Source organism: Podarcis erhardii (genome assembly GCF_964252035.2).
Source record: "Podarcis erhardii genome assembly, chromosome: W".
Classification (NCBI taxonomy): domain Eukaryota; kingdom Metazoa; phylum Chordata; class Lepidosauria; order Squamata; family Lacertidae; genus Podarcis; species Podarcis erhardii.
In genome coordinates this window covers 4,275,125-4,419,303 of record NC_138506.1, presented here as the reverse complement: position 1 = coordinate 4,419,303, position 144,179 = coordinate 4,275,125, and the positions used below count along the sequence as shown (strand labels likewise).

The window sequence follows — 144,179 nt, the reverse complement described above, 5'->3', positions numbered from 1 at the left end:
ATCTCCAGCCGATGTGGACAGACTCCTCCAAGCTGGAAAGCCCACCACCTGTCCTCTTGACCCGTGCCCGTCATGGCTGATTAGAGCGTGTCCAGACGAGGTGCGGGCCCCCCTGGGGGATATCATCAATTTGTCCCTTGGCACCGGGATATTCCCAGGGGAACTGAAGGAGGCAGTGGTGCGTCCGCTCTTAAAGAAAACATCATTAGATCCCTTAGATCTATCCAATTACCGCCCGGTCTCGAATCTTCCATTCCTGGGTAAGGTGATTGAGAGAGCGGTTGCTGAACAGCTTGGTAGGTTTCTGGATGAAACATCTGCTCTGGATCCATTCCAGTCCGGCTTCCGTGCTGGTCATGGGACCGAGACGGCTCTGGTCGCCCTAACAGATGATCTCCGTAGGCAGCTGGATCGAGGCGGGTCGGGGCTGCTGATTCTTCTAGATCTGTCAGCAGCCTTCGACATGGTCGATCACGAACTCCTGGACCACCGCCTTGCCGACGTGGGGATCCAGGGCACAGTCCTTCAATGGCTGCGCTCGTTTCTCTCTGGTCGGGGACAGAGGGTGGCGCTCGGGGGGGAATTGTCACCGCGCCACTCCTTGGTGTGTGGAGTGCCTCAGGGTGCGATTCTCTCCCCGATGCTTTTTAACATCTTTATGCGCCCCCTCGCCCAGCTTGTCCGGAGTTTTGGGCTGGGTTGCCATCAGTATGCCGATGACACCCAACTCTATCTGTTGATGGATGGCCATCCTGACTCGGCCCCCGATACACTGGCGAGATGTCTGGAAGCTGTGGCTGGATGGTTACGTGGGAGCCGGTTGAAGTTAAATCCTTCGAAGACAGAGGTCCTCTGGCTGGGGCGGGATGATATGGGATTGAGGGGGCAACTCCCATCTCTTGCGGGGGTGCAATTAGTGCCAGCACCGTCCGTTAAGAGTTTGGGTGTAATCTTCGATACCTCCCTCTCTATGGAGGCGCAGATTACAGCTATAACAAAGGCGGCATTTTTTCATCTCCGCCAAGCTAAGCAGTTGGCCCCTTATCTCTCTCGCCCTGACCTAGCCACTGTGATCCATGCGACGGTCACCTCCAGACTGGATTATTGTAACTCGCTCTACGTGGGGCTGCCCTTAAGACTGACCCAGAAACTCCAGCGGGTGCAGAATGCCGCGGCGAGACTCCTTATGGGGTCTTCGCTGCGAGATCACATTCAGCCGGTACTATACCAGCTGCACTGGCTCCCGGTGGAGTACAGGATCAGGTTTAAGGTGCTGGTTTTAACCTTTAAAGCCCTATACGGCCTAGGACCCTCGTACCTACGGGACCGCCTCTCCTGGTATGCCCCACAGAGAAACCTACGGTCTGCAAATAATAACATCCTCAAGGTCCCAGGCCTCAGAGAGGTTAGGCCGGCCTCAACTAGAGCCAGGGCCTTCTCGGCTGCGGCTCCAATCTGGTGGAACGCTCTGTCACAAGAGACTAGGGCCCTGCGGGACCTGACATCCTTCCGCAGGGCCTGCAAGACAGAGTTGTTCCACCAGGCCTTTGGTCAGGGCGCAGCCTGACTCCCTCCTCTGGCAACCTGCTTAGAATCTTGCTTAATTAGTTGCCATTAATTTGATTTTAATTGATTTTTATAATGTAATATTTTTAGAATGTGTGAATATCTGATTGTTTGATTGTTGATTGTTGTTAGCCGCCCTGAGCCCGGCTTCGGCTGGGGAGGGCGGGATATAAATAAAATTTATTATTATTATTATTATTGATAATATTGAAGCCAATTCACTTTATCTTTAATTTGTTCAAACGGTTTTAACTTAAAACCTTCATAGTCCTCTATCAATAAATCTGAATATCTCAACCATTTATTTTCCATATTCAGCTTTTTTGGGGCCTGTGCGTCCATTGGTGAGATCCATTTGGGTGTTTTTCGTACCAAGAGATCCTTATATCTAATCCATACATTATAATGCGCTTTTCTAATTATATTATTCTTAAAACCACTATGAGCATTTATCTTGTCATACCATAAATATGCATGCCATTCAAATCTATTGTCGAATCCCTCCAAATCTAAGACATCTTCATTGTCTAATTGAATCCAATCCTTAATCCAGCAGAAGGCAGCAGCTTCAAAATATATCTTCAAATCTGGCATGGAAAACCCCCCTCTTTCTTTTATATCTGTAAGTAATTTGTATTTAATTCTGGGTTTCCCCCCCGTCATATAAATTTAGACAGCGCTTTCTGCCATTCTTTAAAGCAATTAACATTATCAAAGATTGGTAAAGCTTGAAACAAAAACATCTTCGGCAATACATTCATCTTAATAACCGATATTCAACCCATAAGTGAAAATTTTAAATTTGACCATATCTCAAGATCTCTTTTAATCTCATTCCATAATTTTACATAATTATCTTTATATAAATTCAGATTCTTTGCCGATAAATTCACCCCCAAGTATTTAACTTTCTTCGTGAAAACCAGGCCTGTCTTTTCAATAAGGGTTTTTCTTTCATCATTGTCCAAATTTTTATCCAAAACTTTGGTTTTGCTCTTATTTAATTTAAATCCTGCTACCTGCCCAAACTCCTAAATCAAATCCAGTGCTTTTATTGCACTGGTTTCTGGATCCTGCAGTGTTAAAACCAAATCATCAGCAAAAGCTTTTAATTTATACTGCCTAGAGGCTACTACTATACCTTTAACCTCTTCCTCTTTCCTCAACATATTTAGCAATACCTCCAGAACCGAAATAAATAGTAGAGGGGAAAGTGGGCACCCTTGCCTGGTTCCTTTCTAAATTCTAATTTCCTCTGATACCACATTATTGACTATAATTTTAGCTTTTTGTTCAAAATAGATCGCATTAATACTATTTAGAAAACCTTGTCCAACCAAAATTCTTTCTAAAAAAATTTACATAAAAAGCCAAGAAACGTTGTCAAAGGCCTTCTCCACATCAATAAACATTAATATTGCTTTAAAAATTCTTTTCACTTCTAATCTTTCTAGTATATCAATTATATTCCTGATATTATCTTTCATATGTCTCCCAGGCAAAAATCCTGCCTGGTCCTTATGCATATAATCTGAAAAGACCTTTTTCAGTCTATTAGCCAAAATTTTTGCAAAAATTTTATAATCCACATTGAGTAATGAGATTGGTCTGTAATTCTTCACATCCGATCTATCTTGATCTGCTTTTGGTATCATAGTTATATAAGCATCTTTCCAGGTTTCAGGTGCTTTGTCCCCTCTTATAATCTTATTACAAACATCTGCCAATGGTTGAATTAACCATTCTTTCAATATTTTATAATATTTAGCAGACAAACCATCTGTGGAAAAATGGCAGATGAAGATGATGGACTTCATGGAGCTAGCTGACCTTACTGGAAGAATCCGTGACCAGAAAGAAGAGGAATATCAAGAAGACTGGAGGAAATTTAAGGACTATTTGAATAAATATTGTAATATTAAAAAATTAGAAGTTACTTGAAAGTACCTAACAGGCATAGGATTAAATCAGGTTTTATTTAAATAAATGGGATTTAGAACATTAACAAAAGTGAAGAAATTTGAGTATAACTGGAATATTGTTGTCAGGGGCTCAGGAGCAGAGGCACAGGGAAGAGAGGAAATGGAGAGCGAAGGGGAAGAATCTGAGGGCAGCGTAGGAGAAGATGACAGTGGCCCAAGAGATTCCATGAGCCTCTCCAGCGAATCAGAAGATTCACAGAAGGGGGCGCCGATGGCCAGGGCAAGGGGGGTCCCAAGGGGGACACTCCAGAAGCAAGGAGCCAGCGGGGACTCCCAGAGCAGCAGTTGGAGATCAGGACCAGCTTCCCCACCAGAGCGTAGTGGGGGGGAAGAGTCTCAGGTATCGGGGCCAGCGTCTCCCCCAGCAGGGAAAGAAGATGAGTCAGGGCTGACCACGCCTCCATCGGAGAGTCAGGGAACGGAGGGGAAGTCAGGTCCAGCTAGCCTCCCGGAAGAGGGAAGCAGTGACAGAAGCAGGGTCACGGTCAGGAGGAAGGTCACTGGGTGGGCGCGAGAGCCAAGTTCAAATGTACAGGCGCGCGGGACAGCAGAGAACCCGGATTGGGAACCAGGTCCTAAAGCCCGCCGGAGTCAGGGGGAGGAGTCAGGGGACTCAGCGTCAGAAGAGTCCAGAAAAGGGAATGCCCCAGCGGACAGGAGGACCCAGAGGAGGAGAGAGCAGAGGAAGAGGTGGAGCAGGGCTAGAGTCTTAAACTGGTGTCTGGGGGGAGGAGATTCAGACGGAGCTTCGGCGGTCTAGGGTTTAAGACGTAGAGCTGCGCGCCACGGCTTTGAAATAGAGACTGAACTTCAATAAAGACTTTTGTATATAACAACGACCTGGCGTTGGTCCTCTGTGAGCTGGGACCTTGGGCAGCTCTGACAATTGTGCTTTAATAATGATATTGGAAAACTTACATTCAGATACAAGGAAACTCAGAAGGGAGGGATTAGAGGAAGTCAAGTAATATGTTTATAAGGTTTGATTTTTAAATAATTAGAGAGGCCTATAAATTGGATAGGAAAATAGGCTTCCAGGTGGAAAAATCAAAATTGGAAACAGAACTGTTAGAACCGAAAACTAAGATATTGTCAAGAATGTATAACTTGCTGTTAAAATGGAATACACAAGATGAAACGGTCAAATCAGCTATGATTAAATGGGCGCAGGACATTGGTCATAACATTATGTTTGCTGACTGGGAACAATTGTGGACCACCGGTATGAAATTTACGGCATGTAATGCCCTAAGAGAGAATATTATGGAAATGATATACAGGTGGTACATGACCCCGGTCAAGCTTGCAAAAATTTATCACTCGCCTGATAATAAATGTTGGAAATGTAAAGAAACTGAGGGAACATTCTTTCACCTTTGGTGGACGTGCCCAAAGTTTAAGGCTTTCTGGGAAATGATATATAATGAACTGAAAAAGGTATTTAAATATACCTTCCTTAAGAAACCAGAGGCCTTTCTCCTGGGCATAGTCGGCCAATTGGTGCTAAAGAAAGATAGAACATTTTTTATGTACGCAACAACAGCAGCAAGAATACTTATCGCAAAGCATTGGAAGACACAAGATTTGCCCACCTTGGAAGAATGGCAGATGCAAGTAATAGACTACATGGAGATGGCAGAAATGACTGGCAGAATCCGAGACCTGGGAGAAGAAACGGTGGAAGAGGACTGGAAGAAGTTTAAAGAATACCTACAAAAACATTGCAAAGTTTATGAATGTTAAAATGATGTTGGATACAAAAATAATATGGCATTAGTGATATAGGTTTAAAAAATATGTAAAAATGTAATAGAAAAAAGGTGAAAGACTAAAGTTATATTATGTCAAAAGTAAATAATATGTTAAAGGTCTTTAAATGTAATGGAGGAAAGTTTGGAGACATAATAGAATGATCTTAATAATTAGAAATGAGTTTTGAAAGAAGGTAAGGATTTGCTGTACACGATTGGGTAAAGAAGAACACAAAAAAGGGAGGCGTGAGGAAGTCAAGAAAGGAAGTTTCTGTAAGCATAAATTTAAAAGCTGGAATTTTTATTTTTAACTTTTTTATGTGTATTTGTGATTATTTTTGTTTCTCTTTATTTTTGTGGTTGTTATGTTTTTTCTTTCTCGTAAAAGCAAATAAATATTTTTTTTTTAAAAAAGATTTTTAAATAATTAAGTTTGTTTTGTGTTGTTTATTTGTTTCTTGTTAATCTTTATAGTTGCAATTCTTATCTTTATTTCTTTTTCTTTTTCTTGGTTTTTAGTTTCTGTTTCGGTTTATTTTCTGGCTATGCAACGTTTGTTGCAGTATGTGTCATAACTGTTTAAATCTAATAAAAATTATTGGGGGGAATTAAAAAAATAAAAATAAAAGCTGCATTATGATCAGAGCAAGTTTTAGGGCAAATTTCCATTTTTGTTACTTTAGGAACCAAGTCTCTGGATATCCATAAGTAGTCTATTCTCGAAAATACTTGGTTTGCATCTGAGAAAAAAGTGAAGACTTTTTCCATTGGATTTCTAATTCTCCATATATCTGACAAATCAAATTTATGAGTTAGGTCAAAAAAAGTCTTAGGTAATCTGCCAGAATTCGATACCTTTGATCTCTGAGTCCTATCCATCAAAGTAGATGCAACTCCATTCAAGTCCCCCATCAATATTAATTTGTAATCCATATATTCCAAAAGACGTGTTTCCAGGTTCTTAAAGAATTCTGCTTTGCCATCATTAGGTGCATAGATTCCTAGTAACAAATATTTTTCGCCTTGTGCTGTAATTTCAACTGCTATGTGTCTTCCTTCCTCATCTTTAAAAGTCAATTTTGGATTCCATTTTTCCTTAATATAGAAAATCACTCCTCTTTTTTTAACTTTGTCAGAAGAAATAAATTATTGTCCCAATCTTTTGTTTATTAGTATTTTTCTATGTAATCTTGTAATGTGGGTTTCCTGTAAACAAATTATATCCAAATTCTGTTTTTCCAAAACATGAGAAACTTGTCTCCTTTTCTGAGGAGAGTTCAAGCCATTTACGTTCCATGAATAAATTCTCAACGCCATAATGTCAGATTAAGAGGATGCTGCCTCTGCTCCCGACAGCTGTGAGCTTTGTAATCCAAGTTCCACCAAGTGCTTTTGCAGTAATCTGTCCTTGTCTCCAACAGTCTTTATCTTTTGCTTTCTTCCTTCAAATTTGAAGGATAGGCCCTCTGGAAATTCCCACCTAAAAAAGATGTTCTTCCTCCTCAAGATGTTTGTCAAATCCGTATATTGTGATCTCAGGTTCAAAAATTGATGTGGGATCTCTTTAAAGAGCACCACAGATGTATCCTGGATTTTTAGGCCTTTTTTGTAGTGATGTCCCAAAATAATATCTCTTTGCTCCTTGGTCTTAAAAACCACAATACAGCAATAAGTTACTTTAGTATCCTTTTTGGGACCGACTCTATAAGCTATTTCTATCCAAGCTTCCACTTCCTCTTTTTTCAGATCCCAACATTCCACAAAAAACCTATCAAAGACTCCCTGAGGTTTTCCTCTTCCAGAAAAGTAACCCCCCTCAATCTCAAATGTGATTCTTTCCCCTTCAACTGAAGAAAAGCAACTGCATTAGCATTTTCATATTGCAACCGTTCCAAATCTGGCACTCTAACAGTCTCCAGCTGTGCCAACATTGTATCATGCGTGGCTATCTCATCCTTCACTTCTTTCAAGTCAGTGCTTAAAAGTTCAATCTTTTTCTCCAATTTGTCTATACTTGCTGTATTATGATTTAAACCTTCTCTAATGTCATTCAATATTGTCATCACCGACTCCTCAAATTGTTGACTTTTAGAGCCACCTCTTGTTTTTTTCTGAACTCATAGTGGCTTAGGAATGCCAAGGTCACTCCCACAGTCTGGTACAGTGGAGGAGAAAAACAATTTCCCTCCACCAGTCCCACTGCAGCTGGCCCAGAGGCAGCATCCCTGTTCTTTCAAGCAAGCTAAATACCAAAAACCAGGGTGGCAGAGAGAGAATTCTCCAAAACTCCCCTTTGTTCTGAGGGAGGAGGACACTTTTTAGTCAATTAAAAGTGTAGCCAGGCAGCTCAGAAAAGTTTGTAACAGAGTCAGTGGAAACGGAGATTGAATGTTTCCTCTTCCATTGTGATGTCACAATGGAGATTAGTCTTCCCTCCCGGGTGGTCCGCTGCAGAATGGGGGAGTCTCTATCGTATTCACTGTCTTCCCAAATTAATATCCTAAACACAAACACCCCCTCTTCCCTCGAGGAGGGGGAGCAAGATTGCTTGCGAAGTTTCAAAAGTTTTTCACTTCTTTAAGGCTTCGGTCTTTGTGCATCGATTCTCACCTTCTCCAACAAAAGGGGACCGACCTCCTTTTTAAGTCTCCCTTTTCTTCCCAATCTTTTTTCAAATTAATTTTGTAGTTACTTACAGTTCCAGATTTTTAAATCATTTTTCATGAAGGACTTGGCCACTCACGATCACCAGTCTCGGAGCTTCGCTGCTTTGAAGGAAGCAATCGTTTCCGCTGTGCCGTGTATTCGACCCCGCTCGCTCTCGGGGCTCTTACGAACTTACCAGGGAGCGGGGGAGTCGCTAAAAGGCACCCGCCAGAGCACCAGGTCCTCAGAACGCCCAATCTGAGGTTTTTAATGGGGAACCACGACGCTCTCATGGTCTCCCCAACTTCAAAGGGCTCCCGACTGCCATTACCGGGCTTTCAGAGCTTTCCAATCCTTAACAGTAGGATTGTTGACATGTCTGCTTAACAAATTAGTGCTAAGTGCAATGTCAGGTCTCGAACATCTGGCAATGAAGTTTAGTTTGCCTAGCACACTTCTGTACAGTGTAGTGTCAGAAAATGCTTCTTCAGTATCATCTACCTGATAACCTGTTGTCATTGGTGTGTCTACAGGGTTAACATCCATCAGGTTTAGTTTAGTGAGGAGAACCTGAGCTTACAGGGTTAAACAGCTCAGAGTGTGCATCCTGCCTACTGTGGGGCGGAGAGACTCTGCATCACTTCCGAGAGTCTCAGTCCTTTGTTCTATTCTGCTTTCGGTTCCTGTCCGGGACAGACATGCTTGCATGATGTTCCGTGACTGTGGATAATTCTGCTGTAAATAAACTGCTTTTAGCTTTTAGTACCTCTGTGTGAGACTCTGTTTATGCACACTGATGCACAGGAGACAGAGGCTGCTTTTTCTGACCACTGCTAAACTCTGCTTTTGCTCAGAGCTTTGGAATGCAAGGCCTGGCGCAGCGATGGAAGCAGGCTGGACGCCAGACTTATCTATCTGAGCAATAAATGACCTAAGGGGTTATGGACGCAGCAAGACTCTGTCAGAGAAAGCCTGCTTTGATGTGCTGTCTGCTGGAAAGCTTTTGGCTGCTGAAGAAGGAAGCCCAGCTCTGAGGCCCTGCCTGGAGGAAAGCAGAGAGTCTCGCTGGCTGCAAGCTGTGTGCTGCAAAGAGTCACTGGAGGCCTCTCCTCGGAAGCCGGCTGGTATGTGTGAGTACTTCTGAGTCCCAAGGGAGGACCGGGGGAGGAGATGGCTGATCTCCAGGACTCTTATGATGTCCTGTTTGAGAAACTCACCAGCCAGAACTGGGAGATCTGGGTCAGAAGAGCAAGGGGGTGGTTTTTGGCCACAGGGCTCTGGAGTCCATTCCAGAAGGAGCCAGCCCCACCCATGCACGCTGCTGCTGGAGATGGTGCAGCAGACGTGGAGGCTGCTCTGCTGAGAGAGAGAGAGCAGCGAGAGCAGAGAGAGCTCTGCATGCTGAGAGCAAGTGTGGATGCTTTTCTGTTGCCCCGCCTGGAGGGTGTTAAGTCGGCTCAGGCTGCCTGGCAGGTGCTGAAGAGTCTGTGTGAAAGTTCAGCAGGAGCCAAGGGCCGGGAGGAAGCCGAGGGCCCGGTGGGGACTGATGGCCACGTTCCTGCAGTTACAGCTGGGAGTTGCTGCTTTGTCTCCGAGAGGCCACGTGATGTAGAGGCCCAAAACCAGAGTGCTGGGGAGCGTGCAGGCCCAGGCTGTGCACCCAAAGGCAGGGGTGCAGGGAACGCAGGAATGGCCGGAGGGGAAGCTGTGAGAGATTTTGCTACACACTGCTGTTATTGATGTGGCGCCCCCTCCCATCTCGTGAGAGACTGTCCAGTGGAGGTGCAGGAACAGCCCAAGGTCATCTCCCGTAGCAACCAGATAAAGAGCTCTTTGAAACGTGGGAAACCAAAGCCAGAGGCAGCTGGCAGAGACGGCCCTGAACATAAACATTTAGCAGCTTCTTTGGCAACATTCCAGAGCTGTAAACAGGACGCTGTGCTGACCTTTGTGATTGACAATGGTGCCTCCCATCATCTCGTGCCCTCTAGTTGTTTTCTGAGGAACTGCACCTCTGTAGTCTCTGGAAAATCTGTTTGTTTGGCAGATGGGACTAAGCGTGCTCTGACGAAGACTGGCTCACTGTTTTGTTCGTTCTTACAGGATTCAATACAGGCGTTTGTCGTTCCTGGACTGTCCTGCGCGTTGCTATCCATGGCTGCTCTTGTTGCTGATAATTATTGAGTCTGTTTTGAGGATAACGTGTTCTGTTTCCAGGGATGGGCAGCAACTAGTCAGTGTGGAATGTAAAGATAGGCTGTTTGTGCTAGAAGCTTCTCTTGCAGGTCCAGATGACACGGAGGCAGCTCAAGCACAGTGAGCCAATGTTCCAGTCCATTATGCGTGTCAGCATCAGTGGCACAGACGCCTGGCTCACGTGTCGTGGGGTTCCGTGAAGAAGATCCCAGAATGTACTGAGGGGTGCAAAATGAAATATTGTGCTAAGTTTCTTGAGTGCAGAGCATGTAAGCACGCAAAGGTGAAAACGTGCCCATACCCAAGGTCTGAAAGGGTGACCACTAAGCCTTTTCAGCTAGTACACGCAGATTTGTGTGGGTCCATGTCAGTTACCAGTCTGGGCGGGGCCAAATATGTGTTGGTGCTGATTGATGATTTTTCTCAGAATGGCTGGCTGTTCACACTTAAACACAAGAGTGAGGCTGCGCCGCTAATCAAAGACTGGATTGCGGCAGTGGAACTGCAGTTTTCCACGCGCGTGCGACTGCAGCGGAGAGTTCACTGGGTCTGTGCTGCAAAGTTTCTTCTGCCAGAAGGGAATTCAACACAGGTTGACAGTTCCACACAGTCCCCAACAGAATGGCGTTGCAGAACGTTGGAACAGAACGTTGCAGGAGATGTCCGCAGCATTGCTGTTTGATGCCGGGCTCCCACAGCGCTTTTGGGGGGAGTCTTGGCGAATGGCCAATTTTACCTTGAACAGGTCATTCAATTCAGTGGTAGGGGACACACCCTATTTTCTACTGCACGGCAAGATGCCCAAGGTGCATTACTTCCGTGTTTTTGGCTGTGAGGCTTTGGTCCTCATACCAAAGGCCAAACGCAAAAAGGGTGGCCCTAGGTCCCAAAATATGATTTTCTGTGGGTATGTGCCAGGGACCAAAGGGTGGAGGTTCGCTTATCCATCAGGGAATCAGTCCAGAATTCTGCTAAGCAACAGTGCTGAATTCTGTGAGCAGAGTGGGTGGACACGGATACATGGGAACCCTGATATGCTTTCAGAGAGCCTGCTAGACTCTGCTGATGAAGAAGAGGAAGAGGTTGAACCTGCTGCTGAGGCACAGAGTTCTGACCCAGAGCAGCTAGAGGGAAGAACTTCTCCTAAAGCTGTGAAACTTGAACACAGCAGTGCTCCTTCTTCTCCCACAGGTTCAGCTGAGAAGTCCAGAAGGCGCAGTAAGTCAGAGGGGGAACTCTCTGATGCCAAGGACGTTCTGGCTGGCCTTAGTGGGTCAGAGGGGGCACCTGAAGTTGTGTTGCACCGATCAACACAGGCAACGAAAGGGAAATCTCCTGACAGGTTTGCAGTCACTAATATGTGGGTTGGTGTGGCACAGTGTGAACCCGTGAGTTTTGAGGATGTTCAGAAACTGCCTCAGGAAGAAGCCAGGAAATTCCATGAGGTGATGCAGAAGGAGATGAGCTCAATGGAGTCTCTAGGTGTGTTCTCCCTCATGAAGTTGCCAGTGGGTAAGCAGGCCGTGAGTAGCCGCTGGGTTTACCGTCTTAAACCCACAGCAACTGGAGAATCACAGTACAAGGCTAGGCTGGTAGCCAGGGGGTTCACGCAGCGGAAGGGGCTGCATTATACAGAAGTTTATGCTCCTACTTCCAGAAGTGAAACACTGTGCATGCTCTTAGCCATTGCTGCACAAAGAGGTTTGCTGGTGCATCACTTTGATGTGGATGTAGCCTACTTGAACTCAGACCTCCAGGAGGATCTGTACATGCTTCCTCCTCCAGGGTTTGAGGGCAATGAGCAAGGTACTGTATGGAGACTTCACAAGTCGATTTACGGTTTGAAACAAACGGCTAGAAATTGGAACTTGTGCCTGAATGAAGCTTTAGAGAAGCTAGGTTTCAGGAAGAGTCTTGCTGACAGTTGCCTGTACCTTAAAGGGTCAGGAGAGTCACAGGAAATGGTGTTAATCTTCGTTGATGACATAATTTACACTGCAAGGGCAGACAAACAGGTACAGAAGTTTGCCAAAGAGCTTGGGAAGCGGTTTCAGCTCAAGAACTTGGGTGCAGTAAAGATCTACCTGGGTGTGGAGATAGCTGGAACTGAGGATGGTAGCTTCTTTCTCAGTAAGAAAGGCAAGATTGAGCAGTTGCTTGAGAAGTTCAGAATGTCTGATTGTGCAGGGGTTAGGACACCCATGGAGACGAGCTACGTGAAAGACAGTCAGCAAGCAGAACGTGCTGAGTTCGAGAAGGCTGAGCTCTTTCAGTCAGCTCTGGGTAGTCTGTTGTATCTGTCCCAGTGGAGCAGACCAGACATTGCTTTTGCTACCAATCTGCTCAGTAGGGAAGCTTCAAAGCCCAGTGTAAGTGCCTGGCACGGTATCAAGCGGGTACTGCGCTACCTGCAGAATACCAAAGACTTCAGTCTCAAACTGTCAGCTGCAGGTGAGATGAAGCTTACATGCTTTGCAGACAGCGACTGGGCGAATCTGAAGGACAGGAAGTCCGTATCCGGGTTGGTGATAAAGTTTGGGCAATCTCTTATTGGATGGAAGTCCAGAAAGCAAAGTCTCGTTGTGCTGTCCTCTACTGAGGCTGAGTTCAGCGCACTGTCAGATTTGTGCCGGGAACTAGAGTTCTATAGATGCTTGGTGCAAGAGATCTGTGGGGATTGTAGCTTGCCCATCACTGTTTGGGAAGACAATCAACCCTGCCAGAACCAAGCTTCTAGACATACGTTTCCAGAATGTGTGTCAAAGTGTTCAGTCAGGTTTGACACGGCTTAAATATTGTGCCAGTCACGATAACTTGGCTGGTGGTTTTACCAAACCATTGAGCTTCCAGCGTCATGGGGAGTTCTGTGGTGGTTTGGAGTTGGGGTAAGTGGTGATACTTGCTTGCCCCACAGTAGCGCAGGACGAGAGGGGGTGTGAGGAGAACCTGAGCTTACAGGGTTAAACAGCTCGGTGTGTGCGTCCTGCCTACTGTGGGGCGGAGAGACTCTGCATCACTTCCGAGAGTCTCAGTCCTTTGTTCCATTCTGCTTTTGGTCCTGTCTGGGACAGACATGCTTGCACGATGTTCTGTGACTGTGGATAATTCTGCTGTAAATAAACTGCTTTTAGCTTTTAGTACCTCTGTGTGAGACTCTGTTTATGCACACTGACGCACAGGAGACAGAGGCTGCTTTTTCTGACCGCTGCTAGACTCTGCTTTTGCTCAGAGCTTTGGAATGCGAGGCCTGGCGCAGCGATGGAAGCGGGCTGGACGCCAGACTTATCTATCTGAGCAATAAATCACCTAAGAAACACATCAGCAATTTTCTGTGACTGGTGTATTAAAATATTACCATCTTGGTCTCTCTCTATTTCCAGAGATAGGTAGTTGGTTACCTCACCAAGATCTTTCATGTCAAAGTGCTCCTTCAGCTGAGCTAGGGTGCTATTATACATTTTGACATCCTTCCAAAAGAAAAGAATATCATCAACATAAAATAAGCAATACAGCTTTTCCTGCCCTTCCTCTTTGACAAATACACATGGATCAGCTTTACCTTGCTGAAAACCCAGAGAAAACAACACTTCAGTGATTTTAGAGTGCCAGCATTGTGCACTTTGCTTGAGGCCATATAGGGTCTTCTTCAGAGAACAAACAAATCCCTGTTTTACCTGCACGCCATCAGGTGGAAGCATGTAAAGTGATTCACCTAAGGTTCTGTACAAAAATGCTGTATTCACATCGTGATGAGAAACGTATAGATTCTCTTCTGCAGCAAGTTTGAGCATAAGCCTAATGCTCTCATATCTCACGGTGGGTGAGTAGGTCTCGTTATAGTCTTCTCCTGGTACCTGTGAAAGACCTCTGCCAACCGGTCTGGCTTTGTGTCTGACTACCTTGCCATTTTGATCTGTCTTTGCTTTGAATACCCATTTGCAGTTTCAAGCAATTTCTTTTTTTATAATAATTTTTATTAAGTTTTCCATTTAACAATCCAATCATATCACATTAATTATTCCAAATTATACCAATACATATCATAAAGTCCAAATATTTTGCCAAATTATAAATTTTTGTTGGGGGTTCCCATGCTTCAAGTTCAGTAGGGTCCAATCATCTCATATTTCTGCTGTTTTTGGTGTTCACCAGTCCCATCTTTCAATCTTCTTCTTGTTATCCTTTTTCTTCTTAATAGCCTCTGAGTTGTTTCCACAGGCAAGTTAAAGTAAGCAATATTATGCTTCTGTGTGAACTTTGTAAGGCTCTGCCTTTTTTTAAAAGCTGGTAAGTCTTTTGGTTGCAATAAATCCTCACACGCTGTTATTTTTGCCAAATCCATCCAAAAGTCCTCCTCGGGTGGCAGATGCCATCTTTCTCAGTTCCGATGAAATAGAATCTAGGCGTTTGCTCATTAATTTTCCCAGACAAGTTGCACCATAAAATAGCTTTTCCAGGGAAGATTTGCCAAGTCGAAGTTAGAATACACACATGATAACAAAGTAATGGCTCGCCTCACCCTATGGCTATTAATCTCTGCAACATAGTCTGTCTCATAATGGTGGATCCCGATTAAAAACTGCATCACAGGAGAGCCTTTTATTCTCTTTCCAGATATTTCAAAAAACAAAGGCTTTAGTTGATATTTTTATTTCCACACAGTTTATTTTCCAATCTCACTTGTTGTATTGACGGTTCTTCTGAGGGGGGGGGGGGATTGTTAGGTAATATCATAATAAGAAAGGAAAAAGTTTTATCCCCCCCTTTCCGTTCCGTTTCAACATACCGTCTTAGATGTTGTTCTTTAATGTTATCTTCTTTCCAGTCCAATCCTTCACTCTTAAATTCTCAGTGGCAGGCTTAATTAGCAGCTAACATACCCTTTTCTTCGCTCAAAGCATGTGCAATAATTATTATATCCAATTTTTCATCTTAAGAAATGCAACTTGGGTCGCTCTCAGAGACAGCGTCCGGGAGATCCGAGGTTGCTCAAGGGCTTTTCGTCCAGTGCCCTTACCCCCTCCTTTTTTTGAACTCGGGGGTGGTTTATGGGCAACCGCGGACGAGGCTGCATCTTCCCTTCCACCAGGAAGAAAAATGGGAGGCTGGTTTACTCCCATCTCAGCCCCTTAATTACCTCGTGTGAGCTGGAGAGATGGTATTGTCGGCCATCTTCCAAGGCGCCCCTAGCGGAGCCCCCTGCTGTCAAGCAGTTTCATCCCTGGAACTGTTGGAACTAGCTCCCATGTTTTGTTCCTCTCTAAGGAATCAAGCTCAGCCTTCATGGCAGTTAACCATGGCTCAGCATCCTTCGAGTCCAAAGCCTGGACCTCTTGGAAGTTTGAAGGTTCAAATTCCTTCTCGGAGCTATTAACAGCAGTTACAGCTTTAGCTGCTTTAGCAAATTCATCAGTATATCTCTTTGGAGGTTTACATTTTGTGGCTCTTTCAGACCTGCGAATAGGACGTAAGCCTTCAGCGCTCTCCTCTTCTTTCTTAGGAGAAAAGTGGCCTATAGTGAACGGTGGTTCCTCCAATTCTTGATCAGAGCCTGCAGAGGGTCGCAGAGAGGCATTAGCACTCTTGAAATCCTCTGAATCACATGATTCAGTTTCAGATTCAGAACCTTTATCAGTGGGTGTGGAGTTTTGCTGCTGTTTATCCTCAGACTCTTCACTGTCATCAGGATAACATTGGAAAATTCCCACATTCTTCCCCCACTTGGCATTGTACTCAACACTTCTAGTGAGCCTAATTGTCCTAGAGTCAGTCAACATTACTCTGTAAGAGCCTTTCTGATATCCTAGAAAGATACCATGCAAACCACGTTTGCCTAACTTGGAGCTTTGTGGTTTGTGAACCCACATGTCAGATCCAAAAATTCTCATGTGCTTGATGAATGGTTTCTTGCCAAACATCTTTTCATAGGGGGTACAGCCAATCGGTGATGATAATCTGCAATTATGAGTATAAACAAAACAGCTGAGCGATTCTGCCCAATAACGCTCTGGAAGATTGTGATCATGCAGCAAGGTTTTCAAGCCTTGAAAAAAAGTTTGGCTTGCCCTTTCACAAAGTCCATTCATCCAAGGAGACCGTGGACTTGAAAGGTCATGTTGAATTCCTTTCTCAGTCAGAAAAGCTTCAAACTGCTGAGAAGTGAATTCTCCCCCTCGATCTGTAAACAAATATTTCACCTGTTTATCATGCACGTTTTTCAACCAAGCGCAGAATTCCTTGAACCTAGGAAACACTTCTGAATTCTGCTGGAGATTGAACACATGAATATACCTGGAATATGAATCAATGAGGACCATGAAGTATTTGGCTCCACCCAAATAGGGTGCTAGTGGACCAACGAGATCAGCATGCACTACCTGGTATGGTTCTGTAGCTTGTCTACTAGGTACCTTACCTTTTGCAGCCATTTTGACCTTGTTTGCTGCACATGCCTTGCACTTCATGTGGTACCTGCAGAGTTTAATAGTCATACCTTCAACTAAGGCAGGCATTTTGGAAACTGCCTCGAAGTTTAAATGACCAGGTTTCCTGTGATAATCATCAATACATCCTGCATGCAATACCTTGTTAGTATCTGCAATACAACAAGTTTCATCCTGCACAACATCATCAGAATCATCATAATGCAATACAAATAAATGATCAGCATGCAATACAAAGTCATCTTTCTTGGTGATGGTGCACTTCCTTTTCTTGAAGGAAATGTCTATGTCCTGTTCAGTCAGCTGCGAGGTGCTCAATAGGTTGTGTGCAGCATCTGGAACAAAAAGAACGTTGCGTATCGATGCATCCAAGCTGTGAAGAACAACCGTTCCATAGTGTTGACTGGAGATCATGTGGTCATCCGCTTGGTGAATCGCACCTTCCTGCAGAGTAAAGTACACGAACAGGTGTTTGTCTCGACACATGTGCCGGGTGGCTCCCGAGTCTATGATGAACGTCTTCTGGACCTTTGGAGTGTAGCGTGAGACCATAGCCTTGTGTTGCATTGTCCTGAACTTCTGACCTTTGCCTTTGCCTTTTCCACGCGTTGAGCTTTCGCTGCGCTGCTCTGTTGCTTTGGGATGTTTACAATCCCTTTTCACGTGACCTAGACGTCCACACGAGTAGCATTTCACTGCCTTCAAAGCTTTGGCGCCATCTAGTGGTTGCACTGCATTCTGGCATGACGTCTGTGAGGACTCCCCCTTAGTGATGCAGCTAGCACTACGCCGATCTGCTTCATTTAACACCACAGCAGTGACAAGCGCTATCGTAAGCTGAGCAGTAGGCAAAACAGCAAGTTGGCTGGCGATCGCTTCCCAACTTGAACCCAAAGAATGTAGAATCATAAAGGAATACACAGCCTCTGGAAAGGTGATTCCACGCTGTTGCAACTCATGCCTGAGATTCTGCATTTCCATGAGGTCTGCTCCATCAACAAGTGCCATATCATGCAGCTTGGCATAAAAGAACAAAGAAGCACCCACTTCTGTTCTCAAATGTGACTCTTGGAGCTTGTCCCACATCTGTCTGTCTGAGGTCTCATCGAGCAAAAGACATAACTCTTCAGGGGACACAATAAGTGTCAGAGTTCCCCTTGCTTTGGAATCCTTAGCCTCCCATTCTTGGGGCAACTGGAGCTGTGGGGCATCTGTTATCACATTAAACAGACCCTCTTTTCTTAGCAGGGCTTCTGCATACTGCACCCACTCCTGATATTTCCCCTTTGTGAGCTTAGGAATTGCCATCGCATTTTGAAGGGCCTCCTGTACTTCAGCATTAGCCATGTCTGTGTCTTTAAGGCAGGCTCTGTCTGTTTACAAGCAGCTGCATTTCAAACGGCACACTGCATGAAGCTTTTGCATTCTCCTGATCTTCTGCCACAGCCGATCAGTGCTTTGGCTAAAAGTTCAAAGTCCACCCTTATTGCCAATTAATTAGGGACTGGCAGGCTTCCCGGGGCAATGAGTACATACCTCTCATCCATCTTCTTGACACGCAGAGAAGATAAGCTGCATTCTGTTCTTCTGGGTCCGAAACCAAAAATGTCAGACTTGTGTTCCGTTACAACCGACCTACTCCTCCGCTCGAGTCCTTCGGAATCGCCTCTGATGATGATTAACGACCTGAGCCTCTGATGAGCCTCCAGGCACGTTCCCCATTCAGCAGAGTATCAAAGCAGCAGAAGTGATGAGATTTATGAGCTACATCGCAAAAGAGTTTTATTTCTAACTACGCAGACAGAAAACACATCCTCTCTCTGTGAAAGGCAGAGAGCAACTCAACAACAAAGGAACAGGAAACAGTAACTTCACATCCGTCTCCCATCTTCTGTGAGACTTCCAACAGTTTGGAATCTCTGGAATGTAAACAGAGTCTTGTGACTCCAAGCACTGCACAGTGGCACAAGCAGAAACTAACAGGAGGACCGTGACAGAAGCCAGAGAGCACGGAAACGCCGTTTATCTTCCCACCGCAGCGGTACCTATTTACCTACTTGCATTGGCATGCTTTTGAACTGCTAGGTTGGCAGGAGCTGGGACAAAGCAACGGGATGAACCAAGTCAGATCATTGGTCCATCTAGCTCAGTATTGTCTGTACAGACTGGCAGCAGCTCTCCAGGGTTTCAGGTGTCCCCCCCCCCCAGCCCTACCTGTAGAAGTCACTGGGGATTGAACCTGTGAACTTCTACATGCAAAGCAGGTCTCCACTATTGAGCTACAATCCTGATCTCACAGTCCTTTCACATTCTTGGTTACTCCAAAATTTATTCATTGAGCAGTATAATAAGTTAAGGCAGGGGAAAGAAATTTTGTTGCTGATATGGCTCAGCGAGTGAGAGTCGGACGTCTTTGCAAAATCAGTTCCAGATCTAACTTCTGCCTGACCTTAATTTCATGGCTATCCTTTTGGCTTACTGATGCTTTGCCATGTATTTTAAACAGGAGTGCTTAGACAGAAAGAAAGGTTGGGTGGAAGAGGTACAGAGAGAGAAAGGGGCAGAAATGCATGGGCAAAGACTGTGTGCTTCATGAGAGTGTGTACAAACACACACGGGGGGGGGGGGGGTTGCACACCCACAAGCAAGCCCTCACCCCCAACAAAATATTTGAACAAGGGCTCTCATCTCAAGATGTCTAGGTTTTGTTCAGACCTACAAGTAAAGAAAATAAGTCCCTATTTAGTGAGCTTAAAACAATTTGCAGGGAAATAGGGGCTTTGTTGATGGAGGGTCAGCGACCTCTGAGTGCTCACAGCACCTGTGGCTCACTCTTCTCTCGCTGCCGCTGGGTTCGTTGTTTTATTTTCCCCAGTGCTTTTTTTTTGGGGGGGGGTTACTCAAGGGTACTCAGTACTGCCACCTTCCCCCAACCCCGTTAAAAGTGCAGCACTTACTGTAACAACTTCATGGTGAGTACCAGCACCATTTTTCTAAAACAAAACACAAACAAAAAAGAACCACCATTGATTTCCCCCCATGAGAGCAATTGGGGGTTTGGTGCTACACTGCGCAGCCCACTGTCCAGGAACCAAGCCTCACTTCAGGTTCGCACATCCCCCCCCCCCCCGGTGAGATGAACCACACTTGGAACTATGTTAGGATATAGTTCCATTCCACCCTTAGAACAGGCATGTGGAGTTGTTGTATGTCACATGTCTGTTTACTTCCAGCACAGTCTGCTGGGAAGGTCCGTTGTATATAGCTTTTACCTATGCTGTTTGCTTGGACACGAAGGGAAGCAGACATGTTTTTTCCTTTGTCCTGATGCTGAATAAATGCTTGTAAATGTGCTTACATATGCCTCTGTCTGCTACTTCTGTTGCAAAGAGTTCTTATCTCTGCTGGCTTGCATGCTCAGTCTCTAAAGCTTTCTGAGGCTTGAGTCACAGTTTTGATGCTGTTCCGAGAACCGGAGTTCACCCGGCTGCCGGCCGGTGGGCTGGAGCCAGCTGGGGGCCTGCCAATTGCCCCCGTCTCCCCGGATGCATCCCAACAACAGGTTTTGGGCCCAGATCCATGGCGCTTACACGAGAGTAAGGCTGCTGATGGCTGCTGCGAGACGCGGCAGAGACAGAGGTATGTGAAGCAAGACTTTTTTGTGCCGCCGCAGAGAGTGTTTGAAGTCCAAGCCAAGCAATTAGGCTGGAGAGAAGCAAGCTGCACGTCTGATTTACGACGTGCTTAGAGATAAGGCAATTGTGAAGAGCATCCAGCTCCCGCCTGCAATAAAAAGCAGGAATGGATCTCTTACAAGCCTCAGATGGGACCCCATGTCCAAAGCTTAATGGCCACAATTATCAGCCCTGGGCAAGGTACTGTGAGGGTCAATTGAGAAGGCTTGGAGTGTGGCACACTGTGTCTGAAGTCCCTCCAGCTCCTCTGACAGATAGATGGCGGGCTGATGATTTAAAGGCCATAGACGTGATCGTCTTGTCCATCTCTCTGGAGGAACTCATAACGCTGGCTGGCAACACGACTGCACATCAGATGTGGTATGCTTTGAGAGATGCACACCTGGCAGCGTTTCCAGCACAGAGTTTGACTGCGTCAAAGGTCTTGGCTGTTTCCCAGATTGAATATGATCACAGGGATGCCAAGGGCGCCGGTTGCAAACTGCAGGGGGAGCTGGCTGTGACGTCATCCCAGACAGCATTGCAGCCACCAGGGGGAGCTAAGGCGTTGGCAGCTGTGAACTCTGTTTCCTGTGAAAACCAAGGTCACCTTTGCAGAGGTCCAAAGGCGAAAGGTAAACTGAGACAAAAGTCTGCAGATGGCAGGAAGAAGGGGGGCCAAATCCCCAAAATGGTGCAGAACAAGGCTTTATTTGCTAGCACTGCTGCTCCAAAGGCCAAAGGCAAATTTGTCGTCGATTCAGGAGCTTCGCAGCACATAGCGAAGGATCTACACCTGTTTATTTCCTTAATGCCACGGGATAGAGAAATCCAACAGGCTGATGGTAAGACTTTGAGGATCACAGGAGTTGGGACAGTGAAACTGGCCACACCACCATCAGTAAAGTACTGTTTGTTCCAGATTCTGTAGACAATTTGCTCAGCATCCCACAGCTGACTGAGCAAGGCTTTGAGATTTCCTTCAAGAAGGACATCTGCGTCATCACAAAGAAAAAAGAGAACATTTTGCATGCTAAGTTTGTAGATGGTTTGTTCTTGACAACTTATGATGACAATGCTGTTGCTGTGTCTAATGTTGAATCTTGTTGTGTTACACAAACTAACAAAGTTCTTCATTCAGGATGCATTCACGAACAGCACAGAAGATTTGATCACATGTCATGGCAAGCGCTGGCTAAGATGCCTGGGATGGTTCAGGGTTTGACCATTAAGCCCTGTAGGTATCACATGAATTTTCAGTTACTTTTACTCCTTTTTAAACGCAGAAGGAGACAATGGAAACAATGTATTTCTCTTATTTAACTAGCTGTCAACAACAATGAACTTTCCCAAAACATCGGTCTTGCTAGCAGCCCATTTCCAGGTTCAGAGCGGTGGTAATTTGACTTTCTTCCCTCTCTCCTGCAGGCTTACGCGATCCAAAATTTCCCCCCTCTTCTCCTGCTTCCAAGGGGGGTTTAATGATTTTAGCCGATGGAAGTTTAATCCTTTACAGAGGACTTTCCAAGACTTTAGCTTACAAGCTCTTTGCTTCAATCTATTTACAAAAGGGGAAGGCGGACTTCCTGTTTAGAGCCTCCCCGTTTCGGTGCCAAATTAAGACGTTTAAGAATCCAATTTTCCGTTCTACTCACGGGTAGTTGTTTAGAATCAAATTGTCCACAGGAAAAAGTCAGCGCAACAGCAACAGCAATGCGGCTTCACTCCGTGAAAAAAGCAATCAATTCGAAGCACCGCACCGCTCACCCCACGTCGCTCCGGATCCCCGAAACCGGGTCTCCCCGCGAGTAGGGGAGGCGCAAAAGGTGCCAGCCGAATCCCACGTTCACAGGCTTCTCCTGCCTGTGATTTTAGTGGGTCTCCGCCTTCGCCGTGGCGGCCAGACCCTAATTTCCACAGAGCGAATTCCTCCCGATCAGAGGAATTCCGCCATTGCCGGAGGCGCCAACCCAGAAGTCTCCAACATCACAGTCTCAGTCTCAGTCAGTTTTATTGCACATAGCCAAAGGCTGCCGCAACGTACACAGAATTATTTGACAAATAAAAGAAAATATACTGAATTGGTAAAAAAAGACTTAAAACATTTATATTATTAAAACATTATGTACTCCAAACAAAGCTATAAAAATACCCCAATGTACAAATAAAAACATTAAACAATAAAATTCATAAGCTAAAATCATCATATGGTCACTAATGTTAAAAACAATATCAATTAATACAGTGTGCAATTTATACTCAGAGTGTGGTGACAAAGATAGAGCATAGCCTGAGGTAGATAGATGGGATCAAATAAATTCATCACCTTTACAGTTAATGGCTACCTTGGCTATATAATTTGCTCTAATTTTCCTAGCAGCAGTTGCAAAAAGTGCTACCTGCCAGGTCACATACTTATCTGTGTCTGCAAGGAGATATAACATCATGTCAAGGGAGTTCTGGGCAGGGGACCCTGTCATTATAGGTACCAAAAATCTTTTCCTTGCATCATTATATAACGGACAGTGCAAGATATAATGCATAAGGTCCTCTACTTCAGAACATCCCCTAATGCAAACATGTTCGGTTTTTGGTATGTGTCAGGGGTTCAGGGAGAGAGGCGCAGATGAGGGAGGAGACAGAGAGTGAGGGGGAAGGATTCCAGAGTGACGAGGAAGAGGATGACAATGACCCAAGATTGTCCATGAGTCCGTCCAGTGAATCGGAGGACTCCCAAAAGGGAGCCCCTCTGGTCAAGCCAAGGGAAGCTAGAGGGGGAAGCAGTCAGGAGCAGGGAAACGAAGGGGGAACCCCCAGTGGGAGTTGGAGAGCGAGACCGGCTGCTCCGCTGGAACGGAGTGAGGGGGGAGGAGTGACCAGTGTGTCAGAAGGAGCAGAACAGGAAGCAGAGAGGGGAAGGAGATCAGGGCAAAACGTCCTGCCGGAAGGGGAGGAAAGTAGTATCGAGGGCAGTGTAACTGTCGAAGGCAAGGTCAGGAGCAACGTACGTGCGCCAAGTTCAAAATGGGAGGCGCGCGGAAATGAAGAGAGTCCTGGGGAGGAGCCTGGTCCCAAAGCCCGAAGGAGGGGGGGAGGAGGCGGCAGAGGACTCAGCCTCTGGAGAGTCCCGAAGGGAGAGAACACAGGTGGGCAGAAAGACCCTGCGGAAAAGGAAAGAGAGAAAGAGGTGGACCAGTACAAGCCTCTTAAACTGGTGTAGAGGGGGGACTGACTCAGAGGGTACTTCAGCGGTCTAAGCGTAACAGACGTAGAGTCACGGACCTCGGATGTAAAGCTAATAATGTTCTTCAATAAAAGCTTTTGTACATAAGCTGGAGTGGACTTTGGTCTCTTGTGAGCTGGGACCACGGGTGACTCAGACAGTAAGTACCCTCCCACAGAACGCAAAATTTTTTTTTGCAAAGCTCACGAACGGTAGCGGCCATGAGTGCGGAGGAGCAACTAGCAACGCTGCGCAACGCAGTTACAGAACTCACCGCTGCAGTCATTGCATCTCAGAAGAAGAGTGATGAAGCGGAGAAGCGCTGCCAGGACCTGCAAATAAGGTGGGAGCGTGCAAGCAAGGAAGGGTTCCCAGGGTCCGGATCAGAGGGAATTGGACTTGGAAGGCGGGGGGGGCAGTCTAGTCACCCACTTCGATGGGAACCTAAAGCACTACCCAAGTTTCAGAGCTGACGTCTTGTATGCACTGCATTTGCTTCGTAATGACTTTAAAGATGAAGAGGAGAAAGTGGGGTTTATTGTGTCTCATTTGCATGGGGAGGCAAGAGCTTGGTTGCGCAATTTGTGGCGCGAAGACGGCCCTGCCCGCCGCGATTCTGATGAATTTATTAAAGCGATGGACGCTTGTTTCCAGTCAACCGTGGATCTTGATCTTGCACGCAGGGAAATGCACGGGTTGCGGCAAGGCAGAGCCACTGTGCGTCAGTATCATTCGCGATTTTTCGCCTTACTGACTGTCTTAGGCTGGGAGAAGGACTGCAAACCAGTGAGAGATTTGTTCTGGGAGGGTCTCAGCGGCCCCATAAAAGATGAACTTGCCAGGGGAGACAGACCTCAGACCCTGGAGGACGTCGTGCAGAGGGCTCTTGCAATAGGGGTACGGCACGAAGAACGTCCTTGGCACAATGAGGAGGGACGCCAGGCGCGTGCACTGGCAAGGACGCCTCCTTTTCTCCCCAGAGACTTCAGCCAGGCACATCCCTCGCCTCTGGCGCGGCAGGGGGAGGAACCGATGGAAATTGGTGGTGCTAAGGCTCAAGCAACAGCCAGAGTCCCAGCATCCGGGGCAGTAAAGGCGAAGCCTCCTAGAGGGAACAGGAAATGTTACATCTGTGTCAGTGCACAGCACATGGCGAAAGAGTGCCCCCAGAGGCCCCAGAAGCACACTGCAGCCTTAGCAACAGTGGCAGCAGAAGTGATGCAAGAGGAGCAGCCTCAGGGAAACGACAGTGCCTGGCTGGAAGCAGAGCTGCTGGGGCTCAGCCAGGCGAATCTGTAGAGCAGTCCCCAGTGCCCTTGCAACGTACAGACCCTTTACCACCCAAGCCAACGGTGCAGCTCACTGCAACACTCCAGTTGCCGAACGGAAACACCTTGGAAGTCCCCATCACGATCGATTCTGGGAGCAACGCGGACTTTGTGGGGGTGCATTTCGTCAAGCAGCATTGCATAGCGCTTCTGCCCGCGACAACGCCTCTCAACGTAGTCACGGTTGATGGCAGGAAATTGCTGGGAGGACAAGTTGTGCAACAGACGCCTCCCATGGAGATGCGGATTGGACATCATAGAGAAGTCATCAGCTTCAATGTCACCCGCCTGTCGGACACGCCTATAGTACTAGGCATGAGTTGGCTGGAGAGACACAGTCCTGCGATAGCGTGGTACCAACGGCAGATCACCTTTTGCTCATCGTACTGTGCTCAACATTGTATCCAGTCCAGCCAGGAGGAGGGGGCGGAGCAGCAGCTGCAACTTGGCATGGCGCAGGCAGTTCCTCGCAAGTACGAGAGTTTCCTGGAGGTTTTCTGCGAGAAGGAAGCTGACCAGCTGCCGCCCCACAGACCTTACGATTGCGCGATCGACCTGTTGCCGGGGGCGCAGCTGCCGACTGCGAAGCTGTATTCCATGTCTGAGGACGAGATGCAAGAACTCAGGGAGTTCATAGAGCATAATTTGAAGCGTGGATTCATCCGGGAGTCCAAAGCAGTGGGGGGCAGTCCTGTGTTTTTTGTAAAGAAGAAGGACACGCCCCAGAAGAGACTCATTGTGGATTACAGGGCCGTAAATTCCATGACCAAGCCCAAGGCCTTCCCCATGCCCAAGATTGATGACCTCCTAGCGACCGTGCGGAAGGGGAAGATCTTCACCAAGTTGGATCTGCGTGGAGCGTATAACCTCATCCGTATCCGGGAGGGCGATGAGTGGAAGACGGCCATGTTCACGCCTCTGGGCACGTATGAATACAGAGTTATGCCGTTTGGTCTCCAAAATGGATCTCACGTCTTCCAAGCCTTTATGCATCACGTGCTGGCGGGGCTCCTCTACAAGAAGTGTGTGTGTTTCCTCGACGACATCCTGATCTTTTCGGAATCGCAGGAGGCTCATGAAAGGGACGTGAGGGAGGTCCTGCAGAGACTGCGAGAACACAGGCTCTACGCCAAGTTGGAGAAATGCCAGTTTGATGTGACGGAGGTGGATTTCCTCGGCTACAAGCTGTCTGACAAGGGGCTGGCCATGGACAGCGTCAAGGTCCGCGCCGTGTTAGACTGGAAGAGCCCACGCAATCGGAAGGAGGTCCAGAGATTTGTCGGGTTCGCCAATTTCTACCGCAAATTCATCAGGGGTTTTGCAAAGGAGACGGCAGCAATCACGGACACCCTCAGTTCCAAGAAGAAGAAGTTCGCTTGGACGGAACAGGCGGAGCGCTCTTTTAGGAAGCTTAAAAGCCTCTTCGCTTCCGAGGAGCAGCTGATGCACGTGAATCCGGGCAGACCCATGCGAGTAGAGACCGACGCCTCAGACAGAGCGGTGGGAGCCGTGCTCCTGCAAGAAGATTCCCAAGGAAATTGGAGACCCTGTGCCTTTTACTCCCGAAAGCTCAGCAAGGCGGAGCAAAACTACACCATATGGGACAGAGAGCTGTTGGCCATCCACGCTGCCTTCAAAGCGTGGCGACACTTCCTCATAGGTGCCAAGCACACAGTGCAGGTCCGCACAGATCACAAGAACTTAGAGTATTGACGCACGGCGAAGCTCCAGAGCCAAAGACACATGCGCTGGGCGGAATTCTTCGCGGATTTCGACTTCAGGATAGAATACATCCCGGGAGATTCCAACGTTATAGCCGACGCGCTCTCCAGGAAACCGCAATATCTCGAGGAAGCAGCGCCAGTGGCAGCCAAGCACATTTTCGCACCGCAGGCGTGGACGTGCGCTACCATCGCAGTCGACCTGGACGCGGTGCGACGTGCGTTGCAAGTAGATCGATTTGCACAATCCAAGATGGAGGCGCTGCGCAGGGGATCGCAGAGAGACGATGAGTTCCAATTACGCGACGGGCTGTTGACTCACAAAGGTGCCCTCTACGTACCGGGCGAAGAGCTCCGCGCGAGGGTTCTGCAGCAGTTGCACGACGCCCCCAGTGCGGGCCACTTCGGCAAGGAGAAGACAATAGAACTGGTGGCCAGGGACTTTTGGTGGCCCCAGATGCGGGGAGAGATAGCGGATTACGTCGCCAGGTGTGACACTTGTCAGAGGTCCAAGCCAGTGCACCAGAAGCCAGCGGGGTTACTGGAACCGCTGGAGACGCCACAGCAACCGTGGGAGAGGGTGGCGCTGGACTTCGTCACTGACCTGCCCAGCTCCAGAGGCAAGACGGCGGTGCTGGTGGTGGTGGACCTGTTCACCAAGATGGCGCACTTCATTCCTTGCGCGAAGGTGGCGACGGCGGAACAGACCGCCAAACTCTTCATCGATCACGTGTTCAAGGTGCATGGGCTGCCACAATCCATCCTGTCCGACAGGGGGCGCCAATTTGTTTCTACTTTTTGGCGGAAGCTTCTAGGTATCCTGCATGTCAAGATCAACCTAACGTCGGCAAGGCATCCGCAGACCAACGGCCAAGCAGAGAGAGTCAACGCGATCATGCAGCAGTACCTGAGATGTTACGCCAATCAGCGCCCGGCGGCGTGGGTGGACTACCTGCCGATGGCGGAGTTTGCCTACAACAACACGAAGCACGCGTCGACGGGGGTGACGCCGTTCTTCGCGAACAATGGTCGTCATCCCAGAACCTTCCTGGGGTTCGTAACACCGGGAGAGGGGGTGACGCAAGAAGCCGACCAGTTCGCAGCAGAACTGCAAGAGGTGCACGAGGAGCTGCGGAGACATTTGGAGCTAGCCAAACAAGCATATAAGGTGCAGGCAGACAAAAACAGGAGAGTGGGAGAGGACATCCAGGTGGGGGACTGGGTATGGTTAGCAGCCCAAGCGATGCCAGCCAGGTCGTTGGCTAAGAAGAAGCTGGGACACAGGCAGCTAGGGCCATACCAGGTGGAGGCTAGGATCAACCCTGTAGCTTTTCGACTGGCCCTCCCCGAAGGTTCCAGAGTGCACCCGGTCTTTCATAGGTCGGTGCTCACTCCCTACAAGACCCCGCACAGGTTTCAGGAGTCTGAAACAGTACCGCACGCACGCACTCAGTCACCCGAGAGGGAGGGGGCGCCCAGGGCCGAACCGCTCAACGAGGTCACTGAGATCCTGGACTCGAGATGGGGGGTAGAGGGAGTAGAATACCTTCTAGCCAGAGAGGGTACCCCGACCAGTGCCAATATTTGGGTGCCGGACTACGCTTTAGACGAACCTCTTCTGAAAGACGAGTTCCATGCACTTTTCCCGCATAGACCCATGCCAGCCGAGTATTTTGATGACTGGCTCTTTACGCCCACACTTTCAGACAGTACTTTCAGGGGCTTTTCTTCCGCCGAGGAGAGAACGCCAGACTCAAGCCCACCCAGGGGATCGTGTTCGGGGGTAGACACAGAACCCTCTTACTGGTGGGACGAGCAACCAGAGGACGACTGGCGCAAGAAATGGCTGACGGGGCCTTGGCAGGCAGCACCAGACGAAGTAGCAATGGAAGAGGGAGCCAAGAACACCTTGGGTGAAGAACCCGCATTCGAACACACATACACCGAGCTGCTAGCAGAGGACATTGAAGCAAACGAACTGTATCCTGCATCTACCTCCGAGGAGCTGCGGCTCCCACGACCTGCCTCCGAGGGCCGGGAGGGGGGAAGGGGGGCTTCGAGGGGGGGATGGATGTCAGGGGTTCAGGGAGAGAGGCGCAGATGAGGGAGGAGACAGAGAGTGAGGGGGAAGGATTCCAGAGTGACGAGGAAGAGGATGACAATGACCCAAGATTGTCCATGAGTCCGTCCAGTGAATCGGAGGACTCCCAAAAGGGAGCCCCTCTGGTCAAGCCAAGGGAAGCTAGAGGGGGAAGCAGTCAGGAGCAGGGAAACGAAGGGGGAACCCCCAGTGGGAGTTGGAGAGCGAGACCGGCTGCTCCGCTGGAACGGAGTGAGGGGGGAGGAGTGACCAGTGTGTCAGAAGGAGCAGAACAGGAAGCAGAGAGGGGAAGGAGATCAGGGCAAAACGTCCTGCCGGAAGGGGAGGAAAGTAGTATCGAGGGCAGTGTAACTGTCGAAGGCAAGGTCAGGAGCAACGTACGCGCGCCAAGTTCAAAATGGGAGGCGCGCGGAAATGAAGAGAGTCCTGGGGAGGAGCCTGGTCCCAAAGCCCGAAGGAGGGGGGAGGAGGCGGCAGAGGACTCAGCCTCTGGAGAGTCCCGAAGGGAGAGAACACAGGGGGGCAGAAAGACCCTGCGGAAAAGGAAAGAGAGAAAGAGGTGGACCAGTACAAGCCTCTTAAACTGGTGTAGAGGGGGGACCGACTCAGAGGGTACTTCAGCGGTCTAAGCGTAACAGACGTAGAGTCACGGACCTCGGATGTAAAGCTAATAATGTTCTTCAATAAAAGCTTTTGTACATAAGCTGGAGTGGACTTTGGTCTCTTGTGAGCTGGGACCACGGGTGACTCTGACAGTATGCCTCTGTGTCTCCCATCTCTATAAGCAGAGCTTATTGTATTTAGTCGTAGCTCTGTAAAAGCTTTTCGAAGTTGTGCAAAAGTCAATTCATTAAAATAAGATATGTGTTCATTGACCTCTCTAAGTTTAAAATACAATGGGGCGCATGTAGATGTGCACATAGAATTTAGATCGTTTTTAGTTGCCACTGCCCTTATGGTTCATTTAAAAATATTTTTCTGTGAATATGAGGGGAGTTCTTTAATCTCAGTCACTGAGAGGTCATATTTGCCCATCAGTTGGGCAGCATGATGTACCCAGTTTTTAAGGGGTAATCCATTTGAGAGCTCAATCAGGCATTTTTTTGGTAGCCTAGTGTTGTCCATCTGTTGAACTCTAAACCAGTAACAGAGAATTCTTTTATCTATTTGGCTCTCTATGCTCAACATGCAAGTTTCCAACCTGACCATGGCAGATTGCACGTCTTTGGGTAAACCTAAAAGAACTCTTAAAAAATAATTCTGTGGGGGTTCCAGACCGGAGACCTTTGAGGTACCCCAAACCTCTGCACCATATAAAATCTGGGCCATTGTTTTTGCTTTATACACAGATAGAGCTGGGTTGACCAGATTTCCACCTTTACAGGCAGCGAATTTCAGAATGGCTTCATTATTAGATGTTAGGATATAATCTATGGTGCTAGTAAATCCTCTGGGGGAGATAAAAGTAAAATAACCCTCTTGATCCCCTTGACCATGCCCATTGCATAACAAAAGGTTATGCTTTACTATAAGTTCACAAAGATATTTCTGGCTCATAAGATCAAGCCTCTGGATAACTGTTTGTTGCTCTTCCTGAGGGAGATTCCTAAAGGACCTGAGAAAATCCTCTTCCAAAGGATTTACAGAGTGCTCAGATTCCTGAAGATGATTGTCTAGAGGAATCGGCTGTTCCTTTTGGCTCACCTGGTTATTTTGATGTTGGGCATGATCCTGCGAATTCAACTCAGGCATGTCTGTTTCCTCCCCACCTGTCAAGTTTTTTTGTGATGTCATTACTTCCATTGGGGATCCAGGCTTTGGTTTTGTGAGCCCCTCTGAAGCACCAGTCCTCATCTTACATAAGGGTGCAACAATAGAATTGTGAAATACCCGGGTTGGAAAAACTCCTCTGCTTGACAATCTGAATTTCAGCTTGTGAATCAGTGAGGGCAGTCTAGTAGAGGAAAAAGTTAACATAATTTTTTGGCTTTGATTTGTGGTATTCAAGAGTTCAGTCCTAACGAGATCGATCTCTGTAAGTCCAATGCCAAGTAAGTCTGATAAATGTTGTTTGGAACGCTGGGCACCTTTCCAGCTAGGAGTTTGATCTGGCCTTCCACAAATTGTCATGCAGATCATTTTTGGTTGGAAGATTAAATAAGAAGAGTTTGTTTTAAGAGCCTCTGCATGTTCTATGTTGAGCTTAGGGGTCTGCTCTTGTTGTCGCCAATTTCCTTTGGTACTATGGTGTTCTGTTGATGCCTGCTTGTTATTAACTGATAAACTGTGGACCTCTTTGGATAATTGGGTTATTTGAGAGGCAATACCTCTAATTTGCTGGAAGATATGCTCAACAGTTCTTGCAATTAGAGTTAATTGGGGGCTCTCCCTACTTGTTATTCCTTCCTCTCTGAGGAACACAGGATCAACTTGCCCCATTGCTGGATCCAGTTCCACGCTCTCACCTTGAATACTCTCCCCACACTCACAATCATCTTCAAGAGGAGAAAATCGGTTTTTTGTTGGAACTATAAAAGCAGATTTGTTAAAAAAGTCCTCTATTTTAGATTGTTTGGGAACCGGTGAGAGAGCTACATCCTCTGGGTCCCTGTGGCGTTTACTAGCAGGCATAGCGTCACCGTGGGGAGTAAACAAGGAGAGGTTTCACCAACCAAAAAAGAGAGAAAAAATAGAAAGTGCTCAGTTTGTTCAATTTAAGAGCTTCTCTGTGTGGAGACTGCCAGGAGTTTCAGGAACAAAGTATAGAAGGGAGTTGGCGGTTAATAGCTAGCAGCTGGCGGCCTGCCCAGGATGCTTCACAGAACTGATGTTTCTCATAGCATAGACAAGAAGGTGCTGTTAGAATCTCAGTAAGTTAAAAAGTAGAGAAGTAAAAAAGGAAAAATTACTTCCCTGGGTGGCAGTCAATGCTAATTACAGTCCTGTTATCTGCGGAGCTCCGAAGCCTGCTTGCTAAGCCGTCACCATCTTGGACCGCCTCCCCCCAACATCACAGGATGCAAGAGATGTAAACACTGAAAGGGCCGCTCTGAAAATGGAGAATTGGGACTGCACTCATAATATTTCCTTTCCAGAGGAAGAACCCTGAACTTTCTTTTACAAGCTGCCAGGTTCAATCCTGAAACACCTAGTGTCATTCAGCCATTCATTTATTTATTTTACATTTACAGTATATATCATCTTTTCCTTCAGGGAGCTCAATGTGCTGCACATGGGTCTCCTCCTCCCCCATTTAATACCCACAACCAGTCTGCGCAGCTGGTTAGGCTGAGAGGCAGCAACTGCCCCAAGGTCATACATACCCAGTGAGCTTTATTGCAGAGTGGGGATTTGAACCCTGGTCTCCCAGGTCCTAATCCAACGCTCTCTCCATTATACCACACTGGCTTTCACTATGATGCTAGGCAATTGACTGGTGGGTGGCTCCTCCTTCCTACCAAAATGACCCACAGAGGGAGGGAGAGTCCTGGGTCTAGGCTGCTGGCTTGATTCAGTTCCACACCCATGGCATATGCAAACCAGGGTCAGAAGCAGCACACTTTGAACATCAATTGCTGGGGTGCAGTGGCGGAAGGCGGAAATTTCCTCATGCCCTGCTTGGGGGCTTCCCAGAGGCATCAGATTGTGAGAAGCAGGAACTGGGCTTTTTCCCTCCTGGACTGTCTCTGACCCTCCATGTCATCCACAAACATAGGATTGGGGTATGTGCACAAAAACATATTACTCTTTTTTTTAAAAAGTCATATGGTAATTCTTGACTAGGGCCAGCCCTGTCATTAGCCAGAGTGAGGTGGCAGCCTCTTGCAGCTGCAGTGACAGCCTCCAGCCCTGTTTAGTGAAACTTTTAATGTTTAACAGACTATTGTATTTTAATATTCTGTTGAAAGCCGCCCAGAGTGGCTGGGGAAACCCAACCAGATGGGTGGGGTATGCACAGTGGCGTAGCGTGGGTTGTCAGCACCCGGGGCAAGGCAAGTAATTTGCGCCCCCTAACCCGTGGATTTGCGCCCCCTAACCCGTGGATTTGCCCTAACCCCAGATGTTGCGCCCGGTGCGGCCGGCCCCCCCTGCACCCCCCACGCTACGCCACTGGGTATGCATGTATGTATGTATGTATGTATGTATGTATGAATGAATGAATGAATGAATAAATAAATAAATAAATAATATCCAGCAATTCTTCCTGAAACCACCGGCTGTGCTTCACAGCCTGGCCTGGCCTGGCCTTGGCCACCCTCAGCTAGCCTGCTTCTCTGAAGCGTGAGGTCGGACTCTGTTCTCATTGTTTCATCTGCTGGTCCACTCACCTTCTGGGTGAGGAATGTGAGGAGGGCACAATCTTACCCTTTGCCTCAGGCAGCAAAACATCTTGGGCAGCCCTGGTCTGCACCAGTGTCCCTTCACAGGAACATAGCAAGTTACCAGACCTTTGTTCCATCTATCTAGCTCAGAGGTTCCCAAAGTGGGCAGTAGCGCCCCTGGGGGGCAGTGGAATTACCTGGGGGGCACTGAGAGGTAAGGGGGCAGCAGGGGGGCATTGGAAGTGTAAGTGACTATCAGGCTCTGAAGCGCTGGTATCACTGGATCAATTCAAGTTCATCCGTTTTGCTGAGTTAATGAAACTTACTAGTTTCAACTGCATTTTGAACAAATGGGAAATCAACACTGTTTGACGGTGTTGTGATCTTTTTTTAGTGGGTCGTGCAAACTGCTAATCTGAATAATGCATTTTATAGGGTAGAGTAAAGTCACTGGGGATGAGTTGATGAAACCAAGGGGGCAGTGGCCCCCCAAAGTGGGGGAGCCACTTCTCCACACCAATGGACAGAGTTTCAAGCAGAAATCTCTTCCAGCCGTACCTTGATCTGTGGCTCGGGATCGAACCCAGGACCTTCTGCTCTGTCAATGAGCTATGGTTCTTCCACATACTCCATGCCCTTCCACAACCATTGCCTTCTTCTCCCCTGCTCCACATGTTTATCCACAAAGATGCCCATTTGCAGCAGGATTGGACTGCAAAGTCTCACCTGGACCCGGTGCCAGAGGCGGTAATGCACGGTGGTGCTGATTTCCTCGTAGTCGCTGACCAGAGAGGAGGAGATGATGGAGGAGCCTGCCTGGGTGCTCAAGTACCTGGGGCAGAAATTGAAAAAGTTTGTTTGTTTATTTATTTACTAGACACTTTTGTTTTTTGCCAAAGCAACTCAACCACTCACCAACAAACAAACCCACATATACACATTAAAATATGGCAGGGATGGGCATACATTAATACATCCCACTTACTCTAAAAGGCATAGATAAGTAAAAGCCAAAGGCCATGTTTAAAAGGAATGTTTTCGCCTGGTCTGCAGATATGTAACAATGGCACCACGGGAGCCTCCCCGGGGAGAGCGTTCCACAAGCAGCAGAGGTGCCATGATGACCCTCACTTTTAGACTCCAGGGCCAAATTCATTCTGCTCACTTGAGCTTTAGTAGTCATTAATTTGTATTAGTAGGTGTGCTGCATCCACAGTTCTGCTTAATTCATGAATGCTCATTGCTGTCCTGAGGATTCTTGTAGCAAACTTTTGTTATTTCCTGTTGTGATTTTATAGTGAATTTTGTAAAGTGCCACCTTGTGTCCACCCCCCAAAAAAACCACACAAGGGTGGTCCACAATCTATTGCTTATCACACACAAATACTGTACCTGAGCTATAATAATACAAGAAGAGTTTTTCTGGATCAGGCCAATGGCTCATCTAGCCCAGCCTCCTGTTCTCACAGTGGCCTATTACGGGAAGCCCACAAGCAGGATTCAAGCACAAGAGCCCCCCCCCCCCCAGCAATTGGTGTTTGCACATGTTGCTGCCTTTGATCGTGAAGGCGGAGCATAGCAATTGTGGCCAGGAGCTATTGATAGCCCTCTCCTCCTCTGTGAATTTGTCTAATCCTCTTGCAAAGCCATGTAAGTTGGTGGCTCTCACTGCCTTTTATGGGAGCGAGTTCCATAGTTTAGTGATGCACTGCAGGAAGAAGACCTTTCCCAGAAAGACCATTCAATTCTGCGGTTTTCACCTCAAGGCAACAACTTTTGTGTCAGGATTTTCACTTTTTGAAACATGGCAACCCTAATATACATCCTTCTTTCCATCATGGAAACACACATCTGGTTCCCAGGTGGTCACCCACCTATAAAGTGACCAGACCTGGACCTGCTTAGCTTTGGCTAAATGGTGCCATTATTTGCTTTAGGAAGCTGTTCTATACCAAGAAAAATCATTGGTCCACCTAACTCAGGTGAGTTTACATTGCCTTGGTCAGACCACACCTGGAATACTGTGTCCAGTTCTGGGCGCCACAAATTAAGAAGGATATTGACAAGCTGGAAGGTGTGCAAAGGAGGGCAACCAAGATGATTCAGGGTCTGCAAACCAAGTCTCATGAGGAACAGTTGAAGGAGCTGGGTATGTTTAGCCTGGAAAAGAGGAGGCTGAGAGGAGATGTTAGAGCCAACTTCAAATATCTCAAGGGCTGTCACATGGAAGAGGGAGCAAGCTTGTTTTCTCCTACTCTGAAGGTGAGGACTCAAACCAGTGCCTTCAAGTTACAAGAAAGGAGAAATTCTGACTAAGCATCAGGAAGAACTTTCTGATGGTAAAGTGCTGTTTAACAGTGGAACGGTCTCCCTCAGGAGGTTGTGGGCTCTTCTTCCTTGGAGGTTTTAAAGCAGAGGTTGGGTGGCCATCTGTCATGGATGTTTAGTCGGAATCTCCTTTCTTGTAACTTGAAGCCATTAGTTTGAGTCTTGCCCTCCAGAGCAGGAGAAAAGAAGCTTGTTCTCTCTCCCATGTGACAGCCCTTAAGATATTTGAAGATAGCTATAATATCTTCTCTCAGTCTCCTCTTTTCCAGGCTAAACATACCCAGCTCCTTCAAGCACTCCTTGTAAGGCTTAGTTTCCAGACCCTTAATCATCTTGGTCGCCCTCCTCTGCACATGTTCAGAGGAGAGGAGAGATATAGTGGTCATGGAAGACTTCAACTTCTCCAATATCTGTTGAAACTCAGACGCTGCCAAGAATGTAAGGTCCAACAAATTCCTCCATTGCCTCACTGACAATTTCATCCCAGAAGGTGGAAGAAGCAAGAAGGGGATCATCTATCTTGGACCTGGTCCTCACCAACAGGGAGGAGATGATTGATGAAGTGGAAGTGCTCGGAAACTTGGGAGGAAATGATCATGTCCTCTTGGGTTTCATGATACAGAGGCAAGGGAAAGCTGAGTGTAGTCAGACATGCACTCTGAACTTTAAGGCGGCCAATTTTAAAAAGCTTAAGCAGCTACTGGGTGAGATCCCATGGTCAGAAATACTCAAAGAGAAGGGAGTCCAAGATGGATGGGAGTTTCCAAAAGGAGAAATATTGAAGACCCCCAATTACAGACAATTCCAACAAGAAAGAAAAGTGGGAGGCATCTAAGGAAACCACTGTGGCTGCATAAGGAGCTTACAGATGAGCTGAGAGTCAAGAAATGGCAAAAGGGGGAAATCACTAAGGAGGAGTATGCACGAGTAGCCAACAGTTGCAGGGGGAAAGTCAGGCTGGCTAAAGCTCAGAATGAGCTCAGGCTTGCAAGAGAGGTTAGAAATAATAAAAAAGGGGTTGGGGGCTATGTCCGAAGTAAGAGGAAGAACAAGCAAGTGGAGGGTCCTCTGCATGGAGAAGAAGGGGAAAGGCTATTGGGTGACAGACAGAAGGCGGAACTACTAAACACCTGCTTTGCCTCTGTCTTCACCCAAAAGGAAAGTGATGCCCAACCTGGTGATAACCAAATCAATGATGTATGGAGGGAGCTGCAGTCTAGGACAGGAAAAGAGATGGTAAGGGAACCCCCAGCTACTTTAAATGAATTCAAATCTCCAGGGCCTGATGAGCTGCAGCGTACTAAAGGAGCTAGGTGAAAAATAAATCAGGAGGTTGGGGCAGGTAGGAAAGGCCTGAGCAATGACCTGATTCACCTATCTCCTGCCTCCGTCTGACACTGCTGCATCCTTGAGCACAGCATTGCCACTGGTGAGATGGCGCTGGAGGGAACTGTAGCCATACCAGGTGTTGGTCATGGTGATCTGGTGCAGACCTGGGCGGGAAGTAACAGAAGCTCCGTGGCCTGGTTGTGGCAGGGACCAGGCTGTCCGTCATTTATTTGCATCATGTATATTGATTATTGATTATTTAATTTCTACACCACTTAATATATTAAAAATATCTCTGAGTGATGTACAAAAACCAGGTAACTCAAACAAAATATTACTAAAATACTCAGTTGTTATATTAATACAAAGTTACAAAGATATATAAAGCAATATCAAATCATTTCCCTTATGACATACCCTGTTTGGTGGGATTTCATCTTACATGCAACAAACACAAAACAAAACAAATTCCTTCCAGTAGCACCTTAAAGACCAACTAAGTCAGTTCTTGGTATGAGCTTTCGTGTGCATGCACACTTCTTCAGGTGTATCTGAAGAAGTATGCATGCACACGAAAGCTCATACCAAGAACTGACTTAGTTGGTCTTTAAGGTGCTACTGGAAGGAATTTGTTTTGTTTTGACTATGGCAGACCAACACGGCTACCTATCTGTAACTGCAACAAACACAGACACACAGGGCGCACCTCTCCATTGTACAACGTGAAATTTGGCTTTCCTGACGGTCTTAAGTGCCTCACCAACCAAATATTGAGTCTCACTCAAATATACTGTGCTGCCTTTTTGCACTTCTAGGGTTTTTTTGTTGGGATACTGCCAGGGAGACAAAGTCCATCATGGCTCCCAAGCCGTCTCCGGACGTCCATCGACCTCCCGTAGAAACGCAGTATCAGCAATTAGCGACACGAGCTCCAGAAAATAGCTTGTGACATTCCAGAGCAGATGCACGCTCTATCAGCAGATAATGCACAGCGAAAGATGCATGCAGAAGAGCATTATTTAGAAGTTTATTCAGCGTTGGTCAGAACAAAGAAAAAAACATGACTGCCTGCTTCGGTCTGCTCAGGCACACAGAGAAATGAAAGCATAGACACAACAGAAACATCCTGTGAACAGGAAATACGCAGACTCTGTGACTCACAAAGCCTACTCTCTTTTAAGGTGGAACGGAAATATCCTAACATCCTCCCCCTTTCCGTGTAACCTGTAGTACCTGTGGTTGAACCCAATTGCAACCTCTGTACATAAACCTTAAGTTGTTCTCTGTTAACAACCTTAGACAACAGATCAGCAGGAATTTCATTTCCTGCCATGTAGGACACCTGAATGACATGTTGGACAACTGAATGAGTCCTTTCTGAATACACTCTCTTGCACGATGTAGCTTAATCTGCAAGTACTTGGTTCTTTGCTTGCAACTCTCTGAGTTCAGCAAAGCCAAACAGGATCTATTGTCTTGATACACTTGTATAGGACATTTCACAGAAACTCCGATGTCCTTAAACAGTTGCATCAACCATTCACAATCCATGAGTGAAAATGACAGAGCATTGAGTTCTGCTTCACAGGAACTTAGGCTAACTGTCGTTCGCTTCTTGCACAGCCAGTCAAACAGACAGTGGTTGTACATGTAGCACACTCCAGAAGTGCTTGTACCATCCGTGGTGTCACTTCCAAAACTAGCATCTGCAAAGATTTCAAGACCTCCAGTCTTCTGACTGGTGAACCTCAGCCTGTAGTGCATAGTCCCTTTCAAATAGCGGGCTATGCGCTTCAGAGCTTTCCAATCCTGAACAGTAGGATTGTTAGCATGTCTGCTAAGCAGGTTAGTGCTTACAGCAATGTCAGGTCTTGAACATCTAGCAATGAAATTCAACTTGCCTAGAATGCATCTGTACAGCGTAGTGTCAGAAAACGCTTCAGCAGTACTATCTACCTGGTAACCTGTCACCATCGGTGTGTCTGCTGGGTTTGCATCAACCAAATTCAACCTGGTTAATACATCAGCAATTTTCTGTGTTTGGTGTACCAGAAAATTACCTGCTTGGTCCCTCTCCACCTGCAGAGAAAGATAGCTGGATACCTCACCAAGATCCTTCATGTCAAAGTGCTCCTTCAGCTGAGCTAGGGTGCTTTGGTAAAAAGCCTGATTCTTCCAAAACATCAGAAGATCATCAACAAAACATAAACAATACAGTTTGTTTTGCCCCTCCTCCTTGACAAACACACACAAATCAGCTTTGCCCTGGTGAAAACATAGAGAAAGCAATGTCTCAGTGAGTTTTGTGTTCCAACACCTGGCACTCTGCTTGAGACCATATAAGGATTTCCGCAGTTTACAGACCATTCCCTTCTGTATCTGCATTCCATCAGGTGGAAGTATGTACAGCTCCTCCCCCAAAACCCCGTACAAAAAAAGCTGTATTAATGTCGTGATGGGAAACATGCAATTTCTCCTCTGCAGCAATCTTGAGCATCAGCCGAATGCTCTCATATTTGATGGTGGGTGAGTAGGTCTCGTGGTAATCCTGTCCTGGTACCTGTGAAAAACCTCTGGCAACCAATCTGGCTTTGTGTCTGACAACCTTGCCATTCTGGTCTGTCTTGGCCTTGAAGACCCATTTGCTGCCAACCAGTCTCATTCCTGGGACAACCGGTACCAGCTCCCAAGTTTGGTTCCTATTCAAGGAATCAACTTCAGCCTTCATGGCATTTAGCCAAGGCTCAGCATCTTTAGAGGTTAACTCCTGAACCTCTTTGAAGCTTGAAGGTTCCCATACCTTCTCTGAGCTACTAAGAACAGCAGTTGCTGTCTTAGCAAACTCATCAGCAAATCTCTTTGGAGGTCTGCCTTTGGTCGCCCTTTCAGACCTGCGTACCAGATGCAAGTCTTCTGGACTCACCTCCTCCTTCTTAGGAGAAAAGTGACCAATGGTGAACAGTGGTTCTTCCAGTTCATTGTCAGAAGCATCAGATGGTCTGACTGAGGCCTTTGCGCTCTTGTAATCTGCTGTGTCATCACTGTCGCTGACACCAGCAGCAGCGCCGCCCACTGAGCTGGAATCCGAACTCTGATCATCATCATCATCCTCAGCTTCCTCAACATTATCTGGTTTTTTCACATCACCTTCATCTTCCTCTGGGTAACTCCGGAAAATTCCCAGATTTTCCCCCCACTTAGGATTGTACTCAACACTCTTTGTGAACTTAATGGACTTAGAGTCAGTCATCCATACCCTGTATGTACCTTTTTCGTACCCCATGAACAAACCATGTGCCCCACGCTTCCCAAGCTTGATGCTCTGTGGGGTGTGTACCCACATGTCAGAACCAAAGATTCTCATGTGCTTGACGTTAGGTTTCTTACCAAACATCTTCTCATAGGGAGTACAACCAATAGGTGATGACAGTCTGCGATTTAAGGTATAAACAACCGTTGACAGAGCCTCCCCCCAAAACTTCTCAGAGAGATTGGCATCATGCAACAAGGTTTTCAGGCCTTGAAGCAAAGTTTGGTTTGCTCGCTCCGCAAGTCCATTCATCCATGGAGATCTAGGCGTTGACAAGTCATGCTGGATTCCCTTCTCAGTCAGGAAAGCTTCAAACTGCTGAGAAGTGAATTCCCCGCCCCGATCAGTAAAGAGACAGCCGATACGTTTACCATGAACATTCTCCAACCAAGCACAGAATGCCTTGAACCCAGGAAACGCTTGCGATTTCTGCTCGAGCATAAACACATGAATGTACCTAGACAAAGAATCAATTAGAACCATGAAGTACCTTGCTCCACCCAAAGAGGGCGCAAGTGGACCAACCAGGTCTGCATGGACTAGCTGGTAGGGTTTGGAAGCCTGCCTGCTAGACTCCTTGCCTTTTGGAGCAACCTTCACCTTGTTCTCTGCACAAGATACACATTTCATGTGAAACTTACAGGGTTTGATGTTCAAACCTTCAACCAACTCAGGCATCTTGGCCAGCGCCTGCCAATAATAATAATAATAATAATAATAATAATAATAATAATAATAATAATAAATTTTATTTATATGCCGCCCTCCCCAGCCGAAGCCGGGTTCAGGGCGGCTAACAACACTAAAACAGTACAACATTATAAAAACATTATAAAAATTAATTAAAATCAAAATTGATGGCAACCATAAACTAAAGTTTTATAAAGATTGCCAAAGGAGGGAGTCAGGCTGCGCCCTGACCAAAGGCCAGGTGGAACAGCTCTGTCTTGCAGGCCCTGCGGAAAGATGTCAAGTCCTGCAGGGCCCTTGTCTCTTGTGACAGAGCGTTCCACCAGGTTGGAGCCGCAGCCGAAAAAGCTCTGGCTCTAGTTGAGGCCAGCCTAACCTCTCTGTGGCCTGGGACCTTCAAGGTGTTTTTATTTGAAGACCGTAAGTTCCTCTGTGGGGCATACCAGGAGAGGCGGTCCCGTAGGTACGAGGGTCCTAGGCCGTATAGGGCTTTGAAGGTTAAAACCAGCACCTTAAACCTGATCCTGTACTCCACCAGGAGCCAGTGCAGCTGGTATAGCACCGGATGAATGTGATCTCGCAGCGAAGACCCCATAAGGAGTCTCGCTGCGGCATTCTGCACCCGCTGGAGTTTCTGGGTCAGTCTCAAGGGCAGCCCCACGTAGAGCGAGTTACAATAATCCAGTCTGGAGGTGACCGTCGCGTGGATCACAGTGGCTAGGTCAGGGCGAGAGAGGTAAGGAGCCAACTGCTTAGCTTGGCGGAGATGAAAAAATGCCGCCTTTGTTATAGCTGCAATCTGCGCCTCCATGGAGAGGGAGGTATCGAAGATTACACCCAAACTCTTAATGGACGGTGCTGGCACTAATTGCACCCCCGCAAGAGATGGGAGTTGCCCCCTCAGTCCCATGTCGTCCCGTCCCAGCCAGAGGACCTCTGTCTTCGAAGGATTTAACTTCAACCGGCTGCCACGTAACCATCCAGCCACAGCCTCCAAGCATCTGATCAGTGTGTCTGGGGCCGAGTCAGGGTGGCCGTCCATCAACAGATAGAGTTGGGTGTCATCAGCATACTGATGGCAGCCCAGCCCAAAACTCCAGACAAGCTGGGCGAGGGGGGGCGCATAAAGATGTTAAAAAGCATCGGGGAGAGTATTGCACCCTGGGGCACTCCACACACCAAGGAGTGGCGGGATTACAATTCCACCCCAAGCACCACCCTCTGTCCCCGACCAGAGAGAAACGAGCGCAGCCATTGAAGGACTGTGCCCTGGATCCCCACGTCGGCAAGGCGGTGGTCCAGGAGTTTGTGATCGACCATGTCGAAGGCTGCTGACAGGTCTAGAAGAATCAGCAGCCCCGACCCGCCTCGATCCAGCTGCCTGCGGAGGTCATCTGTTAGGGCGACCAGAGCTGTCTCGGTCCCATGACCAGCGCAGAAGCCGGACTGGAATGGATCCAGAGCCGATGTTTCATCCAGAAACCTACCAAGCTGTTCAGCAACCGCTCTCTCAATCACCTTACCCAGGAATGGAAGATTCGAAACCGGGCGGTAATTGGATAGATCTAAGGGATCTAATGATGTTTTCTTTAAAAGCGGGCGCACCACTGCCTCTTTCAGTTCCCCTGGGAATGTCCCGGTGCCAAGGGACAGATTGATGATATCCCCCAGGGGGGCCCGCACCTCGTCTGGACACGCTCTAATCAGCCAGGACGGGCACGGGTCGAGAGGACAAGTGGTGGGCTTTCCAGCTCGGAGGAGTCTGTCCACATCGGCTGCGGATATCCGGTCAAAGTGGTCCAATACTGAACCCGAGGACAGTCGAGGGGCCTCCAGTTCCTTTATTGTATCCAAATTGGCAGGGAGGTCATGGCGGAGCAACAGGACCTTCTCCGCAAAAAAGCTCGCAAATGCCTCACAGCTGTGTGTCAAATTATTATTTAAATTTGGCTGTCCTTCGAGGGACGTTAAAGACCGAATTATACTAAATAATTGCGCCGGGCGAGAGCTAGCGGATGCAATGGAGGCTGAGAAGTAGGACTTCTTAGCAGCCTTCACTGCCATCTCGTAGGTTTTCATAAAAACCCTATAAGATGTTCTTGAGGCTCCGTCACGGGCACCCCGCCATACTCGCTCTAGCCGTCTGAGGTCCCGCTTCATTTTCCGGAGCTCCTCGGTAAACCAGGGAGCCCGGTTTCTGTGGGGTCGCAGAGGGCGCTTAGGTGCGATCTCATTGATGGCTGCCAGGAGCTGGGTATTCCAGGCCTCAACAAGCTCAGTCAATGAGTCGCCAGGGGGAGCAAGGTCCCGCAAGGCTTGACGGAATCTATCAGGGTCCATCAGCCTCTACGGGCGAGCCCAAATCGGCTCGCCACCTAAGCAGGGTGGGGGTGGAACGTCAATCCTGGCTTTCAGAGCATAGTGATCAGACCATGGCACCTTCATTGAAGGAAACATGATCACATCTATACCGACGCCAAAGATCAGATCCAGCGTGTGGCCTGCTTGATGTGTGGGGCTCGAAACAAACTGGGAGAGCCCTAGTGCCGCCATGGAAGACACCAGGTCCAGAGCCTGTGAGGAGGGAGTGGCATCAGCATGGATGTTGAAGTCCCCCAATACCAATAGGTTAGGGAACTCCAAGGCCCAGCCGGCCACCGCCTCCAGCAGGCCTGACAGGGTGGCTGCTGGTGCGCTAGGTGGCCGGTACACCAGCCAGACAGCCAAGCTCACCTCGGAGCCCCACACTAGGCCAACACATTCAATGCAGGGGATCGATGGCGATGGTAGAGCCCTGAAAGAACAATCTTCCCGGATTAATAACGCCACCCCTCCCCCCCGGCCCACAGTCCGCGACTGGTGGAGGACGGAGAAACCCGGGGGCGCCATCTCTCGTAAGGTAACAGTATCCCCTTCGCGCACCCAGGTCTCAGTCACACATGCCAGGTCAACCCCCTGCGAGGTGAAGAAATCTCGCAGGGTGGCGGTTTTGTTGCCTATAGACCTGGCATTGCACAACACCAGTGACGGAGGTGAGTAATCCTTGCTCACCCTACCCTCGTCTCTCGGGATGGGGCGCAGATTGGAAGGGGTACGAGCATATCCGTATCTCGATCCCCTTCGCCTATGACATCTGCCCCCACCGCCATACCTCCCTCGCCCCTCCACAGTAGGAATCCCAAGCCTCATACTCGCCTCCATTTACAGAATATAAAAGCAAACAAACAAAAAACAATTGCACCAAAACAAAACCAATCCCCACCCCACTCAACAACCACCCCACCCCAACCCAAAATAAACCAAAACAAAATAAAAATACATGGATAAAAACCACCGTTTATGGTGGTACAACAAAGTAAAAATAAAAACACTTTAAAATATATATATATATTTTTTAAAATTATTTTTATTGAGTTTACAGAATACAGAAAAAAAGAAAAAAAGACAGATAAAAGAGAAAAAATATAAAGGTTACAAATTTCCATAATCCTTTTTTAACAAACCTACTGAACTTCCCCACAACCTCCAGACCCTGCATTCTTTGTACTACAAACATCAGCAATTTGTTATCTTGTTTCGTAACTTATTGTATCTTTCAATTTATCATGTTACTGAATTCAAAATGTTATGTCCCAGTTCTTATATATTTAAATTTAAACATAATAAAGTTATTTCATAATTCCACCTCTGACTTCTTGTGCCTTGGTTTTCATTTCACCTATTACAATTGCTGAAGCTAAAATTTCTTAAATAGTGCATTTTCTTAACATTCATACAACTTATAATGTTTTTGCAAATAGTCCTTAAATTTTTTCCAGTCCTCTTCCATTGCTTCTTCTCCCAAGTCTCGGATTCTGCCGGTCATTTCGGCCAGTTCCATATAGTCCATCAACTGCGTCTGCCATTCCTCCAGCGTGGGTAAATCTTTTGTCTTCCAATACTTTGCTATGAGAATTCTTGCTGCTGTGGTAGCATACATGAAAAAAGTTCTATCCTTCTTTAACACTTTCTGGTCCACAATGCCCAGAAGAAAGGCCTCCGGTTTCTTAGGAAAGGTATATCTAAATACCCTTTTTAACTCATTGTAAATCATCTCCCAGAAGGCCTTCACTTTTGGACAAGTCCACCAGAGGTGAAAGAATGTCCCTTCCGCCTCCTTACATTTCCAACATTTATTATCAGACAGGTGATATATCTTTGCAAGCTTGACTGGGGTCATGTACCACCGGTATACCATTTTCATAATATTTTCCTTCAAGGCACTACATGCCGTGAATTTCATTCCGGTGTTCCATAACCTTTCCCAGTCCTCAAACATGATGTTATGCCCAATATCCTGCGCCCACTTTATCATGGCGGATTTGACTGTCTCATCCTGTGTATTCCATTTAAGCAGCAAGTTATACATTCTCAAGAGTAATTTGTTTTTTGGTTCTAGCAATTCTGTCTCTAGTTTCGATTTTTCCACCTGGAACCCAACCTTTTTGTCCACTTTAAAAACCTCTTGAATTTGAGCGTAATGCAACCAATCTCGCACCTTATTTTTAAGTTTTTCCAAGCTCTGCAACCTCCAATTGTCTCCAATTTTTTCAATTATTTCCCAATATTTTGGCCAATAGGCCTCCATGTTAAGTCTCTTACGGGCCTTGGCCTCCACCGGTGATAGCCACCTCGGGGTCTTGCCCTCCAATAAGTCTTTGTATTTTGTCCAGACCGTAAAATTGCTCTTCTGACAATATGGTTTTTAAACAATCTATGAACTTTAACCTTGTCGTACCACAAATATGCATGCCACCCAAAAGCATTATCAAACCCTTCCAGATCCAGGACATCAGTGTTCTCCAGCAAAAACCAATCTTTCAACCAGCAGAAGGCTGCAGATTCATAATATAGCCTCAAGTCCGGCAGGGCAAACCCCCCTCTTTCTTTCGCATCAGTTAGTATTTTAAACTTTATTCGGGGCTTTTTGCCCTGCCAGACAAACTTAGAAATATCCTTCTGCCATTTTCCAAAACATTCCACTTTGTCCACGATCTGTAGGGCCTGGAACAAGAATAACATTTTCGGCAATACATTCATTTTTATAGCTGCAATTCGACCCAACAAGGAAAGTTTCAATCTTGACCAAATTTCCAAATCTCTTTTAATTTCTGACCAACATTTTTCATAATTATCTTTAAACAAATTCAAGTTTTTGGAGGTCAAATACACCCCTAGGTATTTCACTTTTTTAACCACATTTAGTTCCGTCTCTTTCTGGAACTCATCTGTTTCTGTAGATGTCAAATTTTTTGCTAAAACCTTAGTTTTTTGCTTGTTCAACTTAAATCCCACCACCCGACCAAATTCAACGATCCGTTCTAAAACTCTTTTTGTACTAGATACTGGCTCCTGTAATGTTAATACCAAGTCATCTGCAAATGCTTTCAATTTATATTGTTTCACTCCGACCTCAATTCCTTGTACCAACCGGTCCTCCCTAATCATGTTCAAAAGCACCTCCAGGACTGAAATAAATAATAGAGGGGATAGGGGGCACCCCTGCCGTGTCCCTTTTTCAATTTTGAACTCCTCTGTCACCACATTATTTACTATCAATTTGGCTTTTTGCTCTGAATAAATTGCTTCTATCCCATTTTCAAACCCCCGCCACACTCCCATCCCTTCCAAGTTTTTCTTCATAAACATCCAAGAAATGTTGTCAAAGGCTTTCTCCGCATCAATAAAAATTAACACCGCTCTCGTATTAATATTTGTTTGTAAAAATTCCAGAATGTCAATGATGTTTCTTGTGTTGTCAAACAGATGCCTACCAGGGAGAAAGCCTGCCTGGTCTTTATGGATCACTCCATTAAGCACTTTTTTAAACCTACTTGCCAAAATATCCGCAAAAATTTTGTAATCCACATTTAGGAGTGAGATGGGGCAGTAGTTTTTAAGTTGGGTCTTTTCAGTTTCTAGTTTAGGTATCAATGTGATGAAGGCTTCTTTCCACGTTTCCGGTGCCTTCCTCCCCTCCATAATCTGGTTACAAACCTCCGTCAAGGGTTGCATCAAATAGTCCTTCAAAACCTTGTAGTATTTGGAGGTAAGTCCATCGGGCCCTGGAGATTTGCCTAGTTGAAGGTTCTGTGTGGCACCTTCAATTTCCTGCTGTGTAATTTTACCATTCAGGATTGTTCTCATTTCCTGGGTTATCTTTTGTAATCCATTGGTTTTTACGAATTGATCCACCTCAGGTTCTTTCTGCGGCCCTTGTGCATAAAGTTCTTTGAAATATCTCTGGAAACACTTTCTAATTTCTTCTGGTTTCTGAACAATTCTCCCTTCAATCTCTAGATTTGTAACTGTATTTAGTTTTTGTCTCTTTTTTAACTGCCACGCTAGCAGTTTCCCACACTTATTTGCTGATTCAAAAGATCTTTGCTTGATTTGTTTAATTTTCCATTCCACCTCTTGATTTATCAGTTTCGAATATTGTGCCTGGAAAAATTTCACTTCTCTCAGCACCTCCTTCGACTTGGGCCTAGATCTTAATTTTTTCTCTCCTTCTCTTATTTTCTCCAATACTTTCTCCTTTTTTTCATTCCAGAGTCTTTTCTTAATCGTATTTTGTTGTATCAGAAACCCTCTCATAACTGCTTTGCTTGCGTCCCAGATTGTTCTTTTTTCCACTGTAGTATTTAAGTTTATCTCGAAATAGTCCTTTAGAGTTTTTTGGGCCTTCTTAACAATCTCCTGATCTCTTAGTAAGGTGTCGTTCATTTTCCATCTGAAGGATCAGGTTGAATTAAGTCTCAATTCCACTTTCAGAGCATTATGGTCGGAGCAGGTTCTTTTTTTTATATATATAATATTTTTATTAAGTTTATGAAATACAGAAAAAAAGAATAAAAGACAGATATAAAAAATAAAATAGAAAAGTTGCGAATTTCCATGATCCTTTTTTTCAGCAAATCTAATGGACTTCCCCGCATCTTCCTAACCCTGTGTTCTCTGTGATACAAAACATCAGCAATTTGTTAACTTATTTCAAAACTTATTGTATCTTTCATTTTATCATGTTACCTAGTTTCCAAAGTGTTGTAACCCAAATCTTATACGTTTTGGCTTAAACATAATAAAGTTATTTCATTATTCCACCTCTGACTTCTTGTACCTTAATTTCCAATTCATTAATTTACAATTGCTGAAGCTAGAGTTTCCTAAAAAGTGCATTTTTTAACATTCATACAACTTATAATGTTTTTTCAAATAGTCTTTAAATTTTTCCCAGTCTTCCTCGATTGTTTCTTCTCCCAAGTCTCGGATTCTGCCAGTCATTTCGGCCAGTTCCATATAGTCCATCAACTGCGTCTGCCATTCCTCCAGCGTGGGTAAATCTTGTGTCTTCCAATGCTTAGCAATCAGGATCCTTGCTGCTGTGGTAGCATACATAAAAAAAGTTCTATCTTTCTTAAGTACTCTCTGGTCCACAATGCCCAGAAGAAAGGCCTCCGGTTTCTTAGGTAAGGTAAATCTAAGTACCTTTTTTAGTTCATTATGAATCATCTCCCAAAAGGCCTTCACTTTCGGGCAAGTCCACCAGAGGTGAAAGAATGTCCCTTCCGCCTCTTTACATTTCCAACATTTATTGTCAGACAGGTGATATATCTTTGCAAGCTTGACTGGGGTCATGTACCACCGGTATACCATTTTCATAATATTTTCCTTCAAGGCACTACATGCCGTGAATTTCATTCCGGTGTTCCATAACCTTTCCCAGTCTTCAAACATAATGTTGTGCCCCAAGTCCTGCGCCCATTTTATCATGGCGGATTTGACGGTCTCTTCCTGTGTATTCCATTTAAGCAGCAAGTTATACATTCTCGAAAGTAGTTTATTTTTTGGCTCTAACAATTCTGTCTCTAATTTCGATTTTTCCACCTGGAATCCAGCCTTTTTGTCCATTTTAAAAACCTCCTGAATTTGAGCATAGTGGAACCAATCTCGCACCTTGTTTTTTAGTTTTTCCAAGCTCAGCAACCTCCAATTGTCTCCAATTTTTTCAATTATTTCCCAATATTTAGGCCAGTAGGCTTCCATGTTAAGTCTCTTACGTGCCTTGGCCTCCACCGGTGAGAGCCACCTCGGAGTTTTACTCTCCAATAAGTTCTTATATTTTGTCCAGACCATCAAAATATGGTCGGAGCAGGTTCTTGGGCAGATTTCCACTTTTCTGGTCTTAGGTGCCAGTCCTCTAGTTATCCATATTTGGTCTATTCGTGTCCATGACAGATGAGCTTCAGAGAAGAAGGTTCCTTCTTTTCCTAGGGGGTTCTTTGTCCTCCATATGTCAATCAAATCCATGTTGTCAGTCATCTCAAAAAAGGTTTTAGGTAGCCTGCCATCTTTCGTTATGTTTAGACTTTGTGACTTATCCATGTTTACAGACACGACCCCATTCATATCTCCCAACATAATGATGTTGTTGTAATCTAAATAGTCCAGCATAATCTCGTGCAGCTTCCTAAAAAATTCTGATTTCCCGTCGTTTGGTGCATATATTCCTAATATCAGAAATTTTTCTCCTTGTGTCTGAATTTCAATCGCCAAAATTCTGCCTAATTCATCCTTAAATAAGAATTTCGGTGACAGGCTCTCCTTTGCATATATCACCACTCCTCTTTTCTTAACTCTGTCCGATGAGATAAATTCCTGTCCTAATCTTTTGTTAATTAGCACTTTTCTGTGGAGCCTTGTCACATGAGTTTCTTGCAAGCAAATAATGTCCAATTGTTCTTTTTTCAAAATATGAAATACTTTTCTTCTTTTTTCCGGGGAATTTCCGCCATTTATGTTCCAACTAAGCAGCTGCAGAGACATCCTGGATTAATTCGTAGATCTTACAATGGGGTATCTTGATTTCCCTCCGATCCCGGAGGTGGTAACACTGGTCCAGCTCCCGGCGGTGCAGGTTCCAGTGGTGGTGGTGGCCAAGATGCTGCTGCTCCTTTTTGGAGGTCTTCACCGTGGTCGTGTAGGAACTTCTGCTGGTCCTCTAGTGTTTTGATTCTTACTTTCCTTCCTTTGTATGTAAATGATAGTCCTTGCGGAAACTCCCACCTATAGGGGATTGCGTTGTATCTCAGCAATTTGGTCAGTTCTGTATACGTGGCTCTAAGATCCAATAGCTGTTTAGGTATGTCTCTGTAAATTTCAGCCTTTTTACCTTGTGTCTCCAAAGATTTTTTAAAATGTAGGCCTAGTATCTTGTCTCTTTCTTCCCTTGATCTCAGAATAACCAAACAGTCTCTGGACTTGTCTTTCTTTACCAATCTTCCCAGTCTGAATGCCGTTACAATTTTAAAATCCTTGTCTTCTTCTATTCCCCAGAATTTAGAAAATAGCGATGTCAAATATCCACTCAAATCTTCTTGTTCCAATTCTGGGATGGCCCTCAGCCTGAGATTATTTTCCCTATTTTTCAATTCAACCATTGACAGGTAGGCTTGTTGTTCCCCTACCTGTCTTTGCAGAGGCCTTACTTCCCCCTTGATCTCATCAACCTTCTTGTTGGCTTGCTCTGCTTTTTGGTTGGCTTCCTCAGCTAATTTATGATTTTCAGCCGTTGCTCCTTGCAGATTTTCAATTGCCTGAGTATGCTGGGAAACCTGATCAGATAGTTTACTAATTGAGGATGTAGCTTGGTCAATTTTTGTTGATTGGTTATCCACCTTTTGATTTAAAATTGCCAATTGTTCCAAAATTTGTTTCAAAACTGCTTCAGATCCTCCTGTTGCCATATCTTCTGCAGCAGGCTGTTCAATTTCCTCCCCCTGTGCTGTCAGCACAGTTGGGACAGATGATCTACGTTGATGAGTCAAAGTTGTTTGAACAAGTTGCACAGTTTGTTTTGCCTTAGCTTTAGCTGCTCTTGTTTTCCCTGAGCCACTCATTCCACACCTGCCTCTGTTCAAGGTCAAATTGTCTATTATTCCATGAGAAAGACAAAACCAGAGTAAAAACAATTAAACCTCAGAAAGTCCAAATAAACTGTAGTTCCCAGGCCTCTGTATCTCCACAATCCTCTAGGGGGAGTATCACAAAAGTTCAAGGAGGGAAAGAACTTTTTTCCGCCATTAAAGTTCCTAAACTCCCCGTGTTAAGTCTTTACAGTTCCAATACAAAAGGAATGTTCCCAGAGCTTTCTATTTCTCAAAGAAAAGTCACAAGGTGTCAAGGAAGGTGCCAGCAACAAATGTTAAAGTGTTAAAACCTCAATGTGTGTAACAGTTTAGACTCTAGTAACAGTATCTGCAGTTTGACAGTTCTCTTGCGCGCCGGCAGCCCGACGTCTTGGTTGTTCCTTTTAAATCCTTATGATCCAGAAATAAGAGGAAAGTTCCAAGAGCAAATCCAACAGTTTTAAAGAAAGTTTCCCCTTTATCCTTTAAATGCGAAATCTGCAAATGCACATTAATTCCCACTTTTACGATCTCCTTTCAAAGCGCCTCAGCACTACTCAGAGTCCTTGCTTTAATCTGGTAAGCAAGATCGGGAGACGGACTTCCTGTTACTCGCCTCCCGTTTTCGGCCGAATTCAGAGTTTTAGTCCAAGATTTAATACCCCTTACTCACGGGTATGTTACTTGCCAATCCGATGTTTCAAGAAGAAAGGTCGGCGCTCATCGGCAGCAGCTGCGTGGCTTTGCTTCCGCAGAAAGAGTGATGAACTCACAGTGCCGCTCCCCCTTTCACGTTCCGGAGCCCCTTACGAGGTCCCTTCTGCGCTTCTGGGGGGGCTTTAGGCACCCGCCGAGTCCCACGGCCACAGGCTCGCTCTGCCTGTGGTTTTTCTTGATGGGTCTCCGCTTTGCCGCAGCGGACAACCCTTTTCCGCGGAGCCCCTCTTCACAACGTAAAGAGGACCGCCATTGCCGTTTCGCGCCGCCTCCGGAAGTCCACTTTAAAATATATAAAAGCATTTTAAACAGTTGCTGCAGCATGTGACATGCACATGCTGCAGCATGTGACAAAATCTTCGATGTGCTTCATGAATACATCCTGCATGAAGAACTTTGTTAGTTTGTGCAACACAACAAGAATCAACATTAGACACAACAGCATCATTGTCATCATAAGTTATACAGAACAAACCATCTATAAACTTTGCATGCAAAATGTCCTCTTTGCCTTTCCTGATGACACAGACGCTCCTCTTGAAGGAAATCTCAAAGCCATGCCCAGTCAGCTGTGGGACACTGAGCAAATTGTCTGCAGCACCTGGAACATAAAGTACATCTTTGATGGTAGTGTGCAGACTTGCCAGTTTCACAGTCCCAACTCCTGCGATTCGCAACGTCTTTCCATCAGCCAGGTGGATCTCACCATCTTGAGGTGTGAAGGAGATAAAAAGATGCCGATCCTTTGTTAGATGGCAGGTGCATCCAGAATCTACGATAAATCTGGCCTTGGCCTTTGGAGCAGCTTTTCCAGCAAGCAAAACCTTGTTTTCCACCGGCGTGGGCTTTTGCTGCTTGCCCCCCTGCTCCTGGCCATCAAACTTGCCTTTAGCCTTTGGTGAAGCTGTGCCAGCAAACAAAGCCTTGTTTTTCCCTGGCGTGGGCTTTTCACCCCCCTTCTGCTTCGGGCCATCTGCAGGCATCTGTCTCTGTTTACCTCTGGCCTTCCGGCCTCTGCAAAGTTGACCTTGGCTCCCATGAGAAACAGAGCTTTCAGCTGCCGACTCCTTGGCTCCCCCTGGAGACTGGAATGCTGCCTGGGATGACATCACAGTCAGCTCCCCCTGCAGCTTGCAACCAGTGCCCTCGGCATCCCTGCAAACACTCTCATTCTGGGAAACAGCCAGGACCTCCGATGCAGTCAAATTCTGGGCTGGGATGACCGGCAGATGAGCTTCTTTCAAAGCATTCCACATCTGACGTGCAGTCATGTTGCCAGCTAGCGTAGCAATTTCCTCCAGAGAGATGGACAAGACTATTACGTCCATGGCCCTTGAATGTTGGGCCTTCAATCTATCTGTCAGAAGAACTGGAGGGGCTTCACACACAGTATGCCACACTCCAAACTGTCGCAGCAAGCTCTCACACCACACAGCCCAGGTCTCATAATTGTGCCGGTTTAACTTTGGGCACTCAGCAGCTTCAGAAGCTTGGAAAAACTCCATTCCAGCTCTTTACTTGAGCCGTGAGTTTTTCACTTCAGAGACTCCTTATCTTGGCTCCCATTAATCACAAATCCTGCTTGGCTCGGCTCCCAGGCCAATTAGGCCAGCCGGACATCAGAGTCTCTTGCCACGGCAAACAGAAAAGCCTTTGCTTTCGCTTTTCCCACACATACCTCAGCAGTCTGTCACAGTCTTACTCTCCTGTAAGTGCCGTGAATCTGGGCCCGAAACCTGTTGTTGGGATACTGCCAGGGAGACAAAGTCCATCATGGCTCCCAAGCCATCTCCGGATGTCCATCGACCTCCCGTAGAAACGCAGTATCAGCAATTAGCGACACGAGCTCCAGAAAATAGCTTGTGACATTCCAGAGCAGATGCACGCTCTATCAGCAGATAATGCACAGCGAAAGATGAACGCAGAAGAGCATTATTTAGAAGTTTATTCAGCGTTGGTCAGAACAAAGAAAAAAACATGACTGCCTGCTTCGGTCTGCTCAGGCACACAGAGAAACGAAAGCATAGACACAACAGAAACATCCTGTGAACAGGAAATATGCAGACTCTGTGACTCACAAAGCCTACTCTCTTTTAAGGTGGAACGGAAATATCCTAACATTTTTTATTGTATTGATCTGGTTGATTTACTTCATTAAAAATCTTTAGAGAAGAAAATCTCTAAGCAATGAAAAACATCCTAAAAACAAACACCACAGATAATTATCGAATAAAAATTATATGCTTCAGAGAAGAACAGAAAACAATCAGATCACCAACTCTCTCAGCCATCTGTACAAGGCAGGGGTGTGGAAACATTTTCAATCCCTTCTGGATAACTTTCAGGCACGGTTGCTGGACGAGCCCAGAGGCAAAAGTAGGCAGCACAATTGCAGATACAACAAAAACCACATGAAACCATATTTTAAAAGTTAAAACCAGATAGCTACTGTGGGAAGACATATTCTTAATTGCCTGCATAAGCAATAGAAGATAGAAAAGCTTTCAGCAGGTGTTGAAAAGGCTGGCACAGAAGGCGCCCGCTGAATCCCTAGTGGCAGAGTGTTCCACAGAACCAGCCCTTGACACTAAATGGCTGGTTTCTTCTTGTTGTCAAATGAGCCTCCCCATCTTATGAAATGACCAGCAATGTGCCTGCAGATTATCTTAATGACTGAACTGGAATATAAGAGTTCAGGCGATCCCTGAGGTTCGCTGGACCTAAGTTGATCAGGGCTTTGTAAATTTTTTCAAGGACATTGAACCTGGCTTGGTAGCAGATGGGCAGCCAGTGCAGCTGTTCTAACAAGGGGGTCACCTATTGTTGGCCAGGTGACCCCATCAGCAATCTGGATGCCACATCCTGCACCATCTGCAGCTTTCACACTGGGCCCAAGGGCAGCCCCACACAGAGTCCATGGCAGTAGCCCAGCCCCAAGGTTACCAGCACATGGACTACGGTGGTCAGGCTATCCTTGTCCTATGCCTCTTTTAATTTTAAGTGTGATTCAGTTTCACCTTCCAGTCCAAGCTGACCCCACCAGGCCTCACCAAAGCAGCACAGGGGAAACCAGGATGGGGGTGGAGTCATGGCATTTATTGGCAATGACATTTGGGCAGAAGAAAGGGGACTAAGCCACCACATACATGACCCAGCATTACCAGAGACCCAGTGTGGTGTAGGGCAGGGGTTGGCAAGGCGTACCAGGCATGGGCCGGATCACTCCTGTGGAGATCCTCCGTGGGCCAGACCAGCACAGCGCGAAGCCAGAAATTGCATCTGCGCATGTCTGTGGCGCCGAAAATTGCTTCTGCGCATGCCCAGATGCTGAAAATCTCACCTGCACAGAAGCGATTTCCAGCATCTGGGCATGCATAGATGCAATTTCTGGACCTGCGGAAGAAAGTCCCCACGCCACACTGCGCTGGTTTAGCGCAGCACGCGGGGACTTGCTGAGTGGGCGGCTTGGTTTGGGGGTGGCTTGTGGGCTGGTTAAACGGCCTTCATGGGCCGCTTCCAGCCCATGGGCCTTAAGTTGCCGACATTGGATGTAGGGGTTAGAGTGTTGGACTAGGACTTGGAAGAGACCAGGGTTCGAATTCCTGCTCAGCCATGATGCTCTCTGGGTGACCTTGGGGGCCAGTCACTGCCTCTCAGCTTAACCCACCTCACAGGGACGAAATGAGGAGGGGGAGAATCAAGAAAAGTGGCATATAGATGCAACACATTAAAAATAAATAAATCCCCTCTCCACCTCTCACTCTCAGCCTCTCCACTTCTTCCATTGGGACTTCAATCAGGTCTGGAGTGTCTTGGTTCATCATCAAGTACGCAGTCTTGGGTTAGAGTGACGTCCAGCACACTTCCCTGTGCCCCTGAGTCTTAAGACTTCTTCCTGGCCCCAAGCAGAGTTTCGCAGCCTTGTGCCTTGTGTAGGTGCAATAAATCATAGTCCATGCACAAACTTCTTTCTAATCTAAGAAACCTTTAATCATGTACAGCATAGCATAATAAAATCAGCCTAGAGATCGAGCAGCCACCCTCCCCGGCTCATCAGCAAACAGTGAAAGTAACTCACACACAAAGAAAGATTCCCGTATGTGAAATAAACCACGCCTCAGAATGTGAGACGTCACACAGAACTGTTTAACCCTGTGAGTTCTGATTCTCCTCACACCCCCTCTCGTCTCGCATACTGAGGGAAACTGTAAGTACAACCACTTACCCCAAACACAACCCTTCACAGAACTCCCCATGACGCTGGAAGCTCAAAGGTTTAGTAAACCCATCTGCCAGGTTCTCTTGGCTCATACAGTACTTCAGCCGTATCAAACCTGCCTGGACACTGACACACATTCTGGAAACGTATGTCCAAATGTTTGGTTCTGGACTTAAACTGTCCAGACTCTGCCAACTTAAGACAAGGTTGATTGTCTTCCCAAACAGTGATGGGCAAACAATAATCCCCACAGATCTCTGAACTCAGCCTCAGTAGAGGAAAGTGCAATAAGACTTTGCTTCTGGGACTTCCACCCAACCAGAGAGTCTCCAGACTTCACTACTAATCCATGTTGGGATCAAGCCTCTATCGGGAGAAGCTGCCAACTCTCCCAGGCACCCGGCTTGATCTCCGGTGACCTCCCTGGCTGCATTCCCCAGCAAACACAGGCTAGGTCTCTATAGGCGACCCTTCCCAGCGTGGGAAGAGCACACCCACTCTTTCCTGCTCCCCCGGCAGGGAAAAGAGAAAGTCAGAAACGTGTATTTACATGGCTTTATTTCTGACTCTTCAGCATTACAGAAAACATGTCTGCTCTCTTCAAACATTGGCAAACAAGTGACAAGGACTTCCTGTACAATCACAAGAGGAAGGTCTCATATTACACTCTGAGCAAGTTCCGGTGAACTGCCCTGTGAACTGACTGGAACGCTGTTTCCCACAGTCAGCCAAAACACATGATGTCAACAAGCTGGATGTCTGCAGCTGCGATGAGCTCATATTCTGACAATCCATACACAGATTTCCTGTCTCCATGATTTGCCCAATCGCTGTCAGTCCAGCACGTGAGCCGTGCGTCACCTTCAGCTGACAACGTGAGGTGAAAATCTTTCGTACCCTGCAAATACCTCAACACTCTCTTGATGCCTAGCCAGGCACTCACACTAGGCTTTGTAGCTTCCCGGCTGAGCAGATTCACAGCAAACGCTATGTCCAGTCTGCTCCACTGAGAGAGATACAACAGACTCCCTAGTGCTGACTGAAACACCTCAGGGTTTTGGAACTCAGAATGCTCCCCAAGCTGACTGTCCTTCACGTAGCTTGTCTCCATGGGCGTTCTGACCCCTGCACAGTCAGACATCCTGAACTTCTCAAGCAACTGCTCAATCTTGCCTATGTGACTGAACAAAAAGCTTCCGTTCTCAGACCTGTCTATCTTAACTCCTAGGTAATCAACTTCTGGTCGAGCCACAGACCCGACGCAAGCGGGGTTTTCTCGGAGAGGGAAAATACGGGCTCTTGGGGGCAAACGGGGGTGCTACAGGGCATGGTAGCCCCCCAAAACCCCTCTGGAGGGAAACCAGAGGGTCAGGATCCCAGCGGAGCCATTTGCAGATTGCCTGGCCGTCAGATAACTCCGTAACAGGAGCGAAGAGAACGGCGGGCGGAGAAGCAGGCACCGGGAAACCATTGTCTTCCCCCCAAGAGCGCAGCCCCAGGCTTGCAGGGCGAGTGACCGATTCTCACACGTAAGAAATTTGAGCCAAATTTGGATTTATAATTGGATTTTATAAAAAGGAAGGTTTCGGGGGGGGGGAGGAGAGAAAAGAGAGGTCAGTTTCGTCTGAGATCGGACAAGAACGCAAGGCTAAGAGCGGAGAGTGGATGAGAGGTTGGTGATACTGCAAGCGGTTGGAACTTTCTCTAAGAAAGTTTGCTAAAAGTAGCACATTTTGTTGCAAAAAGTTGCAAAAAGTGGGCAACTAAAAGAGGAAGCAGAGGTTGGTTATTTTGTGACTTTGGAGGGTCTTAGATGTAACGATTGGTTTGACGGAAGCAAAGAAAGAAAGACGCTTCTCTGTACTTTCGGTTTAAAAAAAGAACTGCGCAATAAAATAGAACTTTTGCATCTCCATTTTAGCCGGAGCTTAAAGTAATCCAGCAACAAAGAAAGCAGAAGAAAAGAGATAAAAAGTCAGATTGAACGATTTGTTGAATATATATGGTAACGTATTTCCTCTATTGGTGTTTTTTTACCTCTGCTTTCAGCTTAGTTTTAATACTATAAAGGGAAAATGACTGAGTTTGAGTGAAGGATTTATGCGCTAATCCCATCTTTTCAAATCTAAGTCCGCGAAGGAAACTGAGAAGGAACTGCTTATTCGGCTGCATTGTGGCAAATTGTCACTTGAGTATATTTGGATTTAATTTAAATTTGGATTCATTTTTTTCATTTTTATATTACCAGGTCTTGGATTACCTCGTCAATCTCTTGTTCTATATTTGGTGTCTTCTTCTTACTTTCTATAATTTGAATGTACTGTTGCCAGTTGGATTTTACATATGGATGTACTGTGACATTTAGATATTTGGAAAATGTTTTATACTTGAATCCAAATTTTTGAGTTATAACTTGCATTTATAATTTAACTGAGTTACAAACTAATTTTCAACATTTGTATTTGCTATTAGGTGTATGAGTATTTCTAGGAGGTGTAAGAATATTTATGTTTATCCCTCTGCTTTTTGAAAAAGTGTTTTTTGATTGTATATTTTGCATTAAGATTGGTGGAGGAAATTGAATATAATGTCTCATACACAGAAAAAAGCGAGGGAAGGCGGAACACCGGCAGATAGGAGAGGATCTAAACAAGAAGCGGACTTTAAAGGAGAGATCTTGAAAATGTTTGCAGAAATTAATTCTAATATTAAGCAGAGTGAAAAGAATTTAGAAACAAAACTAGAACAAATGGATAAAAGAATGGGCCAGATGGATAAAAAAATTGATGCCACAGTTAATGAGCTGAAAGGGCAACTAAAGGAGGTGAGCAGGAGGACACAGACTTTGGAGGAGGGGATGAAAAGGACAAGATTGGAGATGAAGGAGGTGAAGAAAGAAGAAGAGAAAATAAAAACAGGGATGTCAGAAATTAACAAATCACAGGAGGAGGTCTGGGATGCGATTGCCATGAACGAACTCAGGCAACAAGAAGTGAACCTAAGATTTAGACTTGTCCCAGAGGTGCAAGGAGAAAACATCAAAGAGAAATTAATAAAAGAGATAGCACAATGGATGGAGTTGCAGACAGATGAGGTTGCAAAATCAGTGCAAAATGCATTCCGAATGAAGACAAGATCAGCCAAGGCAAGGAAGTTTCCAGGAGACTGTTTGATTACATTTAAGGATAGAGAGATGAGAAACCTGATACTTCAGAAGAACAGAGAAAAGAGATTGAATATTGAAGGAAATTATATAATTATTTTTAAAGATATCCCAATTAGGTTGTTAAAACGGAGAGACCCATATAAATCAACCATACAAATTCTTAAGAAAAACAAGATAGAATTCAGATGGGAATACCCAGAAGGGATCTCCTTCGTTTATAAAAGTAAAAGACATAGACTTACAAGTCCGGAGGAAACAAGTAAATTTTTGAGAAGGTACAAAGAGCTACGAAGTGAAGACAAAGAAGCAAGAGGTGTAGAACCAGGAATGGAGGCTGCAGGAGGAGTAGAGTTGGATGAGATAGAAGAAGAAGAAGAAAGGAAGAAGAAAGAAGAAGAGGAAGAGGAAGAAGAGGTAGATAGATTATAAAATTTGTAATAAAATTTTTCAATATGGCTAAAATGGCGCTGAAATTATGGACTTGGAATATTAATGGGATTAACAATAAAAAACGGAATAAAATCGAACAACATTTAAAAAAGAAAAATTTGGACATTATTTGTTTACAAGAAACCCATGTGGCAAGAAGACATAAAAAAGTCTTAATCAATAAAAGATTAGGAAATGAATTTATATCCTCGGACAAGATTAAAAAGAGAGGGGTAGTTTTATATATCAGGAAAAAAATTGAAACTCAGCAAATTTTCAAGGTTGAGGAAGGTAGAGTTATTGCAGTTCAAATTAAGTGGCAAGGAGAAAAAATAATAATCATCGAGATTTATGCACCTAATGGTAATAAGACAGACTTTTACAAAAATTTAGAAGAAAAACTATTTGAATATATGGATCAGAAGATTATAATAATGGGAGACCTGAACGGAGTGGTGTCATGGAAATGGACAGATTAAGAACAACAGGGGTGAGTAAAGATGGAAAATTACCTAAGACCTTTTTTTCAATGATAAAGAACTGTAATTTGATTGATATTTGGAGACTTAGACACCCGCTGGAGAAACAATTCACATTTTATTCAGAGCCAAATCAATCCATGTCAAGAATTGATCAAGTGTGGGTCTCAAATGAATTAATTCCAAGAATCTCGGACATTGAAATTCAACCAAGAGTAATTTCGGATCATAGTGCAATAAAATTTGAATTAAAAGGCTACGAAGAAAAAACCTTTAGATGGTGAATTAATGACTACCTTCTAGATGATCAGAAAGTTGTAGATAGTGCACAAAAGTATCTGTCTGACTATTTTGTAAACAACTGTAATAAGGGAACAAAAACGAATATGGTATGGGACGCCAGCAAAGCTGTGATGAGAGGTTTTTTCATTCAGCAAAACGCATTGAAAAATAAAAAATAGAAGGACTTCCGGGTTAGCGCCATTGGTAATGGCAGAATTCCTCTGACTAGGAGGAATTTACTCCGTGAAAATCGGGTCTTGCCATCACGACGAAGGCGGAGACCCTTCAGAAATCACAGGCAGGTGAAGCCTGTGAACGTGGGATTCGGCGGGCACTTGCGGGGAAACCCTTTTTCGGGTCTCCGGAGCAAAGTGGGGTGAGCAGCACGGTGCTGTGAATCGACTGCTTCTTCCACGGAGTGAAGCCGCGTAGCCGTTGCCAGAGAGTGCTGACTTTTTCCTGTGAACAATTGGATTCTAAAAGACACTACCCGTGAGTAGAACAAATTGGAAACTTTTAAAAGAAGAAAGACTTAATTCCGAATTGTAGCGGGGAGGCATAAACAGGAAGTCCGCCTTCCGCTTTTGTAAATAGAACAAAGCAAAGAGGCTGCAAGCTAGAGTCTTGGAAAGTCGACTGGAAAGGATAAACTTCAACCTCCAAAAATAGTAACCCCCCCCCCCCTGGAAGCAGGAGAAGAGGGGGGGGAGTTTTGGACTATTTATACCTGCAAGAGAGAGGGAAGGAAGCTAAAATTCCATTGCTCAGAACCTGGGAACGGACTGCAAATAGAACAATAAGGCTGCTGTGTCTGAAGCGCGCTCTGACTGTTAGCTGTCAAAGAGATTGTATTTAACTGTTTCTAACTGTCCCCCTCTGACTCTAAAGGGAGAAAGAAAGTAACTAAAAATTGAAACTAAATTTCCTGCTTAAGTTATGCTTTAAAAGGAGTTATTTTGGATCAATATAAGTACGGATTGTAACGGTTTCCCCCTAGAGGAAGTTTTGGAAACTGTTGGCAGGGTGCTTGCTGCTGGCAGGGTGGCTTTTTGCGGTCGCCCCAATTTGGGGCGCAAATACCCGGCGGCTTCGCCCCCCAACCCCCGCGAAGATGCGGCTTGGGGGACTCGCGCGTGTTTCCACCTGACTCTCTCCCGCGCCCCCTCTCCGGAGCGTTGCAGTGAGAAAGGGAGAGTCTCCCGCTCGGCAACCGCTGTTTCTCCCGACATGTCCGCCACCAGAGGCAGCAGCATCGGCGGCGGGTGGCCGTGCCTGTGCGAGCAAGTCTGGTGCCCTGGCGGTGGTGCCTCCCGGCGCGCTCTGCCTGGGCGCGGCGCTCAGCGGGCTCTTCAGCTTCGGCTTCTTGGCCGCGGCCCTGGTGCTACAGCCAGTGCCCGAGGCTCTTCGGAGACTCCGGAGGCGGCGAGCGCCCCCCCAGATGTTGCGCCCGGTGCGGCCGGCCCCCCCTGCACCCCCCACGCTACGCCACTGGACAACACGAGGAACATAATTAACATTTTAGAAAAGTTACAAGTGAACATACACACTAAAGCAGTTTTGATATTTGTGGACGCGGAGAAAGCCTTTGACAATATTTCTTGGAGTTTTATGAAGAAAAACTTACAGGGGATGGGGGTCGGTCAAGGGTTCGAAAATGGTATAGGTGCAATTTATTCAGAACAAAAGGCTAAATTAATTGTGAACAATGTGGTGGCGTGTTATGGGTTAAGGGGGGCTGCTTGTGCGTAAATGGTTGAGCTCTAAACTCATGCAATCAGTTTCTAAACTCTCCCAGTCAGCGGAGCCCTGGGTGCATGGCTACCTCAGTCGCTGGCAGAATCCGTCAGTGGGCGTTTCCGGAATTTGTGCCAACATAAGAGTTCTTTGACGGAAACTCTCCTTCGGGATTCTCGGCGTGACAGTTTCCTGCGCGGAGTAGGTGTCCCCAGCGGAGGTCCTGAGCCTTCCGCGCTGTTCTCACTGGAAGCATCTTGGAGCCATCCCTCCGATTGAGTTTCTGCAGGAACTCTCCCTCTCCCCCTGCTGGTTCCTTCCTCTGCATCCGAGGGTCTCTTAGCCTCTGTGAGCCCTTCCACCACTTGACTCTCCGATGGCAGTTCCCTGACATCCACCTCCCCTCCAGGACCCCCCTCACCCCCCGTTTCCCCCTCATCTCTGGGTGGTGAGACTGGGAAACCCCGGAAAGAATCCTCCTCATCTTCGGATGACTCGAAAACTGCTCCCCACCTACTATTGTCCCTTCTTCCCGAATACTCTTCCCCATCTGAGTCTTCGTCCTCTTCCTGTACTGATTCTGGAAACCCCTCGAACTCCTCTTCCTCGTCAGTGGTGCCGAATTGTTCTTCCCAGAACCTAGCCATGGGCTGAGGCTTCCGTGGGAACCGGCGATGAAACGTTCCCACTAAAACCTCATCTCTGACTGTTTCTGCTGGTACCCAGGTATTTTCGGACTCCGGTTCTCCTTCCCATGCCACTAGATACTCCACCTGTTTGCCCTTCCACCGAGAGTCGAGTATTTCTGCTACATGACTGCTGCGCTCCCTCTCTTCTACTTGCGGTGCCGCGGGAACCTCACCTTCACGTCCCCAAAATTCCCGCCCCTCCCGGTATGGTGATAGTAATGACCTATGGAATATGTTGTATGACCTCAAAGGGTCCCAATCGTTTCGGTCTCAATTTCTTGCACCCTCCCTTGAATGGTAACCCTTGGGTTGACAACCACACCCGGTCCCCCACCCTTATGGTTTCTCCTTCCCTTCTGCTCCTATCTGCCTGCTTCTTGTATTCTTCCTTGGCCCTATCCAAATTCATTTTGAGCTGTTGATGTATAGCTTCCATTTCTTCCACAAAATGTTCTGCTGCCGGTACGCTCCATCTTTCCCCTCCTTCCCCTGGGAAGGCCCTGGGGTGGCACCCATAATTGGCCATAAATGGACTCATGCCCGTGGACACATTCTCCGCGTTATTGTAGGCGAATTTGGCCAGGGCTAGTTTCTCTACCCAATCATTCTCTCTGTCATTCACATAACACCTCAGATATTGCTGCAGAATACTGTTTGCTCTTTCCGCCTGCCCATTGGTTTCTGGGTGTCTGGCGGTCGAGAAATTGACCTCCACGTGCAGTAAGCTCATGAGCTTTCTCCAGAACCTGGAAGTAAATTGTTTCCCTCTGTCTGAGACCACCCTCAAGGGGGCGCCATGCAACCTAAAGATATGTTTTATGAACAACCTGGCGGTTTCTTCGGCCGTTACCGCATGTGAGCAAGCTATAAAGTGGCACATCTTGGTTAACAGGTCTACCACTACCATTACCACAGTTTTCCCCTTGGATCTTGGTAAATCCGTCATAAAATCTATGGACACTGCCTCCCATGGCCGTTCGGGTGTGGGTAATGGTTCTAGCAACCCCGCCGGTGCCGCCCTCTCCCCCTTTGCTCGTTGGCAGCGGTCGCACCCCCTTACATACTCTCGTACATCTTCCCTCACCTTGGGCCACCAGAACTGTCTGGTAACTAACCGCATTGTTTTGTGTTGCCCAAAGTGCCCCGCGGTGGGGCTGTCGTGCAGTTGTTTGAGTACTCTACCCCTCAACTCCCCTTCTGGTATGTACAAGGCCCCTTTGTAATACAACGCCCTGTTCCTTTCCTCGAACCCCCCGGTGTTCTCCCCGGCCCTCCTGAGCCCTCTGAGCTTATCTTGGGCGTATTCATCGTTCTCTGTCCCTTCCAATAGTTCTCGTTGCCCCACCAATGCTGCCCCACACACCCAGTGGTCCTCGGGTATGACATGTCTTTCTTCGGGCGCTCCCTCCCCCTCCATATACTCTGGCTTATGAGAGAGGGCGTCCGCCCTTACGTTCTCTGCCCCCGGTACGTAGCAAATCTCAAAATGGAATTTGGAGAACTCCTGTGCCCATCTCACTTGTCTCTGGTTCAGTACTCGGGCTGTTCTCCAATATTCCAGGTTTTTGTGGTCCGTGCACACCTGGACCTTGTGCTGCGCTCCAATCAGCAGGTGTCGCCACCGCCGAAACGCTTCATGAATGGCGAGCAGCTCCCGGTCGTACACTGTGTAGTTCCTTTCGGATTTATTCAACTTCCGCGAGAAGAAGGCACACGGTCTCCAGTCCGACGCATCCTTTCCCGGTTGGAGAAGCACCGCCCCTACCGCTCGATCCGATGCGTCCGTTTCTACCCTCATCGGTTTTTGTAGATCTACATGCAAGAGCTGTTCCTCCGACGCGAACGCTTTCTTTAGCTGTTCAAACGCTCGCTGCGCCTCTTCCGTCCAGGCGAATTTCTTCTTACTACTGAGGCAATCGGTGATGGGAGCCGTTAAATGGGCAAAGTTTTTGATGAACTTCCAATAGAACTTTCCAAACCCCAGGAATCTCTGCACGTCCTTCCTGGTTCTGGGTGTCTTCCATTCCAGTACCGCTTGGACTTTGCTGGGATCCATGGCCAATCCCTTGTCTGACAAACGGTACCCCAGGAATTCCACCTCTCTGGTATGGAACTGGCATTTCTCCAGTTTTACCCACAGCTGGTTTGCTTGCAGCCTGCTTAGGACCTTCCGGACATCTCAGACATGCTGCTCCTCGTCCTCTGAGTAGACCAACACGTCATCTAAGAAGGCCACACAGTTCTTATAAAGCAAAGGTCCCAGGACGTGATTCTTGAAGGATTGGAAGCATGCTGAGCCCCCCTGTAAACCGAAGGGCATAACGAGATACTCAAAGGCCCCCAAGGGGGTGAACATGGTGGTTTTCCATTCATCCCCTTTCCTCATCCGTATCAGGTTATACGCCCCCCTCAGGTAAAAATCTTTCCCTTCCTCACCCTGGTCAAAATGTCATCAATTCTGGGCATGGGAAAGGCCACTGGTTCTGACACCGAATTTACGGCCCGGAAGTCCACGACCAGCCTGGGTTTAGTAGTGTCTTTTTTGTCCACAAAAAACACTGGGCTACCCCCCACCGCTCTTGACTCCCTGATGAAACCTCGTTTCAGGTTCTTGTCTATGAACTCCCTTAACTCCTGCATCTCCCTGTCCGACATGGCGTACAGTTTGCCCACTGGTAGCTGGGCTCCTGGGAGTAGGTTAATTTGACAGTCAAAGGGTCTATGCGGGGGCAGTCTATCTGCTTCCTTTTCGCTGAAGACGTCACTCAGGTCGGCGTATTGTGGTGGTATTTCTCCCTTTTCCCCCACCACCATCCCTGCCAGACTTGCCCTGGCCAACCCCTGAGTTTCTCTTCCCTTGCAGTGTTCTAGGCAATGAGCTGACCCAAAAGAGACTGTCCACTGGTGCCATCCCACTAGTGGGTCATGTAGCGCCAGCCAGCTCATTCCTAATATGATGGGCGGCCCCGCCAGGGTGGCTACATGAAATGCAATGACTTCCGTGTGCCTTGCCACCCTCATTGTCATGGGGACCGTTTGTTGGTTCACTTCCCCTCGCAGCAGTTCCCTCCCATCAATCGTTGTCACCTGCAAGGAATTACTTAAGGGCAGCGTCTGTATCTGGTGCTCTGATGCAAACTCCTTACTCATGAAATTGCAGGAGCTGCCTGAATCTAACAGGGCTTTTATCGTGAGTGGATGTCCATTGGGTAGCTCTAGCAGCACCTCTACGACTAGAGCCGCTCTTGGGGGTTCAGGCTTGGGCACGTTCACTGATCCTTGGCCTGGCTGCTGTGCCCTGTCGCTGGCAGCCAGGCGTTGGCTTTTACCTGCTCCTTAACCCCCTCCTCCTCACTCCCAACAGCCCCCACCATTCCTTGCCATCCCTTCCTTTGCGGGCAGACCCTGGCAAAATGTCCTGGCTGTTGACAGAGGAAGCATTTTTTGGCGCTCTTCCCCTCCTTCTTCTGCCCTTCGTGGACGTTTGAAATTCCGCGCGCGCGCGCAGTCCCAATCTCCATCGGTTCCACTGGCGGGGAAGGTTGCTCCGGCATCTCAGGAATGCGGAAATCACTCCAATGCTCTCCTCTCCCTTCCCGCTTCTCCAGAGCCCTTGCCTCCTGGCGTGCTCCAATCGCAAGTGCCGCCTTGGTCAGCTGATCCATGGACTCCGGACGGGGCGCGCGGGAAAGTTCATCTTTCACCGCTGGGGCTAGCCCTTCTTCAAACAGCATTTGTATCGGGTCCGAAGACAGGTCCCACCCCAATTTATGTATAAGCATGGTAAACTGTGTCCAATACTCTCTGACGGACTGATTCCCCTGTTTGCACGCCATTAACTGTCTGCGTACCACTCCCTGTTCAATCTGGCTGGAAAACATCAAGTCCATGGCGATAAAGAATTTCCTCAAGTCTTTTAAGGCATCATTATTCGATGCCATCAGGGGCCTCACCCATTCTCTAGCTCCCCCCTCGAGGTGCCCAATCACGAAAGCCACTCTCGATTCCTCATCGGCAAAGTCATCAAACTGCAGGTTCAGTGCGTACTGCATTTCTGTCTTAAAGGCTTGGTAGCTTCTTGGGTCACCCCCGAATTTCTGTACCAACCCCGGTACCTTCCTTGCGATGGGGGTGGGCTTCCCCTGTGCATCCTGAGCCCTCCTCTCCTCGAGACGCGCCGTTAGCAGTGCCAGCTGGTGCTCCAACGCTCTGTTTCTCTCCTCCAGAGTTGGTCCCGCTCCAGCTCCTCCCGCTGCTCCGTCTCCGGTTGGGTTGCTCATGATGCCTCTCTTTCGCACAGGCAGCGTCGAAGACTGACGGATTGCTGTTATGGGTTAAGGGGGCTGCTTGTGCGTAAATGGTTGAGCTCTAAACTCATGCAATCAGTTGCTAAACTCTCCCAGTCAGCGGAGCCCTGGGTGCATGGCTACCTCAATCGCTGGCAGAATCCGTCAGTGGGCGTTTCCGGAATTTGCGCCAACATAAGAGTTCCTTCCTCCACATCCGAGGGTCTCTTAGCCTCTGTGAGCCCTTCCACCACCTGACTCTCCGATGGCAGTTCCCTGACATGACGGAAGAATTTAAGATACTCATCGCTAAGAGTTGGAAAACTCAAGATCTACCCACACTGGAAGAGTGGCAGATGCAGCTGATGGACTATATGCAACTGGCCGAGATGACTGGCAGAATCCGAGACCTGGGAGAAGAGAGGGTTGAAGAAGACTGGAAGAAATTTAAGATTTATTTACAAAAATATTGTAATTTGGTTGAATGTTAAGAAGGATGCTAGATCACAAATAATTGTCCACCACTGAATTAGATCTGAATTTGATGATAAGTGAGATTAAGGAAAATATAATTTTTTTTTTGAGAACTGCTAGATTTTACTTAAATGAGCGGATATAAGATTGTAAACAAGATGGTAATTTGCTTGGAATTTTTTTTTTTTTTTAACGATGTAAGTGGGAGCGGGAGACGTGAGGGAGTCCAAAGAAGTGATAATATTATGTTATGATATAAGTAATGTTGTTTATTATTTATGCATTTGTATTCAAAAAACTTTAATAAATATTTATTAAAAAAAATTAGAAATGATGAGTGTGAAAAAGATTAGCATGAGAGGGGGATAGATAACATATGGAGAACTGATAGTAAGAGGGGGGGATGGAAAATGAAATCTTATGAAGATGTGAAAGAATCTGTTTATGATTGGTTGCATTACTACCAGGTTAATGAAATGTTTAAAAAAGACTGTAAAGAGTGTGGATATGGAGAAAAAGATTCAAAATTTCAAACAGAGGTATTGAATAATGAGTATAAAAAATTGTCAAAAATGTATAAAATGTTGCTGGAGTGGCATACAAAAGATGAAGAGGTCAAATCGGTAATAATACATTGGGCCAGAGATTTTTGGTATAATATACAATATGACGATTGGTCAAAATTATGGAATGAAAAGTTAAAATTTACAGCTTGTACCGCTTTGAAGGAAAATATAATGAAAATGGTATATAGATGGTATATAACGCCAGTAAAACTGGCAAAAATGTATAAAACATGTAATAAGTGTTGGAAATGTAAAGAAAAGGAAGGAACATTCTATCATATGTGGTGGGAGTGTAAAAAGGTGAAAGGCTTCTGGGAGATGATATATAATGAATTGAAAAAGATGTTGAAATATATGTTTGTTAAGAAACCGGAGGCCTTTCTACTAGGATTGGTAGGAAATGAAATAAATAAGAAAGACTGTAAACTTTTCCAATACGCAGTAACAGCAGCAAGAATACTTCTGGCCCAAAAATGGAAACAGGAAGAAATTCCAACGGTGGAAGAATGGAGAATGAAATTGACTGAGTAGCCAGAACTGGATAAACTAACAGGGAAGATTCGATACCAGCGAGACCAAAAATTCATCAAGGACTGGGGGAGATTTCCAGATTATCTGAAAAGCATATGTGACGAACAGATAACGCTTGTTGGTTTTCAAGAGACTCCGTGAAAAAATTGAGGAATATTGTAAAAAAGAGAGTAAGAGGGGGGAGGTGATTTTTAAAGGCAATATTAAGTTTAGAAATGTGTTAATAATATAAATAATATAATAATATAATATAATATAATAAATAATATAAATAATAATATAAACGAAAGATTGGCAGAGAAACTGAGGGAAGTCAAAAAATAGATGAATGTGTGACAAAATGTGAACTGATTGTATAAAATTGTTTTTGAAAATATCTTAACTCCTAGGTAAACCTGTACTGGACCAAGTTTTTTGAGCTTAAAATGCTTTCCAAGCTCTTTGGCAAAACCTTGCACCTGTTTACCGGTCTGTGACGTGTATAAGACGTCATCTACAAACACCAGGATCAACTCCTGTGTCTCTCCTGACCCCTTCAGGTATAGGCAGCTGTCTGCAAGACTCCTTTGGAAAGCCATGCTTTCCAAAACATCATTCAGGCACATGTTCCAATTTCTGGCCAATTGTCTCAAGCCATAAATGGACTGGTGCAGTTTCCACACAACACCTGGCTCATTGCCCTCAAGACCTGGAGCAGGTAGCATGTACAGATCCTCCTTCAGATCTGAGTTCAAATAAGCCACATCTACATCAAAGTGGTGCACTTGGTGCCCTCTTTGTGCAGCTACCGCTAAGAGCATGTGCAGAGTTTCACTCCGGGAAGTAGGAGCATACACTTTGGTGTAATGCAGCCCCTTCTGCTGTGTGAACCCTATGGCTACTAGCCTAGCCTTGTACTGTGGTTCTCCAGCCGCTGTGGGCTTAATCCTGTAAACCCAGCGACAGCTCATGGCCTGCTTGCCTGCTGGCAGCTTCATGATGGAGAACGCACCTAAAGACCTCATTGAGTTCAACTCCTCTCCCATTGCCTCTTGCCATTTCCTGGCTTCTGCTTCAGGCAACTGTTGAACTTCCTCAAAACTCTCTGGTTCGCACTGCGCTAAACCAACCCACACGTTAGTGACCTCGAACCTCTCAGGTGGTACCCCCTTTGTAGTGTGTATGGAACGCCTGAGCACTGTCTCAGGTGCCCCCTCTGACCCACTGGGGCCAGCTAGTGTGTCCTTGTCATCAGAAGACTCCCCCTCTGACTTACTGCATCTTTTTGCCTTCTGCACTTGACTGATGGGAGATGAAGGCTCACTTTTTGGCTCTCTCTTGATAGCCTGTGGATACGCCCTTCCCTGTTCCTGCTCCTGGTCAGAGACCTGATCCTCAGCATCAGGTTCAGCGTCTAGCTCTTCCTCCTCAGCAGAATCAGATAGACTCTCTGAGAGAATGTCAGGATTCCCATGGATCTGTGTCCACCCACTCTGCTCACAGAACTCAGCACTCCTGCTGACTAGAATCCTGGACTGATCGCCTTCTGGATAGGCAAATCTCCACCCCTTTGTCCCAGGCTCATACCCACAAAAGATCATTTTCCGAGACCTTGGGTCACCCTTCTTGCGTTGGGCCTTTGGCACAAGAACCCAAGCCTCGCAACCAAACACACGGAAGAAATGCACCTTGGACTTCTTACCGTGCAGCAGGAAATAGGTCGTGTTCCCTACAACAGAGCTATATGAGCGATTAATCGTGAAGTTGGCCTATTTCCAAGCTTCCCCCCAAAAGTGGGGGCAGGCCAGCATCAAACAGTAGAGCTTCAGCTGCCTCTTGTAGCATTCTGTTCCTGAGTTCCGCAATGCCATTCTCCTGGGGAGAATAAGCGACCGTCAACCTGTGACGTATCCCTTTCTGCTGCCGCTCTGCTGTGAGTTTGTGGGGAGGACCGCTCCCCCTGCAAGCCCATTCTCCACCTTGGGCCTGGGGGCGAGCCCCATACTCCACCTCAGCATATAAGGCTCCAAGGAGGCCTCGGGACATTGCTACTGCCGCTTTGCCGGTGAGTCTTGGGGAGGACCACTCCCCCTGCAAGCCCATTCTCCACCAGGCCCGGGGGGCGGGGCCCACACTCACCACCACCACAACTTTAAGGACACTGGTGCTGCAGCAGCAAATGTTTAAAATGTTTTTATATATTTTAAAGTGTTTTAAAAGTGTTTTTATTTTTACTTTGTTGTACCACCGTGAATGGTGGTTTTTATCCATGTGTTTTTATTTTGTTTTGTTTTATTTTGGGTTGGGGTGGGATAGTTGTTGAGTGGAGTGGGGATTGGTTTTGTTTTGGTGTAATTGTTTTTTGTTTGTTTGTTTTTATATTTTGTAAATGGAGGCGAGTATGAGGCTTGGGATTCCTACTGTGGAGGGGCGAGGGAGGTATGGCGGTGGGGGCAGATGTCATAGGCGAAGGGGATCGAGATACGGATATGCTCGTACCCCTTCCAATCTGTGCCCCATCCCAAGAGACGATGGTAGGGTGAGCAAGGATTACTCACCTCCGTCACTGGTGTTGTGCAATGCCAGGTCTATAGGCAACAAAACCGCCACCCTGCGAGATTTCTTCATCTCGCAGGGGGTCGACCTGGCTTGTGTGACGGAGACCTGGGTGAGCGAAGGGGATACTGTTACCTTACGAGAGATGGCGCCCCCGGGTTTCTCCGTCCTCCACCAGTCGCGGACTGTGGGCCGGGGGGGAGGGGTGGCATTATTAATCCGGGAAGATTGTTCTTTCAGGGCTCTACCATCGCCATCGATCCCCGGCATTGAATGTGTTGGCCTACTGTGGGGCTCCGAGGTGAGCTTGACTGTCTGGCTGGTGTACCGGCCACCTAGCGCACCAGCAGCCACCCTGTCAGGCCTGCTGGAGGCGGTGGCCGGCTGGGCCTTGGAGTTCCCTAACCTATTGGTATTGGGGGAATTCAACATCCATGCTGATACCACTCCCTCCTCACAGGCTCTGGACCTGGTGTCTTCCATGGCGACACTAGGGCTCTCCCAGTTTGTTTCGGGCCCCACACATCAAGCAGGCCACACGCTGGATTTGATCTTTGGCGTCGGTATAGATGTGATCATGTTTCCTTCGATGAAGGTGCCATGGTCTGATCACTACGCTCTGAAAGCCAGGATTGACGTTCCACCCCCACCCTGCTTAGGTGGCGAGCCGATTTGGGCTCGCCCGTAGAGGCTGATGGACCCTGAAGGATTCCGTCAGGCCTTGCGGGACCTTGCTCCCCCTGGCGACTCATTGACTGAGCTTGTTGAGGGCTGGAATACCCAGCTCCTGGCAGCCATCAATGAGATCGCACCTAAGCGCCCTCTGCGACCCCGCAGAAACCGGGCTCCCTGGTTTACCGAGGAGCTCCGGAAAATGAAGCGGGACCTCAGACGGCTAGAGCGAGTATGGCGGGGTGCCCGTGATGGAGCTTCAAGAACATCTTATAGGGTTTTTATGAAAACCTACGAGATGGCAGTGAAGGCCGCTAAGAAGTCCTACTTCTCGGCCTCCATTGCATCCGTTAGCTCTTGCCCGGTGCAATTATTTAGTATAATTCGGTCTTTAACGTCCCTCGAAGGACAGTCAAATTTAAATAACAATTTGACACACAGCTGTGAGGCATTTGCGAGCTTTTTTGCGGAGAAGGTCCTGTTGCTCCGCCATGACCTCCCTGCCAATTTGGATACAATAAAGGAACTGGAGGCCCCTCGACTGTCCTCGGGTTCAGTATTGGACCACTTTGACCGGATATCCGCAGCCGATGTGGACAGACTCCTCCGAGCTGAAAAGCCCACCACTTGTCCTCTCGACCCGTGCCCGTCCTGGCTGATTAGAGCGTGTCCAGATGAGGTGCAGGCCCCCCTGGGGGATATCATCAATTTGTCCCTTGGCACCGGGACATTCCCAGGGGAACTGAAGGAGGCAGTGGTGCGCCCGCTCTTAAAGAAAACATCATTAGATCCCTTAGATCTATCCAATTACCGCCCGGTTTCGAATCTTCCATTCCTGGGTAAGGTGGTTGAGAGAGCGGTTGCTGAACAGCTTGGTAGGTTTCTGGATGAAACATCGGCTCTGGATCCATTCCAGTCCGGCTTCCGCGCTGGTCATGGGACTGAGGCGGCTCTGGTCGCCCTAACAGATGATCTCCGCAGGCAGCTGAATCGAGGTGGGTCGGGGCTGCTGATTCTTCTAGACCTGTCAGCAGCCTTCGACATGGTCGATCACGAACTCCTTGACCACCGCCTTGCTGACGTGGGGATCCAGGGCACAGTCCTTCAATGGCTGCGCTCATTTCTCTCTGGTCAGGGACAGAGGGTGGTGCTTGGGGGGGAATTGTCATCCTGCCACTCCTTGGTGTGTGGAGTGCCCCAGGGTGCGATACTCTCCCCGATGCTTTTTAACATCTTTATGTGCCCCCTCGCCCAGCTTGTCCGGAGTTTTGGGCTGGGTTGCCATCAGTATGCTGATGACACCCAACTCTATCTGTTGATGGATGGCCATCCTGACTTGGCCCCAGACACACTGATCAGATGCTTGGAAGCTGTGGCTGGATGGTTATGTGGGAGCCAGTTGAAGTTAAATCCTTCGAAGACAGAGGTCCTCTGGCTGGGACGGGACAATATGGGATTGAGGGGGCAACTCCCATCTCTTGCGGGGGTGCAATTAGTGCCAGCACCGTCCGTTAAGAGTTTGGGTGTAATCTTCGATACCTCCCTCTCCATGGAGGCGCAGATTGCAGCTATAACAAAGGCGGCATTTTTCCATCTCCGCCAAGCTAAGCAGTTGGCTCCTTACCTCTCTCGCCCTGACCTAGCCACTGTGATCCACGCGACGGTCACCTCCAGACTGGATTATTGTAACTTGCTCTACGTGGGGCTGCCCTTGAGACTGACCCAGAAACTCCAGCGGGTGCAGAATGCTGCAGCGAGACTCCTTACGGGGTCTTCGCTGCGAGATCACATTCACCCGGTGCTATACCAGCTGCACTGGCTCCCGGTGGAGTACAGGATCAGGTTTAAGGTGCTGGTTTTAACCTTCAAAGCCCTATACGGCCTAGGACCCTCGTACCTACGGGACCGCCTCTCCTGGTATGCCCCACAGAGGAACTTACGGTCTTCAAATAAAAACATCTTGAAGGTCCTAGGCCACAGAGAGGTTAGGCTGGCTTCAACTAGAGCCAGGGTTTTTCGGCTGCGGCTCCAACCTGGTGGAACGCTCTGCCACAAGAGACAAGGGCCCTGCAGGACTTGACATCTTTCCGCAGGGCCTGCAAGACAGAGCTGTTCCACCAGGCCTTTGGTCAGGGCGCAGCCTGACTCCCTCCTTGGCAATCTTTACAAAACTTATGGTTGCCATCAATTTTGATTTTAATTAATTTTTATAATGTTTTTATAATGTTGCACTGTTTTGGTGTTGTTAGCCGCCCTGAGCCCGGCTTCGGCTGGGGAGGGCGGGATATAAATAAAATTTATTATTATTATTATTATTCTGGCAGAAGAAACTCTGCAAAGCAGACCCCGTAAATTCTCCACCCTGGTCACTTTGAAAGCTCTGTACCTTTGTGGAAAATTGCAGTTCCACTGCCGCAATCCAGTCTCTGATCAGTGGCGCAGCCTCACTGTTGTGTCTCAGTATAAACAGCCAACCATTTCTCGAGAAATCGTCTGTCAGAGTGACTGCAAATTTGGCTCCACCCAGACTGGCCACTGGCATGGGTCCACATAGGTCTCCATGTACCAGTTCAATAGGTTTTGTGGTCACTCTGTCAGACCTAGGATAACTGCACCTTTTAACCTTTGCTCTTTTGCAAGCTCTGCAATCCAAGAATTTATGACATGCCTTCATTTTGCACCCCTCAGTGCACTCTGGAAGCTTCTGGATGTACTTCCAGTTGCTGTGTGACATTCTCCTGTGCCACAAATGTTGACACATATTGTGTGTGGGAACGTTAGCACATTGGGCCTGTGCTGTCTCAGTGTCACGCTTACCTGCTAGCGGTGTTTCCAGAACATAGAGCCTGTTCTGACATTCAACACTGACCAGATGCTTCCCACCCCTGGAAATAGAACAGACATCATTTTCAAAGCAAACCTTATAGCCATCTTTTACAAGAGCAGAGACAGATAACAAACAAAATTGCATTCCTGGCACAGCATACACTTCCAGCTCCACCTGTAGAAAAGAAACATGCACATTTCCCACAGTAGTCAACTGCCTCTGTGTCCCATCTGCAAGTGTGACTGCTTTTCCAGTTGAAACATCTCTGCAGTTCCACATTTGGCTGCTAGATGGCAGCAGATGATGACTGGCACCAGAGTCTATGGTCCAACACAGCATGCTGCCCTCACTGGAGCTGTCTTTGACTGTTGCCGTAGAAGTAGCAAGATGATAAGAAGTGCTGTCCCTCTCACTTCCTTTGTCATGTCCTCCCTTCGCATTCCCACATTGGGCTCCCCTTCTAATCTGGTTGCCGCGGGGACCTGGCTGGCTGCCATGGGAAGTGACCTTGGATGCATCCTGTGTAGCCTCCTTGGCTCTCCTCAGGCAGGAGCGATGCAGGTGCTGGTCAGAACCCCATACAAAGCAACGACAAAAAAAAAGCTTGCACTGTGCCTTCTGTCTTTACTGCCCCCCCCCAATCCTGCCAGCAGCTCTCCTTGAGGCTGTACTGCTTCTGGGGATGTGGCCTTTGGCTTCTGCTGTGGTTCCTTGGTGAACCCTTTCCAGCTCCTGCCAAACAGCCTGGGCATTCTCAAGACCCTCCACAAGTGGCAACTGTGAGCCATCCAAACTGATCACTATAGATCCCAGAGCTTTCTGATCCTTCATCTGTGAGGCATATGCTGCTGCAACTACTGCTGCTGCATCTCTGTCTGCAGCTTGCAATGGGGCTCCTTGCATGGCCTCCCACAGACCTTTGGCTATGAGCCAGGCCTTGACTTTCCGTGACCACTCCTCCCAGTTATATCCAATAAGTCTCTCAAAAGGGACTGCGAAAGATTCCTGGCCATCTGCCATCTTCTCCCCCGGGGCTGAGCCTACTCACATTCCAGCATCTCCTCCTGGCACCCGGTCCGGAAGATGAGGCCTTCTCACCAGCGAGCTTCGCTGCCTTAAACCCTAGGCAGGAGGCTCCAGCTGGCCTTGCTGCACCCCCCCCCCACAGGCACGTGGTGGCAGTGTCCATAACCTCTTGAGTTAGAGTGGCATCCAGCACACTTCCCTGTGTCTCTGAGCCTTCGGACTTCTTCCTGGCTCCAAGCAGAGTTTCGCAGCAGCGGTGCGTGTCTTGTGTAGGTGCAATAAATTATAGTCCATACGCAAACTTCTTTCTAATCTAAGAAGCCTTTAATCATGTACAGCATAGCATAACAAATCAGCCAGGAGATCGAGCAGCCATCCTCCCCGGCTCATCAGCAAAAAGTGAAAGTAACTCACACACAAAGAAAAATTCCTGTATGTGAAATAAACCACGACTCAGTAGGCAGAGACATCACACAGAACTGTTTAACCCTGTAAGTTCTGATTCTCCTCACATGCAGTGCCATCAGCTGTTACTCGGTCAAGAGACACACGTCACACTTCTACTCCTGGGGAGCAAAGGGTCAAGGGTAGTGCCATCTTAGAAAATACTGGGCTACCTGCAAGGAAATGTCTAACCTGTTCAGCAGCCAAACAGACCACCCATTTAAAAGACAGTTGAAGAGGCTCACCTTCAAAGCTCATGAGAAAGGAAAGATCATTTGTGGAAATGCAGGAGAACAGAGTGTGATAGGAAGCCTGTGAGTTTCCCCTCAAAGGAATTCCTCTGGCATTTGGACCCAGAAGAAGTGGAGCCTAAGAGCATATATCTAACCATCGGACTCAGTTGGCAGCAGTTGCGGCAAGGAAGGGGAGGCGAGAGGCTCTCCTGAATACAACCCCTTCCCCACACAAGAGCGCCACTCTTTTCTCACTTATAAACATCCCTGCACATCTATGAGCAGGGAAAGAGCTTCTACATGTGTGGGCCCAATAACGCTTAACCCCATAACAAATTTAGAAATTAAGTAATACCACATGACATAAGTCCCCCCCCCCAATTCATGCATTGTTAGTCTTTTAGTCTAATGGGGGGTGGGGGACAGAATTCTGCTCAACATTTCACTTGGTAGGTCTGTCCTAACAGAGTAGCCTGACTGCCGGCATCAGGTGAAAGAGGACTTTCAGCAACAGACTGCATCACCTCAGCAATGCTCACCCTGTTTTGTACTCGAGATCTCTTCTTCCCACTGACCACGCCCCCTCCACTTTATAAGTAATTGGGGCAACAACAATATGTTCCTGCTACGGTTTAGCCTCAGAAAAATGCTCGCTTGGGTGGGGGGAACTTTCCTCTTTTTGTGAAGATAAGTAAGTTATGTGCTGTGCCCTTGAGTATAATCTGTGCATTTTTTAAAATCTGCAATCAGTGTTATTTTCTTATCATAGCTCAAGATAAATTTGCAAAACCAAAGAACTCAGTATCTCCTCTTCCACACGGCACCCTCTTGTGGCACCTGTGTCAAACGTCACCAACCTGGCTGATCTTCAAAACGTTGTTGTATTACAACTCCCATTGGCCATGCTGGCTGGAGCTGATGGGACTTGTAGTCTAAAACACTTAAGAGTGTGTTAAATAGGAGGCCATTTGTGGCTGCAGATCTAGCCTGAAATCCTGAGGCTTAAGAAAGCACAGCCTACTTGAGAACAGGCTGAGAAGAGCTGTTCTTTGGCTGCTGGGTCAGGCCAAAGGCACAGGAGCCTACTCCTAGGGGCCATGGCGGTTTCGGCCCCCACAATAAAATATTTGAGGGGCCAGGCCTCCACAAAGTGGGTGGACATTCCCATTCAAATGGTGTGTGCACACTGTGTCATGTGATCAGTTATGCAAGGTGGGGCTTACCTGCCCCCCCCCACAATATTTTATTCAAGTTGGCACCCCTGGCCAATGGTCCAACTAGCCCAGCCTCCTGTTCCCACAGTGGCCAATCAGATGCCCCAGTGGGGATCCCCTTGAGCAGGATCTGAGCACCAAAGCAGTGTGTGTGAGAGTGTGTAGGAACTAACCTACCACACAAAGGCAATTATTTATAGTAGTTGCTCTACCTACTTCTGCCTCTGGCCTCGCACACTGCTGGCATGTGGCCCTCAGAAGGCTAACCAGAAGGAAAGTTGGCCCCCGGGCTGAAAAAGCTTCTTCACTCCTGCAGTGATAGGGCAATGTGGCTTACATACCTTCATGCAGGCACAGGCAGGGCCAGATTTAGGTTTGATGAGGCCCTAAGCTCCTGAAGGTACTGGGGCCCTTTATATGTCCAGCTGTCCTCTGTCAACAAATGGTCACTGCTTTTTTGTGTTGAATATATGCTATATGGTACTTTATGGACCTAATAGGTATCTTAAGCCATTTGCACATAACAAAGTATGTATTTTATCAAAGCAATTGTTGAACTGAAATACAATTAAGAAGTATATTAATAGTGAAATAATTATTAAGCTCTAACTGTACATAGGTTTTATTTTATTTGTTTTTTATCTCATATTTTGGAAATGTACATCCAGTTTTTTTCTCCTTTAAATTTTTTTGGGGCCCCCAAGAGAGTGGGGCCCTAAGCTATAGCTTGTTTAGCTTATATGTAAATCTGGCACTGGGCACAAGGCTGGCTGCAAACTAATTCAGACATAAGAACATATTAAGAGCCTGCTGGATGAAGCCAATGGCTCCTCTGTCCAGTTCTGACAGGGGCCAACCAGATGCCCCAGAGGGAAACCCAGAAGCAGGATCCGAGCTTGAGAGCAACTCTTTCCTCCTGCGATTCCCATCAGGTGGTCTTCAGAAGCATTACTGCCTCCAATTGTGGAGGCAGAACATGGCCATTGTGGTTAGCGGCCATTGCGAGCTTTGCCTTCCAGGAGTTTCCCCAGTCCTCTATTAAAGCCATCCCAGTTGGTGGACATCACTGCCCCCTGTGTCAGTGAGTTCCGGAGTTTAACTATGTGGTGTGTGAAGAAGGACTTTCTTTTGCCTGACTCTTCCAACTTTCGGCTTCATTGGATATCCTATGTTTGGGTGCCATGAGAGAGGGAGAAAATGATTTATCTGCTGCCGCTTCGCCGTGCGTGTGGGGAGGGCTTCCCCCTGCTAGCCCATTCTCCATCTTGGGCTTGGGGACGGGCCCCAGACTCCACCTCAGCACAAAAGACTCCAAGTAGGCCCGGGACACTGCTGCTGCCGCTTTGCCGGTGAGTCTTGGGGAGGACCGCTCCCCCTGCTAGCCCATTCTCCACCTTGGGCCTGGGGGCGGGCCCCAGACTCCACCTCAGCATATAAGGCTTCAAGGAGGCCTCGGAACACCACTGCTGCCGCTTCGCCGTGCATGTGGGGAGGGCTTCCCCCTGCAGGCCCACTCTCCATCAGGCCTTGGGGCGGGGCCTACGCTCATCACTGCCGCACCTTTGGGGACATTGGTGCTGCGGCAGCGGTTGTTTGAAGTGTTTTTATATGTTTTAAACTGTGTGGGTTTTTTGTTTTGTTTTGCTTTGTTGTACCACCATAAGCGGTGATTTTTATCCATGTATTTTTATTTTGTTTTGGTCTATTTTGGGTTGGGGTGGGGTGGTTGTGGAGTGGGGTGGGGATCGGCTTTATTTTCGTATAATTGTTTTTGTTTGTTTGCTTTTATATTCTGTAAATGGAGGTGAGCCTGAGGCTTGGGATTCCTACTGTGGAGGGGCAAGGGAGGTATGGCGGTGGGGGCAGATGTCATAGGCGAAGGGGATCGAGATACGGATATGCTCGTACCCCTTCCAATCTGCGCCCCATCCCGAGAGACGAGGGTAGGGTGAGCAAGGATTACTCACCTCCGTCACTGGTGTTGTGCAATGCCAGGTCTATAGGCAACAAAACCGCCACCCTGCGAGATTTCTTTACCTCGCAGGGGGTCGACCTGGCTTGTGTGACGGAGACCTGGGTGCGCGAAGGGGTAACTGTTACCTTACGAGAGATGGCGCCCCCGGGTTTCTCCGTCCTCCACCAGTCGCGGACTGTGGGCCGGGGGGGAGGGGTGGCGTTATTAATCCGGGAAGATTGTCCTTTCAGGGCTCTACCATCGCCATCGATCCCCGGCATTGAATGTGTTGGCCTAGTGTGGGGCTCCGAGGTGAGCTTGGCTGTCTGGCTGGTGTACCGGCCACCCAGCGCACCAGCAGCCACCCTGTCAGGCCTGCTGGAGGCGGTGGCCGGCTGGGCCTTGGAGTTCCCTAACCTATTGGTATTGGGGGACTTCAACATCCATGCTGATGCCACTCCCTCCTCGCAGGCTCTGGACCTGGTGTCTTCCATGGCGACACTAGGGCTCTCCCAGTTTGTTTCGGGCCCCACACATCAAGCAGGCCACACGCTGGATCTGATCTTTGGCATCGGTATAGATGTGATCATGTTTCCTTCGATGAAGGTGCCATGGTCTGATCACTATGCCCTGAAAGCCAGGATTGACGTTCCACCCCCACCCTGCTTGGGTGGCGAGCCAATTTGGGCTCGCCCGCAAAGGCTGATGGACCCTGATAGATTCCGTCAAGCCTTGCGGGACCTTTCTCCCCCTGGCGACTCATTGACTGAGCTTGTTGAGGCCTGGAATACCCAGCTCCTGGCAGCCATCAATGAGATCGCACCTAAGCGCCCTCTGCGACCCCGCAGAAACCGGGCTCCCTGGTTTACCGAGGAGCTCCGGAAAATGAAGCGGGACCTCAGACGGCTAGAGCGAGTATGGCGGGGTGCCCGTGACGGAGCCTCAAGAACATCTTATAGGGTTTTTATGAAAACCTATGAGATGGCAGTGAAGGCCGCTAAGAAGTCTTACTTCTCGGCCTCCATTGCATCCGCTAGCTCTCGCCCGGCGCAATTATTTAGTATAATTCGGTCTTTAACGTCCCTCGAAGGACAGCCAAATTTAAATAACAATTTGACACACAGCTGTGAGGCATTTGCGAGCTTTTTTGCGGAGAAGGTCTTGTTGCTCCGCCATGACCTCCCTGCCAATTTGGATACAATAAAGGAACTGGAGGCCCCTCGACTGTCCTCGGGTCCAGTATTGGACCACTTTGACCGGATATCCCCAGCCGATGTGGACAGACTCCTCCGAGCTGGAAAGCCCACCACATGTCCTCTCGACCCGTGCCCGTCCTGGCTGATTAGAGCGTGTCCAGACGAGGTGCGGGCCCCCCTGGGGGATATCATCAATCTGTCCCTTGGCACCGGGACATTCCCAGGGGAACTGAAGGAGGCAGTGGTGCGCCCGCTCTTAAAGAAAACATCATTAGATCCCTTAGATCTATCCAATTACCGCCCGGTTTCGAATCTTCCATTCCTGGGTAAGGTGATTGAGAGAGCGGTTGCTGAACAGCTTGGTAGGTTTCTGGATGAAACATCGGCTCTGGATCCATTCCAGTCCGGCTTCCGCGCTGGTCATGGGACTGAGACGGCTCTGGTCGCCCTAACAGATGACCTCCGCAGGCAGCTGGATCGAGGCGGGTCGGGGCTGCTGATTCTTCTAGACCTGTCAGCAGCCTTCGACATGGTCGATCACGAACTCCTGGACCACCGCCTTGCCGACGTGGGGATCCAGGGCACAGTCCTTCAATGGCTGCGCTCGTTTCTCTCCGGTCGGGGACAGAGGGTGGCACTTGGGGGGGAATTGTCATCCCGCCACTCCTTGGTGTGTGGCGTGCCCCAGGGTGCAATACTCTCCCCAATGCTTTTTAACATCTTTATGCGCCCCCTCGCCCAGCTTGCCCGGAGTTTTGGGCTGGGCTGCCATCAGTATGCTGATGACACCCAACTCTATCTGTTGATGGACGGCCACCCGGACTCTGCCCCAGACACACTGATCAGATGCTTGGAGGCTGTGGCTGGATGGTTACGTGGGAGCCGGCTGAAGTTAAATCCTTCGAAGACAGAGGTCCTCTGGCTGGGACGGGACGACGGGGGGCTGAGGGGGCAACTCCCATCTCTTGCGGGGGTGCAATTAGTGCCAGCACCGTCCGTTAAGAGTTTGGGTGTAATCTTCGATACCTCCCTCTCTATGGAGGCGCAGATTGCAGCTATAACAAAGGCGGCATTCTTTCATCTCCGCCAAGCTAAGCAGTTGGCTCCTTACCTCTCACGCCCCGACCTAGCCACTGTGATCCACGCGACGGTCACCTCCAGACTGGATTATTGTAACTCGCTCTACGTGGGGCTGCCCTTGAGGCTGACCCAGAAACTCCAGCGGGTGCAAAATGCTGCAGCGAGACTCCTTACGGGGTCTTCGCTTAGAGATCACATTCATCCGGTGCTATACCAGCTGCACTGGCTCCCGGTGGAGTACAGGATCAGGTTTAAGGTGCTGGTTTTAACCTTCAAAGCCCTATACGGCCTAGGGCCCTCGTACCTACGGGACCGCCTCTCCTGGTATGCCCCACAGAGGAACTTACGATCTTCAAATAAAAACATCTTGAAGGTCCCAAGCCACAGAGAGGTTAGGCTGGCCTCAACTAGAGCCAGGGCTTTTTCAGCTGCGGCTCCAACCTGGTGGAACGCTCTCTCACAAGAGACAAGGGCCCTGCAGGACTTGACATCTTTCCGCAGGGCCTGCAAGACAGAGCTGTTCCACCCGGCCTTTGGTCAGGGCGCAGCCTGACTCCCTCCTCTGGCAATCTTTACAAAACTTTAGTTTATGGTTGCCATCAATTTTGATTTTAACTCATTTTAATCCATTTTTATAATGTTTTATAATGTTGTACTGTTTTAGTGTTGTTAGCCGCCCTGAGCCCGGCTTCGGCTGGGGAGGGCGGGATATAAATAAAATTTATTATTATTATTATTATGGGATGCACATTTTATATATTTTAATCGTGTCATCTCTTACTCACTAGTTCTCTGTGGGATGTAACACAAGAAGCCAAATACAACACTTCCTGTTTGCCCAGAGTGGACACACACAGGGGGATGTTACTCCAGCCAGGAGGCCTTCCTGTCACACCTGGTCTGGAACATCCTCCCCCTGCATGTGACCAGGTAGATGGGTGTGAAAGGGTCACACAGCCATCTCTCTCTCTTGACCATTTTCTCTCTCTCTTTTTTAAAAAAATATTTTATTAGGAATTTAAACAAGACATTTTATCAAAAAACCTATCATCCTTAATTCCCCCCTATTTCCCCCCTCCCCCTCACCATAAAGTAACCCACCCTCCCCTCCCCCTGCAGACTTCCCTCAGCTCCTCTCTCTGGTTTATCAACAAATGTTATTCTCTGCATGTTACAAAATTATGTAGATACTTGATTTATCTAACTAGCTATTGTCAATAAAAAGTTTGTGAGTGTTTATTCAAAACCTGCCAAGGAGTCCAGTTCACTTTATTGTACTTTGTAAAAGGTTCCCATTCATTTTTCAAGTCACAGTTATCCTTGTCCCGTAGTTTATGTGTCAATTTTGCCAATTCTGCCTAGTCCATCAGTTTTTCTTCGCATAATTCTTTAGTCAGGATTTCCTCGTTCTTCCATCCTTGTGCTATTAAGACTCTTGCTGCCGTTGTAGCATACATGAAGATATTTTTCAATTTCCTTGGCAGGTCTTTTCCTACAATCCCTAACAAAAATGCTTCAGGTTTTTAACAAATGTTAGATGGAACATTTTCTTCAGTTCATTGTATATCATTTCCCAAAACTTTTTAATTTCATTACAATCCCACCATCTATGGTAAAAATTCCCTTCCTATTCTTTACACTTCCAACACACATTTGAACTGGCTTTATACATTCTTCCTAACTGCACTGGTGTTATATAACATCTATACATCATCTTCATATAATTTTCTTTCAACGAGGAACAATCTGTAAATTTTAAGTCAATTTTCCATAACCTTTCCCAATCTTCCAGCATAATATTATGACCTATATCTTGTGCCCATTTAATCATAACTGATTTCACCTCTTTGTCGTTCGTCTCCCATTCTAGCAGGATGCTATATGCACCCTTCAATAATTTGACTTTCCCTTCTATCACTTCCCTTTGAAACCTGGATATGGTGTAACTGAATCCTTTCTTACTGTCTTCTTTGTATGTTTCATGTAATTGTCGATAGTGCAACCAACTCTGAAAATGATCTTTTATCTCATCATAATCTCTTAATTTCCATTTTCCATCTTGATCTTTTAACAGGTCAACATATGTAAGCCTTTTTCCTTTCTTTCCAAGTGGTTTGAGCAGTAACGCTTCATGTGGTGAAAGCCACCAAGGGATCTTTTGTTCCAATAAATCTTTATATCTCTCCCATACTCTCATTAATGATTTCCTAATTATATGGTTGTAGAAACTTCTGTGTACCTTTCCTTTCCCATACCAGCCAAATCTGTTATGTCCTTCCAGTTCTAATGCTTCTTGCTTTTCCAACCTCATCCAGTCCCTGATCCATACCAAACAAGCAGATTCATAATACAATTTAAAATCTGGGAGGGCAAACCCGCCTCTATCTTTTACATCTGTAAGTATTTTATATTTTATCCTTGGCCTTTTGCCCCCCCCCCCCCCGATAAATTTTGAAATCTTTTTCTGCCATTTTTTAAAACATTCATCTTTCAGGATGACTGGGGTTGATTGAAAAAGAAATAGCATTTTTGGCAACACATTCATTTTGATCGCTGCTATTTTACCTAACAATGAGAGATTCATTCTGCTCCATATTTCTAAATTTCTTTTTACCTCAAGCCAGATTTTTTCATAATTATTTTTAAATAGATTTATATTTCTTGATGTTAACCATATCTCTAAATACTTAACCTTTTTATGGGCTTCATTCTCAATGTTTTGTTCTAACTCCTTTTTTTCTTCTTCATTCAAATTTTTAACAAACTATTTTGTTTTATTCCTGTTTAATTTAAATCCTGCCACTTCCCCAAATTTCTGAATCTTTTCTATTACTTTAGGGAGTGAAGTTTTTGGCTCTTCCACTGTTATCACTAAATCATTTGCATATGCTTTTAGTTTAAACTCACTTTCCCCAGTTTTTACACCTGTAATCTCTTTGTCTGCTCTTATATTTCTGCCAAGTACTTCCAGTACCAGGATGAACAATAATGGTGATAATAGACATCCTTGTCTAGTTCCTTTTTGAATCTTACAGTCATCCGTTATCACCTGGTTAATAATTAATTTTGCTTTCTGCTCTGAATAAATTGCTGCTATTCCTTTTAGAAATTTAGAACCACATTAAATTTGTTCTAACAACTTTGTCATGAATTTCCAAGAAACATTGTCAAAGGCTTTTTCAGCATTTATGAACATCATTGCCGCTTTCTTTTCACTTTTGGCCTCCAGGTATTCTATTATATTCAGAATATACCTTATATTCTCCTTCATTTGTCTACCTGGTAGAAACCCTGCCTGATCTTCATGTATATACTCATTTAGTATATTTTTTTAATCTATTGGCTAATATATTTGCAAACAATTTGTAATCATTATTTAACAAAGATATAGGCCTGTATTTTTTAATTTGCAGCAAATCAGCGTCTTGTTTTGGAATTACTGTGATATAGGCCTCTTTCCATGTTTCTGTAATTTCACTTGTATTCAGTATTTCATTCATGATATCTTTCAATGGGTTCACTAACTGTTCACTTAGTTTTTTATAATATTTTGCCATAAGACCATCCGGGCCTGGTGACTTGCCATTTTTAGAGCCTTTTATTACCTCTAACAATTCTTGCACTGTTATCTGGGAGTTAAGAATGTTCCTTTGTTCCTCTTCTATGTATGGCATATTACTACTTCTGATGTACTCTTTTATCTTGAATGTTTTTTTTCTTTCCCTTGTCTATACAACTCTGAAAAATATTTAACAAATCCTTCTCTTATTTCCTTCAACTTATCTGTGATCTTTCCATTTAAATTAATTTTATTTATGGAGTTCCTTTGTTCACTTTCTTTTAGCTGCCAGGCAAACAATTTTCCTGGTTTGTTTGAATGCTCAAAGTATTTTTGTTTTACTCTTTTTATTTTCCAACTAATTTCCTCATTAATTATCATTGAATATTGGGTTTGTAAACTTTTTATTATCTGCTTCACCGCTTCTTTGTTTGCCTTATTTGACAGCTGTTTCTCCTTTTCAGTGATTTCCTCCAAAATTTCTTTTTTCCTTTTCTCTCTCAGTTTCCTTTTATATGAATTTTATTCTATAAAGAGTCCTCTCATTACCGCCTTATTTGCGTCCCAGACCGTCTGTAATTTTGTTTGTCCTTGATTGTTTATTTCAAAATAATCAGTCAGGACCTTTTTTGTTTTTTCTATCAATTTTTGATCATCTAATAAATCATCATTTAATCTCCATCTGAAAGAGATTTGACTTTTTTTTTTTTTTAGTTCTATAATCAATGAATTATGATCAGAAAAGGTTCTGGGATTAATTCTGATTTTTTTGACTCTTATTTCCACTTCTTTGGAAATCCACAAAGAATCTATTCTCGAGCTGCTATCATGTACATGGCTGTAATAAGTGAACTCTTTGTCAAACGTATGTCTTTTTCTCCATATATCTATCAGATAATTTGCCTTCCTTAGTCTCTTTTTTCCTGGCTGATCTATCTTTATCTAAAGATGGAACTCCATTTAAGTCTCCCATTAAGATCATTTTTTGATCTGCAAATTCAAGTAGTTTTGTTTCTAATTTTTTGAAGAAGATTGGGTTTTTTCATTAGGTGCGTAGATGCCAACCAGTATCACTTTCTCTCCCTGGATTTTGACTTGTATTATTAAGATTCTACCTTTTTCTTTTTTTAAAAAAAAAATTATTAAATTTTCCAACATACATTTATAGTATCCAATCTAAATTTATCACATATTTTCTCTTTTAGACTTCCTTCAACCTCTCTGACAATCATCCATTATTCAAATTTTTTAAATACGCATTTCCTAATTTTATATTGCATTTTATAAACCTTCACACACTTAGTTTTCACCAATACAATAGTCCTCTATCATTTACAGAACTTCTGGAAATCCCACTAGCGTTATTTGCTCATCACATACACATTTCAGATAGTCTGAAAATTTTCCCCAGTCTTCAATGAACTTTTGATCTCGTATATATCTGATCTTTCCTGTTAGTTTGTCCAGTTCAGCATACTCCATCAGTTTCATTCTCCATTCTTCAAGCGTCGGCAGTTGTTCCTGTTTCCATCTTTGGGCCAATAATATTCTCGCTGCTGTTACTGCATATTGGAAAAGTTTACAGTCCATTCTATTTTTATTTTTTTAAAAAATCCTTTATTAGGCATAGCACACCACACATTAACAAACAAACATCATATACAGACTGTATAAGATACGGGCTCAGCGAGCACATTTTATCCCATTCCTATTCTTAACTCCCAGAAATAAATCGATGTACATAAATGATATAATACAACACAGCAACATCACCTACCATTAAAACCACTAAATCTCTTTATCATGGCCCATTCTTTCTTCATGGACAGCACTTAAAAATTCAGCCACTCTTAAAGTAATTTGCTCATCGCTTATTGCATATTGGAAAAGTTTACAGTCCATTCTATTTATTTCATTTCCTACTATTCCTAAAAGAAAAGCCTCTGGTTTCTTAACAAACATATATTTCAACATCTTTTTCATCTCATTATATATCATTTCCCAGAAGCCCTTCACCTTCTTACAATCCCACCACATATGATAAAATGTTCCTTCTTGTTCTTTACATTTCCAACACTTATTACATGTTTTATACATTTTTGCCAGTTTCACAGGTGTGATGTACCATCTATAAATCATTTTCATAACATTTTCCTTTAATGCAGTACATGCCGTAAATTTTATACTTTCATTCCACAGTTTTATCCAATCATTAAACTGTATATTATAACCCAAATCTCTGGCCCAGTGTATCATAACCGATTTAACTTCCTCATCTTTTGTATACCATTCTAGCAAGATTTTATACATCTTGGACAAAATTTTATTTTCATTGTTTATTATTTCTATTTGAAATTTCTATTCTTTTTCCTCATAACCTCTTTCTTTCTTATTCAATATAAACCCTGCCACTTGACCAAATTGTTCAACTTCCTCGAAAACAACTTTTGAACTTTCCGGCGGCTCTTCCACTGTTATTACCAGATCATCAGCAAAGGCTTTTACTTTATATTCATTACGGCCTACTGACACACCTTTTATTGCTTCATTTCTCCTTATTGAATTTAGGAAAATCTCCAGAACCATTATGAATAACAATGGTGAAAGAGGACATCCTTGTCTCGTACCTTTTGATATTTTTAATTCTTCCGTAGTCATATTGTTTACAATCAGCTTAGCTCTTTGTTCAGTGTATATCGCTTTTATTCCATTAAAAAATTCATTCCCCACCTCCATGTGTTCTAAATTTTTTAACATAAAGTCCCAAGATATATTATCAAAGGCCTTTTCTGCATCCACAAATATTAACACTGCTTGTTTCTCATTCCTGGCTGTCAGATATTCTAACAGATTGACTATATTCCTTATATTGTCCTTCATCTGTCTGCCAGGAAGGAAACCCGCTTGATCTTTATGTATAACTTCTTGTAACACCTTTTTCAACCTCTTTGCTAAGATACTTGCAAAGATTTTATAGTCCGTATTTAACAATGAAATAGGCCTAGAATTTTTAACTTGAGTCAAATCCAAGTCTTGTTTTGGAATAAGTGTAATAAAAGCTTCTTTCCACGTCTCCAGCATTTCTCTGTCCTTAAGTATATTATTCATAACTTCTCTCAATGGTGTAGACAGGATGTGTCTCATTTCCTTATAATAACTTGCTGTAAATCCATCTGGTCCTGGAGCTTTCCCTTTTTTCAACTCTTTTATGACTTCTTTAACCTCTTCCATTTCTATAGGGGCGTTCAGCCTTTCTTTCTTTTCTGTCGGGATCTTCTGCACCTTTTTTCTTTTAAGAATCTTTCTATTTTCCTCATATTATTTTTCTCTTTGTTATTGTATAAATGACTTCCTGTCGAGCGCAAACCTGCTGCAAGTGGGAATTTTCCCAGCTGGGAAATTCCGTGCTTTTGGAGGAAAAAGGGGGTGTTACAGGGCGCAGTAGCCCCCCAAAATACCCTCTGTAGAGAATATAGAGGGTCTGGTTCCCGGCAAGCCAAATCGCAAATCATCTGGCTATCAGGTAGCTTCTGTAGGAGTGAAGAGTACGGCAGAGAGATAAGCGGGCAAAGGGGAAGCCATAAACTATCCTTCAAAAGCGCAGCCCCGAACTTGCAAGGGAAGCGGCCAATTCTCAAACCTAATAAATTCGGACCTAATTGGAAAGGAATTTGAAGTCTAAAGGTTAAAGAAAGGTTTCGGAGCAAAAGAGAAACCACAACGGAGGTCAGCTGTATCTGCAATCAGAACGGACGCAGTAATGTCGGCAGATCGGGAGAGCAGTGTGTGAGTAATTGCTAGCGGCTACAGTCGCTTTCTCTTCTAAAACCTTTAAGAAGTTACAGAGTAACTGAGAAATTAGTGAAAAAAGTAAAAACAGAAGAGGAAGCATAAGGTTATTTTATTGCAAAGTTTGATAAATCTTTGATGAAACGGAGGGGAAGGAAGGAAAGGAAACTCAGAAGAGTTTTTAGTTTTGCTTTTAATAAAGAGCTGCACAGTTGAAAAGAAGGACTTCCGTCGCCATTGTTATATTGTAAAAAACACTAGCAACAGCTGTGAGCCGTATGGTTACAAGAGGATAAAATAAAAGCTTCAAGGGATATAACGGACTTTAAAATTTAATTTTTGACAATAAACAATGCCACTTCATGTACTGGTTAGGTTGTGAGCCTCAAAACAAAACTTTTAAATTGCTAAAGAACTGCCCCCCACTCCCCTTCCCCCCTCCTTCTCCTGAGGTTTCCAGCATTTAACATCTTTGTGGAAGCTTTTTGCAGTGTTTTTGACACATGGATAAGGTTTATTTTTTGGACTGAGATCTTCCCCCTGGAGAATCCTGCTTTGGATGTAATTTTTGTGATTTTTCAAGAACTGTTCCATTATTCAAGTTCTGCCTTGTTGGAATAATTTTGGATTAGAGATCCTGAAGATCACATTTGGATTATAATTGGAGTATAATAAAAACAACTGTCGGAGAAAATAACAAATTGGATACAACACTTTATTCTCTGTTTTTTTATGGTTTTATCTTCTCTCTTCGACTTTATCTTCTCCCCTATATGCCTGATTGGAATAGCCTAAGTGGTGGCACAAAGAGCTTCCTCTCTTTATTGTCTATTTATCAGAGAAAAGATTCAAACACTGGTTGATATTTGGATTAAATTTGAAGGCTGTGTGGAACATTTTAATTTTTTTAACAAAAAGACAAAAAGGGCAAATATGCTTTTACTTTCTTGGACACTTTGAGATAATAAGAATATTTTTATTGGGGTATTCTGCTATTTAGACCTCTCACTTATTGGTGTAGGAATTGTTTGGGTGGATATATTGACCTGTGGTGTACTGGTGTGAAATTTTGTGAATTTTAGCATACTGGTTGTGTTATATTCAGTATATCAGTATATCATTTAGGTTTGGTTGGAGTAAAAGAAATTAAAAGATATGACGCACCAACAAAAGAAAACAGGTGAAGGGGTAACACCAGCAGATAGGAGAGGTTCAAAACAAGAATCAGACTTTAAGGGAGAAATATTGAAAATGTTTGCAGAAATTAAAAATGATATAAAGCAGAGTGAAAAAAATATAGAAGCCAAATTAGAACAAATGGATACAAAGATTGGGAAAATGGATAAAAAAATAGATGAAACAGTAAATGAACTTAAGGGACAATTAAAGGACGTGACTAAGAGGACACAGAAATTGGAACAGGGGATGAAATGGACAAAACAGGAATTGAAGGAAGTGAAGCAAGAAGAAGAGAAAATGAAGGTGGAAATATCGGAAATTAACAAAACACAAGAAGAAGTGTTGGATGCGATTGCTATGAGTGAACTGAAGCAGTGGGTGACTAATTTAAGGTTGAGAGCCGTGCCAGAGGTGCAAGGTGAAAATATTAAAGAGAAATTGACAGGAGAGATAGCACGATGGTTAGAGCTTCAGCCAGAAGAGGTAGCTAAAACAGTTCAAAATGCATTCAGAGTGAAGACAAGAACAACTAAGACACGGAAATTCCCAGGAGATTGCTTGATTACATTTAAGGACAGAGAAATGAGAAACATGATTTTACAGAAGAACAGAGAAAAAAGATTTAACATTGATGGGAATTATATAATTATTTTTAAAGATGTTCCGATAAGGCTGTTGAAACGAAGAGACCCATATAAACCATTGGTGCAGATCTTGAAGAAGAATAAGATAGAATTCAGGTGGGAGTTTCCGGAGGGGATCTCGTTTTTCTACAAAAGTAAAAAACACAAACATACAAGCCCAGAGGAAGCTAGCAAGTTTCTGAGGAGATATAAAGAATTAAGACCAGAGGAAGAACCAAGAGGAGCAGCAATGGGAGCAGGAGCCGTGGGGGAAGGTGGATCGGGAGACAGAGAAGAAGAGGACGGAAGAAATACAGAAGAAGAAGAAGAAGAAGAAGAAGAAGAAGAAGAAAGATTATAAAATTTAAATAAAATTTATTTAATTAGGATGTCAAAATGGCGCTGAAATTATGGAATTGGAACATTAATGGGATGAATGATAGGAAAAAACAAAATAAAATTGGACAATATTTAAAAAAGGAAAATTTGACATTATATGTTTACAAGAAACACATGTGGCAAGAAGACATAAAAGAGTTTTGATCAATAAAAGATTAGGAAATGAATTTATATCGTCAGATAAAAACAAAAAGAGAGGGGTTGTATTGTACATAAGAAACAAAATTGAAACTCAGCAAATCTTTAAAGATGAAGAAGGAAGAATAATTGCAGTCCAGATCAAGTGGCAAGGCGAAAAAATAATAATTGTCGGGATCTATGCACCAAATGGAAATAAGACTGATTTTTACAAAAATTTGGAAGAAAAACTGTTTGATTATATGGACCAAAAAATTATAATAATGGGAGATATGAACGGAGTAGTGTCAATGGATATGGACAGATTGAGAGCATCAGGGTTGAGTAAAGAGGGAAAACTACCAAAAACCTTTTTTTCAATGATAAAGAACTGTAATTTAATAGATATATGGAGACTAAGACATCCACTTGACAAACAGTTTACGTTTCATTCGGAATCAAATCAGTCAATGTCGAGAATCGATCAGATATGGGTATCTAACGAATTGACTCCAAGAATCATAAAAGCTGAAATTCAACCAAGAGTAATTTCAGATCACAATCCAATCAAATGTGAAATAAGAGGTTATGAAGAAAGAACTTTCAGGTGGCGAATTAACGATTACCTTCTAGATGATCACATTTTTTTAGAGGAAGCACGAAAGAAGTTGGTGGAGTACTTTTCAAACAATTGTAATAAGGGTACAAAAATGAATGTAGTGTGGGACGCCAGCAAGGCGGTGATGAGAGGATTTTTTATACAACAGAACTCAATTAAAAATAAAAGCAGAGAAAAAGGCAAGAAGGAAATCTTAAAACAAATAATGGACAATGAACAAAAATTAATCAAGAAACCAGATAATTTAAAAATAAAACAGACCATAAAAGCTCTGCAAACACAATTTGCGATGATAATAAACAAAGAGGTGGAATGGAATATAAAAAAGCTGCAACAAAGAAACTTCGAGTTTGCAAACAAATCAGGAAAATGGCTGGCGTGGCAAATTAAGAAAAGAAAGGAGCAGAATACAATAAATAAAATCATCATGGAAGGTGAAGAGATAGTCAATCCAAAGGGTATTAGGAAAGGATTCTTGGACTTTTACAAAGATTCTACCTTTTTCATCCTTCTGAATCAATTTGGGTTCAAGTGCAGGATTTATGTAAAAAACAACTCCTCTCTTTTTTGTTTTATCTGATGAGATGAAGTCCATACCTGATTAAGACCCTTTTATGTTTTTTTACAATGTGTGTCTCTTGGAGGCAGATTATGTCTAATTTCTATTTTGCTATTACACGCTCAATCCAATAACGTTTGGCTTTACAATTTAAACCATTCACATTCCAACTCAGTATTTTAAGATTGGCCATTGTCAGAGTCAGTTACAATATCTGTTTTTTTCTGGTGTTACATCTTCCAATGCTAACCATTCCAAAGCTTCCTTTTGTTCAGCTCGGGGATCCCCCATATCTTGTTTGGGATCTAAGTCTCTCCTATTTTTCTCAAGGAACTCTCTCGCCTGGAATTCTGATGTTAATCTATATCTCCTTTTCATGTACAGTGGTACCTCGGGTTACATATGCTTCAGGTTACAGACTCCGCTAACCCAGAAATAGTGCTTCAGGTTAAGAACTTTGCTTCAGGATGAGAACAGAAATCGTGCTCTGGCGGCGCGGCGGCAGCAGGAGGCCCCATTAGCTAAAGTGGTGCTTCAGGTTAAGAACAGTTTCAGGTTAAGTATGGACCTCTGGAACGAATTAAGTACTTAACCCGAGGTACCACTGTATGTGAAAGAGATACCCTCTGGAAATTCCCATTTGTATCTAATGTCAGCTCTCCTGAGTGCTGTTGTTAAAAACCTATATTTTGTTCTTCTGAGTCTCAATTTCAGTGGGATCTGTCTAAAAATTTCTACTTTCTGCCCGGCAACCACAAGATCTTTTTACAAACTATTCTGAAGGATTGTGTCCTTCACTCTTTTTGTTACTAATGTTAATAAAACATCTCCTGGTTGCCTCTGTTCTCGACTTTGGCGCGATCTAATTCTAAAACAGCTCTCTGCTAGCTCATCCAGCCAGTCTTTGCTTTCCCCCATCCATTCTGAAATTGTCTGTGTAACATATGTCTCCAAATTTGGCTCTGAATCAGATTCTGGCAAACCTCTGATTCGTAGTGTCCTGTCTCTTTCCCTTAGTTGCAGCAGAAGAAGCTGATCTTCCAATTCATTCTGCTTCCCTTGAACCCTTTCTACAGTTCCCATCATCCCTTTTTGTTCCTCTCTCAATTCTCCTAACTCATCTTAATTTTTTTCTAATTTGTCTACTTTTGTTTCCAAATTATTGACCTTATCTCCCAGTATCCCAAATTGCTCTTTCAGGACTCTATTTGAATTTTCACAATATAATCCCTTTGACTCTGCCGAGTCTTGACTTCCCTCCCTCCCCGCAGCTAGTATATACATCACATTCTTATCGCGTATATTATTCTCACATCTCTACTATTTTACATTGAAGGTATTATTCCAGTCCTGCTAGTGTCTTTAAGCTTTTATAGTTCTCCTTTAAATATTTAATAAATTTACTCCAGTTGTTATTGTATCTCTGGTCCTCTTGGTCCCAGATCCTCCCTGTCAATTTGGCAAGTTCCGCAAAATCTGTCATCTTCACCTGCCACTCCTGAATGGTTGGTAAGTCTTGTGTTTTCCATTTTTGGGGCAGTAGAGTTCTTGCGGCGGCTGTGGCATACATAAACAAATTCTGATCTTTTATTTTAATCTCTCTTCCCACTAAGCCTAGCAGGAATGCTTCTGGTCTTTTGGGGAAAGTGTACTTGAATATCTTTTTAAGTTCATTATAAATTAATTCCCAGAATCTTTTAACCTGGTCACAGGCCCACCACATATGAAAATAATCCCCATCTACTTCTTTACATTTCCAACATCTTCTATCTCTCTTTCTATACATTTTAGCCAATTTTGTTGATCTATACATCATTTTTAATACATTCTCCTTCAAAGCCATACATCCAGTAAATCTCAAACCTTCATTCCATAATTTTATCCATTCTTCCAACTCAGTATTATGCCCACTGTCTATCACCCATTTTATCATTGATTCTTTAACCTATTCGTCTTTTGTTTACCATTCAAGCCATAAATCATACATTCTAGATAACGTTTTTGCACTCTATTAGCTTAACTTGGAATTTTGGTTTTTTGTCCTCAAACCCATTTCTCCTTTTATCTTCATTTAATAAATTATTTATCTGATGATATTGTAACCATCCTGTTAACTCAGTTTCAATTTGGTCGTATGGTTTGAATTTTCCCCCTTTCTCCGTTTTCCTGGTAATATCCTCATATGTTACTCTCTTCCCTTCCATGTTAACTTTCTTAATTGTCAATACATCTATTGGTGATACCCACCAAGGTGTCTTTCTCTCTAAGAGGTTTTTATTTCTATCCCACACTTCGTATAGTGATTTCCTAAACACATGATTTAAGAAGCCTTTATGTACCTTCACTTTATCGTACCATAGGTACAAGTGCCACCTGTACCTATTGTCATGACCCTCTAAGTCCAAGAGATCCGTGTTTTCCAGTATCAACCATTCCGTCAACCAAACAAAGCAAGCAGCCTCATAATATAAGTTCAAATCCGGCAAGGCGAAGCCCCCTCTTTCTTTTTTATCTACTAATATCTTCATCTTTATCCTTGGTTTCTTCCCCTGCCAGACAAATTTTCATAAGGTTTTCTTCCAATCTCTGAGTTGTCCTATCCCTTTAATTACCGGTATGGTTTGAAATGAAAATAACATTCTTGGTAAGATATTCATTTTTATCACCGATATTCTAAAGCCATGGTTTTCCCAGTAGTGATGTATGGAAGTGAGAACTGGACCACAAAGAAGGCTGATCGCCGAAGAATTGATGCTTTTGAATTATGGTGCTGGAGGGAGACTCTTAAGAGTCCCATGGACTGCAAAAAGATCAAACGTATCCATTCTTAAGGAAATTAGCCCTGAGTGCTCACTGGAAGGACTCCAGTACTTTGGTCACCTCATGAGAAGAGAAAACTCCCTGGAAAAGACCCTGATGTTGGGAGAGATTGAGGGCACAAGGAGAAGGGGGCGACAGAGGATGAGATGGTTGGACAGTGTTCTCGAAGCTACCAGCATGAGTTTGACCAAACTGCGGGAGGCAGTGAAAGACAGGAGGGCCTGGCGTGCTCTGGTCCATGGGGTCACGAAGAGTCGGACATGACTAAATGACTAAACAACAACATTCTACCCAAGAATGACAGTTTCAATCTACTTCATATATCTAGATCTTTCTTAATTTCTTTCCATACACTCTCATAATTATCTTTAAACAGGTTTATATTTTTCGACATCAGCCAAATTCCCAAATATTTTGCCTTTTTAACTACCATAATTCCTGATGCAGCTTGTAGTTCTTCTATATCTTCCAGGTCTTTTACTTTACTTGACAATTCACCCATTACTACCTCTAATTTCCTGTCTAGTAATTCTTGGACCTCCAATAGTTTTTTTTCTATATATTGCTCATTCTGTTTAAATTCTTTCCTCATCTCTCCCAATAAACTCTCATAGTCTTTAATTTCTTTACCCTCTTTCCCATTTTTCTGCCTCTATGAGCGCCTTTCTGCTGGAGTACCAATTCCCTTTTTCCCATTTCTCCCCACCATCATAAACATATATTGTTAAGAATAAGCCTTGGTAATGTTCCTACAGGCCTCCAGAAGTCACAATTTCCAATTTTCTATTTTTATGATGCAATTTTATTTCAGCCCACACGATGGCGGCATAGACCCAATTATACGTCAATCAATCCAGTTGCTTTCGTTTTCCTTATCTTGTCTTCTGGCACTCTTCCAATAAACCCGGGGGGAAAGGGGAAGGCAGGAACCCAAATTGTCAATAAAGGGGAGTAAAGGAGAACCAAAGAGACACAGATATTTGTAATCCCACTTATGGTCTTTTTTTCTTTTCTTTTCTTCTGCCTCTTGTTGGCTCAATCCATTAATTGCTTTCAAAAAACGCCACAAGTCCCAAAGACAATGTTGCACGTAATTTCCGGCTTCTTCTTCCTCCCAAAGTCATGGGGGGGGGGGGAGAAGTATTATCAAGCTCCCCACTCTCCTCCTTTAGCACTGTTCTTAACCTCCACAAGAGTCTGTCATAAATCCTTTCACCAGATTTCCACACAATAGTCTTGTATTCCCAGGATTAACTTTAAATCTATAATCCAAGTCTTTTTATTTACTAGCTGAATACCGCTGCGGAAAAGTATCTCCTTTAAAATGGAGGAGTGTGGTGAATCAGTGTGTTTTATGCCTCAGACAGAGTCCCGGCCAGTACAGACAAAGAGAAACCATCAACTCCCTCTCCAAATAGCTATTTTCAATAGTAACTTCGCTTCAACACTTTGTAATCTGTGATCAAGGTCTGAAAAGGAAACACTCACTCAGCAGATACTTTCTTTCATTTCTCCTTCCTTCAACCTTCCGCCATACGCCATCTTCTCCCAGCCTCTGGGACGGACTCCCTCTTTGCGCCCCACAGCTCGTCAAATTTTAATCCGTTCAATTTTAAGCCGATGGTCAGATCCACTCTGCCAATAGTAACTCCAAATTTGTTTTAATTTTTTGGGAAGCTCGCTGCTTTCATGAGAAGCTTGAGATTGCACAGCACGGGTTAAGGTTGCTCCCCCTTCGTGCCTGCAGCTCGATCCCGTCTCCGGATTTATTGTAAAAACCCGGAGAGCAGGAGAGCACCTCTGGGCACCGCAGGGTGCCAAGTCCCTCAAGATAGCCTCTTGAGGTTTCAAGGACCGCGTAGCCTTCGCGGAACCTCTCAGAATACCCCCACGCCCTGGCGGATCGCAGGAGCGAAGGCAAGCGGGATTTCTCTCCGGAGAGAGAATCCAGCTCTTGGGGGGGGGAGGGGTGCTGCAAGAGTGCTGCAGCCCCCCAATTACTCCTGGGAAGGAGGGCATTTCCCCTGGCCGCCAAGTAACCTCTTTTGGAGGCGACGAGAGCGGCGGGGTAGAAAAGCGGGCAGCGGGAAGCCATTTCTATCCCTCAAGAGCGAAGCTCCGAGCTTGCGCACAGAAGCGATTGGCTCTCAAACAATAAGAAATTGAATTGGGAAAACTATAAGGACTAAAATATCGGATTAGAACTAATTCAAAGTGGGTAAGGTGGAAAAAAAGGAGGTCAGCCTTGCCTGGAATTCTAACTACACACAAGAGTAATTCACAGAACGGGACAAAACCGTAAGTTAACTCAAACGGATTAATTTGGCGAATTTATTTGACTGCTTTTTAATGGATTATAACTACAGAAAAAGGGTGGAGAACTGTTAGAAAGCAAAAATCTAACAGCCCTGTCAGTGAATCCGCTGGGGACGTCGGGGAGAGGATCTCTGTATTTTTTACTTTCGTTTTTAAAAAAAGATTTGCGCAACAGACAATCAGTGACTTTAAAACCTTTGTTATACCTATTTCTGTTTGTGGAGGACGGATGGAATGAGTAATAAGGGAAAATACTGTTCTCTTTCATTATTTTGGTTTTTGTTTAGAGGGGGTTTATGGGAATCAGAAGGTTTTTTTTCTCCTTTAAAATCCGCACCCCCCCCTCTCTTTTTTGTATTTTAACTTGATACAAAGGATCAAACAACGCCATCTTGTTTCTCTGAGGGGGGGAGCTTCTTCCCTTCTCTTCAAAGATCAGTAAGTAGATGTTAGGAGTTACTTTTGGGCTTTTTCCTTCTCTGTGGATTAAGAGGGATATTTTTGGGTTTTTTTTCTTTTGTTGTTTTTGCCTCTGGACTGGACTCGTGCTTATTGTCTTTTCTGCTTTGGTGACTTTTATGTCTGACGGAATTGGGGGCTCCTTTGTTTTAGTTTTTTGAACTTGCAATCGGACGACTGGAAATAGCGATACAAGTGGCAAGAAGTTGTTGAATTTGCAAATGGATTATTGGAATTAGCCATATAAGTAGCAAGAAGATTGTTCCTGGTTTTGTCTTTTTTTATTTGGTGGATTTGTGAGTTTTATTCCTTCTGTTTTTAAGATTTGGGTGATGGAAGAAGGCATTACTTTTGGATGTTAGGAGTGATTTTTGGATGGTCTCTTCTGTGGATTATAAGACTGCTGGTATTTCTTCCCCTGAGTTGGATCCTTGCTTGCTGATTTTTTTTTGGAGTCTATGACTTTTATAATTCTGGAAGTTTGGGGCCTCTTTATTATAATTTTTAAATTCATTATTGGATTATGGTAAACAACTAAATAAGTGGAAAGGAAATTATTGAAACATTATATTAAACTTCGTCTGTTGAAAAAACGAGAACAGTATAAACATTTGGTACAATCTCTGAAGAAAAATCAAATTGAATTTAAATTGAATTTAAATGGGAATTTCCAGAGGCTTTTCTGAGAAGGAATCCAGGTTTCAACAGGAAATATTGAATAATGAAGTGAAAATTCTATCCAAAATGTATAAATTATTATGAGAGTGGTATACAAAGGATGAAGAGGTTAAATCGGTTATGATTTGGTGGGCCAAAGATTTTGGATATAATATACAATTTGATGATTGGATAAAATTGTGGAAGGAAGGGATGAAGTTTACTGCGTGTACTACAATACAGGAAAATGTTATGAAAATGATATATAGATGGTATGTAACTCCTGTAAAGTTAGGTAAGATGTATAAGGTAAGCAATAAATGTTGGAAATGTAAGGGGAAAAAAGGAACATTTTATCATATGTGGTGAGAGTGTAAAAAAGTGAAATGTTTTTGGGAAATGATATATAATGAGATAAAGAAAATGTTGAAATATACATTTGTTAAAAAAACAGAAACATCTCTATTAGGAATATTAGGTTATGAAATTAATAAGAAGGATTGGAAGGTATTTTTATACGCAGTAACAGCAGCTAGAATTTTGTTGGCCCAGAAGTGGAAACAAGAAGTGCCTACAATTGAAGAATGGAGAATGAAATTAATGGATTACGCAGAACTGGACAAGTTAACAGGGAGGATCCGGAACCGACGAGACAAGAGATTCACTGAGGACTGGAATAAATTTACAGAATATATCAAAAATATTTGTGATAAGCAGATAACGTTTGTAAGTTTTCAAGAAGCTTTGTGAAAATGTATGGTAGAAATATTGATTAAAAAATATGATAAAGCAAATAATTATATAGTGCGATATTAAATTAAGAAATGTGGAGAAAGTGGTAATACGGAGAATTATCAGACATGTTGATGGAAGTCAAAAAAAAAAAGATGTTGGTGATAATTGGATGTTTAATCTTGTATAAATTTATATTGGAAAATTAATAAAAATTATTTACAAAACAAAAAACAAAAAACAGAATACCCCCGCGCCACTCGAGACTCCCTGAAGGGCTATCTCACGCTTCTTTTCATGTCCGCGGCTCCGCCGGAAGTCACGACTCTATTCGAATTTTCAATGTCTCTGTGCACTTGTTCAATCAGTGATTGATTGGATTTTTCCATGTCACTGCGAACCTGTTGTGTAAATTCTTGCATTGATTGGATCATTTCTTTCCTGAATTCCGAGAGTTGCAATGCAAAGAGATCTGTCTGCTCTCTCTCTCCTTTATCTCCAATGTCCCCAATTTGTACACTAGCCCGTCTAGCAGCCGCCGCCGCAGCAGCAACTGCTGCTTTCCTAGTTGTTGCTCCCTCCTTGCCCGATATCTCTTATCAGTTGGTTTCCAGTGTTGTATGAGTTGTTCAAGGTCACACCTGCAGGTTCTGAGTCTATCCAACCGTGAGACTGACTCCCCGCTCCCAGATTCTTTCTAGTTTCCCTTTCCCTTTTGTCTGCCTTCTCCCTCCCCACCACAATATATCATACAGTTATATAACAAAAAGAGAAAAAAGGCAAAAAGAAATAAAACCATCCAATGGATCAGAAAACATAAAATATGCAATTGAAAGGGTGAAAAATAAAAAAGAGAATTCATAAAGTAATTTAAAAATCCAGGAAGCAGAGGAAAGAAAAAAATAAAAATGTTAGGCCAGTTCAATTTCAAGTTTATGTCTTTAAAGAAAGGGGGGGGTTGTTCTTTGATTTGTACTTATCTACTTATAAGTATCTCAAACAGTGATGGCTTGCAATAGTTCCAGAAGTTATATTTCCATTTTATTTCTTATTTGTTATCCCATGGCATTTGTCTTGTTATTCAGTTCACAGACATGCAGGGGTTTCAGTTAACACATCTTTCTTGGTGGGCTCTTTCAGTCTTTTGTAGTATCAAAGATGCTTTGGAAGCTGTTCCAGACTCTTTCCACTTTCTGGGGTTACCCCCAGATGTGCTGAGAGTCCCCTGCAGGCTTCTTTTCTTTCCCCTTTTCCTCTTCAGCTCCACCAATTTTTAAAAGACTGTTCAGATTCCTCCAGCTGTCAGTAGCTTTTAAACTTTGTATCCCAATAGGTAACTGAATACAGTTAATGTATAAATCCGTTAGAATATATATATATTTTTTTAAAAAAATAATTTTTATTAATTTTCAACAAACAAAAATACAAACAAAAAACATAACCTGACTTCCCCAAACCTCCCCTTCGCTGCATCCTTATTTTATCAGTTTTTTTAGCATTCTTTCATCCAATTCTTAAATATAATTCTTATTAAAATTTATCAAACTCCAATTTTACAACTGTAATTCCTTGTGTCTAATCCCTTGACATCTTAGCATTCCATAATATTACAAACGTCCTTAAGATAAATTTTAAATTTTTCCCAGTCCTCTTCCACCGACTTTCTCCTCTGGTCTCGAATTCTGCCGGTCATCTCCGCCAACCCCATAAATTCAGTCACCTTGGTCTGCCATTCTTCCAGAGTAGGTAGTTCTTGCGTCTTCCAATACTTTGCCAGGAGGATTCTTGCTGCTGTAGTTGCATACATAAAAAAGGTTCTATCTTTCTTTGGAATTGTTTGGCCAACCATGCCCAAGAGAAAGGCCTCCGGTTTCTTTACAAAAGTCCATTTAAGGATTTTCTTAATTTCATTATAGATCATTTCCCAGTAAGCCTTAATCTTAGGGCAGGTCCACCAAAGATGATAAAAAGTTCCTTCACATTCATTACATTTCCAGCACTTGTTGTTGGGCAAATGATATATCTTTGCAAGCTTGACTGGGGTCATGTACCACCTATAGATCATTTTCATTATATTCTCTTTTAAGGCAGTACATGCCGTAAACTTAATGCCTGTGGTCCATAACTGCTCCCAATCAGCAAACATAATATCATGTCCAATGTCTTGTGCCCACTTAATCATTGCTGATTTAACCGTTTCATCCTGTGTATTCCATTTTAGCAGCAAATTATACATTCTAGACAGATTCTTAGTATTGGGCTCTAGCAATTCTGTTTCTAATTTTGACCTCTCCTTCTGGAAACCTAGTTTCTTATCCTGCTTGAACGTTTCGTTGATCTGGTAATAATGTAACCAGTCACGGACTTTAGGCTTTAATTTCTCAAAACTCTGTAGTTTCAACTTTTCACCATCATACTCTATAATTTCACAATATTTTGGCCAATCTGACTCCATATTGAGCTTTTTAACCGCCTTGGCTTCCATTGGTGACAACCACCTGGGGGTTTTACTTTCCAACAAATCTTTATATCTAATCCATACATTATACAATGCTTTCCTAACAATATGATTTTTAAAATTTCTATGAACTTTTACCTTGTCATACCATAAATATGCATGCCATCCAAAACTATTATCATACCCTTCCAGATCCAAAATATCTGTATCTTTCAGAAGTAGCCATTGTTTCAACCAGCAGAAAGCTGCTGCTTCATAGTAAAGTCTTAAGTCCGGCAGGGCAAAACCCCCTCTATCTTTTGCATCAGTCAAAATCTTAAACTTAATTCTGGGCTTTTTGCCCTGCCAGACAAACCTAGATATATCTTTTTGCCACTTCTTGAAACAATCCATTTTGTCTAAAATTTGCAATGTCTGGAATAAAAACAACAGTCTAGGCAACACATTCATCTTGATAACAGCAATTCGGCCTAACAAGGAAAGTCTCAGTCTAGACCACATGTCGAAATCTTTCTTCACTTCAAGCCAGCATTTCTCATAATTATCTTTAAATAAATTAATGTTTTTAGATGTTAAGTTTACCCCCAGATATTTCACCTTACTTACAATTTCTAAACCAGTTTCCCTTTGGAAGCTATTTTTTTCCTCTATCGTTAAGTTTTTTCCCAGCACCTTTGTCTTATGTTTATTCAGTTTAAAACCTGCCACCTGACCAAATATTTCAATTAATTCTAAAACTCTTTTTACACTGGCTTCTGGTTGTTGCAGTGTCAAAACTAGGTCATCCGCAAAAGCTCTTAGCTTATAATGTTTAGATCCGACCTGTAATCCTTTAACCAGCTGGTCCCCTCTAATCATATTCAACAAAACCTCCAGTACTGATATAAATAGTAGAGGGGAAATTGGGCATCCCTGTCGTGTCCCTTTCTCAATGGGAATTTCGTCCATAACTACACCATTCACAATTAACTTGGCTTTTTGTTCAGAATATATTGCACCTATACCGTTTTCAAAGTTTTGGCCTACCCCCATCCCTTGAAGATTCTTCTTCATAAAACTCCAACAGATGTTATCAAAGGCTTTCTCTGCGTCGACAAATATCAACACAGCTTTTCTATTTATGTCAGTTTCCAATAGTTCTAAGATATCTATAATGTTCCTCACGTTATCTGACATATGTCTCCCTGGGAGAAAGCCTGTTTGGTCTTTATGAATCTTCTCCAACAACACTTTTTTAAATCTTTTTGCTAAAATGTCTGCAAAAATTTTGTAATCCACATTCAAAAGTGATATAGGGCGGTAGTTTCTAACTTGTTGTTTTTCAAGCTCTGACTTCGGTATAAGTGAGATGAATGCCTCTTTCCACGATTCTGGAGCCCTTTTCCCCTCCAAAATTTGGTTGCAGACTTCTTTCAATGGTTGTATTAACCATTCCTTCAATGCTTTGTAGTACTTCGCAGTCAAACCGTCTGGCCCTGGTGATTTTCCTAGTTGCATGTTCTGGATGGCACCCTCTATTTCTTGATTCGTAATTTTCTCATTCAGGATCCTTTTATTTTCTTCCGATATTTTTTGTAGGCCATATTTTCCAATAAATTCTTCTATCTCTTGTTCATTTTTTGGCCCTTGTTTATACAGTTTCTTGAAAAAACCTTGAAAACAATTACTTATCTCATTTGGTTTATTTATAATCTTCCCATCAACTTCGAGCGATATCACTGTATTCAACTTTTGTCTTTTTTTCAGTTGCCATGCGAGTAGCTTCCCACATTTATCTGCTGATTCAAAAGTCTTTTGCTTCATCTGTTTTATTTTCCATTCTATTTCTTGGTTCACCAATTCCATGTATTGTGTTTGATAAAACTTTATTTCTCTTAGTATCTCGTGGGACTTAGGTTTAGATCTAAGTTTCTTTTCCCCTTCTTTTATTAAATTCCAGATTTTTTCTTTTTTCTCATTCTGCTTTTTCTTCTTTATAGAGTTCTGTTGTATCAGGAAACCACGCATCACGGCTTTACTTGCGTCCCAAATTACTCTTTTTTCTACGTCTGATCTTAGATTTACCTCGAAGTAGTCTTTAAGTGTTTTTTGGGCCTTTTTATAAATTTCTTCATCTCCAAATAGGGTGTCATTCATCCTCCATCTAAAGGTTCCAGCTGTTGTCAATCTCATTTCCATCTTTACTGGATTATGGTCAGAACAAGTTTTCGGGCAGATTTCTGCTTTTTTAACTCTTGATGCCAGATTGCTAGATATCCATATTTGGTCAATTCTCGTCCATGTCTTTTTTGCTTCAGAAAAAAGGTCCCCTCCTTCTCCAGAGGATTCCTAGTTCTCCAAATGTCAATCAAGTCCAGTGTGTCAGTCAGTTCAAAGAAAGTCTTAGGTAATCTTCCATTCTTGGAGACTACTTGACTTTGGGCCTTATCCATGTTCGTGGAGACAACTCCATTCATATCACCCAACAATATAATTTTAAGGTCCAAAAAGTTCATCAAAGTCTCATGTAACTTCTTGAAAAACTCAGCCTTCCCCTCATTCGGTGCATAAACTCCTACAATCAAGATCTTTTCTCCTTGAGCTTGAATTTCTACTGCCAGGTATCTTCCTTGCTCATCTTTGAATATCAACTTCGGATCTAATTTTTCTTTGACATAAATCACCACCCCTCTTTCTTAACTTTGTCTGATGAAACGAATTCCGATCCTAGTCTCTTATTTATCAGAAGTTTCCGATGTATCCTGGTGATGTGGGTTTCTTGTAAACATATAACATCTAAGTTGATTCCTTTTTCGGGGATGATTAAGGCCATGACAGTTCCAACTCAAGAGTTGCAGAGACATTTTTGTTGCTAGGTGTTTCTCCCACCGACTGCACCCAGTTGTTGTTCCTCGTCAGTAGGTGGTTGGTTCAATCCAAACGATAGATTTGCAATATCCGGTATTTCCCTCTCACTCACGGTACCTTTCTGGAGATCCTCAGCGTTTCTTTCCAAAAATTGCTCCTTATCTTGTTCTGTCTTGATTTTAATTTTCTTTCCTTTGAAGTTAAAGGACAACCCTTGTGGGAACTCCCACCTAAATGGAATGTTGTTCTGTTTAAGTAAGTCCACAAGATCTTTAAATTGAGTTCTAATTGTCAAAAAGTGTTTAGGAATATCCTTGAAGATCTGTATCTGAGAATTCTTAATAACCAGAGCCTTCTGGAAATGCAGATTCAATATTTTGTCTCTTTCTTCTCTTGTTCTCAGAGTAATTAAACAGTCTCTTGGCTTTTTTCCTTGCTTCCTTCCAATTCGAAAGGCTGAAGTTATCACAAATTCATCCTCCTCTCCTTCTAGTTCGTCATTCCAGAAATCTTGGAATTTATCTGTGAGAAATTCCCCAAGTTTGTCCTGCTCCTCCTCAGGTACCAATCTCAGTTTCAAATTCTTATTTTTCCTCTCCAGTTCCAAAAGTGCCAAAGCTGCATCATGTTCATGTACCTTCTTGGCAATAGGTCCAAATTTTCCCCTAGTTTCCTCGGCCGTGCTTTTAGCGCTCTCAGCAATTCTCCTTGTCTCGGTAGATTCTTGAATTAAGCGGTTGATAGATTCTGTATGAGATGATAATGTTGTTGTATTCAGATCCAATCTCGTTGTCAATTCTGTTAATTTTTTAGAGTTCTCTGTGGATTGTTTAGTAAGCTCTGTAGATTGTTTCGTGAGTACTTCCAAAGACTGATTTATTCTGAGCAGAGCCTGTGTCATCGATTCCATTGATGCTGCTGTTACTTTATCTTGTGCAGCTGCTGCTCCTGAAATAGAACCCCTTTTCTGTACTTGCTTTTGAGCCTGCTTAGTTTTGCTTCTTGTTGATATCTCGTCCGAAGGATTGCTCATAACTCAAGGTCGTTCCCAAGAGAAAGTTACTAGTGGAAAATCCCAGTATTTCCACCGTGATGCAGCTTAAGTCCTCTAGAGGGAGAGATTGTATCCATACAAAGATGGCGAAGAGACAAAGAAACACAAAGTCCCCAAAGCGAAAGTCCAGCCAAAGCACAACTTTGTAACATTAAGATGTTAGATTTATATCCACCAAAGTCCATTACAATGTCTCTATATAGCTATTTTGTAGCCCAAATCTTTTGACAGCTCATTTGACAGTTCATTTGACAGCTCTTTCTCTAGGCGCTCGCGGCTCCGGCAGCTCAGCCAGAGGTTTCGGCGGCGGAATTTGCCGTTCGTATCCTTCCTTTCTTTAGCAGGCTAAATTGACTTTATTCTCCTTCCCCTCTCTCCTGCTCCGAGAGGAGAAGCCCTTTCAATGTCTGGTTTCAATGTCTGGTTTCTGAAGATTTAAAAGTGATAGCTTTCTTTTAATTACAGCAAAGTCTTTTCTAATGCTCCGTCATTCATGCAGTTCCGGGAGGCTGACTTCCTTAATTTTTACCTTCCCGTTTTCAGCCAAATTTTCAAAACTTTTAGTCCCGTTGCTTTATAGCTTTAAATTTTCCAATTCTTACTCACGGGTGTTGTTATCAATTGGTAGTTTCAGAAAGGAATCGGCGCTCTCCGTCAATGGCGACGCGGCTTCACTCCGCAAGCTGGGTAGCGATCCTCAGCACCGCGCTCACACCCGATGCCGCTCCGGAGCCTTTAAAAAGGCTCTTTCACGATACCGGGGGGCGCAAAGGTGCCCACCGAATCTCCTTGTTCACAGGCTTCAGCGCCTGTGATTTTAGGGGTCCCCCGCTTGCCGTAGCGGGTCAGACCCGAACTCGCGGAGCAGTCCCTGCCTCGGAGCTCGAGGCAAAGACCGCCATTAAACGCTGGCGCCGACCGGAAGTCTAAATCCGTTAGAATATAACCATCCACCAAGTCAGAGTTAAATGTTACAACTCTCCTTTGCTGTAGGCAGTGTCTGAGTCCCATTCACAAAAAAGTTCCCTTTGCAGAGCTCATCCACAGAAATCGGAAGCTGATTTCCTGTTTTGCTTCCATTTTGCCAAATTAAATTTTAAAGCTCTAATTCAAAGTTCAAAATGTTTTATTTGGCTTTTACCTCTAATTGGAAGATCTGCTGCTTCTGGTGCTGGATCGTAGCTTCGGCAGCAGGCTGCGCTGGTGCCAAGAGCGAACTCAAGCCTCTTCCCCTTCCCTCCTGCGGGTACAACAGCGGCCGGGAGACGATCGGCGGGGGGGAGATTTTCCGCTCCACTGGAGCCCTCAGGTCCCCACTCTCCTGTGGGGGGGGTTGGGGGTGTGTGATGAGCTCTAACGCTGCCCTCCAAGCCTTTCTGCCAGCTCCGTGTCGCAGATGACACTCAGCACACCGCCATTGTCCTCTGCAGCAGACCGGAAGTCCTTGACCATTTTCTCTTGATGCTGTTCTCTTGATGTATTTTGCTGTTTGCTGGCTCTCAGACAGCAGCACATGGGCTCAAATCCCCACATTCTTTTCTGTAACTCCAAGCTAAAAGCCTGCCTCCAAGCTAAAAACCTGTGAACTGAATGTAAGTAGACTTCTTATCATTACTTTTAAAGAAGACTGTTGTGTTTTCTTTAAAAGTAATGATAAGAGGGATAAAAGGGGAATGTACCAGGATCAAACCCTGGTTTGCTTAAGTAAAGAGATTCAAACGAATCTACCAACTAGCTTCCTGCTGTGTACTGGGGAATGTGCTACTGACTCAGTGTGAAGGAGGGAGGACAATATTTAATCAATCTATCCTATCCTACTATCCACAACATTCCCACATCCTCAAAGCTAAAAAGCCCCAAATTTTGCAAGCCTTCATTCATAGGGGAGTCCCTCCATCCCCCAGATCATTTTTGGCTGCATTTTCTGAACTTTTTCCAGCCCTGCAGTATCCTTTTTGAGGTGAGTACTCTAGACAGTACTGTGGGGGATGCACCACAGATTTGTGTAACAGCATTAGGATATTTGCAGTTTTACTTTCAATTCCTTTCCTACTGAATTTCTGGCATCAAATTTGCTTTAACAATTCCCCAGGCTCTTCCTCCCCCTCGCACCCCAGAGCCTTGCTGCTACTCACCAACATTCTTACACCAGATGGTGACTTTGACCTCTCTGTACTCAGGAGCTGATGGAGGCTGGAAACCATCTTGTCCATGTTTTCCGCAACTGTCGTGGGTCCATCAAGGATCTGAGGAGCACAGGAGCAGCTCCCCAAACCTTATCATCATCATCATCATCATCATCCAACGTTGCCCAAGGGTTTCCCTGGCCCTCCTCCTGCAGACTGGGGGGGCAGCACATAATAGCATCTCTGAGGGGCTGCCCCATTGAAGAGAGCAAAGGCTGCTTAATACATTACAGGGGGTTGGAACGAAATGGCCCTTGGGGTCCCTTCCAACTGTACAATTCGAAGGTTCTATGAATCTATGACTTCTCTGCTGCTTAAGTTACTAGAGGGTAGATTTCGGTCAAAGATTAGGGAAGTTTCTTGATAGTAGGGAGAGTTTGACAATGGAGCCAGTCACACAGAGGGAGGTGGTATGAGACGTCACATAATCCTGATGGAAATGGAAGCAGAGTTTGCTTATTTGCCCAATGTCTGGAACAGAAATCAATGAATATGATTGGTATTCACCTTTGTTGTGTTCAGCCTGTCAATGATATGGAACCAATTGGGATTCCTGCATTGCAGGGGGTTGGACTAGATGACCCTGAGGATCCCTTCCAACTCTGCAGTCCTTTGATTCTATGAACTGTCCTTCCAAACCGAATTGTGTTTCCTTTGCATTGAAATGGATGTTGTGGAATAATGTAGTAAATCATGTAATAAAGTTCATATTTAGTTGCGTAAAATTCTGCCACAGCAGACAGTGGGATTGATAACTTAGATTTTTGGCAGAAGCCTAACTGCTGTGAGCATAGGTGTGATGCAACTGATTTAATTAAGGTGTGTACCCAGGGATATTTATTTCCTTATATATTTCTACCTTCCTGAAAATCTTCCAGCAGAGGCCGGACAACCATCTAGTGTTTCTTTATTTATTGTGTTTCTATCCCACCTCCCCCCGCCCCGCCAAAAAAACCTCCAAGGAGCTCAAGGTATCCCCTCCGTGTTTAATCCCCCAACAACCGCCCTGTGAGGTCAGTGGGACTAAGAGGCCTGCATTGCCTTCCAAGGTCACCTCTGTCATCTTCATGGCCCATGGGTCCTGGTCTGGCCACATACTCTCAAGGACGGAAAGGGATGGTGGACTATCAGGACTGCTTCAGCTTTCTGGATTTCCTGCCTCAAACATTGGGGCTCACCAGACCCATCCCCCCCCCCCCGCCGCCCCTTACTTCTAGGAAGCCATGATTTTACCGGCTTTATTTCAGACCACTCCTCAGCATTCTGCTCCTCCAGGATTGTCCCGGCAATTGCCACGTAGTGCTGCCCCAGCTGCTCCAGCATTGCCAGTTCCTCCGGCTTGTTGGCATCCATGTCTGAGACCTCCTTCAGCAGTTGCAAGATGCCCAGTAGAGCAGCTGCATCCAGAGATGTTGGCTCAGCGTCCGTCAGGACCGTCTCCACCACCCCTAGGTAACCAGCGACTACTGAAACGTCCATGCCTCAGGCTTCTGCCTGGAAGACACTCTCAGGAATCTGTAGCCAGAAACAAGACCCCCAGGTTAGAGAAGGGGGACTAAATGGGGGCAGGGTGGGTGAAGGGAGTGTGTGCCTCCCCTTTTGGGAAAATTCACCCAGATGTTTGTGATCTGCACAAAGCCGTTTTTGAAGTATTTTTAGTAGCAGTGGTTCCAAAATCTGTTATATGGGAACTTTGGGTTGGGAGCAGCACACAAGGTGAAGGCACTTTAGGGGAAAGTGTTTAGGGAAGCAATAAATCCGGGGGGGGGGGGGACAGAGGGGCAATGTGGAGAGCTGAGATGAGAAGATGTGCCAAGAGATGTCTGTGCCCCACAACCAGACTTTAAGAAGCTTTGACAACCATGGGTCTCCTGAGACAAGACACTTGTCACGTGTTCCCAGAGCTGTGGCTCTGTGGAATTGCACTGGCTTTGAGTGAGGAAGGTTCCAGATTCAATCCCACTCCCCATCGGCAGCTCCAGGTAGAGCTACGAATGGCCCCTGCCAGAAATCATCCTGCTCAGCTAAATGGCTCAGGGGTCTGGCAGCTTCTTACAGAAATTATAGAACTGTGAAGCTGGAAGGGACCCCATGGATTTTCAAGTCCAACCCCCTGCAACCTGTACCACCCCAAATTCTCCCAGAAATCAATTTCCCCACAGACTCACCCAGGAAACACTTAGGGGCACTGAGAAAAGGCTCCAGGAGGCCTGGCCAGCAACACAGTGATGCTGGACCACAGGTGGAAGCCCTCAGGAGTCTGGGTTGAAGCCAGTGCTTTAGACTCACCACTGTCGCATTTGCTCATGCATTAACCTGAGCTATGAGCTGTGGGACAGGTTTTGACTGTGTTTTCTTCAACTGCAAATAAAGATCTGAGGGGAAAACAACAGACATGCAAATGGAAGGTTGTGGAAGGTGGTTTACAAAGTTAGTACCTTGCCCATTTCATGGAGCCAGGCAAAAACATTCCTCTTCAACTAGGGCTTTGGCTGATTAAGCCATCTACAGCCTTTTAAGTGTGATAGTGGGGGAGGGGTGTTGTTGTTTTGCTATTATGCTATGTAATTTGTGTTTTTATGTTGTATTTTCATGTTGTAAACTGCCCTGTGATCTTCAGGTGCAGGATGGCATATAAATTTTAATAAATAATAAATAATAATAATAATAATAATAATAATAATAATAATAATAATAATTTCCACAACCCTGCAAGGTAGACAAGGTGAAAAGAGAGCAACTGGCCCAAAGTCACCCAGAGCACTTTGTGGTCAAGGGGGGTCTCTCTAGGCCCCAGTCTGACACTCTGATCACAAATCCAGGCTGATCCAACAACTGGGGATACCAGAAGTACCCTTCTCCCCTGGAAACCAACCCAGTGATGAAGACCTGCTTCAGAGGCACAGTTTCCTTGCTGAACAAGGCATGACAGGGCCTTTCCAGTGCTGGCTCCAAAACCTTGGAACTCTCTTCCAGAGGAAGTGGAATCTGATCCCTCGCTCCCAGCCTTGTGGCACTTTGGCATGAGATTGAGGACTATGAGCATTTAAATAAATAAATATTCTATTATAATTATCAAATAAACATTCCCATTAATAAAAAGTGGCTTGTGTTTTAATTAACGGGAAGAGGGGGTGAACCACTCTGGTAATTGTAGCTTTGTGAGAGGAATAGGGGTCTCTTAACAACTCTCAGAACTCTCAGTGGACTACAGTTCCCATTATTCTTATTTTTTTGGGAGGGAGTGCTTTTAATGTACTGTGCAGATGGGACCATACCGAACAAAATAAGAGTCACACCTGTTGCTCCACCCACTTCCCTCTGACCCACTGATTGCTGGCACAAAGGAATGGGGACCTTGGGCTTAAAATGACAGTTGCCACAGTTTGAGTCTGGAGATAAGGACAGTCAGAACTGCCATACCTTTTTTTGTAGTAGCAGACAAAAGGCAGCAGCTGCAGGCAGGGGGCATAAGCAAGGCTTTCCTGGATGACCTGAAACATATGGCATTCCTCCACAGGCCCTGAGAGAGAACAAGAACAACACCCTCCGTCTACTAGATGTTTTGGGAAATCGTTTGTTTGTTTGTTTGTTTTCTATAGTTTGGGACACTGCTCGAAGCATCATCACCAAATTCAGCAGGGGGTTCCCTGTGTTGTGTTTGCAGATTCCCGTGCACAGCGGAAGGATGAGGAGTACGTGCCACATACTCTAAGTTGCTTTATTTACCTTTCAAAGCTGGTAGATTACAGAAAAACATCTTGCCTCTGCCGGAGCAGAGAAAAGCATCCTCTCTCCTCTAAAGCACAGAGAGAACAACACACACTGAACTGCAAAGAACAGTGAAAAACAGGAAACCAGTGTACGTCACGTCCAGTCTCCCTTTCCCGTGGGAAAACCCAACAGCACAGACTGTGGAATGTAAACATTGTCTTGTGACAAGCATCTCGCTGCACAGTGAAGAGAGCAGAAACCAACATCCTCCCCCTTTCTGTGAACATCACTGGGCAGCGTGTTCGTACAATATCAGTACAAACCCAACTTCTGCACATAGGTACAGTGTTGATCCCTTGACACAATCTTGGACAATACATCAGCAGGAATTTCATTACCTGGCATATAGGACACCGTTACGAGTCCCTTCTGAATACGTTCCCTAGCATGTTGCAACTTCAATTGCAAGTGCTTCGTGCTTTGCTTACAACCTTCAGAATTCAGCAAAGCCAAACATGCTTTGTTGTCCTGGTAAACCTGGATTGGACATTTGACAGGAATTTTCATGTCTTTGCACAATTGTAACAACCATTCACAATCTTTAAGTGAATAAGACAGTGCGTTCAGTTCAGCTTCACAAGTACTTAAGCTAACTGTTGTTTGCTTCTTGCATGACCAATCAAATAGACCCTGATTGTACATATAGCAAACTCCAGACGTACTTTTCCTGTCTGTAGTGTCACTTCCAAAACTTGCATCTGCAAATATCTCAAGACCACCAGACTTCTGATTGTTAAATCTCAGTCTGTAATGCATAGTGCCTTTCAAATACCGCGCTATGCGTTTCAGAGCTTTCCAATCCTTAACAGTAGGATTGTTGACTTGTCTGCTTAGCAAATTACAGCTAACAGCAATGTCTGGTCTAGAACATCTGGCAATGAAGTTTAGCTTGCCTAGCACACTTCTGTACAGTGTAGTGTCAGAAAATGCTTCTTCAGTGTTATCTACCTGATAACCTGTTGTCATCGGTGTGTCTACAGGGTTAGCATCCATCAGGTTTAGTTTGCTTAACACATCAGCAATTTTCCGTGACTGGTGTACTAGAATGTTACCATCTTGATCTCTCTCTATTTCCAGAGATAGGTAGTTGTTTACCTCACCAAGATCTTTCATGTCAAAGTGCTCTTTCAGTTGAGCTAGGGCGTTATTGTACATTGTGACATCCTTCCAAAAGAATAAAAGATCATCAACATAAAACAAACAATACAGTTTCTTTTGCCCCTCCTCTTTGACAAATACACATGGATCAGCTTTCCCTTGCTTAAAACCTAGAGAAAACAATACTTCAGTGAGTTTTGTGTGCCAACACCGTGCACTTTGTTTGAGACCATAAAGGGATTTCTTCAGAGCACAAACAAATCCCTGTTTTACCTGTACGCCATCAGGTGGAAGCATATAAAGTGATTCATCTAGAGATCCGTACAGAAAAGCTGTATTTACATCATGGTGACTAATGTGTAGATTCTCCTCTGCAGCTAGCTTGAGCATAAGCCTAATGCTCTCATACCTCACTGTGGGTGAGTAGGTCTCGTGATAGTCTTCACCTGGTACCTGTGCAAAACCTCTGGCTACCAATCTGGCTTTGTGTCTGACTATCTTGCCATTTTGATCAGTCTTCGCTTTGAAGACCCATTTGCTTCCAAGCAGTTTCATTCCTGGAACTACTGGAACTAGGTCCCATGTTTTGTTCCTTTCTAAGGAATCAAGCTCAGCCTTCATTGCATTTAACCATGGCTCAGCTTCCTTTGAATCCAAATCCTGGATTTCTTGGAAACTTGAAGGTTCAAATACCTTCTTGGAGCTTTTAACAGCTGTTACTGCTATCTTAGCAAACTCATCAGCAAATCTCTTTGGAGGTCTGCCTTTTGTAGCTCTTTGTGACCTGCGAATTAGCCGTAGATCTTCAACACTCTCCTCTTCCTTCTTAGGAGAAAAGTGGCCTATTGTGAACAATGGTTCCTCCAATTCTTGATCAGAGCTTTCAGAGGGTCGCATAGAGGCTTTCACACTCTCGAAATCCTCTGAATCACCCGATTCAGTTTCAGACTCAGAATCAGAACCTTCATCAGTGGGTGTGGGTTGTTGTGGTTGCTTTTGACTATCCTCAGTCTCATCACTGTCATCAGGATAACATTGGAAAATTCCCACATTCTCCCCCCACTTGGCATTGTACTCGACACTTCTTGTGAGCTTAATTGCCTTTGAGTCAGTCATCATTATTCTGTAAGACCCTTTCTGATAACCTAGAAAGATACCATGCAATCCACGCTTGTCTAACTTGGAGTTTTGTGGTGAGTGAACCCACATGTCAGAACCAAAAATTTTCATGTGTTTGATGTATGGCTTCTTGCCAAACATCTTCTCATAGGGGGTACAACCAATCGCTGAAGATAACCTGCGATTATAACTGTAAGTGAAACATGAGAGAGCTTCGGCCCAATAACTCTCTGGAAGATTTGCATCATGTAGCAAGGTTTTTAACCCTTGAAGCAATGTCTGATTTGCTCGTTCCGCAAGTCCATTCTGCCATGGCGAGCGAGGACTAGACAAATCGTGTTGAATTCCTTTCTCAGTCAGAAAAGCTTCAAACTGCTGAGAAGTGAATTCTCCCCCGCGATCACTGAAAAGAGTCTTTATCTTCTTACCATGCACATTTTCCAACCAAGCACAGAATTCCTTGAACCTAGGAAAAGCCTCTGATTTCTGCTTGAGATTGTACACATAAATATACCTGGAAAATGCATCAATGAGAACCATGAAGTACCTGTTTCCACCCAAAGAGGGCGCTAGTGGTCCAACCAAATCAGCATGAACAATTTGGTATGGTTCTGTAGCTTGCCTACTAGACACCTTACCTTTCGCAGCCATTTTCACCTTGTTTGCTGCGCATGCCTTGCACTTCATGTGGTACCTGCAGGGTTTAATAGTCATACCTTCAACCAAGGCAGGCATCTTAGATACTGCCTCAAAATGCAAATGACCAAATTTTCGATGAAAATCATGAATACATTCTGCATGCAAACTTTCGTTAGTACCTGCAATGCAACAAGTGTCATCCTGCACAACATCATCAAAATACAAAACATACAAACGATCAACATATTCAGCATACAATACATAATCATTTTTCTTTGTGATGATGCACCTTTTGTTCTTAAAGGAAACGTCAATATTCCGCTCATTCAGCTGTCCAACGCTGAGCAGATTATGTTTGGCATCCGGCACATAAAGCACATTCTGTATCGATAAGTCCAAACTGTGAAGAACAACAGTTCCGTAGCCTTTACTGGGGATTGTGTGGTCATCCGCTTGGTGAATCGCACCTTCCTGCGGTGTAAAAGACACGAACAGTCGCTTATCGTTGCACATGTGGTGCGTTGCCGCTGAATCAACAACGAAGAAAGATCTAGACGTCTTCTGGACCTCTGCAACCTTTGGAGTGAAGCGTGAGACCATTGCCTTGTGCTGCATTGTCCTGGACACTGGACCTTTGCCTTTGCTCTGGCCTCTTCCACGCGATGAGCTTCCACTGCGCTGCTCTGTCTTGGCCCTGGGATATTTGCATTCCCTCTTCATATGGCCTAGACCTCCACACGAGTAGCATTTCACTGCCTTCAAAGCTTTGGCGCCATCTGGTGGTTCCACTGCACTATGGGATGACGTCTGTGAAGTCTCCCCCTTGCCCATGCAGCTAGCACCCCGGCGATCTGCTTCATTCTGAATCATGGCAGTAACATAGTCCACTGTCAGCTGAGCAGTTGGCTGTACAGCAATCTGAGTCGCAACAGACTCCCAACCTGAACCCAAAGATTGTAGTATCATGAAGGAATACACAGCCTCTGGAAAGTTGAGTCCTCTCTGTTGCAGCTCATGTCTCAGATTCTGCATCTCCATCAGATGTATACGCACATCTCCACCTTCAGCAAGAGCCATATTATGCAGCTTGTTAAAGTAAAACATAGTGGATCCAGCTTCTGTCCTCAGGTGAGCCTCTCTCAAAGCGTCCCAAATTTGTCTGGCTGAGGTCTTATCACGCAACAGACAGAGCTCTTCTGGGGATACTATCAATGTAAGAGTTCCCCTTGCTTTGGAATCTTTAGCTTGCCATGCATCTGTAACTGGAGCTGGGGGGGTGTCTGTAATAACTTCAAACAGACCCTCTTTCCGCAGAATAGCCTCTGCATAGAGAACCCAGTCCGCATAGTTTTTCTTATTGAGCTTAGGAATCCCAAAAGCATCCGCTAGCTTTGCATTCGCCATTTCTGCTTAACTGCAGCTGCTTTATTCCAAAAGCACTTTTAAAAGTTACTTTCGATTTCCCCAGCATAGAAGCTTGTTCCTTTGAGCCCGGCAAAACGGCCTTAAAAGTTCAAAGTCCAGCCATAAAGCCATTAATTAGAAGCTGGCAGGCTGCCCGGAGCATGAGCACATACCTCTCATCAATCAACTTGACGCGCAGAGCGATCCGTCCCTCTGTTCCTCTGCATTCTTTTGCCGGCACTCCGATTCGACTTCTGGAGCCCATAACCAAAAATGTTGTGTTTGCAGATTCCCGTGCACAGCGGAAGGATGAGGAGTACGTGCCACATACTCTAAGTTGCTTTATTTACCTTTCAAAGCTGGTAGATTACAGAAAAACATCTTGCCTCTGCCGGAGCAGAGAAAAGCATCCTCTCTCCTCTAAAGCACAGAGAGAACAACACACACTGAACTGCAAAGAACAGTGAAAAACAGGAAACCAGTGTACGTCACGTCCAGTCTCCCTTTCCCATGGGAAAACCCAACAGCACAGACTGTGGAATGTAAACATTGTCTTGTGACAAGCATCTCGCTGCACAGTGAAGAGAGCAGAAACCAACACCCTGAGGGTGGAGTTGGTAGACCCTTGGATTCTAGGTGCTGTTTTGAATCAAGACGTCAGACCAAAACACAACTATGGCATGAGTTTACCCAATTTTGGTGTCATGGGTCCAAAATCACAAATCACGCTATTTTTAGTTTTAAAATTGCATTTTTTTATTCCCTAAAAACTCCCAGGCAGTGCCAGGCACTCACTGCTACTAGGTCCTTATAAAGCATCTTACTTCCACCCAGCTCTCCTGTTGATGCATTTGCCCCATCTCCCTGTTGCCCCACCCCTCCCCCACTGCCTCCAGGTAAGTGGCGTTGACTCAGTCGTCAGGAGTCAGGTTGCAGCCATCGCCCCTCCCCGCCATCTGCTCCTGCTCCACACAGTTTATTCGAAATACACTCTGTCATTTGTGTACTTGCAGGTAGCTGAGTCACACAACCTGATCGCCATGGACATCTTCAACCCTTGGAGAAAGAAGACCCCGGCAGGTATCTACCTACCTATCTCAACAAGCCCATTTTGCAATGGAGACCCAAGAGAGTTCAAAGCCTTTCCAGCCCAAGATGCCTTCTAAACAAGGAAGGAGAACCTGTGGCCCTTCACTTGGGACTACAACTCCCATCATCACTGGCCATGGTCTGCAGGCCACAGGGATCCCCACCCCTGTCCTGGGGCAGCTTCCTCCCCTGCCCCCATACAATATAGGCATATAACCAGTCCACACCAACTGAAAACAGGGACATGCAAATCAACCAGCTCATCGCAGACCAGATTCAGACAGCTGGTGCAGTCACAACCCGAGAGTGCTTTACCTGGGCAGGTTAGCTACACTGTGGCCTACTGGATGCTCGCTTCCACCTCGAGGATGTCGCTGCTCCAGGCAAACACGAGGCTCTCTTGAATAGGGATGCAGGAGCGCACTTTCTCCATCTGCTCCCTGCTGAGGACCCTCTGCCAAATATGCAAACCAGTGAGGTTCCCACTGAAGGACTCTTTCTCTTTGAAGGCCCCACCCAGGGAGTCCTGATCTTGCCCGATAATGAACGTCCCATGGCCATCCACGGCATGGGAGGCTGAAAGCCCTGTGGCTGAGGCCTTCTCCTTCCCATCAGCATGGATGGCCCATGCCCGATTCTGATGCTGCCATGTGACACAGAAGTTGTGCCACTGCCCATTGGCACGAAAAACTGGCAGGCACGGGGAGTGGTGCCCATGGAGGATGATGGCAAACCTGATGAAGCCATCCTCGTCGATGAAGCCACGCAACTTGAACTCATTGATGAAAGCCGGGACCGCGTAGGAGAAGACAGTGGAGATCTCCACAGCCTCAGGGTCCCACTGGACGAGTGCGCAGGCACTCACAGCGGGCATCTCTGGGAAGTCGGCTAAGACCTTCACAAACTTTGTGTCTGTTTTGTTCTTGAAGACCAGGATTGGTGGGGGTGGGGGAGAGAGATGGGGATGTGACCAAGGACCCAACATTTAAAACAGTTCTGGTTGCCTCACATAAAAAAGCATGTTGTAGAGTTGGAAAAAGTTCAGAAAAGAGCAACCCAGGTGTTCTATGGGATGGAGTGATTTCTGTATGAATAAAGGTTGCCATATTTGGGACTTTTTAGTTTTAGAGAAAAAGCAAGGAAGGGTTACATGATAGGATTTTTATAAAAATTATGCATGGCCAGAAAGTGAGAGAGAAAATTTTATCTCCTCTCATCACACTGGAACTTGTGGTCATCCAGTGAAGCTGAATGGTGGAATATTCAGGACAGATAAAAGGAAAGCCCTTCTTCTTGCAGTGTAGAGAATTAAGCTATGGAACTCTGATGGCCACCAACATGGATGCCTTTAAAATAGGATTGGACCAATTCCTGGAGGAGGAGGAGGAGGAGGAGGAGACGGAGGAGGAAGAGGAGGAGAGGGCTGTCAATGGCTACTAGCCAGTATGGCTGTGCTCTGCCCTCCACGCTTGGGGGCAGCCATGCTTCTGAATACCAGTTCCTGGAAACCACAGGGGGGGGGGGAGAGGGCTCTGGTCTCATGTTCTGCTCCCTGGTTTCCAACAGGCGTCTAGGTGCACATGGTACTGTGAGAGCCGGTTGCTGGACCAGGTGGGCCATTGACCTGATCTAGCAGGCTTATCTTAGGTTCAATAGTGCAGCATATCTCTACTCACGCCTCTGCTTCGGCTTCTGCAGGAACACCTCCTGGTCATCCATCCAGACTGCGCTCTGGACTTGGTAGGACTGCAGCTTTTCCCCAAGAGATGCCAGCTCAGATGGCAACCGAGCGAAGCGCTGCTGGCAGTACCCGTCTGCATGCCACCAGTCCTGGAGGATGGGCACGTATTCATACATGTCTCGCAGCATCTCTATGATCAGGGGGACGGAGCCGGGATCTGTAGGGGAACCACATGGAGGGAAAGATAAAGTAGCTGCTGTGATTCCTGCATTGCAAGGGGTTGGACTAAATGACCCTCCAGGTCCCTTCTGATTCTATGATTCTGGGATGGAAGTGAGTTCAACTTCCTCTGCCAAGAAGTCCCTTGGCTGGCATCATTTTATCATTCATTTTATCCAAAGTGCTTTTACCCTGCTGTTCAGCTGAAAACACTTCCAGAGTGGCCAACAAATCAAGAAAAAAAACCAATACAGCCCCTGCCCTCGGATGTATGTGACACAAAAGGAAAAAAGGGTGAGAAGGGATGATGAAAACTCAAACTCCAAATTCTTAATGTAATATAAGGACCCACTTGGATGGAAATGGACTTCTCACAGTTAAAAACAAACCAAAGCGGGCTTTGGTAGCCCCTGAGAAATAACCTGGAAGTGAGTTTTACATGGCATACAAGATGGCCTACGATGGGGAGAGGCATGAAGCCCACCAACTCCTTGAGGGGGACAGAGTAAAATGCTCCACTTGCTCATCTCCAGTTTACAATGCTGTACCCTCCTTGTTTAGTGGGGCTGAAGTCTGCACCCAGCACCCATGCCAGAATCCTGGAGGGGAACCCCACTGAGGACAACCTGTGGTCTGCTACACTCAGGTGACTGGGTCTGGGAAGCTGCATTTAAATCCCCCACAATGCCCTGGGGCCATGCTGGCTGGGGCTGATGGAAGCTGCAGTCCCCAAAACACCCGAAGGGTACCTCAGGATTCGTGGGAGATTAAATGGCAGGTGACTGCCTTGAACCCGGACTTGGTTTTGTCTCTCATTGATGGCACTATCCAGCTCAGGAAGGATGTTTCTCCTCTGCCCTGTCCTGCAGCTGGCATTGCAGGGAGCCAGAGTAGGTGACCCTTTGGGTCCCTTACAGATTGACAACTATGCGTCTATTATTTGTGGCAAAAGGTGTGAGGAGAATCAGAACTTACAGGATTAAACAGTTCTGAGTGACGTCTCACATTCTGAGGCGTGGCTATATTCACATAGGGGAGTGTTTCTCTGTGTGTCGTTCTTCTTTCGCTTTTGACGGAGAAAGCAGAGGGATGGCAGCCAATTCGCCGGGCTGATTTATGTTGTTATTCTACTCATTAAAGACTATTGGAGATAAGAGGAAAGCCTGCATCCAGTTTGATTTATTTCCTCACACAAAGCAACAGTTTTCCCCACTGCATGAACTCTGCTAAGAGAGCTAAGGGAGCTGGAAGAAGTTTTTGACCGGCACGGACAGCCAGTGACGCAGCAAGGAAACGTGCCGGACGCCAATTTATCTAACAGGTTATGGAAGGTCAGCCAAGCTTTTGAAGCTGTTGCTGCATTGTGCCTGTGTGTGGGGGAAGCCAGCTGAGCTGAGCTGGAGCCAGTTGGAGTTTTGCCTAACGTTTGAGGCAGAGAGGAGCTCGCTGGGGAGGATCTGATCTGCAGAACCGGGTGCCGGAGGAGCTGCTGTTACGTGAGTACGCTGAGCCCCGGGGGAGAAGATGGCAGACGGCCAGGAGTCATATTCCATCCCTTTTGAAAAATTAAATGGAAAGAATTGGGAGGAGTGGAGCAGGAAGCTGAAGGCATGGCTGGTAGCCAAGGGTCTGTGGGAGGCGGTCCGAGGGCCTCCACAGCAAGCTGGAGCCGGTGCTTCGGCAGCAGATATCGCAGCTGCCCATGCTTCACAGAGAAAAAAAACAGAAAGCCCTGGGAGCTATCGTGCTCAGTTTGGAGGGCTCACAGCTGCCTTTGGTAGAGGGGCTGGAGACTGCTCATGAGGCCTACCAGGCACTAGAGAGAGTGCATCACAGGACCACAGCTGGGGCAAAAATCCACACTACCAGACGTTTGTTTGAGATGAAGCTGCGTCCTGCTGATAGCATCAGACAGCATGTGACTGAGATGCTTTCTGTTTTCAACCAGCTGAGACTGTTGCAAGTCAACTTTTCTGAGGAACTGAAAGTTTATATTTTGCTCAGCTCTTTGGACAAAAGTTATGACAATTTGTGTCTAACTTTGGAATCGATGAATCCAGCCGATCTTACGCTTCAGTATGTGACTGGTCACTTGTGTGACGAACAGGAACGCCGCCTAAGAGAGGGCCGAGCTGGCACAGAGAGCCCATCCGGTTGCAGGGGGGGGGCAGGCCAGCGGAAGGCACAGTTCAGGCTTTTTCCACTCGTCGCTGCTTTATCTGTGGGTCGGTTGAACATCTGCGTCGATCCTGCCCCCGGAGAGCCAGAGAGGCTGAGCAGGATGTCTCCAAGGTCGCTTCCCATGGCAGTCAGCCAGGTTTCCATGGCAGCCAGTCCAGGAGAAGGGGCCAGTGTGGGAATGCGCAGGGAGGACGTGACACAGGAAGTCAGGACGGTTCTTATCACCTAGCTGCCTCCATGGCAACGCTACGGGACAACTCCAGTGAGGGGAGAGTGCTGCGTTGGGTCATTGACTCTGGAGCCAGTCATCATCTGATGCCAGCACCACCTAGTGGTGAAATGTGGAACTGCAGGGCTGTTTCAACTGGGAAAACAGTCATTTTTGCTGATGGGTCACAGAGACTTTTGACTACTGTTGGAAATGTGTTTGTTTCTTTCTTACAGGCGGAGCTGGAGGTCTACGTTGTGCCTGAAATGAAACATTGTCTTTTATCTGTATCTTGTCTTTTACAGGAAGGGTATAAGATTTGCTTTGAAAATAATGTCTGTTCTATTTCCGGGGGGGGGGGACAACTGGTCAGTGTTGCATGTCAGAACAACCTCTTTGTTCTGGAGACACCTCTGGAGGGAAAGGGGGACGCTGAGGAAGCACAGGCGAAGTGTGCAAACGTTCCACCTCATGATTCATGTGCTCATTTGTGGCACAGGAGAATGTCACATGGCTGTTGGGAAGGTATCCAGAAGTTGCCCCAGTGCACTGTAGGTTGCAAGATAAAAGCATGTGACCGATCCCTAGATTGTAGGGCATGCAGAAGGGCAAAGGTAAAAAGGTGCAGTTATCCCATATTGGAGAGGGTAACCACAAAGCCTTTTGAGCTTGTGCACACAGACCTTTGTGGGCCCATGCCAGAGAGTCTGGGCGGGGCCAGATTTGCGCTGACGCTGACAGATGATTTTACCCTGAACGCGTGGGTCTTCTCGCTGAAACGCAAAAGCGAGGCAGCGCAACTGATCAAAGATTGGGTTGCGGCAGTGGAATTACAGTTTTCCACCAAGGTGCAGAGTTTCCAGATTGACCGAGGCGCAGAGGTCACTGGGTCTGCTCTGCAGAGTTTCTTCCGCCAGAAGGGAATACGTCACCGGTTGACGGTTGCTACCTCTCCTCAGGAGATTGGTGTGGCGGAGCGCAGGAGCAAGGCACTGGCCAAAGCAGTTGACGCTTTACTGTTTGACTCTGGTTTGCCTCAGAGTTTTTGGGGGGAGGCGATGAAGATGGCCAATTTCACGATGAACAGGTCCTACAATTCAGTGGTAGGTGACACCCCGTTTTTCTTGCTGCACCAGAAGAAGCCGAAGGTGCATTTCTTCCGTGTCTTTGGTTGCGAAGCCTGGGTGCTTGTGCCAAAGGTTCAACGAAAAAAAGGTGACCCGAGGTCCCGGAAAATGATCTTTTGTGGGTACGAGCCTGGGACAAAGGGGTGGAGGTTTGCATATCCAGATGGTGATCAGTCCAGGATTCTAGTTAGCAGAAATGCTGAGTTCTGTGAGCAGAATGGTTGGTCAAGGATCCATGCGAATCCTGACGTTCTCTCAGAATGTCTGTCTGATTCTGAGGAGGAGGGAGAGGCAGAAGCTGAACCTGTTGATGAGGACCAGGTCGCTGACCAGGGTCAAGAACAGGATTGGGCATCTCCACAGGTTGTTAAAAGAGAGCCCAAGAGTGAGCCTTCGTCTCCCGTTAGCAAAGTTCAGAAGGCCCGAAGACGCAGTAAGTCAGAGGGGGAGTCTTCTGGTACCAGTGAAACACTTGCTGGCCCCAGTGGGTCAGAGGGAGCACCTGAGACAGTGCTCAGACGTTCCGCACGCTCCACGAAGGGGGTACCACCTGAGAGGTTTCAGGTCACCAGAGCGTGGGTGGGTTTCGCACAGTGCGAACCTGAGAGTTTCGAGAAAGTTCAACAGTTGCCTGAGACAAAAGCCAGGAAGGGGCAAGAGGCAATGGGAAAGGAGTTGAACTCAAAAAGGTCTGTAGATGTGTCCTCACAGTTTCCCTCAGGATGTGAGACGAGAGGGGGTGTGAGGAGAATCAGAACTTACAGAATTTATCTAACAAAAGGAACATCTGACTTTCCTGCAGTGCATAGGCAATGGGGATTCCAGGCCAAAATATTATATATAAAAATTTAAATGCAATAGTCATTTTTTTGCCATAGCAATTTGAAGTGATTTACCAGAAAAAAATACCTACCTACGTACATAAAAACTGAGAGTGAGGGATACATTAAAACATCCCACCCATTCTAAATGTTCATAGATAGTGTTTTTGTCCGGCACCAAAGATATGAAATGAAGGCACCAGGTGAGCTCCCCCAGGAAGAGCATTCCACCAACAGGGAGCCACCACCAAAAAGGCCCTGTTCTCCTGTTGCCACCCTCCAGAGCTCCCGTGGAGGTGGCACCTGGAGAAAGGCCTCAGGTGTCCATCCCAAGGTCTGGGTCAGCTCATATGGGGAGAGGCAGCCCTTGAGGTATTGTGGTCCTGAGCTGGTCCTACAGGTCAAGCCCAGCCCTTTGAATTGGGCCCTGGAAACTAACTGGTAGGTTGGGCCAGAATTGGTGTCACATGCTCAGATTGCCTTGCCCCAGTGAGGAACTTGGATGCTGATTTCTGCAAATAAACGCAAAGCACAACTCAGGATACTCACCCCTTGCAGTACGGTTTTCAGCCGGTATGGCGAACGCCAGTGTGCTTCTCGGGAGAATGCCAACCTGTGAAGGAAACTCAGCTGCTGTGTTTTGGAGCAGACCTCTCCCAGGTAAGATCAGTACCACCCCCTCCCCCTTGCAAAAGAGATATTTGTGGAGACTTTTCCCCATCCTCTCAGTCATCAGCCAGCAATCTGCATGACAAAGGAATGGGTGAATAGCAGTGGCAATTCATTCATTCATTCATTCACTTACTTACTTACTGCATGTTTGTACCACTTTTTCCTCCAAGGAGCTCAAGGTAATGTATATTACCCAACACTCCTCAGTTCATCTCCACAACAACCCTGTGAGGCAGGTTAGACTGAGAGGCAGTGACTGGCCCAAGGTCCCCAAGTGAGCTGCATGGTGGAGCAGGGGGATTCAAACCTTGGTCTCCCAGGTGATAGTACAAGACTCTAACCATTACAGTGCACTACCTTATTTGGGATGGGTAGGAGATTAGCCCTCATCAATATGGGCAATAAAAGTGCTGAAGGAAATGCTTTGAATAAAGTGCCAGCTGAACATATATTTAAGCCTTAATTGTCACTGACTAATTCTTGCATCTCCTTGCCATTCTGCTCCCACCATACCGTTTCCCCCAACTAAGATTTCAATTCCGGCACCTGGCAGAGTGAGCTTGAGTCGCAGCAATAAATTTATTGGCCTTTAAGGTTCCACAAGACTTTCAGATTGTTCCTCCAAGTCACAACTTTGCCAGCCGCCTTCTAGACTTGTATGATTCTAGAAATTGAACACAGGACATCCTGCAAGTGCCTCACTCGGCTAAGTGCTTGTGTGAACAGGACAGAGCCAGGGCTCTCCAATCCGCAGGGCTGAACAGCACTTGGGGACACAGGTTGATAAACCGTCAAAAGATTTATGGCTTTATCTGCTGTGGCAAAAACAGTCCCTTGTTGTGTCGCAGGAAACCCCCCCCCCATTCAGTTTGTACAAGCATGACACACACATGACATATGCTTCCTTCAATAAACTATTGAAAAGCCTTCTGTAAATAAGGAAGCGCTTTAATCATAAGTCTATCCCCACGGAACCCCGTTCATTATTTTCAGTGCAGGTAGACCAGTTTCCCCATGCAAATAAACTGCTGTGCTCCAGCCAATGAGTGTAACTGAACAGCGCCCCTTGTGGTGACCAAGCAGGTACTACAGGGCCAATATCTACCTCTCAATGACTGTTGACAGCTGCTAAAACAATGTATCCGGGTTTAATTGACCGTGACTGATCCAATCAAAATGTATCCAAGTGTTTCCTTTTGAGTGAAAGTGTTTTTACCTCTGTAGTGTTTCTGTTATAAATTCATAGAAAATCAGCCATACATCGGATCTGTACTGTTCCACTTTTGTTCTGCACCTTGGGAGAAGGACTATCAAAGGGGGGAGGTTTGACATAGGGCAGCTGAAATATACTCGGAGTCGAGTGTGGATTTCATGCTCTTTATTCAGCTCATCATAGCAAGGAATGAAAGTTCCCCCACAATATCTGCTAATTGGCTAATCCCGGAATTCTCCTGTAGGCTAATCAGGTTGCGGATTCACTTCCACCTGGAGCTGGATTAGGTGGCTCCTGCAGACCAATCATACTGCTGCATTGTTCTAGGACCAATCAGACTGCTGTGTAGTGATCAGGTGGGATTGCTATGAGGAATTATAACAAATATAGAGTAAGCCATCTGTGTCAGCAATGAAAGCATTGCGTTGACTGGGTTTAAACTATTTTGATATGATTCTTGATCAATCTACACCTCTGCATCCTTGTTCCATCTCTCTCTCTTCACAAGTCACGTACACAGCACAGTTGCTTAGACAGGCAGGTGTCCTGGGTCATCAAAGGTAGTGGGCAAGCTTCTTTGATGTAGCTTTCTGATATGGTAATCTTAGGATGTTAATCTTAGGGCCAGGAAACAGATCTCACATGAAGGTGATAATGATTGCTGTCCTCCTGGCCATCCTCCTTATCATGTGTATTGCTTGTTTATCACCTCTGGGGTTGCCAAATGGACTCCTTTGTAGTTCTGTTAATTAGTTTTGGTGGTTTAACTTGTCCCCACGTGGGTTTGTCGAAATGCTCAGAAGAAATCTGATTGGTTCTTACAAACACTCTGTAAAAATGAATAAAACTACCTGGGGCCAGGGGCTGCACACGGACAAGCACAGAGAGACACGATTATACACACCCTTCCCAGAGTCTTCCTGGTTCAAGCCTCTGTGTGTATTCTTATTAATCAGAGTTCAATGCTTCCTTTACTTTGTGAACGCCTCACTGCTGCCTTTTGGATCCTATTCAACTCAGTACATAACACCCCTCCCCTCTAAGTTCCAGTCCTGCCCGGGAGGTCGCATTCATAGTCCTCAAGGTACGCCGGCGGCCTATGTGTGCGTTGCGGCCTGGGGTGTTCCCTGGTCCAGGGTTCAGGTTCTGGCTCGTGTTCCAAGGATGCTGGCTGTGATGGGGCCATTTGGTCTGGCGCAACCGGCTCACTCAGTCGTGGCTCTGGTTCCGGTGTCCTTTCGGCCTCACAGGTCCTCTCTGTATTTACTGATTCTGCCTCTCCTGCTGGCCCCTCCTGCTCTACAGGCCTCGCTGCCCCACTGTTCCCTTGGGACTCCTCTGACCTGTCCTCCTCCTGGTTTTCGCCCGGGAATCATCACCATAGCTGGTCGCAGTGGTGGCGCAAGCATTGCCCCCCCCCTCCGTTAGCATCTTGTACGACACGGGGCCAGTGACCCTGGTGACTGTGGTGGGTACCCATGCCGGGCCTGCCCCAAAATTCTTTGTGTACACTGGGTCCTGAGCCATGAAGGTCTGGGGGTTCCTGCCTCCCCCCCCCACTACCTCACCCTGAGCTCTATCGGGGTGAAGGTAGTCCAATCTGATTGCAAGTTCAGCAGGGCTCCGGCCAGTCGTTGAGCTGGGGGTGCTGTGCTGTGCTAGAAGGAATGTGGCAATGCGGTACTCCCAATCCCCTTGTGTCATGCAGCGGAGGGTGTCCTTGGTGGTCTGCACCATGCGTTCTGCTTGGCCATTGGTGGCAGGGTGGAAGGGCGCCCAGCAGATGTGGCGGACGGCATTCTGCGCTGTGAAGGTCTGGAATTCTCCTGACGTAAATGCGGTTCCGTTGTCAGAGATGAGAGTGTCAAGGAGCCTGTGGGTTGCAAACAGCCTGCGTAGTACCCGGCTCCAGGCTCATAACCTCTTGCGCGGGCGCTGGGTCGGGGCCTGTTTCCGGTAGTGGTAGCCTGCTGAGGGCGTCCGTGTGGCCCATCGCCTTCCCAGGGCGGTGAATCAGTGCATACTGGCAGCTGGCAAGGAAAATTGACCACCTGAGGAATGCGAGGAGACAAAACTTAGGGGGCTTTGCTTTTGGGGGGCAAAAAAGCCAAGCAACGGCTTGTGGTCAGTCACCACGGTAAAGGGCCGCCCGTACAAGAAATCATGGAAATATTTTACTCCCTTCACGATTGCCAGACCCTCCTTGTTGATTTGCGAGTAGTTCCGCTCAGTTGCGCCGAGTGTCTGGGGAAAGTATGCCACCGGACCTCTCTTCCATCTGGGAGTTGGTGTCCCAGGACAGCGCCGATGCCATAGGGAGAGGCGTCGCATGCTAGCATCACTGGCAGCCTCTCGTCGAAGTGTGCCAAGACCAAGTTTGAGACGAGCAAGTCCTTGACTGCCTGGAATGCAGCCTCCTGGTGCTGGCCCCACACCCAAGGGGCCCGCTTGTGCAGGAGTCTGTGTAGGGGCTCCGCTACCACCGCCTTATGGGGAAGGAAGGCATGGTAAAAGTTCAATAGTCCCAAGAAGGCCTGAAGTTCAGTTTTGCCCTTGGGCGCTGGGGCATCACAAATGGCCTGCCAATCCCAGTAAGCTAACGTAGGGGCCCTTGACCACAAGCAAGTCCAGTTGCCGCGTCCACCCTCGATATTGCACCCTGAAGGTCCCCACCCCCATTGTGGTGACCTTACGTTTCTGGAAGTCCCGGAGGGTGAATGGGGCCGGCCTGAGTTTGGGACCCCCACTAGGGCACAGTTTCCTTAAGGTCCTTGCCAAGATTATGGATAGAGTTGAACTTGTGTCAAGCTCCATGCTCCGCTGAATTGCCTTGGTGCGTTGGGCTCCTGGACCTGGGGCTCTTGGATCGGTCATCTGATGCCTGGCGTCGGGTGGGCCGAGCCCGACACACCCGGGCGATGTGTCCCGATTTTCTGCACTGCCTGCACTCTGCATTGCAGAAACGGTAGGTCCTCCTCTCGTGACTCTCCCCGCAGCTTGCGCAGTTCCCTCCTTCTCATCGAGGTGGCTGTGGTCTGTGCGCTGCTTGAGTGTGCCGCTGTACTTGGTGCACCTCCTCCCTGTCGGATCCTGAGTCGTCGGCGAGGTCTTCATGGTGGACCCTCAGTTGGGATGGCAGGCTCGGCCGTGCCTCTTGCGTCAACCTCTCGGCAGCTTCCGTTGCCAGGGCCTCCTCCAGAGCAACCTGGAACGTTAAGTCCTTCTTGGCGTAGAGGCGTCGTTGCAGCTTCTCATCCTTCAGGCCACCGATGAGGAGGGCACGAAGCATGTTCTTCAACTCTGAGAAGTTGCAGAACTGGCCGGCTTGGTGGAGGGAGGTCACAAACCCAGTTATGGTTTCCCCAGGGGCTTGCCACTTTGCGTAGAAGGCATTTTGACGAGCCACCAGCGAGGGCTGTGGTGAGAAGTGCCCCTTCAGCCGTTCCATTATTGTTTTGTAAGGAACAGTAGCAACGTCTTCAGTTGCAAGGAGAGCCCGGGAGATTTTGAACGTCTCCTCTCCGCAGATGCTGAAGAATATCGCCCTCTTCTTGGCGTCTTCTTCATCGGTGACCCCTTTGGCTTCTAGGAGGAAGGTGAAACGGGAGGCGTACGCTTCCCAGTCTCCTGATGTTGGGCTGAACGGCGAGAAGCTGCTGTCAGTTGCCATTCTGAGTTCCTTGTGTCCCGGAGCTGAAGCCTGGATACATGGTGCAAGGCAGCGGTGCAGCAGGTGGCGGTGCTGCAGTGCTGTGTGTGGCGGTCAGCTCAGCGGGATCTCATCCTCGTCACCAGTGAAATATACTTGGAGTCGAGTGTGGATTTCATGCTCTTTATTCAGTTCATAGTAGTGAGGAATGAAAGTTCCCCCACAACATCTGCTTTATATACATTGTTTACACAATGGGCTGCACATGATTGGCTAATCCCGGAATTCCCCTGTAGGCCAATCAGGTTGCAGATTCACTTCCACCTGGAGCTGGATTGGGTGGCTCCTGCGGACCAATCAGACTGCTGCATTCTGAATCCTATTGTTCTGGGACCAATCAGACTGCTGCATTTTGGATCCTATTAAACTCAGTACATAACAGCAGCCATAATCCCCCACGCGTACCAACACGTCCGCAGTGAGCCCACCCCAGCGGGCATGCTAACATTGATGGTGCCAGACAGTGGACCATTTCACTAACAAAGAACCTGCATATGGAAGTGGATTCAGTATGGACTAAAACAAAGGACAGTGACCAACCCTTCCCTCTGGGAGCAGGAAACCGTGAACTCCTCTTTGTCCTCTGGAATGTGCTCATGGGGAGGGGGAAAGGAGGAACTGGACAGGTGACAGGACACTCAGGTTACCACCTCAACTCCTCCCTCAACCACTCCTTTTTATGATGTATCGATGATGTAGTCATGATGTAGTTCTGATGTAGTCTTAGGGGTGTAGCATGGGGGATTAGTAGCTAATAAAAGTTGGGGGTCTTCTTTTGTTCGGGGCTTCCATCTTGCTTCGTCTTGCAGTGAATTGGAGTCCTGTCGTGACAGTCTTAATAAAGACCAAGCCCACTGGCTGCTGTTTTGCTCCAATTGTCCTGGTTGGTGTCCTTGCTTTTTGTCCAAGGGAGCCCTTGGCTTTCTCTGTTAACAGTTGCACCTTTTTTAATGGGCAAATTTATTATGACACCAGCTTCTGTGGATCAGCATCTGGGGCAGGCATCGCATCCAGGGCCAGGGCTCCCCTCCACAGAGGGACCAGGAGGGGCTCCGAGAGCCAGTTAGCAGGTCGGACAAGGACCTGGGAGGCCAGGCTTCAAATCCCTGCTCTGCCATGAAGCTCACCTGGGGGGCAGCCTCTGCCTTTCAGTCTAGCCTACCTCGCAGGGTTGTTTTGTGGATGAGAGTCTTGAGCTCCTTGGAGGAAAAGGTGGGACATGAATGCAAAGAGTAAGGACAGCAAACCACTTTTTGGAAAGTAGGGCAGACCCACTGGGCCAGTCACTGCTTTTCAGCCTAGGCTACCTCACAGAGCTGTTGTGAGGATTCAAAAAGGAAGGGGAGAACCATGGACACCACCTTGGGGTTCATGGAGAAAAATGGTGGGATATAAATGTAATAAAAATAATTTTGAAGAAAATAAGGTAATACACATAACCACCTTAAAAGACCCCTCCTCACCCCACTCAATAAGACCTGGAATGACTTAACTGCAGCGTTTGCAGACTAGAATCTATGGAGGCTGATGGCAAACGTTTGTTGACCTTTAAGGCAGGCAAGCTTTGTCTTGGTTGTTACCCGTCCTCCAAACCTCCACATCAGAGCATGAGGAGAGGTCAAAGGAGACCCATCTAGACCAGCAACCCTGTTCTCACAGTGACCAACCCAATGCCTCTTTTTGCGGGAAGCCTGCAAGCAGGACTGGAGTGCAAGAGCACTCTCTCTTCCTGCAGTTTCCAGCAACTAAAATTCAGAAGCCCTGCTGCCTCCCGCTGTGGACTACAAACAATACAAGCAACACGAAGACCAGTATACTAGATAGCACTGCAATTCTTATTGCATGATATACATGCTTTAGTACAACGAAAACAAAATGTGTACTGTTGTAAATAAAAATATGCCCTTTTCCCTTATGGGGTATCCAAGAGCCCATATAGAGTCCTTACATAGGTTCCCTATTGGTAGGAGAAAATAACAGAGGCCAACCAGAGAATATTGAGAAGCAAAGCAGCTAGTAAGCCTGATCTTTATTGATCTGTTGCAACAGGGTACTCCCCTCACACGCAGGAGAGGAGGAGGACCCAGAACAATGCTGTGCAAGGGTTTATAAAGACTTTTGAAATTCCCATTCTGTAGATCAAGACCACCCCCAGAAACATTATGCATACATCACAGAAGGGGTGTAACCTAAGACCACCCCTCAGATACATCCCACCTACATCAGAGAAATTTAAATGTTGTTTTTCTCTTGTCCTTGTTTATCTTCTGTCTGGCAGGTTACTTGATTGGATTTCCTGGGGAGCCTGGCCATTCTTTTGTAGTGGTAAAATACTTATTTCCTGGGCCAGGTCACAGGCTCACACCTTGTATCTTAAATGTGTCCTTAAGACAGGATTCGTGAAGGAAGAGACAATGGGGAGGCTTTTCCATTTTGACCATGCAGAGAAACATTTGCTCAGTTTAGGAATCAAAATGGTTCCAGGTTGGCTTTCCTGTGCTGATCTATGTACGTGTGGTTATGAACATTGCCATATATCTAAGACCATAACATTCCTATCACATTATCCCCCCTTTGGGGCTAGAATTTTTCTTAAAAATTTTTGCCCCACAAATAATAACATCGTATGTTGTAAATGGATGCCTTTGTATAAATATATCATATAAAAATAACATATGTTGCATTTTGTTACTAAATTACTTGTGGCATTCTAGCTCTTGGGAGAAACATTTTCTAAATAGTGGCTATGCTTTACATTTTGCAGGAAGGTCCACTAATGACTGAAAAATGCAGTTGGTGTTTTGTCCTTCGCCATTTTTGTGTGTTTCTCAGGTGTCAAGCTAGCTCTTCTGTGGTCTCACACCGGCATAGTGCTACAGCAACACATCCTGTCTGTTGAATCCCCTCGGGGCTTTCATTTAACCATGTCGCCTGGCATTCACCATAGCTGCCACAGGTTTGGACATCTCATGAGAGAGAAGTCTTCGCCTTGGCCTTTCTATGGGATTTCATTATTTTATTGGCGTTGGTCTTGCACTCTAGGAAAGTTGCTCACTTGCACTTAAAGGACCAAAAAGCTAATTGCAGCCTGGATACACTTGCCCAATTCAAACTGAGTCCAATTTGAATTTATCTTGCCCCATGGTTCTCAACTCTTCAAACCATTCTGTTAAAAGAAAGGCATTCTTAAAAAGGGCACTTGTCCACATAAGTCAATTTAACTCTAAGGGATCATTCCTGCTAAACCAAAGCATATCCACCTTCATGTTATCTGGGCTTTCATGGATCTTGAAACTTCTCCTTGGTAAAATCAAAATTCGGTAGAGAAGAGTAAGCACACAATTTGGTTGTCCAATTGAGATGAAAAAAATGAGAGCAATTATGGGGGAAAACCTTAAGATTCACTGTGTGCAATCTGGGGGGGAAACTATATGAAAATGATATGCAGATGTTAGCAAAATAAAATAAAATAAATAATGTGTTGGAAATATAAACAAAGTGAAGGAACCTTATTCCACGTATGGTGGACGTGTCCTCAAATAAATAAAATTTGAGACATGATCTACACCCATTTCCATTTGGCATTCTAATAATAAAGAGTGTTGCTTCAAAACTACCTGATAAAACATGGTTCCAAGAATACTTGGTTGTGGTTAGATTAATTTCACAGCTATACGGGAAATCCAAGATTAATAAATAAATACAGAACAATTGCTACTTAAAGACAGTACTGAATCTGCAAGAGATACAGAAATCATAGAAGAGATTCAAAATAGTTTTCTGGAACAGAAAGAAAGTGACTGCAAAGAGAGAAAGAAATAGTAAAAAAGTAATTTCTTTCTGGGAACTTCGTGTATAGAAAAAACAAATCACTATTTGTGTCCTTTGAATAAAAAAAAATTTTTTGTGACAAAATAAAAATAAATAAATAAATGGGCACACTGCAGAGTGCCAGGTGGGACAAGCAAATATGATCACCAGTTGACTTAATCTAAATATAGCCTGCTCTATCAGAAAGCATGTAATATGAGAATCCTCCATGAAAAAACTTGGGGTGTAAGCCAAACCCTTCTGTTGTTCATAGTTATGCACCCTACATTATACAGAAACAATTACACACAGAATTTTGCCCCCACCCCCTTTGTGGAAATAACACACTGTCAGACACATTTCAACATTCCTACATAATAACACATAATACAAAAAAAAAAAAAAAAACACCTAATCAAATATCAGTTGCATATCTTGAGACAATTGTGATCTTCTCAATCCTGGAGCACAGTTTTTAAGGTTCAAAAGTGGCAAAATGTCCTTGCAATTCAACTCCTCCCCCCTTTGTCAGCCCCACTCCTCCGTCAGTCTATATACTTTGAAAGAGATAGCTGTGGGCATTTTGAAAACTGTTGTTGCAGGTCTTGTGATGGCGAAGAACTGAGTTGAGGGGTTGTTGCTGCCTTTTCATCATTGCATATCTGTAGAAGTGATATCCTGTAAGGGGGCAGGGTTTTGGGGGGACTTAAAAGACAAAAGGAAGGATCAAAAGCCCCCTCCCCAAGAAAATCTCCTTGAGTTATTAGCTGCAAATAATAAAATCTTAGCATGTTAAGCATTTTACTCAATTTAATATTATTATCACATTTTCATATAATTACTGTTATTATCTGCTAAGTTTGTTTGCTTTCCTTCACTTAGTTTTTTTTTTGTTGTTGTTGTTGTTTTTCTTCATATTATTAAATTAAAAATTACTGCACATGTATAGAAAGAGGACTGTAAAAATACAACAAAGGTTAAAAAAAATAAAAAGAAAGCCAAAAATTTGATTACCAGTCAGATGAAAACAGACTTGACACAAAGACATCAGATTTAGAAAAGAATTATTATTAAATAATACAGAGATATTATCAAAACCACAGATTACTACTGGACCGAAAGAATGAGAAAACAATGGAAAAGGGCTTAAAATGACTTTCAATATGTGGTGGACATGTCTCCAAAGGAACTGTAAAAAAAATACAAGGTTAAAATAATAATAAAACACACACACACACAATGACCTATGAGGAACAAAAAGATTATTTGTAACTTAAAAGTGTCAAAGCCACAATAGCAGGGATTCAGACTTGTTTCACAGAACAGGAAAGAAAGTTGCTGTGGGAGAAAAGAAGGGACAAACACTTTGTTAGAAGGGACAAACACTTTGTTATCGGGGTTCACATATCCTGTTAAAAGGGAAAAATTATTTCATGTGAGAAGCCTGTCAGGAAATGCTGCACACAAAGTCTGTGATTTAAATCCCTTGGGGGGGGGGTGCTTTGATATTTACCTGTGAAAAGAATTTGGCATGTTAATCATGTTAAGATTTGAAGCTACTTAACACCTTTTGTCTTACGTAGCCCCTGGAGCAAAAGAGACATTAAGGGTGATTTCCCTTAGTGGCTCCAAGTTTTTACATAAGGAAATTTGGATAAATTTTCCCGTTCAGCCCAAGCTCCTCTCACTCCCTACAGTTCCCCCTCCTTCCTCTATCTCTCTCCCCCCTTTGTTGCTGATCTAGCCTCTGTGCATGTGCAGAGTTCATGTCTCAGCAAACCTTTTATACTATTGAAAATGTTGAAATCTTTGGCTAAATTACCATTTGAATAAAGGAAATGAAGGGTAAGGAGTAGATTTAAAAAATAGGGTTAGATTTTTTTAAACAAAAAAGAGAAACTGAGCAATTAAAGTATTCAATAAAGTTAGCAATTGTAGCCCAAGCAAAAAGGACTGCTTCCTTTATGTACAGGAAAGGGCTAATATCCCTCTGGTCATTCGCGGAACAATGCCACGCCCTTATATATGGGGGGAAATGGCCAGAGTCAGAATTCATAAGATTTTTAATATTCCCAATCATTTCAGCCTTACCATTTGCAGACAAATTTTTTTCTGCCCTTTATTTACAGGATAAATGGTCAAGACTCATATGTATTTGATGTGCTTAAACTTTGAATTGACTTTGAAGTCTGATTTTTTTTAATAGTAGACAAAATGATAAACACTGTAATCACTCAAATGCTTGATATTCTCAGTTGTGCTTCGGCTTCACCTCTCATGTTTTAAAACTAAAGAGCAAAGCTAGGCTGAATTTCAACTCCATCACCACACCAGAATTTAAGAATTACCCTCAAATCCTCCAATGCTTGCAGACACATGTCCTTCCACACAGCCTCAAATTGGGAGAGCTAAAAGGGACCCTGGGGTCATCTAGTCCAACCCTCTAAAATATTGGGTTCACAGCAAGATTTCAAAGCAAGATTTGCACTACCAAAAAGACATATACATTTAAGTACAGATTTTCAACTGGGAAAGGAAACATCTATGCTCCTATCATGTACTAAGGAAGAGGAAAAGAAAAGTACCCAACTTTATACAGAACCCTTTTAGCAGATCTTGAGATAGTTTGAGTGAGAGTGCAAGTTCCTAGAGAAATTATCTTTAAAGGAAGATTGAAGTGAACATTTTTCCTAAGACAGGGAGAGGATCTCTTATAAAGCATAGTTAAAACAGCCATAGATTTGATTTAAAAGGAATACAAATTGACAATTTTGAATAGTAAGCCTAATCTATGCCCCCCCCCTTTTCAGTTTCCTTTAAAGGAAGCTTACTCGGGAGTAAATTTACCTGGCACAGAAGTAAGAAGAAAAAAAAACCCTGAAAGAGACAGAATGAAACAAGGAGGGGCATTTTCTAAGAAAAGAGGCCAGGAAGTCTTATAGAGACTGATATCAGGAGCCTTACAATAACTCTTCTGTCCAACCAAATCAAAGTTAAAACTGGATATTTTTCTTAGAAGGAAGACCATACTTTCATAGGCATATGCTTAATGAAGTACATACAAGGAGGAAGACTCTTTTGAGCCTCTCTCAAATAACAAACATTTGCACACTTCATTCTCAATTTTTGTCTTGTTTAAGATTGATAAGGCTCAACATGGCTTCCTTAAGATTTAAAATTTTGGAGCAAGCTTGCATTTTTATTTTACAGTAGATGGCACATTTAAGATAAGCAGCTGCTGGATGTTACCTAAGTACAATTTAAACACTGGAAAAACGTTTCTCAAACACAAATTGAAGGGGACTGTCAGAGTCCAGGCGGGAAGTAAGCACCAACTGGGCTTCTTTCCCATCAGGAGTCTGCAGGTTCATTTCTTTTGATTGAGGTGCACCCATTTTAAGAATTTTAATAGTGCTAGCTTTTACTTTTATACTGCAGTCGGGGTTTTATCCCCACTTTTCAGGAAACACAATAAATAACCCACAGTACACTCAATTTGGACAACTCCGAGAATTAGTACTGTGACACACCGCCGTTCGTCTGGCCTGACTTACTAGGCTGGTACAGCTGTTGGCCTTTCCTGGCTACTAAGCTAACAGTGCGGTCAGCGATCTCAAACCCCCCCCCCTTTGGTCATTACTCAGCCAGGGAGCCCACAGCAACCTCCTGCCTCTTACAATCTAACCTGAGAGTTCCCTACTGGACGCTTGCGTAGCGCAGTGCCAGATTGGGACTCAGAAATGACAAAGAAGGAAAGGAATCAGGTGCCCTTGCTTTCTCTGCTCACAGGTCATCTCTAACAAAGATCGCCATGGCAGAGGTGCGGCTGCACCTGGGAGTTATAGTTTTCAGAACAGAAGAAAAAGCACAACCTTTTTCTGGGCAAAACTCCGAAGGAATAGGTCGGCATATAGACTGTAGAAGGGAAATGAAAGAAGTCACACACAACTTTTGCCTGGGCATACTCCGAAGGGCTAGGGCTGGTGTTGAGATCGAGGTGACAGAAAGGAGAAGGCAATTTTTAGATGAGGAAAAAAGTAGAAATTTTAGATTTGAAGGGAAAAGGAAGAATTAAAGAATTTTGGTTGCTGTGGTTTAGAGAACCCAACCCACTACCCGTGTTTCCTACTTAATACTCACTTCCGCATGCGCTGTTCCTGGTGATCCCACGATCTCTTGACTGGTTGTTTAAGGCCGGCCTGATCAAGCGTTGCTTCCTCTGGTTAGCCCCGCTGAACCTCCAGTTATTTCCAGACCCTGGGATCGATGGAAGACTGGCTATTCCTCCTGGCAAACTGCCTGGTGCGCGCTGGATAACCAGTCCTTCCTCGCTTCCAGAATCCGGGTAACCAAAAGTCCCTTCGTGCGTGGTCGCCATCTGTTGTAAATAAAAATATGCCCTTTTCCCTTATGGGGTATCCAAGAGCCCATATAGAGTCCTTACATAGGTTCCCTATTGGTAGGAGAAAATAACAGAGGCCAACCAGAGAATATTGAGAAGCAATACAAAGGCATCCATTTACAACATACGATGTTATTATTTGTGGGGCAAAAATTTTTAAGAAAAATTCTAGCCCCAAAGGGGGGATAATGTGATAGGAATGTTATGGTCTTAGATATATGGCAATGTTCATAACCACATGTACATAGATCAGCACAGGAAAGCCAACCTGGAACCATTTTGATTCCTAAACTGAGCAAATGTTTCTCTGCATGGTCAAAATGGAAAAGTCCCCCCATTGTCTCTTTCCTCACAAATCCTGTCTTAAGGACACATTTAAGATACAAGGTGTGAGCCTGTGACCTGGCCCAGGAAATAAGTATTTTACCACTACAAAAGAATGGCCAGGCTCCCCAGGAAATCCAATCAAGTAACCTGCCAGACAGAAGATAAACAAGGACAAGAGAAAAACAACATTTAAATTTCTCTGATGTAGGTGGGATGTATCTGAGGGGTGGTCTTAGGTTACACCCCTTCTGTGATGTATGCATAATGTTTCTGGGGGTGGTCTTGATCTACAGGGTGGCAATTTCAAAAGTCTTTATAAGGCCTTGCACGCCATTGTTCTGGGTCCTCCTCCTCTCCTGCGTGTGAGGGGAGTACCCTGTTGCAACAGATCAATAAAGATCAAGCTTACTAGCTGCTTTGCTTCTCAATATTCTCTGGTTGGCCTCTGTTATTTTCTCCTACCAATAGGGAACCTATGTAAGGACTCTATATGGGCTCTTGGATACCCCATAAGGGAAAAGGGCATATTTTTATTTACAACAGTACCACTTGTAAATTCTCTAATATATTTGAAATCAAATGAACACACGTCTGTCAATCTTTGAAAGTCCGTAGAAGTATAATAAGTCTATAGTTGAAACAAAGTAATAGATGCTATCCTGTGGGCCAAGTGGTAAAACTTTTTTTAGGTGTTCATGGTGCCGAAGTAGTAAGTGAATAACAATGTAGGCCAGTGATCTCAGATAATCTGACTGTTTTGCTGGAATCTTCTTCAGCACAACTACAAAAGAATTCAAATATGAAACAATGACCTGTGTACATGAAAACTATATAAACTTCACACATTACAACCCATATGCTACAACTACCATAAGAAGAACAAAGGTACATACCCCATAGATTAGAAAAATGCACATGGAGCCATGGTAATGTGGATATGTAACCACTGCTACCAGTTGCATGATACCTGAAGCATAAGTAACCATTCCCAGGTTGCACTCATTACTTGGAGACTGAATTGCAGAAATTCAATTTAAAGGTACAGCGCAATATAACAGCAATAGAAAAACATCAAATAAAACAATTTAAATCCAATTCAGAATTAAGTCCTTCAGGGTGAATGGTCTTAAACATAAAAATGAATTGAGATTCTTTCTGTCGTAGCCATCTTTCATAATCTTGTCTTTCGTTGATGGTTTTCTGATCCACCCACAGTACTGTGAACAATAAATCCCTATCAGAATGATTCTGCGATATAAAATGCTCAACCAGAGGAGCTTCCAACACAGTATTTCGGATGCGGGAACAATGTTCCCCTATCCTTACCTCAACTGCACGAGTGGTGGAGCCGATGTACAAGTTACAGGGACACCGAATTAAGTATACAACATCTTTAGTCTGGCAAGTGTTAAACTGCCTGATGAAAAATCTGAAATTTGTTTTTTCATTGTAAATTTCCTTAGTTTGTTAAGCGAAAGGGCAGGAAGAACATCTGCCACATCTGTGATGCCCTGTAGGTGCAGGGGAACCAAGGGTGCAGGTAACCATGTTGGGAGGGTTTATATCAGTATGAACTAATAAATCTTTCAAGGATCTTGTCCACCTGAGGCCTATCAACGGAAATTCAGAACACCCTGGTATGTCCCAGAGCACATGCCAGTGTTTTCGTATTAATCTAATAACTCTGTCCGCATAAGATGTAAATTCTAAAGAACCCGTAATACGATTTTGTGTGCATGAAATATTAGAAGGGCTGAGAAGTACAGAATGATCCTTCACGGATGATTTAATTTTATATTTGTTGACTACATAGAGAGGATATCCCCTAGCATATAAAGAATCAGCTAACTGGTCAGCATTCTTATGAAAATCATCATCAAGAGAGGAATTCCTTTTAAGACGTAGGAATTGTCCGTATGGCAAATTGTTCCTAAGTCGTTTGGGGTGAAATGAGGAATAATGTAGGAGGGAATTATAATCTGTGGGTTTTTTATGAGGTTTGACAGCTAAAAAGCCATTATGTTTTATAACCTCCACCCCAAAGAGGGCTAGCAGATCCCCGCCCAGCCAGGGCACAAAAGCCTCACCCTCCTTCTCTTTGGGAAAGGGCCCAAGCCCGGGAGGGGGAGTAGGATTCACCCAAAGTTAGATGGGGGGTGGGGAGAGATGGAAGGACAGCCTGTTCTCAGGCCCCACCTCAGCACTGTTTTGAAGAAGAAAAGCCCTAAAAATTCTCCCCACTAATGAAGTCATTTTTAGAGAGCCATGAAAGGGGCTTACAAGAGATTTCAGAGAACCTTAGAATTGCAGAGTTGAGAGGTACCCTAAGGGTCATCTAGCCCAACCCCCCTGCAGTGCAGGAATATTGGCTAAAGAATCCCTGACAGGTGGCCATGGGCATAAACAGGGGAGGCAGGTTCCCCCCTTCTAGATCAAATAAAGCAATAGAAATGCTTAACTAACTGACCAATCACATTGGTTCTGCCCCCACCTAACAAAAGTCCTGCCTCCCCACAAAAATCCTGGCTACACCCATGCAGGTGTCCACCCAAACTTCGTTAAAAAAACTCAAATGAATGAAAGTCCACCACCTTTGGGGGTAGTCTGTTTCACTGTCTAACAGAGGAAAAAGCATATCAAGATGGCGATGAGGTAAGACGCATTTGCCGGAGCTCATTTTGAATCCTCCCTAAATTTGTGTTGTGGCTCCCAGCCTTTCAAGTTCTTGCTGAAGATTGTACCAGGGTGTTGGAGTCCATGCTAGGAGTTCACATTGCCGATAACTGTAAAGCCTGCATCGTAAATCAGCTTTAATGAGCAGATAATTGTATGCTCCGGCAGCCTTGGAAGCAGCCTTCGACTCACTGGTTTTCCGCCGGCTCACACTCAGTTGTATTTTTATTACCTTTTATTACCTTTAATCACTGCTATTTTAAACGACTCATAACGATGGGTCAAGGCAAACGCCTAAGGGATTGTGACGAGGCTTTGCCCTCCCCAAGAGCCAAACAAGCAAAAACCGACCCCCCCCCCGTGTCTGGCAAATGGAGTGGCCCCACTGAACACTGCTATAGGGTGAAAACTCAGAACCGTTTCTACCCACTAATGTCCCCAGAAACAACGTCAACACCAGAGGAATTGTTTTCACCTCAGATTAAAACTGCAAACGGCAAGCTTGGAGGAGGAGAGAGTGTCCCACTGAAGGTGGTACAAGACACCGGAACTGAGGACTGCGCAAGACAAGAACAACATGAACATCTCCATCTTGAGGTCAGAACCCTTAATTGCATATTCAAGAAGAGTGATGTGCTATCCTCCCAGCTATGTAACTGTTGGAATTCAGGCTCGGTCAGAGGTATGTGCCTATCTGCAGGCACCGGCTGAATTCCTTTGACCTCCCTCCGGCGACTCCCGGCAGAAAAAAACACACGAGGTCCGTTCCGGCGATTTTCCTCAGGCTGTGAGAAAAACACACCAACTGCTTCTCCTCCTTCTCCTCCTCCCTGCATATCCCCAGGGAGGGGAATCAGACACAGACAGAAATGTAACTACATTGCTTTTATTCCTGTCTTTAGCAGTCATACAGTAAAAGATGTCTGCTCTCTTCAACAAACAGAGAAAACTCCAAACTCCAAACTCCACCCATGTACATCCTGTACAGGTCATATGACACACACTGAGCTCATATCCTGTGCTCAATAAGGATGGACTGCCCCTTTGTTTCCATAGCAGCAGTCACACACATCCTGTCTGGCTTTGGCAGCCACTAGCAGCTGACTGAGCTGTTAGAGCCTTTGCTTGCTGCAGCATTGCTGCTTTAGAATAACATACTCACCCTAAAGTATCAATGCGTGCTGCGAGCAAAGCGTCATCCAGAGAAGAAAACAAACAGTTGTTATACTTATAACACTCCCCTGTTGTTCCAGTTCCACCCTTGGAACTACCCGCCACTGGTTTTACCAATGTACCTCTCTGGTTGTCTGACTTCCAAGGAATGACTGCTTTTGCATTACCTTGGTTAACAACTCCCTGTTGTGCCTTTGTCTCTGACTCAGACACAGCTTCAATTTGACCTTGGTCGTTTACAATAGCAACAGCTAGGTTAGCAAACTCCTTTGAATACCTCTTGGGTGGTACACCCTTCGTTGCTCTCTCAGACCTACGTAAGAAGTGCTGCTCTTCTTTGCTTTCTGGTTCAACCTTTGGACTCTTTGGTGAACCAGTACCAATTGTAAACAGTGGTTCGTCTTCCTCCTCTTCCGAGGGTCTAGTCATTACGTGAGATTTCCTCTCAATGACTGTGACAACTGAGCTGTCTGAGCTATCGCTGTCATCAGTACTACTGAACTCAACAAAATCAACATCATCAGCATCAGAATCATCATCATCATTTCCTGTGGGAAATGTGTGAACAATCACTCGCTCCTGTTCAGGAGCACTCTCTAGAAATTTTGTGAGAATCACCTTACCAGATTCAGACAAAATTACTCTGTAGAGACCGTTTTCATAACCCACAAAAATGCCTCTGGCATTCTTTACTCCACCCGGAGCTTCTGTCCTCACATGAGACCCAAAAACCTTGAAATGGGCAACAGAAGGTTTTCTGTGGAACAGTTTCTCAAAAGGAGAACTTCCCAACTCTTTTGAAAACTTTCTCAACCACGTATAACAAAACGACGTTAGCGATTCATCCCAGTACTCATGTGGCAGATGTGAACTAAGCAATTGCGCTTCCATTCCCTTTTGCAATTCTTTGTTCACCCTAACACAGACACATCTGTTCCAAGCTTCTTCTGAAGCTGCAATTTTGTGTCTTATCCCTTTCTTCTTCAGGAACCTCTGGAAATCCTGTAAAAGAAAAATTGGCTTCTCATCTGTGCAAAGACAATCTATGTCAGCATCATGCATATTTTTAACCTTGTCACAAAACTCTTTAAACCTTTCTAAGGCTTCTTTCGGTCTCTCCAAAAGATAAATCCATACAAAACCTGTGAAAGAATCAACACATATTAGGTAATACTTTGCATTGCCTCTAGATGGTGCTAAAGGACCAATCACATCAGCATACACCCGCTGAAATGCCTTGTCGACCCTCGAGGTGACCTGCTTGGCGTTCTTCTTGGCTACACCTGCAAAAGAAATCATGTTAGAATCACAAGAATTACATTCCATGTAATCACTTTGATCAAAAGTCAACAAATATAGTCCATCTTTCTCTTCGGCAGAAAGATACAACTCTCCATCTTTGTAGATCTCGCAGTGTTGATCATCATAGGACAGTTTTAGTCCCTTCTTGGCAATCTGCGAAACGCTGAGCAGATTGTACTTCAACTCTGGAACCAAATAAACATTGTTTATAGTCAAGTTCTGACTTTTAAGATACACAGTCCCAATTCCGGTGGCTTCCAGCTCTTGACCGTTGGCTTGTTGTACAACGAAGCTTTGCTTCTTAAACGACGAAAACAAATCCCTACGATGGGTCATGTGAAATGTGCACCCAGTGTCTACGATAAAAGCATTCTCAACTTCTGGCTTGGTTCCTTTCGACATCAAAGCCTTTGCAGGCTTCGTCTGTGACTTGGCATGACCTCTGCCTGACGCCTCAGACTTCGTGGAGCTGCCCTTGGCTCCCTTGTTCTGACGTGGCTTCTTGCAGTACCGCTGAAGATGCCCAGTCTGTTCACAATTGTAGCATCGGACAACGTTCAAACCTACGGCATTTTCTCCAGTAGCTGTAGCAGTGGGGGTGTCAGAACTCCGTTCTTGTCTCCCCCTGTCCTTGACTTCCAGGGCGGCAAGTCTGTCATGTTCACAAAGAACCACGGCAAAGACCCTGTCCGACATTAGATCAGCTGCTGGGAGGGACCCCAGCTGACTGGCAACCGTTTTGTAAGTCCGATTCAGGCTGTTGATGACCATGAAGCAAAACACTTCCTCCTGCAGACGGAAATTACGTTCCACCATCTGTTGACGCAGAAATTTCATTTCCGTCAGGTGCGCTTGAACATCTCCATCAGGCGCAAGCCTCAGGTTGGTCAGCTTCTCAAAATACAGGAACGCTGAAGAACCTGCATCTCTCTGATGTGTCCTTCTCAGCGTGTCCCAAACATCTCTCGCGTGCTGTAAATCTTGTATATGGATAAGCTCAGAGTCTGACACGCACAGAATTATAGCAGTTCTGGCCTTCACATCCTGTGACTCCCAAGCACGCGTTGGTGCTGGAGGGATGGGGTTCTCAATCACCCCAAACAGTCTCTGATTCTGCAGCAGGGCCTTCATCTTAATAGACCAAGATGCATAATTGTCACTGGTCAAAAGGGGCGGAGAAGGCAGGGCTCCCCCCTTCTTAGCATCCATTTTGAGTCCTTGCACTGACTCTCAAACACAAGCCTCTAAAATCCAATAGCTGGCTTGTTTACACTCTGTGCACCTGGCAGCTTTAACACTGGCTGCTTGCAAAGTGGCTTTCAAGAGTTCCTTTCTAAGGGCCTAGTCAAAACACGAACTGTTTTTGCCTGACTTCCAGCCCTTATCTTGAAACTGGCCTGTGTTGCTAAGCAACTGCATTCCTTTTCCTTGGACAGGAAAAACCACAGGAATGTTTGGAATGCAGAGTTCTCCTCTCTCGGAGCTGTTTTTCCCAAACCTTGCTCCCTCGAAGCAGAGAATGAATCAATCTGCATTCACACTTCTAAGCCCGAAAATCTCATACCTGGGCTCCGTAGCTTGGCTTTCAGCTTCTTCTGGTCAGCTCCTGGCTGCAGAGAATCAGCCCCATTTCAGGCTTCCATGGAGAGGGATGAATACAGCAGCTCTGCCACTCCTTGATGCAGACTCCCATGGATCGAAGAAACCATCTGGCTCTTGCTACCACTGTTGGAATTCAGGCTCGGTCAGAGGTATGTGCCTATCTGCAGGCACCGGCTGAATTCCTTTGACCTCCCTCCGGCGACTCCCGGCAGAAAAAAACACACGAGGTCCGTTCCGGCGATTTTCCTCAGGC

At 45.3% G+C, this 144,179-nt stretch overlaps 1 pseudogene across 1 annotated transcript; it reads right to left on the bottom strand.

Moving 5' to 3' along the window:
* Nucleotides 1–33,562: 33,562 nt before the first annotated feature.
* LOC309333187 (adhesion G protein-coupled receptor D2-like) lies at nt 33,563–128,217 on the bottom strand (annotated as a pseudogene). The gene is made up of 11 exons: nt 128,113–128,217; nt 123,593–123,656; nt 118,479–118,704; nt 117,122–117,756; nt 111,099–111,206; nt 109,973–110,058; nt 108,917–109,198; nt 107,629–107,743; nt 55,029–55,141; nt 36,660–36,774; nt 33,563–33,785 (listed from the first exon to the last, which is right to left on the bottom strand). The product of its transcript is annotated as an adhesion G protein-coupled receptor D2-like (transcript).
* Nucleotides 128,218–144,179: the final 15,962 nt, after the last annotated feature.